Source organism: Lissotriton vulgaris, chromosome 4_1 (genome assembly GCF_964263255.1).
Source record: "Lissotriton vulgaris chromosome 4_1, aLisVul1.2, whole genome shotgun sequence".
NCBI classification, from domain to species: Eukaryota; Metazoa; Chordata; class Amphibia; order Caudata; family Salamandridae; genus Lissotriton; species Lissotriton vulgaris.
In genome coordinates, this window is record NC_141691.1 from 1300872393 (window position 1) to 1300982184 (window position 109792).

Consider the following 109792-nt stretch of genomic DNA (forward strand, 5'->3'; position numbering starts at 1 on the left):
CATGTGTTTTAGCAATAAATAACAATTCATCACTTATATGCAATTGACTCATTTAATCATTCTATCAGCTTCCCCTCAAAGGAAATATAGAGATACACACGATACAGAAGAAAATACATCTATTTTCAACATTAAAGGAGCATCAAGTATTGGCTTGGAGACTGATTGAAAGTATGTCCTTGGCATTTTTAACTTTATGCTCTAAAGTCTAAACTAATAGGCTCAATAAATATATAGCATACTATTGAAGAAATAGCAGATGATGAAGTGCTACCGATTGTTAACCCGGGATAGTTGGAAAGCTTATATTCAGCTGTTTACATTCATACTATCTTTATATTTCATCAACAAGACAAAACAAAAATGACCTCAATAAATTGCAATAAATAAGAGATTTAGTTACTTGGCGTTAGAACTTAGAACCATTAATAGATATTCCAGGAGCTTTCAGAATAATAATTAATTCTGCAACTATATCAAATGTATTCACCCAATCCTTCAAGCAGCGTTTGATCCAAGGTGATAAACAGTCAAAAATGAGACACAAGAAAAATTAATCATTTTTCAAACAATTAAACTTGGCCTGTACAGGGATCGGACCTGTGACCTTGGCGTTATTAGCACCACACTCTAACCATCTGAGCTAACAGGCCATTTTGCAAAAATTCCTGGAAGTCTAGCATATGAAGAAGTGCTAATGATAGTTAATCCGGGAGGTTTGGAAAGCTTAATTTCAGAGGTTTACCATGAAGTTATAAATATATAATATCAACATGAAGAAACTAATATGACTTTAAAAAAATTACAATACAAAAGAGATTTTCATACTTAGTGTAGAACTTAGAACCATTAATGCTTTTTCCATGTGTTTTAGCAATAAATAACAATTCATCACCTATATGCAATTGATTCAATTAATCATTCTATCAGCTTCCCCTCAAAGGAAATATAGAGATACACATGATACAGAAGAAAATACATCTATTTTCAACATTAAAGGAGCATCAAGTATTGGCTTGGAGACGGATTGAAAGTATGCCCTTGGCATTTTTAACTTTATGCTCTAAAGACAAAACGAATAGGCTCACTAAATATATAGCATACTATTGAAGAAATAGCAGATGATGAAGTGCTACTGATTGTTAACCCGGGATAGTTGGAAAGCTTATATTCAGCTGTTTACATTCATACTATCTTTATATTTCATCAACAGGACAAAACAAAAATGACCTCAATAAATTGCAATAAATAAGAGATTTAGTTACTTGGCGTTAGAACTTAGAACCAATTATAGATATTCCAGGAGCTTTCAGAATGATAATTAATTCTACAACTATATCAAATGTATTCATCCAATCCTGCAAGTAGCTTTTGATCCAAGGTGATAAACAGTCAAAATGAGACACAAGAAAAATGTATCTTTTTACAAACAATTAAACTAGGCCTGTACAGGGATCGAACCTGTGACCTCGGCGTTATTAGCACCACGCTCTAACTATCTGAGCTAACAGGCCGTTTTGCACAAAATCCTGGAAGTCCATCATATGAATATGAAAGTTATGAATATATAATATCAACATGAAGAAACTTATATGACTTTAAAAAAATTACAATACAAAAGAGATTTTCATACTTAGTGTTAGAACTTAGAACCATTAATGTTTTTTCCATGTGTTTTAGCAATAAATAACAATTCATCACCTATATGCAATTGATTCATTTAATCATTCTATCAGCTTCCCCTCAAAGGAAATATAGAGATACACATGATACAGAAGAAAATACATCTATTTTCAACATTAAAGGAGCATCAAGTATTGGCTTGGAGACGGATTGAAAGTATGTCCTTGGCATTTTTAACTTTATGCTCTGAAGACTAAACTAATAGGCTCACTAAATATATAGCATACTATTGAAGAAATAGCAGATGATGAAGTGCTACTGATTGTTAACCCGGGATAGTTGGAAAGCTTATATTCAGCTGTTTACATTCATACTATTTTTATATTTCATCAACAAGACAAAACAAAAATGACCTCAATAAATTGCAATAAATAAGAGATTCAGTTACTTGGTGTTAGAACTTAGAACCATTAATAGATATTCCAGGAGCTTTCAGAATAATAATTAATTCTACAACTATATCAAATGTATTCATCCAATCCTTCAAGCATCGTTTGATCCAAGGTGATAAACAGTCAAAAATGAGACACAAGAAAAACTAATCTTTTTTCAAACAATTAAACTTGGCCTGTACATGGATCTAACCTGTGACCTTGGCGTTATTAGCACAACGCTCTAACCATCTGAGCTAACAGGCCAGGCTGCACAAATTCCTGGAAGTCCAGCATATGAAGAAGTGCTAATGATAGTTAACCCGGGAGATTTGAAAAGCTTAATTTCAGAGGTTTACCATGAAGTTATAAATATATAATATCAACATGAAGAAACTAATATGACTTTAAAAACATTACAATACAAAAGAGATTGTCATACTTAGTGTAGAACTTAGAACCATTAATGTTTTTTCCATGTGTTTTAGCAATAAATAACAATTCATCACCTATATGCAATTGATTCATTTAATCATTCTATCAGCTTCCTCTCAAAATAAATATAGAGATACACATGATACAGAAGAAAATACATCTATTTTCAACATTAAAGGAGCATCAAGTATTGGCTTGGAGACTGATTGAAAGTATGTCCTTGGCATTTTTAACTTTATACTCTAAAGACTAAACTAATAGGCTCAATAAATATATAGCATATTATTGAAGAAATAGCAGATGATGAAGTGCTACCGATTGTTAACCCGGGATAGTTGGAAAGCTTATATTCAGCTGTTTACATTCATACTATCTTTATATTTCATCAACAAGACAAAACAAAAATGACCTCAATAAATTGCAATAAATAAGAGATTTAGTTACTTGGCGTTAGAACTTAGAACCATTAATAGATATTCCAGGAGCTTTCAGAATAATAATAATTTCTACAACTATATCAAATGTATTCATCCAATCCTTCAAGCAGCGTTTGATCCAAGGTGATAAACAGTCAAAAATGAGACACAAGAAAAAGTTATCTTTTTTCAAATAATTAAACTTGGCCTGTACAGGGATTAAACCTGTAACCTTGGCGTATTTAGCACCACACTCTAACCATCTGAGCAAGGAGGCCATTTTGCACACATATCTGGAAGTCTAGCATATGAAGAAGTGCTAATGATAGTTAACCCGGGAGGTTTGGAAAGCTTAATTTCAGAGGTTTACCATGAAGATATAAATATATAATATCAACATGAAGAAACTAATATGACTTTTAAAAAATTACAATACAAAAGAGATTTTCATACTTAGTGTAGAACTTAGAACCATTAATGTTTTTTCCATGTGTTTTAGCAATAAATAACAATTCATCACCTATATGCAATTGATTTATTTAATCATTCTATCAGCTTCCCCTCAAAATAAATATAGAGATACACATGATACAGAAGAAAATACATCTATTTTCAACATTAAAGGAGCATCAAGTATTGGCTTGGAGACTGATTGAAAGTATGTCCCTGGCATTTTTTTACTTTATGCTCTAAAGACTAAACTAATAGGCTCAATAAATATATAGCATACTATTGAAGAAATAGCAGATGATGAAGTGATACCGATTGTTACCCTGGGATAGTTGGAAAGCTTATATTCAGATGTTTACATTCATACTATCTTTATATTTCATCAACAAGACAAAACAAAAATGACCTCAATAAATTGCAATAAATAAGAGATTTAGTTACTTGGCGTTAGAACTTAGAACCATTAATAGATATTCCAGGAGCTTTCAAAAGAATAATTAATTCAACAACTATATCAAATGTATTCATCCAATCCTTCAAGCAGCGTTTGATCCAAGGTGATAAACAGTCAAAAATGAGACACAAAAAAAATTAATCTTTTTTCAAACAATTAAACTTGGCCTGTACAGGCATCGAACCTGTGACCTTGGCGTTATTAGCACCAAACTCTAACCATCTGAGCTAACAGGTCATTATTCACACTTGCCTGGAAGTCCAGCATATGAAGAAGTGATAATGATAGTTAACCCGGGAGATTTGGAAAGCTTAATTTCAGAGGTTTGCCATGAAGTTATAAATATATAATATCAACATGAAGAAACTAATATGACTTTAAAAAAATTACAATGCAAAAGAGATTTTCATACTTAGTGTTAGAACTTAGAACCATTAATGTTTTTTCTATGTGTTTTAGCAATAAATAACAATTCATCACCTATATGCAATTGAATCATCTAATCATTCTATCAGCTTCCCCTCAAAGGAAATATAGACGTACACATGATACAGAAGAAAATACATCTTTTTTCAACATTAAAGGAGCATCAAGTATTGGCTTGGAGACTGATTGAAAGTATGTCCTTGGCATTTTTAACTTTATGCTCTAAAGACTAAACTAATAGGCTCAATAAATATATAGCATACTATTGAAGAAATAGCAGATGTTGAAGTGCTACCGATTGTTAACCCGGGATAGTTGGAAAGCTTATATTCAGCTGTTTACATTCATACTATCTTTATATTTCATCAACAAGACAAAACAAAAATGACCTCAATAAATTGCAATAAATAAGAGATTTAGTTACTTGGCGTTAGAACTTAGAACCATTAATAGATATTCCAGGAGCTTTCAAAATAATAATTAATTCAACAACTATATCAAATGTATTCATCCAATCCTTCAAGCAGCGTTTGATCCAAGGTGATAAACAGTCAAAAATGAGACACAAGAAAAATTAATCTTTTTTCAAATAATTAAACTTGGCCTGTACAGGGATCGAACCTGTGACCTTGGCGTTATTAGCACCACTCTCTTACCATCTGAGCTAACAGGCCATTTTGCACAAGTACCTGGAAGTCCAGCATATGAAGAAGTGCTAATGATAACCCGGGAGATTCGGAAAGCTTAATTTCGGAGGTTTACCATGAAGTTATAAATATATAATATCAACATGAAGAAACTAATATGACTTTTAAAAAATTACAATACAAAAGAGATTTTCATACTTAGTGTTAGAACTTAGAACCATTAATGTTTTTTCCATGTGTTTTAGCAATAAATAACAATTCATCACTTATATGCAATTGACTCATTTAACCGTTCTATCAGCTTCCCCTCAAAGGAAATATAGAGATACACATGATACAGAAGAAAATACATCTAGTTTCAACATTAAAGGAGCATCAAGTATTGGCTTGGAGACTGATTGAAAGCATGTCCTTGGCATTTTTAACTTTATGCTCTAAAGACTAAACTAAAAGGCTCAATAAATATATAGCATACTATTGAAGAAATAGCAGATGATGAAGTGCTACCGATTGTTAACCCGGGATAGTTGGAAAGCTTATATTCAGCTGTTTACATTCATACTATCTTTATATTTCATCAACAAGAAAAAAAAAAATGGCCTCAATAAATTGCAATAAATAAGAGATTTAGTTACTTGGTGTTAGAACTTAGAACCATTAATAGATATTCCAGGAGCTTTCAGAATAATAATTATTTCTACAACTATATCAAATGTATTCATCCAATCCTTCAAGCAGCGTTTGATCCAAGGTGATAAACAGTCAAAAATGAGACACAAGAAAAATTAATCTTTTTTCAAACAATTAAACTTGGCCTGTACAGGTATCGAACCTGTGACCTTGGCGTTATTAGCACCACGCTCTAACCATCTGAGCTAACAGGCCATTTTGCACAAATTCCTGGAAGTCCAGCATATGAAGAAGTGCTAATGATAGTTAACCCGGGAGGTTTGGAAAGCTTAATTTCAGAGATTTACCATGAAGTTATAAATATATAATATCAACATGAAGAAACTAATATGACTTTAAAAAAATTACAATACAAAAGAGATTGTCATACTTAGTGTAGAACTTAGAACCATTAATGTTTTTTTCATGTGTTTTAGCAATAAATAACAATTCATCACCTATATGCAATTGATTCATTTAATCATTCTATCAGCTTCCTCTCAAAGGAAATATAGAGATACACATGATACAGAAGAAAATACATCTATTTTCAACATTAACCCCTCCCATGCTGGTGACGAACCCCAGCCGTCATGCACTACGGTGCTCGTGTGCTGATGACGGCTGGGGTTCGTCACGTCCCGCCCGTGTTCGGCCGGCGGCCGCACACGGGGAAAATCGCGGCCGCACGGAAGGGGTTAAAGGAGCATCAAGTATTGGCTTGGAGAGGGATTGTAAGTATGTCCTTGGCATTTTTAACTTTATGCTCTAAAGACAAAACTAATAGGCTCACTAAATATATAGCATACTATTGAAGAAATAGCAGATGATGAAGTGCTACTGATTGTTAACCTGGGATAGTTGGAAAGCTTATATTCAGCTGTTTACATTCATACTATCTTTATATTTCATCAACAGGACAAAAGAAAAATGACCTCAATAAATTGCAATAAATAAGAGATTTAGTTACTTGGCGTTAGAACTTCGAACCATTAATAGATATTCCAGGAGCTTTCAGAATAATAATTAATTCTACAACTATATCAAATGTATTCATCCAATCCTTCAAGCAGCGTTTTATCCAAGGTGATAAACAGTCAAAAATGAGACACAAGAAAAATTTAAAAAAAATTTAACAATTGAACTTGGCCTGTACAGGCATCGAACCTGTGACCTTGGCGTTATTAGCACCACGCTCTAACCATCTGAGCTAACAGGTCATTATTCACACTTGCCTGGAAGTCCAGCATATGAAGAAGTGCTAATGATAGTGAAGCCGGGAGATTTGGAAAGCTTAATTTCAGAGGTTTACCATGAAGTTATAAATATATAATATCAACACGAAGAAACTAATATGCCTTTAAAAAAATTACAATACAATAGAGATTTTCATACTTAGTGTTAGAACTTAGAACCATTAATGTTTTTTCCATGTGTTTTAGGAATAAATAACAATTCATCACCTATATGCAATTGAATCATCTAATCATTCTATCAGCTTCCCCTCAAAGGAAATATAGACATACACATGATACAGAAGAAAATACATCTATTTTCAACATTAAAGGAGCATCAAGTATTGGCTTGGAGACTGATTGAAAGTATGTCCTTGGCATTTTTTACTTTATGCTCTAAAGACTAAACTAATAGGCTCAATAAATATATAGCATACTATTGAAGAAATAGCAAATGATGAAGTGCTACCGATTGTTAACCCGGGATAGTTGGAAAGCTTATATTCAGCTGTTTACATTCATACTATCTTTATATTTCATCAACAAGACAAAACAAAAGTGACCTCAATAAATTGCAATAAATAAGAGATTTAATTGCTTGGCGTTAGAACTTAGAACCATTAATAGATATTCCAGGAGCTTTCAAAATAATAATTAATTCTACAACTATATCAAATGTATTCATCCAATCCTTCAAGCAGCGTTTGATCCAAGGTGATAAACAGTCAAAAATGAGACACAAGAAAAATTAATCTTTTTTCAAATAATTAAACTTGGCCTGTACAGGGATGGAACCTGTGACCTTGGCGTTATTAGCACCACGCTCTAACCATCTGAGCTAACAGGCCATTTTGCACAAGTTCCTGGAAGTCCAGCATATGAAGAAGTTCTAATGATATCCCGGGAGATTTGGAAAGCTTAATTTCGGAGGTTTACCATGAAGTTATAAATATATATTATCAACATGTGGAGAAGTGTGGCTCAGGGGTTAGAGGCGGCAGACCCGGAATCTGAGACTGGTCCTGGACCAGGGTTCAATTCCCCGCCCCGGCGGGTCTTGGGCTAAAAATTCCATGGACTCGATAATTCTCGTCCCGGTGCCTCCTCGACTCACGGGTTCACACTCTGCGACTCTGGGCAATAGCTTGCTTAATCTCCACAACGGCCCCTCGCGGCGGGATGCCTGACTTTCACCCTGTGGAAGTCAGCCCTGCTGGGGTTATCTCACAGGGGAATATCAGGACGGGTTCCCTAGGCAAGCGCCAGGATGCCCTTTGTGGTGACAGGTTGCGCTATATAAGTATACCTACATTTACATTTACATGAAGAAACTAATATGACTTTAAAAAAATTACAATACAAAAGAGATTTTCATACTTAGTGTTAGAACTTGAAACTATTAATGCTTTTTTCATGTGTTTTGGCAATAAATAACAATTCATCACCTATATGCAATTGATTCATTTAATCATTCTATCAGCTTCCCCTCAAAATAAATATAGAGATACACATGATACAGAAGAAAGTACATCTATTTTCAACATTAAAGGAGCATCAAGTATTGGCTTGGAGACTGATTGAAAGTATGTCCTTGGCATTTTTTAACTTTATGCTCTAAAGACTAAACTAATAGGCTCAATAAATATATAGCATACTATTGAAGAAATAGCAGATGATGAAGTGATACCGATTGTTAACCCGGGATAGTTGGAAAGCTTATATTCAGCTGTTTACATTCATACTATCTTTATATTTCATCAACAAGACAAAACAAAAATGACCTCAATAAATTGCAATAAATAAGAGATTTAGTTACTTGGCATTAGAACTTAGAACCATTAATAGATATTCCAGGAGCTTTTAGAATAATAATTATTTCTACAACTATATCAAATGTATTCATCCAATCCTTCAAGCAGCGTTTGATCCAAGGTGATAAACAGTCAAAAATGAGACACAATAAAAATTAATCTTTTTTCAAACAATTAAACTTGGCCTGTACAGGGATCGAACCTGTGACCTTGGCTTTATTAGCACCAAGCTGTAACCATCTGAGCTAACAGGCCATTTTGCACAAGTTCCTGGAAGTCCAGCATATGAAGAATTGCTAATGATAGTTAACCCGGGAGATTTGGAAAGCTTAATTTCAGAGGTTTACCATGAAGTTATAAATATATAATTTCAACATGAAGAAACTAATATGACTTTAAAAAAATTACAATACAAAAGATATTTTCATACTTAGTGTTAGAACGTAGAACCATTAATGTTTTTTCCATGTGTTTTAGCAAAAATAACAATTCATCACCTATATGCAATTGAATCATCTAATCATTCTATCAGCTTCCCCTCAAAGGAAATATAGACATACACATGATACAGAAGAAAATACATCTATTTTCAACATTAAAGGAGCATCAAGTATTGGCTTGGAGACTGATTGAAAGTATGTCCTTGGCATTTTTAACTTTATGCTCTAAAGACTAAACTAATAGGCTCAATAAATATATAGCATACTATTGAAGAAATAGCAGATGATGAAGTGCTACTGATTGTTAACCTGGGATAGTTGGAAAGCTTATATTCAGCTGTTTACATTCATACTATCTTTATATTTCATCAACAGGACAAAAGAAAAATGACCTCAATAAATTGCAATAAATAAGAGATTTAGTTACTTGGCGTTAGAACTTCGAACCATTAATAGATATTCCAGAAGCTTTCAGAATAATAATTAATTCTACAACTATATCAAATGTATTCATCCAATCCTTCAAGCAGCGTTTGATCCAAGGTGATAAACAGTCAAAAATGAGACACAAGAAAAATAATATTTTTTTAAACAATTAAACTTGGCCTGTACAGGCATCGAACCTGTGACCTTGGCGTTATTAGCACCACGCTCTAACCATCTGAGCTAACAGGTCATTATTCACACTTGCCTGGAAGTCCAGCATATGAAGAAGTCGCTAATGATAGTTAACCCGGGAGATTTGGAAAGCTTAATTTCAGAGGTTTACCATGAAGTTATAAATATATAATATCAACACGAAGAAACTAATATGCCTTTAAAAAAATTACAATACAAAAGAGATTTTCATACTTAGTGTTAGAACTTGAAACTATTAATGCTTTTTTCATGTGTTTTAGCAATAAATAACAATTCATCACCTATATGCAATTGAATCATCTAATCATTCTATCAGCTTCCCCTCAAAGGAAATATAGACATACACATGATACAGAAGAAAATACATCTATTTTCAACATTAAAGGAGCATCAAGTATTGGCTTGGAGACTGATTGAAAGCATGTCCTTGGCATTTTTTACTTTATGCTCTAAAGACTAAACTAATAGGCTCAATAAATATATAGCATACTATTGAAGAAATAGCAAATGATGAAGTGCTACCGATTGTTAACCCGGGATAGTTGGAAAGCTTATATTCAGCTGTTTACATTCATACTATCTTTATATTTCATCAACAAGACAAAACAAAAGTGACCTCAATAAATTGCAATAAATAAGAGATTTAATTACTTGGCGTTAGAACTTCGAACCATTAATAGATATTCCAGGAGCTTTCAAAATAATAATTAATTCTACAACTATATCAAATGTATTCATCTAATCCTTCAAGCAGCGTTTGATCCAAGGTGATAAACAGTCAAAAATGAGACACAAGAAAAATTAATCTTTTTTCAAAAAAATTAAACTTGGCCTGTACAGGGATCGAACCTGTGACCTTGGCGTTATTAGCACCACGCTCTAACCATCTGAGCTAACAGGCCATTTTGCACAAGTTCCTGGAAGTCCAGCATATGAAGAAGTGCTAATGATAACCCGGGAGATTTGGAAAGCTTAATTTCGGAGGTTTACCATGAAGTTATAAATATATAATATCAACATGAAGAAACTAATATGACTTTAAAAAAATTACAATACAAAAGAGATTTTCATACTTAGTGTTAGAACTTGAAACTATTAATTCTTTTTTCATGTGTTTTGGCAATAAATAACAATTCATCACCTATATGCAATTGATTCATTTAATCATTCTATCAGCTTCCCCTCAAAATAAATATAGAGATACACATGATACAGAAGTTTTTCCTGGAAAAGGTGAATGCCATCTATCGAGCCTTTCCGGTGGTCGTTCCCTCGGCGATTACATCTTCTAAGCCACCACCATCTGAGGGACTATGTTCTCTACCTTTGTTAAACTCTGATAGCCTAGGCACTTTGGCCCGCAGAGTGAAGTCTGGGTCCCCTGAGGATCCACTTTGCCCTGAAGTGTTCAAGGACCTGGCGGCACATGACATCTCTCCGCTTTGTTCCTTGGTCAATGCGTCACTTACATCTGGCGTAGTTCCACTGAAGTGGAAGCGAGCCATGGTTCGTCCGATCCTGAAGAAACCTAGCCTGGATGGGAGCAAGCCGGAGAGCTATCGGCCTATTTCACTCTTGCCGTGGCCGGCTAAGGTGATGGAGGCACACGTAAATGCCGCTCTCTCGGAACATCTCCGTCGAGCTGATATACTCGACGCCACGCAGAATGGATTTAGGGCAGGTCATAGCACGGAGATGGCTCTGCTTTATATGGTGGAGCACCTTCGCTCCGTGCTTGACGCGGGACAAACGGCAGCGCTGGTGCTATTAGATCTAAGCGCTGCCTTTGACACCGTCTCGCACCCTATCCTTCTGCAGCGTTTAGAGGAGGCTGGTGTTACCGGCACTGCTCTCGACTGGTTCCGGTCGTTCTTAACCAACCGGGCCTTTAGCGTGACCGTCCCACCTTATCAGTCAAAATTCCATCCGTTGAACCTGGGCGTCCCCCAAGGCTCCTCGCTGAGTCCTACGTTGTTCAATCTGTACGTAAGGCCGCTAGCTGAGGTTGTCAAACAATGGGGTATGACCATGGTGTCATATGCCGATGACACCCAGCTAGCGGTCACGATCAGCGGGGATGCTGAAGTCGACGCTCCCAGGTTTCAACAAGGACTGAAGGCGGTCGCTAGCTGGATGACGCTCAATTGTCTCCAGCTAAACGCTAGTAAGACCGAGGTGATGGTATTTGGTAGACAACCGGAACTGTGGGGAGAGAGTTGGTGGCCGGAGGAGTTGGGTTCTGCTCCCATCCCAGTCGCCGAGCTTAAGAACCTCGGGGTCTGGTTGGACCCTTCCCTTACGTTTGCATGCCACACTAAATGCACGGCTGCGTGTTGCTTCGGCATCTTGCGTGGGCTCCGTCCTGTGCTAAAGTTCTTCGATGCCTCTACCCGGCAACTCATGATCCAAGCTACCGTCATCTCCAGGCTGGATTATGCGAGTTCTTTGCTGGCCGGGTTGAACGTTGCTGAGATCGGGCGCCTGCAACGGATCCAGAATGCCGCAGCGAGAGCGGTGGTAGGCCTTCCAAGATTCTGTCCTACCTCCAGCACCATACGAGCGCTGCATTGGCTTCCGGTGGCGCAGCGGATTCAGTTTAAGGTCCTCTGCGTCGCCTATAAGATCTTGAAGGGGTCCCCGGCAACGATCCTTACGACCCTCATGGCCAACTACATCCCAGCACGACCCTTAAGATCGGCAGACCTCGAATTGGCCGTGGTACCGCGCTTTAAACGAAGCAGGGCCGGTGGACGCTCATTTCGAGTGCGGGCCGCTGCTTTGTGGAACTCCTTACCCCCGGCAATTCGCGCCATGAGCGATTTGCTTTCTTTTCGTCGCGCCGTGAAAACATTTTTATTCCCTTAGTCATTTGCTTGTGCTGTTTTATTTTAGTTGTGTTGTGTAGCTGCCTTGTCGGGCGCCAGGACGCTCCTTAGCTGGAGCATCTGTGCGCCAAATAAAAACCACATAACAGAAGAAAATACATCTATTTTCAACATTAAAGGAGCATCAAGTATTGGCTTGGAGACTGATTGAAAGTATGTCCTTGGCATTTTTTAACTTTATGCTCTAAAGACTAAACTAATAGGCTCAATAAATATATAGCATACTATTGAAGAAATAGCAGATGATGAAGTGCTACTGATTGTTAACCCGGGATAGTTGGAAAGCTTATATTCAGCTGTTTACATTCATACTATCTTTATATTTCATCAACAAGACAAAACAAAAATGACCTCAATAAATTGCAATAAATAAGAGATTTAGTTACTTGGCGTTAGAACTTAGAACCATTAGTAGATATTCCAGGAGCTTTTAGAATAATAATTATTTCTACAACTATATCAAATGTATTCATCCAATCCTTCAAGCAGCGTTTGATCCAAGGTGATAAACACTCAAAAATGAGACACAATAAAAATTAATCTTTTTTCAAACAATTAAACTTGGCCTGTACAGGGATCGAACCTGTGACCTTGGCTTTATTAGCACCAAGCTGTAACCATCTGAGCTAACAGGCCATTTTGCACAAGTTCCTGGAAGTCCAGCATATGAAGAATTGCTAATGATAGTTAACCCGGGAGATTTGGAAAGCTTAATTTCAGAGGTTTACCATGAAGTTATAAATATATATTTTCAACATGAAGAAACTAATGTGACTTTAAAAAAATTACAATACAAAAGAGATTTTCATACTTAGTGTTAGAACTTAGAACCATTAATGTTTTTTCCATGTGTTTTAGCAATAAATAACAATTCATCACCTATATGCAATTGATTAATTTAATCATTCTATCAGCTTCCCCTCAAAGGAAATATAGAGATACACATGATACAGAAGAAAATACATCTATTTTCAACATTAAAGGAGCATCAAGTATTGGCTTGGAGACTGATTGAAAGCATGTCCTTGGCATTTTTAACTTTACGCTCTAAAGACTAAACTACTAGGCTCACTAAATATATAGCATACTATTGAAGAAATAGCAGATGATGAAGTGCTACCGACTGTTAACCCGGGATAGTTGGAAAGCTTATATTCAGCTGTTTACATTCATACTATCTTTATATTTCATCAACAAGACAAAACAAACATGACCTCAATAAATTGCAATAAATAAGAGACTCAGTTACTTGGCATTAGAACTTAGAACCATTAATAGATATTCCAGGAGCTTTCAGAATAATAATTAATTCTACAACTATATCAAATGTATTCATCCAATCCTTCAAGCAGCGTTTGATCCAAGGTGATAAACAGTCAAAAATGAGACACAAGAAAAATTAATCTTTTTTCAAACAATTAAACTTCGCCTGTACAGGGATCGAACCTGTGACCTTGGCGTTATTAGCACCACGCTCTAACCATCTGACCTAACAGGCCATTTTGTACAAATTGCTGGAAGTCCAGCATATGAAGAAGTGCTAATGATAGTTAACCCGGGAGATTTGGAAAGCTTAATTTCAGAGGTTTACCATGAAGTTATAAATATATAATATCAACATGAAGAAACTAATATGACTTTAAAAGAATTACAATACGAGAGAGATTTTCATACTTAGTGTTAGAACTTAGAACCATTAATGTTTTTTCCATGTGTTTTAGCAATAAATAACAATTCATCACCTATATGCAATTGATTCATTTAATCATTCTATCAGCTTCCCCTCAAAATAAATATAGAGATACACATGATACAGAAGAAAATACATCTATTTTCAACATTAAAGGAGCATCAAGTATTGGCTTGGAGACTGATTGAAAGTATGTCCTTGGCATTTTTAACTTTATGCTCTAAAGACTAAACTAATAGGCTCAATAAATATATAGCATACTATTGAAGAAATAGCAGATGATGAAGTGCTACCGATTGTTAACCCGGGATAGTTGGAAAGCTTAAATTCAGCTGTTTACATTCATACTATCTTTATATTTCATCAACAAGACAAAACAAAAATGGCCTCAATAAATTGCAATAAATAAGAGATTTAGTTACTTGGCGTTAGAACTTAGAACCATTAATAGATATTCCAGGAGCTTTCAGAATAATAATTAATTCAACAACTATATCAAATGTATTCATCCAACCCTTCAAGCAGCGTTTGATCCAAGGTGATAAACAGTCAAAAATGAGACACAAGAAAAATTAATCTTTTTTCAAATAATTAAACTTGGCCTGTACAGGGATCGAACCTGTGACCTTGGCGTTATTAGCACCACGCTCTAACCATCTGAGCTAATGGGCAATTTTGCACAACTTCCTGGAAGTCCAGCATATGAAGAAGTGCTAATGATAACCCGGGAGATTCGGAAAGCTTAATTTCGGAGGTTTACCATGAAGTTATAAATATATAATATCAACATGAAGAAACTAATATGACTTTAAAAGAATTACAATACAAACGAGATTTTCATACTTTGTGTTAGAACTTAGAACCATTAATGTTTTTTCCATGTGTTTTAGCAATAAATAACAATTCATCACTTATATGCAATTGACTCATTTAACCATTCTATCAGCTTCCCCTCGAAGGAAATATAGAGATACACATGATACAGAAGAAAATACATCTATTTTCAACATTAAAGGAGCATCAAGTATTGGCTTGGAGACTGATTGAAAGCATGTCCTTGGCATTTTTAACTTTATGCGCTAAAGACTAAACTAATAGGCTCAATAAATATATAGCATACTATTGAAGAAATAGCAGATGATGAAATGCTACCGATTGTTAACCCAGGATAGTTGGAAAGCTTATATTCAGCTGTTTACATTCATACTATCTTTATATTTCATCAACAAGCCAAAACAAAAATGACCTCAATAAATTGCAATAAATAAGAGATTTAGTTACTTGGCGTTAGAACTTAGAACCATTAATAGATATTCCTGGAGCTTTCAGAATAATAATTAATTCTACAACTATATCAAATGTATTCATCCAATCCTTCAAGCAGCGTTTGATCCAAGGGGTATGCAACGGTTACCACGCATATTTTACAACGCGGTACCGTTAGAACGCTACTTTTACCACGCAGGTCGTTACAACGAAATGCGCTGGGGGGCGCTCCAGGATAGTAAATACTTTAATTTACTATCCAACTCCATTCCCTAGAGTCCACGGGGACTGGAGTTGGAATAGTAAATTAAATAATTTACTATCCAGCGCCCCTCCACGCAAGTCGTTGTAACGACTTGCGTGGTAAAAGTAGCGTTGTAACTGTACGCGTTGTCAAAGTACGCGTGGTACCGTCATACATCCGATCCAAGGTGATAAACAGTCAAAAACGAGACACAAGAAAAATTAAACTTTTTTCAAACAACTAAACGTGGCCTGTACAGGGATCAAACCTGTGACCTTGGCGTTATTAGCACCACGCTCTAACCATCTGAGTTAACAGGCCATTTTGCACAAGTTCCTGGAAGTCCAGCATATGAAGAAGTGCTAATGATAGTTAACCCGGGAGATTTGGAAAGCTTAATTTCCGAGGTTTACCATGAAGTTATAAATATATAATATCAACATGAAGAAACTAATATGACTTTAAAAAAATTACAATACGAGAGAGATTTTCATACTTAGTGTTAGAACTTAGAACCATTAATGTTTTTTCCATGTGTTTTAGCAATAAATGAAAATTCATCACCTATATGCAATTGAATCATCTAATCATTCTATCAGCTTCCCCTCAAAGGAAATATAGACATACAAATGATACAGAAGAAAATACATCTATTTTCAACATTAAAGGAGCATCAAGTATTGGCTTGGAGACTGATTGAAAGTATGTCCTTGGCATTTTTAACTTTATGCTCTAAAGACTAAACTAATAGGCTCAATAAATATATAGCATACTATTGAAGAAATAGCAAATGATGAAGTGCTACCGATTGTTATTCCGGGATAGTTGGAAAGCTTATATTCAGCTGTTTACATTCATACTATCTTTATATTTCATCAACAAGACAAAACAAAAGTGACCTCAATAAATTGCAATAAATAAGAGATTTAATTACTTGGCGTTAGAACTTAGAACCATTAATAGATATTCCAGGAGCTTTCAAAATAATAATTAATTCTACAACTATATCAAATGTATTCATCCAATCCTTCAAGCAGCGTTTGATCCAAGGTGATAAACAGTCAAAAATGAGGCACAAGAAAAATTAATCTTTTTTCAAATAATTAAACTTGGCCTGTACAGGGATGGAACCTGTGACCTTGGCGTTATTAGCACCACGCTCTAACCATCTGAGCTAACAGGCCATTTTGCACAAGTTCCTGGAAGTCCAGCATATGAAGAAGTGCTAATGATAACCCGGGAGATTTGGAAAACTTAATTTCGGAGGTTTACCATGAAGTTATAAATATATAATATCAACATGAAGAAACTAATATAACTTTAAAAAAATTACAATACAAAAGAGATTTTCATACTTAGTGTTAGAACTTGAAACTATTAATGCTTTTTTCATGTGTTTTGGCAATAAATAACAATTCATCACCTATATGCAATTGAATCATCTAATCATTCTATCAGCTTCCCCTCAAAGGAAATATAGACATACACATGATACAGAAGAAAATACATCTATTTTCAACATTAAAGGAGCATCAAGTATTGGCTTGGAGACTGATTGAAAGTATGTCCTTGACATTTTTAGCTTTATGCTCTAAAGACTAAACTAATAGGCTCAATAAATATATAGCATACTATTGAAGAAATAGCAGATGATGAAGTGCTACCGATTGTTATCCCGGGATAGTTGGAAAGCTTATATTCAGCTGTTTACATTCATACTATCTTTATATTTCATCAACAAGACAAAACAAAAATGACCTCAATAAATTGCAATAAATAAGAGATTTAGTTACTTTGCGTTAGAACTTAGAACCATTAATAGATATTCCAGGAGCTTTCAGAATAATAATTATTTCTACAACTATATCAAATGTATTCATCCAATCCTTCAAGCAGCGTTTGATCCAAGGTGATAATCAGTCAAAAATGATACACAAGAAAAATTAATCTTTTTTCAAAAATTAAACTTGGCCTGTACAGGGATCGAACCTTTGACCTTGGCATTATTAGCACCAAGCTATAACCATCTGTGCTAACAGGCCATTGTGCACAAATTCCTGGAAGTCCAGCATATGAAGAAGAGCTAATGATAGTTAACCAGGGAGATTTGGAAAGCTTAATTTCAGAGGGGTACCATGAAGTTATAAATATATCATATCAACATGAAGAAACTAATATGACTTTAAAAAAATTACAATACAAAAGAGATTTTCATACTTAGTGTTAGAACTTAGAACCATTAATATTTTTTCCATGTGTTTTAGCAATAAATAACAATTCATCACCTATATGCAATTGATTAATTTAATCATTCTATCAGCTTCACCTCAAAGGAAATATAGAGATACACATGATACAGAAGAAAATACATCTATTTTCAACATTAAAGGAGCATCAAGTATTGGCTTGGAGACTGATTGAAAGCATGTCCTTGGCATTTTTAACTTTATGCTCTAAAGACTAAACTACTAGGCTCACTAAATATATAGCATACTATTGAAGAAATAGCAGATGATGAAGTGCTACCGATTGTTAACCCGGGATAGTTGGAAAGCTTATATTCAGCTGTTTACATTCATACTATCTTTATATTTCATCAACAAGACAAAACAAACATGACCTCAATAAATTGCAATAAATAAGAGACTCAGTTACTTGGCGTTAGAACTTAGAACCATTAATAGATATTCCAGGAGCTTTCAGAATAATAAATAATTCTACAACTATATCAAATGTATTCATCCAATCCTTCAAGCAGCGTTTGATCCAAGGTGATAAACAGTCAAAAATGAGACACAAGAAAAATTAATCTTTTTTCAAACAATTAAACTTGGCCTGTACAGGGATCGAACCTGTGACCTTGGCATTATTAGCACCACGCTCTAACCATCTGAGCTAACAGGCCATTTTGTACAAATTGCTGGAAGTCCAGCATATGAAGAAGTGCTAATGATAGTTAACCCGGGAGATTTGGAAAGCTTAATTTCAGAGGTTTACCATGAAGTTATAAATATATAATATCAACATGAAGAAAGTAATATGACTTTAAAAGAATTACAATACGAGAGAGATTTTCATACTTAGTGTTAGAACTTAGAACCATTAATGTTTTTTCCATGTGTTTTAGCAATAAATAACAATTCATCACCTATATGCAATTGATTCATTTAATCATTCTATCAGCTTCCCCTCAAAATAAATATAGAGATACACATGATACAGAAGAAAATGCATCTATTTTCAACATTAAAGGAGCATCAAGTATTGGCTTGGAGACTGATTGAAAGTATGTCCTTGGCATTTTTAACTTTATGCTCTAAAGACTAAACTAATAGGCTCAATAAATATATAGCATACTATTGAAGAAATAGCAGATGATGAAGTGCTACCGATTGTTAACCCGGGATAGTTGGAAAGCTTATATTCAGCTGTTTACATTCATACTATCTTTATATTTCATCAACAAGACAAAACAAAAATGACCTCAATAAATTGCAATAAATAAGAGATTTAGTTACTTGGCGTTAGAACTTAGAACCATTAATAGATATTCCAGGAGCTTTCAGAATAATAATTAATTCAACAACTATATCAAATGTATTCATCCAATCCTTCAAGCAGCGTTTGATCCAAGGTGATAAACAGTCAAAAATGAGACACAAGAAAAATTAATCTTTTTTCAAATAATTAAACTTGGCCTGTACAGGGATCGAACCTGTGACCTTGGCGTTATTAGCACCACGCTCTAACCATCTGAGCTAACGGGCCACTTTGCACAAGTTCCTGGAAGTCCAGCATATGAAGAAGTGCTAATGATAACCCGGGAGATTCGGAAAGCTTAATTTCGGAGGTTTACCATGAAGTTATAAATATATAATATCAACATGAAGAAACTAATATGACTTTAAAAGAATTACAATACAAAAGAGATTTTCATACTTAGTGTTAGAACTTAGAACCATTAATGTTTTTTCCATGTGTTTTAGCAATAAATAACAATTCATCACTTATATGCAATTGACTCATTTAACCATTCTATCAGCTTCCCCTCAAAGGAAATATAGAGATACACATGATACAGAAGAAAATACATCTATTTTCAACATTAAAGGAGCATCAAGTATTGGCTTGGAGACTGATTGAAAGCATGTCCTGGGCATTTTAACTTTATGCTCTAAAGACTAAACTAATAGGCTCAATAAATATATAGCATACTATTGAAGAAATAGCAGATGATGAAGTGCTACCGATTGTTAACCCGGGATAGTTGGAAAGCTTATATTCAGCTGTTTACATTCATACTATCTTTATATTTCATCAACAAGACAAAACAAAAATGACCTCAATAAATTGCAATAAATAAGAGATTTAGTTACTTGGCGTTAGAACTTAGAACCATTAATAGATTTTCCTGGAGCTTTCAGAATAATAATTAATTCTACAACTATATCAAATGTATTCATCCAATCCTTCAAGCAGTGTTTGATCCAAGGGGTATGCAACGGTTACCACGCATATTTTACAACGCGGTACCGTTAGAACGCTACTTTTACCACACAGGTCTTTACAACGAAATGCGCTGGGGGGCGCTCCAGGATAGTAAATACTTTAATTTACTATCCAACTCCTTTCCCTAGAGTCCACAGGGACTGGAGTTGGAATAGTAAATTAACTAATTTACTATCCAGCGCCCCTCCACGCAAGTCGTTGTAACGACTTGCGTGGTAAAAGTAGCGTTGTAACTGTACGCATTGTCAAAGTACGCGTGGTACCGTCATACATCCGATCCAAGGTGATAAACAGTCAAAAACGAGACACAAGAAAAATTAATCTTTTTTCAAACAATTATACGTGGCCTGTACAGGGATCGAACCTGTGACCTTGGCGTTATTAGCACCATGCTCTAACCATCTGAGCTAACAGGCCATTTTGCACAAGATCCTGGAAGTCCAGCCTATGAAGAAGTGCTAATGATAGTTAACCCGGGAGATTTGGAAAGCTTAATTTCCGAGGTTTACCATGAAGTTATAAATATATAATATCAACATGAAGAAACTAATATGACTTTAAAAAAATTACAATACGAGAGAGATTTTCATACTTAGTGTTAGAACTTAGAACCATTAATGTTTTTTCCATGTGTTTTAGCAATAAATAAAAATTCATCACCTATATGCAATTGATTCATTTAATCATTCTATCAGCTTCCCCTCAAAATAAATATAGAGATACACATGATACAGAAGAAAATACATCTATTTTCAACATTAAAGGAGCATCAAGTATTGGCTTGGAGACTGATTGAAAGTGTGTCCTTGGTATTTTTAACTTTATGCTCTAAAGACTAAACTAATAGGCTCAATAAATATATAGCATACTATTGAAGGAATAGCAGATGATGAAGTGCTACCGATTGTTAACCCGGGATAGTTGGAAAGCCTATATTCAGCTGTTTACATTCATACTATCTTTATATTTCATCAACAAGACAAAACAAAAATGACCTCAATAAATTGCAATAAATAAGAGATTTAGTTACTTGGCGTTAGAACTTAGAACCATTAATAATTCCAGGAGCTTTCAGAATAATAATTAATTCTGCAACTATATCAAATGTATTCATCCAATCCTTCAAGCAGCGTTTGATCCAAGGTGATAAACAGTCAAAAATGAGACACCAGAAAAAGTAATCTTTTTTCAAACAATTAAACTTGGCCTGTAAAGGTATCGAACCTGTGATCTTGGCGTTATTAGCACCACGCTCTAACCATCTGAGCTAACAGGCCATTTTGCACAAATTCCTGGAAGTCCAGCCTATGAAGAAGTGCTAATGATAGTTAACCCGGGAGATTTGGAAAGCTTAATTTCCGAGGTTTACCATGAAGTTATAAATATATAATATCAACATGAAGAAACTAATATGACTTTAAAAAAATTACAATACGAGAGAGATTTTCATACTTAGTGTTAGAACTTAGAACCATTAATGTTTTTTCCATGTGTTTTAGCAATAAATAAAAAATTCATCACCTATATGCAATTGATTCATTTAATCATTCTATCAGCTTCCCCTCGAAATAAATATAGAGATAAACATGATACAGAAGAAAATACATCTATTTTCAACATTAAAGGAGCATCAAGTATTGGCTTGGAGACTGATTGAAAGTATGTCCTTGGTATTTTTAACTTTATGCTCTAAAGACTAAACTAATAGGCTCAATAAATATATAGCATACTATTGAAGAAATAGCAGATGATGAAGTGCTACCGATTGTTAACCCGGGATAGTTGGAAAGCTTATATTCAGCTGTTTACATTCATACTATCTTTATATTTCATCAACAAGACAAAACAAAAATGACCTCAATAAATTGCAATAAATAAGAGATTTAGTTACTTGGCATTAGAACTTAGAACCAATAATAGATATTCCAGGAGCTTTCAGAATAATAATTATTTCTACAACTATATCAAATGTATTCATCCAATCCTTCAAGCAGCGTTTGATCCAAGGTGATAAACAGTCAAAAATGAGACACAAGAAAAATTAATCTTTTTTCAAACAATTAAACTTGGCCTGTACAGGTATCGAACCTGTGACCTTGGCGTTATTAGCACCACGCTCTAACCATCTGAGCTAACAGGCCATTTTGCACAAATTCCTGGAAGTCTAGCATATGAAGAAGTGCTAATGATAGTTAACCCGGGAGATTTGGAAAGCTTAATTTCCGAGGTTTACCATGAAGTTATAAATATATAATATCAACATGAAGAAACTAATATGACTTTAAAAAAATTACAATACGAGAGAGATTTTCATACTTAGTGTTAGAACTTAGAACCATTAATATTTTTTCCATGTGTTTTAGCAATAAATAACAATTCATCACCTATATGCAATTGATTAATTTAATCATTCTATCAGCTTCACCTCAAAGGAAATATAGAGATACACATGATACAGAAGAAAATACATCTATTTTCAACATTAAAGGAGCATCAAGTATTGGCTTGGAGACTGATTGAAAGCATGTCCTTGGCATTTTTAACTTTATGCTCTAAAGACTAAACTACTAGGCTCACTAAATATATAGCATACTATTGAAGAAATAGCAGATGATGAAGTGCTACCGATTGTTAACCCGGGATAGTTGGAAAGCTTATATTCAGCTGTTTACATTCATACTATCTTTATATTTCATCAACAAGACAAAACAAACATGACCTCAATAAATTGCAATAAATAAGAGACTCAGTTACTTGGCGTTAGAACTTAGAACCATTAATAGATATTCCAGGAGCTTTCAGAATAATAATTAATTCTACAACTATATCAAATGTATTCATCCAATCCTTCAAGCAGCGTTTGATCCAAGGTGATAAACAGTCAAAAATGAGACACAAGAAAAATTAATCTTTTTTCAAATAATTAAACTTGGCCTGTACAGGGATCGAACCTGTGACCTTGGCGTTATTAGCACCACGCTCTAACCATCTGAGCTAACGGGCCACTTTGCACAAGTTCCTGGAAGTCCAGCATATGAAGAAGTGCTAATGATAACCCGGGAGATTTGGAAAGCTTAATTTCGGAGGTTTACCATGAAGTTATAAATATATAATATCAACATGAAGAAACTAATATGACTTTAAAAGAATTACAATACAAAAGAGATTTTCATACTTAGTGTTAGAACTTAGAACCATTAATGTTTTTTCCATGTGTTTTAGCAATAAATAACAATTCATCACTTATATGCAATTGACTCATTTAACCATTCTATCAGCTTCCCCTCAAAGGAAATATAGAGATACACATGATACAGAAGAAAATACATCTATTTTCAACATTAAAGGAGCATCAAGTATTGGCTTGGAGACTGATTGAAAGCATGTCCTTGGCATTTTAACTTTATGCTCTAAAGACTAAACTAATAGGCTCAATAAATATATAGCATACTATTGAAGAAATAGCAGATGATGAAGTGCTACCGATTGTTAACCCGGGATAGTTGGAAAGCTTTTATTCAGCTGTTTACATTCATACTATCTTTATATTTCATCAACAAGACAAAACAAAAATGACCTCAATAAATTGCAATAAATAAGAGATTTAGTTACTTGGCGTTAGAACTTACAACCATTAATAGATTTTCCTGGAGCTTTCAGAATAATAATTAATTCTACAACTATATCAAATGTATTCATCCAATCCTTCAAGCAGTGTTTGATCCAAGGGGTATGCAACGGTTACCACGCATATTTTACAACGCGGTACCGTTAGAACGCTACTTTTACCACACAGGTCTTTACAACGAAATGCGCTGGGGGGCGCTCCAGGATAGTAAATACTTTAATTTACTATCCAACTTCTTTCCCTAGAGTCCACGGGGACTGGAGTTGGAATAGTAAATTAAATAATTTACTATCCAGCGCCCCTCCACGCAAGTCGTTGTAACGACTTGCGTGGTAAAAGTAGCGTTGTAACTGTACGCGTTGTCAAAGTACGCGTGGTACCGTCATAAATCCGATCCAAGGTGATAAACAGTCAAAAACGAGACACAAGAAAAATTAATCTTTTTTCAAACAATTATACGTGGCCTGTACAGGGATCGAACCTGTGACCTTGGCGTTATTAGAACCACGCTCTAACCATCTGAGCTAACAGGCCATTTTGCACAAGATCCTGGAAGTCCAGCATATGAAGAAGTGCTAATGATAGTTAACCCGGGAGATTTGGAAAGCTTAATTTCCGAGGTTTACCATGAAGTTATAAATATATAATATCAACATGAAGAAACTAATATGACTTTAAAAAAATTACAATACGAGAGAGATTTTCATACTTAGTGTTAGAACTTAGAACCATTAATGTTTTTTCCATGTGTTTTAGCAATAAATAAAAATTCATCACCTATATGCAATTGATTCATTTAATCATTCTATCAGCTTCCCCTCAAAATAAATATAGAGATACACATGATACAGAAGAAAATACATCTATTTTCAACATTAAAGGAGCATCAAGTATTGGCTTGGAGACTGATTGAAAGTATGTCCTTGGTATTTTTAACTTTATGCTCTAAAGACTAAACTAATAGGCTCAATAAATATATAGCATACTATTGAAGAAATAGCAGATGATGAAGTGCTACCGATTGTTAACCCGGGATAGTTGGAAAGCTTATATTCAGCTGTTTACATTCATACTATCTTTATATTTCATCAACAAGACAAAATAAAAATGACCTCAATAAATTGCAATAAATAAGAGATTTAGTTACTTGGCGTTAGAACTTAGAACCATTAATAGATATTCCAGGAGCTTTCAGAATAATAATTAATTCTGCAACTATATCAAATGTATTCATCCAATCCTTCAAGCAGCGTTTGATCCAAGGTGATAAACAGTCAAAAATGAGACACCAGAAAAAGTAATCTTTTTTCAAACAATTAAACTTGGCCTGTAAAGGTATCGAACCTGTGACCTTGGCGTTATTAGCACCACGCTCTAACCATCTGAGCTAACAGGCCATTTTGCACATGTTCCTGGAAGTCCAGCATATGAAGAAGTGCTAATGATAGTTAACCCGGGAGATTTGGAAAGCTTAATTTCCGAGGTTTACCATGAAGTTATAAATATATAATATCAACATGAAGAAACTAATATGACTTTAAAAAAATTACAATACGAGAGAGATTTTCATACTTAGTGTTAGAACTTAGAACCATTAATGTTTTTTCCATGTGTTTTAGCAATAAATAAAAATTCATCACCTATATGCAATTGATTCATTTAATCATTCTATCAGCTTCCCCTCGAAATAAATATAGAGATAAACATGATACAGAAGAAAATACATCTATTTTCAACATTAAAGGAGCATCAAGTATTGGCTTGGAGACTGATTGAAAGTATGTCCTTGGTATTTTTAACTTTATGCTCTAAAGACTAAACTAATAGGCTCAATAAATATATAGCATACTATTGAAGAAATAGCAGATGATGAAGTGCTACCGATTGTTAACCCGGGATAGTTGGAAAGCTTATATTCAGCTGTTTACATTCATACTATCTTTATATTTCATCAACAAGACAAAACAAAAATGACCTCAATAAATTGCAATAAATAAGAGATTTAGTTACTTGGCATTAGAACTTAGAACCATTAATAGATATTCCAGGAGCTTTCATAATAATAATTATTTCTACAACTATATCAAATGTATTCATCCAATCCTTCAAGCAGCGTTTGATCCAAGGTGATAAACAGTCAAAAATGAGACACAAGAAAAATTAATCTATTTTCAAACAATTAAACTTGGCCTGTACAGGTATCGAACCTCTGACCTTGGCGTTATTAGCACCACGCTCTAACCATCTGAGCTAAAAGGCCATTTTGCACAAATTCATGGAAGTCTAGCATATGAAGAAGTGCCAATGATAGTTAACCCAGGAGATTTGGAAAGCTTAATTTCAGAGGTTTACCATGAAGTTATAAATATATAATTTCAACATGAAGAAACTAATATGACTTTAAAAAAATTACAATACAAAAGAGATTTTCATACTTAGTGTTAGAACTTAGAACCATTAATGTTTTTTCCATGTGTTTTAGCAATAAATAACAATTCATCACCTATATGCAATTGAATCATCTAATCATTCTATCAGCTTCCCCTCAAAGGAAATATAGACATACAAATGATACAGAAGAAAATACATCTATTTTCAACATTAAAGGAGCATCAAGTATTGGCTTGGAGACTGATTGAAAGTATGTCCTTGGCATTTTTACCTTTATGCTCTAAAGACTAAACTAATAGGCTCAATAAATATATTTAGCATACTATTGAAGAAATAGCAAATGATGAAGTGCTACCGATTGTTATTCCGGGATAGTTGGAAAGCTTATATTCAGCTGTTTACATTCATACTATCTTTATATTTCATCAACAAGACAAAACAAAAGTGACCTCAATAAATTGCAATAAATAAGAGATTTAATTACTTGGCATTAGAACTTAGAACCATTAATAGATATTCCAGGAGCTTTCAAAATAATAATTAATTCTACAACTATATCAAATGTATTCATCCAATCCTTCAAGCAGCGTTTGATCCAAGGTGATAAACAGTCAAAAATGAGACACAAGAAAAATTAATCTTTTTTCAAATAATTAAACTTGGCCTGTACAGGGATCGAACCTGTGACCTTGGCGTTATTAGCACCACGCTCTAACCATCTGAGCTAACAGGCCATTTTGCCCAAGTTCCTGGAAGTCCAGCATATGAAGAAGTGCTAATGATAACCCGGGAGATTTGGAAAGCTTAATTTCGGAGGTTTACCATGAAGTTATAAATATATAATATCAACATGAAGAAACTAATATGACTTTAAAAAAATTACAATACAAAAGAGATTTTCATACTTAGTGTTAGAACTTGAAACTATTAATGCTTTTTTCATGTGTTTTGGAAATAAATAACAATTCATCACCTATATGCAATTGAATCATCTAATCATTCTATCAGCTTCCCCTCAAAGGAAATATAGACATACACATGATACAGAAGAAAATACATCTATTTTCAACATTAAAGGAGCATCAAGTATTGGCTTGGAGACTGATTGAAAGTATGTCCTTGACATTTTTAGCTTTATGCTCTAAAGACTAAACTAATAGGCTCAATAAATATATAGCATACTATTGAAGAAATAGCAAATGATGAAGTGCTACCGATTGTTATCCCGGGATAGTTGGAAAGCTTATATTCAGCTGTTTACATTCATACTATCTTTATATTTCATCAACAAGACAAAACAAAAATGACCTCAATAAATTGCAATAAATAAGAGATTTAGTTACTTTGCGTAAGAACTTAGAACCATTAATAGATATTCCAGGAGCTTTCAGAATAATAATTATTTCTACAACTATATCAAATGTATTCATCCAATCCTTCAAGCAGCGTTTGATCCAAGGTGATAATCAGTCAAAAATGAGACACAAGAAAAATTAATCTTTTTTCAAACAATTAAACTTGGCCTGTACAGGGATCGAACCTTTGACCTTGGCATTATTAGCACCAAGCTCTAACAATCTGTGCTAACAGGCAATTGTGCACAAATTCCTGGAAGTCCAGCATATGAAGAAGAGATAATGATAGTTAACCAGGGAGATTTGAAAAGCTTAATTTCAGAGGGGTACCATGAAGTTATAAATATATAATATCAACATGAAGAAACTAATATGACTTTAAAAAAATTACAATACAAAAGAGATTATCATACTTAGTGTTAGAACTTAGAACCATTAATGTTTTTTCCATGTGTTTTAGCAATAAATAACAATTCATCACCTATATGCAATTGATTAATTTAATCATTCTATCAGCTTCCCCTCAAAGGAAATATAGAGATACACATGATACAGAAGAAAATACATCTATTTTCAACATTAAAGGAGCATCAAGTATTGGCTTGGAGACTGATTGAAAGCATGTCCTTGGCATTTTTAACTTTATGCTCTAAAGACTAAACTACTAGGCTCACTAAATATATAGCATACTATTGAAGAAATAGCAGATGATGAAGTGCTACCGATTGTTAACCCGGGATAGTTGGAAAGCTTATATTCAGCTGTTTACATTCATACTATCTTTATATTTCATCAACAAGACAAAACAAACATGACCTCAATAAATTGCAATAAATAAGAGACTCAGTTACTTGGCGTTAGAACTTAGAACCATTAATAGATATTCCAGGAGCTTTCAGAATAATAATTAATTCTACAACTATATCAAATGTATTCATCCAATCCTTCAAGCAGCGTTTGATCCAAGGTGATAAACAGTCAAAAATGAGACACAAGAAAAATTAATCTTTTTTCAAACAATTAAACTTGGCCTGTACAGGGATCGAACCCGTGACCTTCGCATTATTAGCACCACGCTCTAACCATCTGAGCTAACAGGCCATTTTGTACAAATTGCTGGAAGTCCAGCATATGAAGAAGTGCTAATGATAGTTAACCCGGGAGATTTGGAAAGCTTAATTTCAGAGGTTTACCATGAAGTTATAAATATATAATATCAACATGAAGAAAGTAATATGACTTTAAAAGAATTACAATACGAGAGAGATTTTCATACTTAGTGTTAGAACTTAGAACCATTAATGTTTTTTCCATGTGTTTTAGCAATAAATAACAATTCATCACCTATATGCAATTGATTCATTTAATCATTCTATCAGCTTCCCCTCAAAATAAATATAGAGATACACATGATACAGAAGAAAATACATCTATTTTCAACATTAAAGGAGCATCAAGTATTGGCTTGGAGACTGATTGAAAGTATGTCCTTGGCATTTTTAACTTTATGCTCTAAAGACTAAACTAATAGGCTCAATAAATATATAGCATACTATTGAAGAAATAGCAGATGATGAAGTGCTACCGATTGTTAACCCGGGATAGTTGGAAAGCTTATATTCAGCTGTTTACATTCATACTATCTTTATATTTCATCAACAAGACAAAACAAAAATGACCTCAATAAATTGCAATAAATAAGAGATTTAGTTACTTGGCGTTAGAACTTAGAACCATTAATAGATATTCCAGGAGCTTTCAGAATAATAATTAATTCTGCAACTATATCAAATGTATTCATCCAATCCTTCAAGCAGCGTTTGATCCAAGGTGATAAACAGTCAAAAATGAGACACCAGAAAAAGTAATCTTTTTTCAAACAATTAAACTTGGCCTGTAAAGGTATCGAACCTGTGACCTTGGCGTTATTAGCACCACGCTCTAACCATCTGAGCTAACAGGCCATTTTGCCCAAGTTCCTGGAAGTCCAGCATATGAAGAAGTGCTAATGATAACCCAGGAGATTTGGAAAGCTTAATTTCGGAGGTTTACCATGAAGTTATAAATATATAATATCAACATGAAGAAACTAATATGACTTTAAAAAAATTACAATACAAAAGAGATTTTCATACTTAGTGTTAGAACTTGAAACTATTAATGCTTTTTTCATGTGTTTTGGAAATAAATAACAATTCATCACCTATATGCAATTGAATCATCTAATCATTCTATCAGCTTCCCCTCAAAGGAAATATAGACATACACATGATACAGAAGAAAATACATCTATTTTCAACATTAAAGGAGCATCAAGTATTGGCTTGGAGACTGATTGAAAGTATGTCCTTGACATTTTTAGCTTTATGCTCTAAAGACTAAACTAATAGGCTCAATAAATATATAGCATACTATTGAAGAAATAGCAGATGATGAAGTGCTACCGATTGTTATCCCGGGATAGTTGGAAAGCTTATATTCAGCTGTTTACATTCATACTATCTTTATATTTCATCAACAAGACAAAACAAAAATGACCTCAATAAATTGCAATAAATAAGAGATTTAGTTACTTTGCGTAAGAACTTAGAACCATTAATAGATATTCCAGGAGCTTTCAGAATAATAATTATTTCTACAACTATATCAAATGTATTCATCCAATCCTTCAAGCAGCGTTTGATCCAAGGTGATAATCAGTCAAAAATGAGACACAAGAAAAATTAATCTTTTTTCAAACAATTAAACTTGGCCTGTACAGGGATCGAACCTTTGACCTTGGCATTATTAGCACCAAGCTCTAACAATCTGTGCTAACAGGCCATTGTGCACAAATTCCTGGAAGTCCAGCATATGAAGAAGAACTAATGATAGTTAACCAGGGAGATTTGGAAAGCTTAATTTCAGAGGGGTACCATGAAGTTATAAATATATAATATCAACATGAAGAAACTAATATGACTTTAAAAAAATTACAATACAAAAGAGATTATCATACTTAGTGTTAGAACTTAGAACCATTAATGTTTTTTCCATGTGTTTTAGCAATAAATAACAATTCATCACCTATATGCAATTGATTAATTTAATCATTCTATCAGCTTCCCCTCAAAGGAAATATAGAGATACACATGATACAGAAGAAAATACATCTATTTTCAACATTAAAGGAGCATCAAGTATTGGCTTGGAGACTGATTGAAAGCATGTCCTTGGCATTTTTAACTTTATGCTCTAAAGACTAAACTACTAGGCTCACTAAATATATAGCATACTATTGAAGAAATAGCAGATGATGAAGTGCTACCGATTGTTAACCCGGGATAGTTGGAAAGCTTATATTCAGCTGTTTACATTCATACTATCTTTATATTTCATCAACAAGACAAAACAAAAATGACCTCAATAAATTGCAATAAATAAGAGATTTAATTACTTGGCGTTAGAACTTAGAACCATTAATAGATATTCCAGGAGCTTTCAGAATAATAATTAATTCTGCAACTATATCAAAGGTATTCATCCAATCCTTCAAGCAGCGTTTGATCCAAGGTGATAAACAGTCAAAAATGAGACACAAGAAAAATTAATCTTTTTTAAACAATTAACCTTGGCCTGTACAGGGACGAACCTGTGACCTTGGCGTTATTAGCACCACACTCTAACCATCTGAGCTAACAGGCCATTTTGCAAAAATTCCTGGAAGTCTAGCATATGAAGAAGTGCTAATGATAGTTAACCCGGGAGGTTTGGAAAGCTTAATTTCAGAGATTTACCATGAAGTTATAAATATATAATATCAACATGAAGAAACTAATATGACTTTAAAAAAATTACAATACAAAAGAGATTGTCATACTTAGTGTAGAACTTAGAACCATTAATGTTTTTTCCATGTGTTTTAGCAATAAATAACAATTCATCACCTATATGCAATTGATTCATTTAATTATTCTATCAGCTTCCTCTCAAAGGAAATATAGAGATACACATGATACAGAAGAAAATACATCTATTTTCAACATTAACCTCTTCTATGCTGGTGACGAACCCCAGCCGTCATGCACTACGGTGCTCGTGTGCTGATGACGGCTGGGGTTCGTCATGGCCCGCCCGTGTTCGGCCGGCGGCCGCACATGGGGAAAATCGCGGCCGCACGGAAGGGGTTAAAGGAGCATCAAGTATTGGCTTGGAGACGGATTGTAAGTATGTCCTTGGCATTTTTAACTTTATGCTCTAAAGACAAAACTAATAGGCTCACTAAATATATAGCATACTATTGAAGAAATAGCCGATGATGAAGTGCTACTGATTGTTAACCTGGGATAGTTGGAAAGCTTATATGCAGCTGTTTACATTCATACTATCTTTATATTTCATCAACAGGACAAAAGAAAAATGACCTCAATAAATTGCAATAAATAAGAGATTTAGTTACTTGTCGTTAGAACATCGAACCATTAATAGATATTCCAGGAGCTTTCAGAATAATAATTAATTCTACAACTATATCAAATGTATTCATCCAATCCTTCAAGCAGCGTTTGATCCAAGGTGATAAACAGTCAAAAATGAGACACAAGAAAAATTAATCTTTTTTTAAACAATTAAACTTGGCCTGTACAGGCATCGAACCTGTGACCTTGGCGTTATTAGCACCACGCTCTAACCATCTGAGCTAACAGGTCATTATTCACACTTGCCTGGAAGTCCAGCATATGAAGAAGTGCTAATGATAGTTAACCCGGGAGATTTGGAAAGCTTAATTTCAGAGGTTTACCATGAAGTTATAAATATATAATATCAACATGAAGAAACTAATATGACTTTAAAAAAATTACAATACAAAAGAGATTTTCATACTTAGTGTTAGAACTTGAAACTATTAATGCTTTTTTCATGTGTTTTGGCAATAAATAACAATTCATCACCTATATGCAATTGATTCAATTAATCATTCTATCAGCTTCCCCTCAAAATAAATATAGAGATACACATGATAAAGAAGAAAATACATCTATTTTCAACATTAAAGGAGCATCAAGTATTGGCTTGGAGACTGATTGAAAGTATGTCCTTGGCATTTTTTAACTTTATGCTCTAAAGACTAAACTAATAGGCTCAATAAATATATAGCATACTATTGAAGAAATAGCAGATGATGAAGTGATACCGATTGTTAACCCGGGATAGTTGGAAAGCTTATATTCAGCTGTTTACATTCATACTATCTTTATATTTCATCAACAAGACAAAACAAAAATGACCTCAATAAATTGCAATAAATAAGAGATTTAGTTACTTGGCGTTAGAACTTAGAACCATTAATAGATATTCCAGGAGCTTTTAGAATAATAATTATTCCTACAACTATATCAAATGTATTCATCCAATCCTTCAAGCAGCGTTTGATCCAAGGTGATAAACAGTCAAAAATGAGACACAATAAAAATTAATCTTTTTTCAAACAATTAAACTTGGCCTGTACAGGGATCGAACCTGTGACCTTGGCTTTATTAGCACCAATCTCTAACCATCTGAGCTAACAGGCCATTTTGCACAAGTTCCTGGAAGTCCAGCATATGAAGAATTGCTAATGATAGTTAACCCAGGAGATTTGGAAAGCTTAATTTCAGAGGTTTACCATGAAGTTATAAATATATAATTTCAACATGAAGAAACTAATATGACTTTAAAAAAATTACAATACAAAAGAGATTTTCATACTTAGTGTTAGAACTTAGAACCATTAATGTTTTTTCCATGTGTTTTAGCAATAAATAACAATTCATCACCTATATGCAATTGAATCATCTAATCATTCTATCAGCTTCCCCTCAAAGGAAATATAGACATACACATGATACAGAAGAAAATACATCTATTTTCAACATTAAAGGAGCATCAAGTATTGGCTTGGAGACTGATTGAAAGTATGTCCTTGGCATTTTTAACTTTATGCTCTAAAGACTAAACTAATAGGCTCAATAAATATATAGCATACTATTGAAGAAATAGCAAATGATGAAGTGCTACCGATTGTTTACCCGGGATAGTTGGAAAGCTTATATTCAGCTGTTTACATTCATACTATCTTTATATTTCATCAACAAGACAAAACAAAAGTGACCTCAATAAATTGCAATAAATAAGAGATTTAATTACTTGGCGTTAGAACTTAGAACCATTAATAGATATTCCAGGAGCTTTCAAAATAATAATTAATTCTACAACTATATCAAATGTATTCATCCAATCCTTCAAGCAGCGTTTGATCCAAGGTGATAAACAGTCAAAATGAGACACAAGAAAAATTAATCTTTTTTCAAATAATTAAACTTGGCCTGTACAGGGATCGAACCTGTGACCTTGGCGTTATTAGCACCACGCTCTAACCATCTGAGCTAACAGGCCATTTTGCACAAGTTCCTGGAAGTCCAGCATATGAAGAAGTGCTAATGATAGTTAACCCAGGAGATTTGGAAAGCTTAATTTCAGAGGTTTACCATGAAGTTATAAATATATAATTTCAACATGAAGAAACTAATATGACTTTAAAAAAATTACTATACAAAAAAGATTTTCATACTTAGTGTTAGAACTTAGAACCATTACTGTTTTTTCCATGTGTTTTAGCAATAAATAACAATTCATCACCTATATGCAATTGAATCATCTAATCATTCTATCAGCTTCCCCTCAAAGGAAATATAGACATACACATGATACAGAAGAAAATACATCTATTTTCAACATTAAAGGAGCATCAAGTATTGGCTTGGAGACTGATTGAAAGTATGTCCTTGGCATTTTCAACTTTATGCTCTAAAGACTAAACTAATAGGCTCAATAAATATATAGCATACTATTGAAGAAATAGCAAATGATGAAGTGCTACCGATTGTTAACCCGGGATAGTTGGAAAGCTTATATTCAGCTGTTTACATTCATACTATCTTTATATTTCATCAACAAGACAAAACAAAAGTGACCTCAATAAATTGCAATAAATAAGAGATTTAATTACTTGGCGTTAGAACTTAGAACCATTAATAGATATTCCAGGAGCTTTCAAAATAATAATTAATTCTACAACTATATCAAATGTATTCATCCAATCCTTCAAGCAGCGTTTGATCCAAGGTGATAAACAGTCAAAAATGAGACACAAGAAAAAGTAATCTTTTTTCAAATAATTAAACTTGGCCTGTACAGGGATCGAACCTGTGACCTTGGCGTTATTAGCACCACGCTCTAACCATCTGAGCTAACAGGCCATTTTGCACAAGTTCCTGGAAGTCCAGCATATGAAGAAGTGCTAATGATAACCTGGGAGATTTGGAAAGCTTAATTTCGGAGGTTTACCATGAAGTTATAAATATATAATATCAACATGAAGAAACTAATATGACTTTAAAAAAATTACAATACAAAAGAGATTTTCATACTTAGTGTTAGACCTTGAAACTATTAATGCTTTTTTCATGTGTTTTGGCAATAAATAACAATTCATCACCTATATGCAATTGAATCATCTAATCATTCTATCAGCTTCCCCTCAAAGGAAATATAGACATACACATGATACAGAAGAAAATACATCTATTTTCAACATTAAAGGAGCATCAAGTATTGGCTTGGAGACTGATTGAAAGTATGTCCTTGACATTCTTAGCTTTATGCTCTAAAGACTAAACTAATAGGCTCAATAAATATATAGCATACTATTGAAGAAATAGCAGATGATGAAGTGCTACCGATTGTTATCCCAGGATAGTTGGAAAGCTTATATTCAGCTGTTTACATTCATACTATCTTTATATTTCATCAACAAGACAAAACAAAAATGACCTCAATAAATTGCAATAAATAAGAGATTTAGTTACTTTGCGTTAGAACTTAGAACCATTAATAGATATTCCAGGAGCTTTCAGAATAATAATTATTTCTACAACTATATCAAATGTATTCATCCAATCCTTCAAGCAGCGTTTGATCCAAGGTGATAATCAGTCAAAAATGAGACACAAGAAAAATTAATCTTTTTTCAAACAATTAAACTTGGCCTGTACAGGGATCGAACCTTTGACCTTGGCATTATTAGCACCAAGCTCTAACCATCTGTGCTAACAGGCCTTGTGCACAAATTCCTGGAAGTCCAGCATGTGAAGAAGTGCTAATGATAGTTAACACGGGAGATTTGGAAAGCTTAATTTCAGAGGTTTACCATGAAGTTATAAATATATAATATCAACATGAAGAAACTAATATGACTTTAAAAAAATTACTATACAAAAGAGATTTTCATACTTAGTGTTAGAACTTAGAACCATTAATGTTTTTTCCATGTGTTTTAGCAATAAATAACAATTCATCACATATATGCAATTGATTAATTTAATCATTCTATCAGCTTCCCCTCAAAGGAAATATAGAGATACACATGATACAGAAGAAAATACATCTATTTTCAACATTAAAGGAGCATCAAGTATTGGCTTGGAGACTGATTGAAAGCATGTCCTTGGCATTTTTAAATTTATGCTCTAAAGACTAAACTACTAGGCTCACTAAATATATAGCATACTATTGAAGAAATAGCAGATGATGAAGTGCTACCGATTGTTAACCCGGGATAGTTGGAAAGCTTATATTCAGCTGTTTACATTCATACTATCTTTATATTTCATCAACAAGACAAAACAAACATGACCTCAATAAATTGCAATAAATAGAGACTCAGTTACTTGGTGTTAGAACTTAGAACCATTAATAGATATTCCAGGAGCTTTCAGAATAATAATTAATTCTACAACTATATCAAATGTATTCATCCAATCCTTCAAGCAGCGTTTGATCCAAGGTTATAAACAGTCAAAAATGAGACACAAGAAAAATTAATCTTTTTTCAAATAATTAAACTTGGCATGTACAGGGATCGAACCTGTGACCTTGGCGTTATTAGCACCACGCTCTAACCATCTGAGCTAACAGGCCATTTTGCACAAGTTCCTGGAAGTCCAGCATATGAAGAAGTGCTAATGATAGTTAACCCAGGAGATTTGGAAAGCTTAATTTCAGAGGTTTACCATGAAGTTATAAATATATAATTTCAACATGAAGAAACTAATATGACTTTAAAAGAATTACAATACGAGAGAGATTTTCATACTTAGTGTTAGAACTTAGAACCATTAATGTTTTTTCCATGTGTTTTAGCAATAAATCACAATTCATCACCTATATGCAATTGATTCATTTAATCATTCTATCAGCTTCCCCTCAAAATAAATATAGAGATACACATGATACAGAAGAAAATACATCTATTTTCAACATTAAAGGAGCATCAAGTATTGGTTTGGAGACTGATTGAAAGTATGTCCTTGGCATTTTTAACTTTATGCTCCAAAGACTAAACTAATAGGCTCAATAAATATATAGCATACTATTGAAGAAATAGCAGATGATGAAGTGCTACCGACTGTTAACCCGGGATAGTTGGAAAGCTTATATTCAGCTGTTTACATTCTTACTATCTTTATATTTCATCAACAAGACAAAACAAAAATGACCTCAATAAATTGCAATAAATAAGAGATTTAGTTACTTGGCGTTAGAACTTAGAACCATTAATAGATATTCCAGGAGCTTTCAGAATAATAATTAATTCAACAACTATATCAAATGTATTCATCCAATCCTTCAAGCAGCGTTTGATCCAAGGTGATAAACAGTCAAAAATGAGACACAAGAAAAATTAATCTTTTTTCAAATAATTAAACTTGGCCTGTACAGGGATCGAACCTGTGACCTTGGCGTTATTAGCACCACGCTCTAACAATCTGAGCTAACGGGCCATTTTGCACAAGTTCCTGGAAGTCCAGCATATGAAGAAGTGCTAATGATAACCCGGGAGATTCGGAAAGCTTAATTTCGGAGGTTTACCATGAAGTTATAAATATATAATATCAACATGAAGAAACTAATATGACTTTAAAAAAATTACAATACAAAAGAGATTTTCATACTTACTGTTAGAACTTGAAACTATTAATGCTTTTTTCATGTGTTTTGGCAATAAATAACAATTCATCACCTATATGCAATTGATTCATTTAATCATTCTATCAGCTTCCCCTCAAAATAAATATAGAGATACACATGATACAGAAGAAAATACATCTATTTTCAACATTAAAGGAGCATCAAGTATTGGTTTGGAGACTGATTGAAAGTATGTCCTTGGCATTTTTTAACTTTATGCTCTAAAGACTAAACTAATAGGCTCAATAAATATATAGCATACTATTGAAGAAATAGCAGATGATGAAGTGATACCGATTGTTAACCCGGGATAGTTGGAAAGCTTATATTCAGCTGTTTACATTCATACTATCTTTATATTTCATCAACAAGACAAAACAAAAATGACCTCAATAAATTGCAATAAATAAGAGATTTAGTTACTTGGCGTTAGAACTTAGAACCATTAATAGATATTCCAGGAGCTTTTAGAATAATAATTATTTCTACAACTATATCAAATGTATTCATTCAATCCTTCAAGCAGCGTTTGATCCAAGGTGATAAACAGTCAAAAATGAGACACAATAAAAATTAATCTTTTTTCAAATAAGTAAACTTGGCCTGTACAGGGATCGAATCTGTGACCTTGGCGTTATTAGCACCACGCTCTAACAATCTGAGCTAACGGGCCATTTTGCACAAGTTCCTGGAAGTCCAGCATATGAAGAAGTGCTAATGATAACCCGGGAGATTCGGAAAGCTTAATTTCGGAGGTTTACCATGAAGTTATAAATATATAATATCAACATGAAGAAACTAATATGACTTTAAAAAAATTACAATACAAAAGAGATTTTCATACTTAGTGTTAGAACTTGAAACTATTAATGCTTTTTTCATGTGTTTTGGCAATAAATAACAATTCATCACCTATATGCAATTGATTCATTTAATCATTCTATCAGCTTCCCCTCAAAATAAATATAGAGATACACATGATACAGAAGAAAATACATCTATTTTCAACATTAAAGGAGCATCAAGTATTGGCTTGGCGATGACTGAAAGTATGTCCTTGGCATTTTTTAACTTTATGCTCTAAAGACTAAACTAATAGGCTCAATAAATATATAGCATACTATTGAAGAAATAGCAGATGATGAAGTGATACCGATTGTTAACCCGAGATAGTTGGAAAGCTTATATTCAGCTGTTTACATTCATACTATCTTTATATTTCATCAACAAGACAAAACAAAAATGACCTCAATAAATTGCAATAAATAAGAGATTTAGTTACTTGGCGTTAGAACTTAGAACCATTAATAGATATTCCAGGAGCTTTCAGAATAATAATTATTTCTACAACTATATCAAATGTATTCATCCAATCCTTCAAGCAGCGTTTGATCCAAGGTGATAAACAGTCAAAAATGAGCCACAAGAAAAATTAACCTTTTTTCAAACAATCAAACTTGGCCTGTACAGGGGTCGAACCTGTGACCTTGGCGTTATTAGCACCACGCTCTAACCATCTGAGCTAACAGGTCATTATTCACACTTGCCTGGAAGTCCAGCATATGAAGAAGTGCTAATGATAGTTAACACGGGAGATTTGGAAAGCTTAATTTCAGAGGTTTACCATGAAGTTATAAATATATAATATCAACATGAAGAAACTAATATGACTTTAAAAAAATTACAATACAAAAGAGATTTTCATACTTAGTGTTAGAACTTGAAACTATTAATGCTTTTTTCATGTGTTTTGGCAATAAATAACAATTCATCACCTATATGCAATTGATTCAATTAATCATTCTATCAGCTTCCCCTCAAAATAAATATAGAGATACACATGATAAAGAAGAAAATACATCTATTTTCAACATTAAAGGAGCATCAAGTATTGGCTTGGAGACTGATTGAAAGTATGTCCTTGGCATTTTTTAACTTTATGCTCTAAAGACTAAACTAATAGGCTCAATAAATATATAGCATACTATTGAAGAAATAGCAGATGATGAAGTGATACCGATTGTTAACCCGGGATAGTTGGAAAGCTTATATTCATACTATCTTTATATTTCATCAACAAGACAAAACAAAAATGACCTCAATAAATTGCAATAAATAAGAGATTTAGTTACTTGGCGTTAGAACTTAGAACCATTAATAGATATTCCAGGAGCTTTTAGAATAATAATTATTCCTACAACTATATCAAATGTATTCATCCAATCCTTCAAGCAGCGTTTGATCCAAGGTGATAAACAGTCAAAAATGAGACACAATAAAAATTAATCTTTTTTCAAACAATTAAACTTGGCCTGTACAGGGATCGAACCTGTGACCTTGGCTTTATTAGCACCAATCTCTAACCATCTGAGCTAACAGGCCATTTTGCACAAGTTCCTGGAAGTCCAGCATATGAAGAATTGCTAATGATAGTTAACCCAGGAGATTTGGAAAGCTTAATTTCAGAGGTTTATCATGAAGTTATAAATATATAATTTCAACATGAAGAAACTAATATGACTTTAAAAAAATTACAATACAAAAGAGATTTTCATACTTAGTGTTAGAACTTAGAACCATTAATGTTTTTTCCATGTGTTTTAGCAATAAATAACAATTCATCACCTATATGCAATTGAATCATCTAATCATTCTATCAGCTTCCCCTCAAAGGAAATATAGACATACACATGATACAGAAGAAAATACATCTATTTTCAACATTAAAGGAGCATCAAGTATTGGCTTGGAGACTGATTGAAAGTATGTCCTTGGCATTTTTAACTTTATGCTCTAAAGACTAAACTAATAGGCTCAATAAATATATAGCATACTATTGAAGAAATAGCAAATGATGAAGTGCTACCGATTGTTAACCCGGGATAGTTGGAAAGCTTATATTCAGCTGTTTACATTCATACTATCTTTATATTTCATCAACAAGACAAAACAAAAGTGACCTCAATAAATTGCAATAAATAAGAGATTTAATTACTTGGCGTTAGAACTTAGAACCATTAATAGATATTCCAGGAGCTTTCAAAATAATAATTAATTCTACAACTATATCAAATGTATTCATCCAATCCTTCAAGCAGCGTTTGATCCAAGGTGATAAACAGTCAAAATGAGACACAAGAAAAATTAATCTTTTTTCAAATAATTAAACTTGGCCTGTACAGGGATCGAACCTGTGACCTTGGCGTTATTAGCACCACGCTCTAACCATCTGAGCTAACAGGCCATTTTGCACAAGTTCCTGGAAGTCCAGCATATGAAGAAGTGCTAATGATAGTTAACCCAGGAGATTTGGAAAGCTTAATTTCAGAGGTTTACCATGAAGTTATAAATATATAATTTCAACATGAAGAAACTAATATGACTTTAAAAAAATTACTATACAAAAAAGATTTTCATACTTAGTGTTAGAACTTAGAACCATTACTGTTTTTTCCATGTGTTTTAGCAATAAATAACAATTCATCACCTATATGCAATTGAATCATCTAATCATTCTATCAGCTTCCCCTCAAAGGAAATATAGACATACACATGATACAGAAGAAAATACATCTATTTTCAACATTAAAGGAGCATCAAGTATTGGCTTGGAGACTGATTGAAAGTATGTCCTTGGCATTTTCAACTTTATGCTCTAAAGACTAAACTAATAGGCTCAATAAATATATAGCATACTATTGAAGAAATAGCAAATGATGAAGTGCTACCGATTGTTAACCCGGGATAGTTGGAAAGCTTATATTCAGCTGTTTACATTCATACTATCTTTATATTTCATCAACAAGACAAAACAAAAGTGACCTCAATAAATTGCAATAAATAAGAGATTTAATTACTTGGCGTTAGAACTTAGAACCATTAATAGATATTCCAGGAGCTTTCAAAATAATAATTAATTCTACAACTATATCAAATGTATTCATCCAATCCTTCAAGCAGCGTTTGATCCAAGGTGATAAACAGTCAAAAATGAGACACAAGAAAAATTAATCTTTTTTCAAATAATTAAACTTGGCCTGTACAGGGATCGAACCTGTGACCTTGGCGTTATTAGCACCACGCTCTAACCATCTGAGCTAACAGGCCATTTTGCACAAGTTCCTGGAAGTCCAGCATATGAAGAAGTGCTAATGATAACCTGGGAGATTTGGAAAGCTTAATTTCGGAGGTTTACCATGAAGTTATAAATATATAATATCAACATGAAGAAACTAATATGACTTTAAAAAAATTACAATACAAAAGAGATTTTCATACTTAGTGTTAGACCTTGAAACTATTAATGCTTTTTCCATGTGTTTTGGCAATAAATAACAATTCATCACCTATATGCAATTGAATCATCTAATCATTCTATCAGCTTCCCCTCAAAGGAAATATAGACATACACATGATACAGAAGAAAATACATCTATTTTCAACATTAAAGGAGCATCAAGTATTGGCTTGGAGACTGATTGAAAGTATGTCCTTGACATTCTTAGCTTTATGCTCTAAAGACTAAACTAATAGGCTCAATAAATATATAGCATACTATTGAAGAAATAGCAGATGATGAAGTGCTACCGATTGTTATCCCAGGATAGTTGGAAAGCTTATATTCAGCTGTTTACATTCATACTATCTTTATATTTCATCAACAAGACAAAACAAAAATGACCTCAATAAATTGCAATAAATAAGAGATTTAGTTACTTTGCGTTAGAACTTAGAACCATTAATAGATATTCCAGGAGCTTTCAGAACAATAATTATTTCTACAACTATATCAAATGTATTCATCCAATCCTTCAAGCAGCGTTTGATCCAAGGTGATAATCAGTCAAAAATGAGACACAAGAAAAATTAATCTTTTTTCAAACAATTAAACTTGGCCTGTACAGGGATCGAACCTTTGACCTTGGCATTATTAGCACCAAGCTCTAACCATCTGTGCTAACAGGCCTTGTGCACAAATTCCTGGAAGTCCAGCATGTGAAGAAGAGCTAATGATAGTTAACCAGGGAGATTTGGAAAGCTTAATTTCAGAGGGGTACCATGAAGTTATAAATATATAATATCAACATGAAGAAACTAATATGACTTTAAAAAAATTACAATACAAAAGAGATTTTCATACTTAGTGTTAGAACTTAGAACCATTAATGTTTTTTCCATGTGTTTTAGCAATAAATAACAATTCATCACATATATGCAATTGATTAATTTAATCATTCTATCAGCTTCCCCTCAAAGGAAATATAGAGATACACATGATACAGAAGAAAATACATCTATTTTCAACATTAAAGGAGCACCAAGTATTGGCTTGGAGACTGATTGAAAGCATGTCCTTGGCATTTTTAAATTTATGCTCTAAAGACTAAACTACTAGGCTCACTAAATATATAGCATACTATTGAAGAAATAGCAGATGATGAAGTGCTACCGATTGTTAACCCGGGATAGTTGGAAAGCTTATATTCAGCTGTTTACATTCATACTATCTTTATATTTCATCAACAAGACAAAACAAACATGACCTCAATAAATTGCAATAAATAGAGACTCAGTTACTTGGTGTTAGAACTTAGAACCATTAATAGATATTCCAGGAGCTTTCAGAATAATAATTAATTCTACAACTATATCAAATGTATTCATCCAATCCTTCAAGCAGCGTTTGATCCAAGGTTATAAACAGTCAAAAATGAGACACAAGAAAAATTAATCTTTTTTCAAATAATTAAACTTGGCATGTACAGGGATCGAACCTGTGACCTTGGCGTTATTAGCACCACGCTCTAACCATCTGAGCTAACAGGCCATTTTGCACAAGTTCCTGGAAGTCCAGCATATGAAGAAGTGCTAATGATAGTTAACCCAGGAGATTTGGAAAGCTTAATTTCAGAGGTTTACCATGAAGTTATAAATATATAATTTCAACATGAAGAAACTAATATGACTTTAAAAGAATTACAATACGAGAGAGATTTTCATACTTAGTGTTAGAACTTGAAACTATTAATGCTTTTTTCATGTGTTTTGGCAATAAATAACAATTCATCACCTATATGCAATTGATTCATTTAATCATTCTATCAGCTTCCCCTCAAAATAAATATAGAGATACACATGATACAGAAGAAAATACATCTATTTTCAACATTAAAGGAGCATCAAGTATTGGCTTGGCGACTGATTGAAAGTATGTCCTTGGCATTTTTTAACTTTATGCTCTAAAGACTAAACTAATAGGCTCAATAAATATATAGCATACTATTGAAGCAATAGCAGATGATGAAGTGATACCGATTGTTAACCCGGGATAGTTGGAAAGCTTATATTCAGCTGTTTACATTCATACTATCTTTATATTTCATCAACAAGACAAAACAAAAATGACCTCAATAAATTGCAATAAATAAGAGATTTAGTTACTTTGCGTTAGAACTTAGAACCATTAATAGATATTCCAGGAGCTTTCAGAATAATAATTATTTCTACAACTATATCAAATGTATTCATCCAATCCTTCAAGCAGCGTTTGATCCAAGGTGATAAACAGTCAAAAATGAGACACAAGAAAAATTAATCTTTTTTCAAACAAATAAACTTGGCCTGTACAGGGATTGAACCTGTGACCTTGGCATTATTAGCACCAAGCTCTAACCATCTGTGCTAACAGGCCATTGTGCACAAATTCCTGGAAGTCCAGCATATGAAGAAGAGCTAATGATAGTTAACCAGGGAGATTTGGAAAGCTTAATTTCAGAGGTGTACCATGAAGTTATAAATATATAATATCAACATGAAGAAACTAATATGACTTTAAAAAATCTACAATACAAAAGAGATTTTCATACTTAGTGTTAGAACTTAGAACCATTAATGTTTTTTCCATGTGTTTTAGCAATAAATAACAATTCATCACTTATATGCAATTGACTCATTTAATCATTCTATCAGCTTCCCCTCAAAGGAAATATAGAGATACACACGATACAGAAGAAAATACATCTATTTTCAACATTAAAGGAGCATCAAGTATTGGCTTGGAGACTGATTGAAAGTATGTCCTTGGCATTTTTAACTTTATGCTCTAAAGACTAAACTAATAGGCTCAATAAATATATAGCATACTATTGAAGAAATAGCAGATGATGAAGTGATACCGATTGTTAACCCGAGATAGTTGGAAAGCTTATATTCAGCTGTTTACATTCATACTATCTTTATATTTCATCAACAAGACAAAACAAAAATGACCTCAATAAATTGCAATAAATAAGAGATTTAGTTACTTTGCGTTAGAACTTAGAATCATTAATAGATATTCCAGGAGCTTTCAGAATAATAATTATTTCTACAACTATATCAAATGTATTCATCCAATCCTTCAAGCAGCGTTTGATCCAAGGTGATAAACAGTCAAAAATGAGACACAAGAAAAATTAATCTTTTTTCAAACAATTAAACTTGGCCTGTCCAGGGATTGAACCTGTGACCTTGGCATTATTAGCACCAAGCTCTAACCATCTGTGCTAACAGGCCATTGTGCACAAATTCCTGGAAGTCCAGCATATGAAGAAGAGCTAATGATAGTTAACCAGGGAGATTTGGAAAGCTTAATTTCAGAGGTGTACCATGAAGTTATAAATATATAATATCAACATGAAGAAACTAATATGACTTTAAAAAATCTACAATACAAAAGAGATTTTCATACTTAGTGTTAGAACTTAGAACCATTAATGTTTTTTCCATGTGTTTTAGCAATAAATAACAATTCATCACTTATTTGCACTTGACTCATTTAATCATTCTATCAGCTTCCCCTCAAAGGAAATATAGAGATACACACGATACAGAAGAAAATACATCTATTTTCAACATTAAAGGAGCATCAAGTATTGGCTTGGAGACTGATTGAAAGTATGTCCTTGGCATTTTTAACTTTATGCTCTAAAGACTAAACTAATAGGCTCAATAAATATATAGCATACTATTGAAGAAATAGCAGATGATGAAGTGATACCGATTGTTAACCCGAGATAGTTGGAAAGCCTATATTCAGCTGTTTACATTCATACTATCTTTATATTTCATCAACAAGACAAAACAAAAATGACCTCAATAAATTGCAATAAATAAGAGATTTAGTTACTTGGCGTTAGAACTTAGAACCATTAATAGATATTCCAGGAGCTTTCAGAATAATAATTATTTCTACAACTATATCAAATGTATTCATCCAATCCTTCAAGCAGCGTTTGATCAAAGGTGATAAACAGTCAAAAATGAGACACAAGAAAAATTAATCTTTTTTCAAACAATCAAACTTGGCCTGTACAGGGATCGAACCTGTGACCTTGGCGTTATTAGCACCACGCTCTAACCATCTGAGATAACAGGCCATTTTGCACAAGTTCCTGGAAGTCCAGCATATGAAGAAGTGCTAATGATAGTTAACCCAGGAGATTTGGAAAGCTTAATTTCAGAGGTTTACCATGAAGTTATAAATATATAATTTCAACATGAAGAAACTAATATGACTTTAAAAGAATTACAATACGAGAGAGATTTTCATACTTAGTGTTAGAACTTAGAACCATTAATGTTTTTTCCATGTGTTTTAGCAATAAATAACAATTCATCACCTATATGCAATTGAATCATCTAATCATTCTATCAGCTTCCCCTCAAAGGAAATATAGACATACACATGATACAGAAGAAATTACATCTATTTTCAACATTAAAGGAGCATCAAGTATTGTAATGTAAAGATTTATTTGTACAGCGCAACTATCGCTCCAAAGAGCATCTTGGCGCCCACTTGTGTAGCTGATGAGATAGGAATCTTACACTAGGGATCTGGCGATAGTGTCTGGAAGAGTGAAGATCCAGGTTTTTAGTTGCTTCCTGAATTCAGTTTCTTTGTCCAGCGCTCTCATGCGGGGAGGAAGGGTGTTCCATGCTTTTGCACCTAATATCGCAAAGGATTTGCCTCCACGAGTCTTAAGCCTGAATGGTTGAACTGCCAGAAGATTGGCATTGGACGAGCGGAGAATTCGAGTTGGGTGATATCTGGTGAATTTTTTCCGCAGATACAGTGGTCCACGTTGATGAAATGCTCTGAAGGTGATGAGCAATATTTTGAATAGAATTCTTTTAATGATAGGTAGCCAGTGTAGAGTTTTAAGGGCTTCTGTCGCTGACGATCTTCTGGGCCACTTTAATATGAGTTTAGCCGCCGAATTCTGGACCATTTGGAGCCTGTGGGTGACCTCCTTGTTGGTGCCTGCATATAGTCCGTTACAGTAATCTAGATGAGATGTAACCAGTGCGACCACCACTGTTTTCCTGGCTTCCAAGGGAAGGAGATCGAAGAACTTTCTCAGACTCTTTATAACACCAAAGCATGTACCTGCCACTTTCAGTGCTTGCTGTTTAAAGGACAGATTACTATCAAAAGTCACTCCCAGGTTGCGGGCCGTGTTGGCGGTATTAGGTGGAATTTCTGCTTTCTCAGGCCACCACAGTCTGGGTATGAATTCGTTGTTTGAGCCCATCGGTATTATCTCCGTCTTCCCGGTGTTACATTTCAAATGATTAGTTCGCATCCAATCAAAGGTCGCCGTAAGGCAGCCTTTGAGCTTCTCTTCCCAGTCTTGGTTGTCTTTGTCCATGGTCAGGATCAATTGCGTGTCGTCGGTATAGGCTATGGCTTCTATGCCAAACGAAGCAATCAGGCTAATTAGGGGTGCGGTGTAGACATTAAACAATGTCGGGCTAAGACTAGAGCCCTGAGGTACTCCTGTCGTGAGTCTTCTCTCCCTAGATTGAAATTCTCCTAACGTCACTACTTGTCTCCTTCCACTCAGGAAGTTCTTGAGCCATTCAAGCGCCACGCCAGTGATGCCAAAGGATTTCAGACGGTCTATCAGAATGATATGTGAGACCGTATCGAAGGCCGCCGATAGGTCTAGTAAAATCAGGACGGCCTTCTTCCCTTGGTCTAGGGCTGTGCGGATGGTATCTGCAGTATACAAAAGGGCAGACTCCGTTGAATGCTGTGCTCTAAAACCTGCCTGGTTAGGATGCCATGCTTCACTCTCTTCTAAGAATCTGGTCAGTTGTTGATTGACCATGGATTCAGTGATTTTGCAAAGAGCAGGAAGTAGAGAAATGGGATGCAAATTAGATAATGTGGTAGGGTCAGGGAGCTGTTTCTTTTGAAGGGGTCTCACTGCCGCTATTTTCCACTCTGAGGGGACATTGGCTGTGGCCAGGGAGTTGTTTACAATGTCATTAATGACAGGGTTAGCGACCTCCACAATAAGGTGCAGAAGTTTAATAGGGCAGGGATCAAATGGAGAACCCGATTTGGTGCGGAGAATAGTCTGTCGAGATTCCTCTAAGCTGACAGGTTGGAAGCTCGTCAATTGTTTCTCTACCAGTCTCTTCTTTCCATTAGCTTCATCACTAATCTGGTTAGGAATTACAAAGTCCCTGGTCAGGCCTTGTACTTTAGCTTCAAAGTAGTCGGCAATGGCCTCGCACAGAGTCTCTGAGGGCGGGATTTCTTGTGTTAGGAAGTCAGGTTTATTAAAACCCCTAACGATGTTGAAGATGGTTTTCTGTTTATTATTTGCAGCCTCGACTGCCTTACAGTAATAGGTTTTTTTTGCCAACTTAATATGTTCATGGTATTTTTTCCTGGTAGCGTTATATTTAGTGCGTTCTAACATGCAGTAGTTCTTACGCCATCTGCGCTCTGCTCTGCGTAGTTCTCCTTGTCTTGTTTTAAGGTCTTGGTTAAACCATGGGGCTGACTGCTTCTTTTTTTTGCCTTTGGTCTTCCTCTTGTTTCCCTGCCCCCCCGTTCTTTTTAGTACGTTCATCCATTCCTTGAACGTATTAGGGTCCGTATTCAAAGATCCTATCTTATTAGGTCTACATTCCATTGCCCATCTAGTGAGGTCTGGGTGTGCTATTAGTTCCTTCCATTCTTCATGGGTGGACTGAAATTGCTGATTATGATTTTTACATTTCTTGTTATGTTCAAGCGTTAGAGTGAACGGTATAAGCGCGTGATCTGTCCATACCTGAGGTTTAGGTTGTTCACATCTTAAGGTACTTATGTTAGTCGCGATACAGTCAAGCATGTGTCCTGCATCGTGAGTGGACTGGTTACCATTGATCACTAAGCCAAGAACTTCCATGGTCTCCCTAAATGATACAGCAGCGTTATCTGATCTATTTTCTAAATGAATATTTACATCCCCCATGACCGTGAAGTTAGAGTACTTTAGTACCAAAGGACTGAGTGCTTCTCCTATTGTTTCTAAGAAAGCTTTACAAGATCCTGGTGGTCTATAAATTACTGCACCAGCAAAAGTGAAGGTGTCATTAATTTTTATGCAAAAACCCATTCCTTCAGCTTCTTTAAGATCCTGTAGCTCTAACACTGAGCATGAAAGAGTGTCCCTGTAGATGACAGCCACTCCCCCTCCCCGTTTATCTTCTCCTCTATCTTTCCTAAGAATGGTATAACCCAGAGGCAGAGCTTGTACCACATCTGGGGTGCAGCCTAGTTTCAGCCATGTCTCAGTAATGCATAGTAGATCCAATTTTTCCTCAAGTATAAGATCATATATATCCTGAGCATGTTTAGGCATTGATCTAGCGTTTATTAGGCCTCCGGATAGGAGTTTCCCTCTAGGAGTCATATCAGAAGTTTGTATCCAGGTGAAAGTATTACCACAGTGCTGACAGATGGCAGGGCCAGTCCACACAGAGGGATCTAATTTATGTCTATCACATACAGGCGCATTATGTAGGGAAAGTAGCTCCTGTCTTGTGTAAATCTTACGTGTGGCTGTTGGAACAGCATACCTCGCCGTTAGCCCGTCCGAGGCGCGGACTGGCGCAGACGGGCCGGACTCTGGCTCGACTCCGGCTCTACTACGGCGCTCCCGCTGCGCGTTACCGCTGCGCGTGTTCATAGCAGCTTTTTATGCACCCCTCGTGCGCCGGCCTGAGCACTAGAGCGCTCGGCAAATGGCGGCGCCACAAGTCTCTACCTCCCACCCAAGATGTCAGCTGGGTATATGGTGGTAGCGCTGGTAAATGTTACGTGCAAATTAATCTAGACAACATCTATTAGAAGCATGGAATTACAGTGGATTTCGAGTGAGTTTTAAAATGATCGGTGACAAAAACGGGAAATTTTAAAAATACATTAAACACAGCATGAATTCGAGCACTATTGAACACAAGTGCCTCTGATGCCTAGCGTGATGAAATCGGCTCTTCCAAGCATTGGCTTGGAGACTGATTGAAAGTATGTCCTTGGCATTTTTAACTTTATGCTCTAAAGACTAAACTAATAGGCTCGATAAATATATAGCATACTATTGAAGAAATAGCAGATGATGAAGTGCTACCGATTGTTAACCCGGGATAGTTGGAAAGCTTATATTCAGCTGTTTACATTCATACTATCTTTATATTTCATCAACAAGACAAAACAAAAATGACCTCAATAAATTGCAATAAATAAGAGATTTAGTAACTTGGCGTTAGAACTTAGAACCATTAATAGATATTCCATTAGCTTTCAGAATAATAATTAATTCTACAACTATATCAAATGTATTCATCCAATCCTTCAAGCAGCGTTTGATCCAAGGTGATAAACAGTCAAAAATGAGACACAACAAAAATTAATCTTTTTTCTAACAGTTAAACTTGGCCTGTACAGGGATCGAACCTGTGACCTTGGCGTTATTAGCACCACACTCTAACCATCTGAGCTAACAGGCCATTTAGCCCAAATTCCTGGAAGTCCAGCATATGAAGAAGTGCTAATGATAGTTAACCCGGGAGATTTGGAAAGCTTAATTTCAGAGGTTTACCATAAAGTTATAAATATATAATATCAACATGAAGAAACTAATATGACTTTAAAAAAAGTTACAATACGAGAGAGATTTTCATACTTAGTGTTAGAACTTAGAACCATTAGTGTTTTTTCCATGTGTTTTAGCAATAAATAACAATTAATCACCTATATGCAATTGCTTCATTTAATCATTCTATCAGCTTCCCCTCAAAATAAATATAGAGATACACATGATACAGAAGAAAATACATCTATTTTCAAAATTAAAGGAGCATCAAGTTTTTGGCTTGGAGACGGATTGTAAGTATGTCCTTGGCATTTTTAACTTTATGCTCTAAAGACAAAACTAATAGGTTCACTAAATATATAGCATACTATTGAAGAAATAGCAGATGATGAAGTGCTACTGATTGTTAACCCGGGATAGTTGGAAAGCATATATTCAGCTGTTTACATTCATACTATCTTTATATTTCATCAACAGGACAAAACAAAAATGACCTCAATAAATTGCAATAAATAAGAGATTTAGTTACTTGGCGTTAGAACTTAGAACCATTAATAGATATTCCAGGAGCTTTTAGAATAATAATTAATTCTACAACTATATCATATGTATTCATCCAATCCTTCAAGCAGCGTTTGATCCAAGGTGATAAACAGTCAAAAATGAGACACAAGAAAAATTAATCTTTTTTCAAACAATTGAACTTGGCCTGTACAGGGATCGAAACTGTGACCTTGGCGTTATTAGCACCACGCACTAACCATCTGAGCTAACAGGTCATTTTGCACACTTGCCTGGAAGTCCAGCATATGAATAAGTGCTAATGATAGTTAACCCGGGAGATTTGGAAAGCTTAATTTAAGAGGTTTACCATGAAGTTATAAATATATAATATCAACATGAAGAAACTAATATGACTTTAAAAAAATTACAATACAAATGAGATTTTCATACTTAGTGATAGAACTTAGAACTATTAATGTTTTTTCCATGTGTTTTAGCAATAAATAACAATTCATCACCTATATGCAATTGATTAATTTAATCATTCTATCAGCTTTCCCTCAAAGGAAATATAGAGATACACATGATACAGAAGAAAATACATCTATTTTCAACATTAAAGGAGCATCAAGTATTGGCTTGGAGACTGATTGAAAGCATGTCCTTGGCATTTTTAACTTCATGCTCTAAAGACTAAACTACTAGGCTCACTAAATATATAGCATACTATTGAAGGAAATGCAGATGATGAAGTGCTACGGATTGTTAACCCGGGATAGCTGGAAAGCTTATATTCAGCTGTTTACATTCATACTATCTTTATATTTCATCAACAAGACAAAACAAAAATGACCTCAATAAATTGCAATAAATAAGAGATTTAGTTACTTGGCGTTAGAACTTAGAACCATTAATAGATATTCCAGGAGCTTTCAGAATAATAATTAATTCTACAACTATATCAAATGTATTCATCCAATCCTTCAAGCAGCGTTTGATCCAAGGTGATAAACAGTCAAAAATGAGACACAAGAAAAATTAATCTTTTTTTAAACAATTAAACTTGGCCTGTACAGGGATCGAACCTGTGACCTTGGCGTTATAAGCAGCACGCTCTAACCATCTGAGCTAACAGGCCATTTTGCACAAATTGCTGGAAGTCCAGCATATGAAGAAGTGCCAATGATAGTTAACCCGGGAGATTTGGAAAGCTTAATTTCAGAGGTTTACCATGAAGTTATAAATATATAATATCAACATGAAGAAACTAATATGACTTTAAAAAAATTACAATACAAAAGAGATTTTCATACTTAGTGTTAGAACTTAGAACCATTAATTTTTTTTCCATGTGTTTTAGCAATAACTAACAATTCATCACCTATATGCAATTGAATCATCTAATCATTCTATCAGCTTCCCCTCAAAGGAAATATAGACATACACATGATACAGAAGAAAATACATCTATTTTCAACATTAAAGGAGCATCAAGTATTGGCTTGGAGACTGATTGAAAGTATGTCCTTGGCATTTTTAACTTTATGCTCTAAAGACTAAACTAATAGGCTCGATAAATATATAGCATACTATTGAAGAAATAGCAGATGATGAAGTGCTACCGATTGTTAACCCGGGATAGTTGGAAAGCTTATATTCAGCTGTTTACATTCATACTATCTTTATATTTCATCAACAAGACAAAACAAAAATGACCTCAATAAATTGCAATAAATAAGAGATTTAGTAACTTGGCGTTAGAACTTAGAACCATTAATAGATATTCCATTAGCTTTCAGAATAATAATTAATTCTACAACTATATCAAATGTATTCATCCAATCCTTCAAGCAGCGTTTGATCCAAGGTGATAAACAGTCAAAAATGAGACACAACAAAAATGTATCTTTTTTCTAACAATTAAACTTGGCCTGCTCAGGGATCGAACCTGTGACCTTGGCGTTATTAGCACCACGCTCTAACCATCTGAGCTAACAGGCCATTTTGCCCAAACTCCTGGAAGTCCAGCATATGAAGAAGTGTTAATGATAGTTAACCCGGGAGATTTGGAAAGCTTAATTTCAGAGGTTTACCATGAAGTTATAAATATATAATATCAACATGAAGAAACTAATATGACTTTAAAAAAATTACAATACGAGAGAGATTTTCATACTTAGTGTTAGAACTTAGAACCATTAATGTTTTTTCCATGTGTTTTAGCAATAAATAACAATTCATCACCTATATGCAATTGCTTCATTTAATCATTCTATCAGCTTCCCCTCAAAATAAATATAGAGATACACATGATACAGAAGAAAATACATCTGTTTTCAACATTAAAGGAGCATCAAGTATTGGCTTGGAGACTGATTGAAAGTATGTTCTTGGCATTTTTAACTTTATGCTCTAAAGACTAAACTAATAGGCTCAATAAATATATAGCATTCTATTGAAGAAATAGCAGATGATGAAGTGCTACCGATTGTTAACCCGGTATAGTTGGAAAGCTTATATTCAGCTGTTTACATTCATACTATCTTTATATTTCATCAACAAGACAAAACAAAAATGACCTCAATAAATTGCAATAAATAAGAGATTTAGTTACTTGGCGTTAGAACTTAGAACCATTAATAGATATTCCAGGAGCTTTCAGAATAATAATTAATTCTACAACTATATCAAATGTATTCATCCAATCCTTCAAGCAGCGTTTGATCAAAGGTGATAAACAGTCAAAAATGAGACACAAGAAAAATTAATCTCTTTTCAAACAATTAAACTTGGCCTGTACAGGGATCGAACCTGTGCCCTTGGCGTTAGTAGCACCACACTCTAACCATCTGAGCTAACAGGCCATTTTGCACAAATTCCTGGAAGTCTAGCATATGAACAAGTGCTAATGATAGTTAACCCGGGAGGTTTGGAAAGCTTAATTTCAGAGGTTTACCATGAAGTTATGAATATATAATATCAACATGAAGAAACTAATATGACTTTAAAAAAAATACAATACAAAATAGATTTTCTACTTAGTGTAGAACTTAGAACCATTAATGTTTTTTCCATGTGTTTTAGCAATAAATAACAATTCATCACCTATATGCAATTGATTCATTTAATCATACTGTCAGCTTACCCTCAAAGGAAATATAGAGATACACATGATACAGAAGAAAATACATCTATTTTCAAAATTAAAGGAGCATCAAGTATTGGCTTGGAGACGGATTGTAAGTATGTCCTTGGCATTTTTAACTTTATGCTCTAAAGACAAAACTAATAGGTTCACTAAATATATAGCATACTATTGAAGAAATAGCAGATGATGAAGTGCTACTGATTGTTAACCCGGGATAGTTGGAAAGCATATATTCAGCTGTTTACATTCATACTATCTTTATATTTCATCAACAGGACAAAACAAAAATGACCTCAATAAATTGCAATAAATAAGAGATTTAGTTACTTGGCGTTAGAACTTAGAACCATTAATAGATATTCCAGGAGCTTTTAGAATAATAATTAATTCTACAACTATATCATATGTATTCATCCAATCCTTCAAGCAGCGTTTGATCCAAGGTGATAAACAGTCAAAAATGAGACACAAGAAAAATTAATCTTTTTTCAAACAATTAAACTTGGCCTGTACAGGGATCGAAACTGTGACCTTGGCGTTATTAGCACCACGCTCTAACCATCTGAGCTAACAGGTCATTTTGAACACTTGCCTGGAAGTCCAGCATATGAATAAGTGCTAATGATAGTTAACCCGGGAGATTTGGAAAGCTTAATTTCAGATGTTTACCATGAAGTTATAAATATATAATATCAACATGAAGAAACTAATATGACTTTAAAAGAATTACAATACAAGAGAGATTTTCATACTTAGTGTTAGAACTTAGAACCATTAATGTTTTTTCCATGTGTTTTAGCAATAAATAACAATTCATCACCTATATGCAATTGAATCATCTAATCATTCTATCAGCTTCCCCTCAAAGGAAATATAGACATACACATGATACAGAAGAAAATACATCTATTTTCAACATTAAAGGAGCATCAAGTATTGGCTTGGAGACTGATTGAAAGTATGTCCTTGGCATTTTTAACCTTATGCTCTAAAGACTAAACTAATAGGCTCAATAAATATATAGCATACTATTAAAGAAATAGCAGATGATGAAGTGCTACCGATTGTTAACCCGGGATAGTTGGAAAGCTTATATTCAGCTGTTTACATTCATACTATCTTTATATTTCATCAACAAGACAAAACTAAAATGACCTCAATAAATTGCAATAAATAAGAGATGTAGTTACTTGGCGTTAGAACTTAGAACCATTAATAGATATTCCAGGAGCTTTCAGAATAATAATTAATTCTGCAACTATATCAAATGTATTCATCCAATCCTTCAAGCAGCGTTTGATCCAAGGTGATAAACAGTCAAAAATGAGACACAAGAAAAATTAATCTTTTTTCAAACAATTAAACTTTGCCTGTACAGGGATCGAACCTGTGACCTTGGTGTTATTAGCACCAAGCTCTAACCATCTGTGCTAACAGGCCATTGTGCACAAATTCCTGGAAGTCCAGCATATGAAGAAGAGCTAATGATAGTTAACCCGGGAGATTTGGAAAGCTTAATTTCAGAGGTGTACCATGAAGTTATAAATATATAATATCAACATGAAGAAACTAATATGACTTTAAAAAAATTACAATACAAAAGAGATTTTCATACTTAGTGTTAGAACTTAGAACCAATAATGTTTTTTCCATGTGTTTTAACAATAAATAACAATTCATCACCTATATGCAATTGATTAATTTAATCATTCTATCAGCTTCCCCTCAAAGGAAATATAGAGATACACATGATACAGAAGAAAATACATCTATTTTCAACATTAAAGGAGCATCAAGTATTGGCTTGGAGACTGATTGAAAGCATGTCCTTGGCATTTTTAACTTTATGCTCTAAAGACTAAACTACTAGGCTCACTAAATATATAGCATACTATTGAAGGAATAGCAGATGATGAAGTGCTACCGATTGTTAACCCGGGATAGTTGGAAAGCTTATATTCAGCTGTTTACATTCATACTATCTTTATATTTCATCAACAAGACAAAACAAAAATGACCTCAATAAATTGCAATAAATAAGAGATCTAGTTACTTGGCGTTAGAACTTAGAACCATTAATAGATATTCCAGGAGCTTTCAGAATAATAATTAATTCTACAACTATATCAAATGTATTTATCCAATCCTTCAAGCAGCGTTTGATCCAAGGTGATAAACAGTCAAAAATGAGACACAAGAAAAATTAATCTTTTTTTAAACAATTAAACTTGGCCTGTACAGGGATCGAACCTGTGACCTTGGCGTTATTAGCAGCACGCTCTAACCATCTGAGCTAACAGGCCATTTTGCACAAATTGCTGGAAGTCCAGCATATGAAGAAGTTCCAATGATAGTTAACCCGGGAGATTTGGAAAGCTTAATTTCAGATGTTTACCATGAAGTTATAAATATATAATATCAACATGAAGAAACTAATATGACTTTAAAAGAATTACAATACAAGAGAGATTTTCATACTTAGTGTTAGAACTTAGAACCATTAATGTTTTTTCCATGTGTTTTAGCAATAAATAACAATTCATCACCTATATGCAATTGAATCATCTAATCATTCTATCAGCTTCCCCTCAAAGGAAATATAGACATACACATGATACAGAAGAAAATACATCTATTTTCAACATTAAAGGAGCATCAAGTATTGGCTTGGAGACTGATTGAAAGTATGTCCTTGGCATTTTTAACTTTATGCTCTAAAGACTAAACTAATAGGCTCAATAAATATATAGCATACTATTGAAGAAATAGCAGATTATGAAGTGCTACCGATTGTTAACCCGGGATAGTTGGAAAGCTTATATTCAGCTGTTTACATTCATACTATCTTTATATTTCATCAACAAGACAAAACTAAAATGACCTCAATAAATTGCAATAAATAAGAGATGTAGTTACTTGGCGTTAGAACTTAGAACCATTAATAGATATTCCAGGAGCTTTCAGAATAATAATTAATTCTACAACTATATAAAATGTATTCATCCAATCCTTCAAGCAGCGTTTGATCCAAGGTGATAAACAGTCAAAAATGAGACACAAGAAAAATTAATATTTTTTCAAACAATTAAACTTGGCCTGTACACGGATCGAACCTGTGACCTTGGCATTATTAGCACCAAGCTCTAACCATCTGTGCTAACAGGCTATTGTGCTCAAATTCCTGGAAGTTCAGCATATGAAGAAGAGCTAATGATAGTTAACCAGGGAGATTTGGAAAGCCTAATTTCAGAGGTGTACCATGAAGTTATAAATATATAATATCAACATGAAGAAACTAATATGACTTTAAAAAAATTACAATACAAAAGAGATTTTCATACGTAGTGTTAGAACTTAGAACCAATAATGTTTTTTCCATGTGTTTTAACAATAAATAACAATTCATCACCTATATGCAATTGACTCATTTAATCATTCTATCAGCTTCCCCTCAAAGGAAATATAGAGATACACACGATACAGAAGAAAATACATCTATTTTCAACATTAAAGGAGCATCAAGTATTGGCTTGGAGACTGATTGAAAGCATGTCCTTGGCATTTTTAACTTTATGCTCTAAAGACTAAACTACTAGGCTCATTAAATATATAGCATACTATTGAAGGAATAGCAGATGATGAAGTGCTACCGATTGTTAACCCGGGATAGTTGGAAAGCTTATATTCAGCTGTTTACATTCAACATGAAGAAACTAATATGACTTTAAAAAAATTACAATACAAAAGAGATTTTCATACTTAGTGTTAGAACTTGAAACTATGAATGCTTTTTTCATGTGTTTTAGCAATAAATAACAATTCATCACCTATATGCAATTGATTCATTTAATCATTCTATCAGCTTCCCCTCAAAATAAATATAGAGATACACATGATACAGAAGAAAATACATCTATTTTCAACATGAAAGGAGCATCAACTATTGGCTTGGAGACTGATTGAAAGTATGTCCTTGGCATTTTTTAACTTTATGCTCTAAAGACTAAACTAATAGGCTCAATAAATATATAGCATACTATTGAAGAAATAGCAGATGATGAAGTGATACCGATTGTTAACCCGGGATAGTTGGAAAGCTTATATTCAGCTGTTTACATTCATACTATCTTTATATTTCATCAACAAGACAAAACAAAAATGACCTCAAAAAATTGCAATAAATAAGAGATTTAGTTACTTGGCGTTAGAACTTAGAACCATTAATAGATATTCCAGGAGCTTTCAGAATATTAATTATTTCTACAACTATATCAAGTGTATTCATCCAATCCTTCAAGCAGCGTTTGATCCAAGGTGATAAACAGTCAAAAATGAGACACAATAAAAATTAATCTTTTTTGAAACAATTAAACTTGGCCTGTACAGGGATCGAACCTCTGACCTTGGCTTTATTAGCACCAAGCTCTAACCATCTGAGCTAACAGGCCATTTTGCACAAGTTCCTGGAAGTCCAGCATATGAAGAATTGCTAATGATAGTTAACCCGGGAGATTTGGAAAGCTTAATTTCAGAGGTTTACCATGAAGTTATAAATATATAATATCAACATGAAGAAACTAATATGACTTTAAAAAAATTACAATACAAAAGAGATTTTCATACTTAGTGTTAGAACTTAGAACCATTAACGTTTTTTCCATGTGTTTTAGCAATAAATAACAATTCATCACCTATATGCAATTAAATCATCTAATCATTCTATCAGCTTCCCCTCAAAGGAAATATAGACATACACATGATACAGAAGAAAATACATCTATTTTCAACATTAAAGGAGCATCAAGTATTGGCTTGGAGACTGATTGAAAGTATGTCCTTGGCATTTTTAACTTTATGCTCTAAAGACTAAACTAATAGGCTCAATAAATATATAGCATACTATTGAAGAAATAGCAGATGATGAAGTGCTACCGATTGTTAACCCGGGATAGTTGGAAAGCTTATATTCAGCTGTTTACATTCATACTATCGTTCATACTTTATATTTCATCAACAAGACAAAACAAAAATGACCTCAATAAATTGCAATAAATAAGAGATGTAGTTACTTAGCGTTAGAACTTAGAACCATTAATACATATTCCAGGAGCTTTCAGAATAATAATTAATTCTACAACTATATCATATGGCTGAGATACCCGCCACCCCCTCTCAACACAATCCCCAAGAATGGGAATACGGAAACATTTCTGAACTTTTGGAAGGCGGGAGGGAGTTACCCTCCCGGCCGTATTTATTAAAATATGAAACAAAATTAAAACATTAAAATAACAGTTTCATATCATGTACAATTTCATTTCCATATAACAATGTTTTGGCTGACCTTAACATATTTCTAATACAAAGGTTCTCCTAGCCGATACTAACATCCTACAAAACATTCTTAAATTGAAATTGTACATCCTAACGTTAAGGGCCAACGGCAAGGTCGTAACCGGTGTCAGATCCCTAAACCAGAACTACCCCCTCACTTGTGAGGGGCGGCCACACAGAGGACTGTACCTCATGTGCACATACCAATTTCCCTTGTCTTGACGGGGGCCCCAATTATCTCGACGCAATTTTAAGGTCGTCCGAGGACTCGTGTGGGGTGTCTAGAAGGTAGCGTGGACCCCCCTCCCCACCCCACACAACTTACCACATCTGCCGTCGCAGATGTCCTGGCCCCGGGAAATTCCCAGGAGGGGCCCGTAGCCCCTCCTATCCAGGGAGGGGCCTTGACCGCCTTCCCTTTCCTTTCGGCGTCCCATCCTTAGAAGGGACCGCCTCCCCGTTGAGGGGCCAATGGCCACCTCCCCCCGGGCGCTCCCATCCGTAATGGGTGATGCCCCCCCCATAGGGATCTTCCAATTACTGCTCACCGATCATGACCTTACCGCCCGACCGAAAATAAATACGACATTAAACTAAAAGGACTAATCACTAAAAGACAGAAGATGCTCAATATGTGAACCCTTGAAACATCACTGATCAACACTGGTGCAAATACTTTATTCGATAAAACATACTGTAAGAATGTATCCACTTTATTGCACAATGAATCACAACTTTTAATCACAGCAACCTGTAAGAAAATCGAGTTACCATTTTATTGCATAATGAATCACAACTTTTAAACCAAGTAACCTGTAAGAAAACTGAGTTACCACATCACAACTTTACTTCAAACCACTTGCTGTCTCCAGGGGCTGGTGGGTGGGTCAAAATTGGCTCTTCGTTCCGCCTCGAGCTCACGTGCAGCGGGGAGGTGCAGCTTCAGAGCACAGGAACAAGAGGACGCTACTTTGGCTTGTCGCTCCTTTTATCCATCTTCGGGCCGGCGTAAACCCGCCTCCGCCTGCCTCCGGGGACGTGGCTGGCGGCTTCGGTGTCTAGGACAACCCACTCTAGGGCGGGAAAAGGCACGCCCCGGCTACGCCGCTTCGGGCATACCAGCCGGGACTCGCCTCCCGCCCAAAATGGCTTCCCGGGGGGATCAGGGTACTCCACCATACGTTCGGGGGGACCGATTGGTCGCCCCTTTCCATATGGCTGAGATACCCGCCACCCCCTCTCAACACAATCCCCAAGAATGGGAATACGGAAACATTTCTGAACTTTTGGAAGGCGGGAGGGAGTTACCCTCCCGGCCGTATTTATTAAAATATGAAACAAAATTAAAACATTAAAATAACAGTTTCATATCATGTACAATTTCATTTCCATATAACGATGTTTTGGCTGACCTTAACATATTTCTAATACAAAGATTCTCCTAGCCGATACTAACATCCTACAAAACATTCTTAAATTGAAATTGTACATCCTAACGTTAAGGGCCAACGGCAAGGTCGTAACCGGTGTCAGATCCCTAAACCAGAACTACCCCCTCACTTGTGAGGGGCGGCCACACAGAGGACTGTACCTCATGTGCACATATCAATTTCCCTTGTCTTGACGGGGGCCCCAATTAACTCGACGCCATTTTAAGGTCGTCCGAGGACTCGTGTGGGGTGTCTAGAAGGTAGCGTGGACCCCCCTCCCCACCCCACACAACTTACCACATCTGCCGTCGCAGATGTACTGGCCCGGGAAATTCCCAGGAGGGGCCCGTAGCCCCTCCTATCCAGGGAGGGGCTTTGACCGCCTTCCCTTTCCTTTCGGCGTCCCATCCTTAGAATGGACCGCCCCCCCGTTGAGGGGCCAATGGCCACCTCCCCCCGGGTGCTCCCATCCGTAATGGGTGACGCCCCCCCCCATAGGGATCTTCCAATTACTGCTCACCGATCATGACCTTACCGCCACAGTCCGGATAGTTGACCGGCTATCCGGACCCCCCACAAAAATTCCTACCTAAAGGTCATGCTGTAAACTCTTTAGCCAGGCTACGAGGTCACCTATGAGTAAAGCATTCCCCACCCGGGACAAATGGACTCCATCCTCCAGATACATACTGTCCCCCCTGATACAACCATGTGGAATTGAATGCAATGCACTTGTACGAAACAGTCTAGCCAACTTGTTATTTACCTTCTTCACCGAATGATTTATAGCAGACACAGAATTCGCCCCCCGCCACACCTTTCGTGGAATCATGTGGGACCATGCAATTGTGCACCCTGGAACCCTTCTCGCCAACCAACTTACTGTGGATAGTATCGCCTCGAGAAGTAGTCGTCTACCAGTGGTCACTAAATCATTGCCCCCAAGATGCACTATGATTATAGATGGCGGTGACCTAACAAACCCTTGACAAAAGGTTGAAACTTGTCAATACAGAGCCCGCCCCTTCCGTAGAAGGTCACACTGTACCCGTATTCCCCAACCATGTGAATCATGTCACCTGCTTTGAATACGTCCGCGGCACGCCTCACGTATGAGTGGCCCACGACCCACACCACTTTTTCCGCAGCAGGTGATCTCTGACCGCTGGTTCCCAGGTGTCGGGTCGACTGCACAGTCCGTCCCGCCTCGTAAGCTTGTGAAACTGTAAACCAAACAAAAACAAGAAGCGTGAGTACATGATTACAGCTTCACAACATGTGCAACCGCACATACCTTTTGTAACAATTCGAGGACCAACGCCCCAGTTGTTTCACTTTTTCCACACTCAGACCCCTGGCTGTAGCCTCTGTAGCAGCCCCTATCCGGAAGGAGTGGGTCCCAAAATCGCCCGGGTTCAAGCCCGCGGCCAAAATTGCCATTGCTAGCACCCGCTGGAACTGAAACCTCGTCAGTGGGGTGGCATCAGTGTGCCTCAACAGGGTCCCCCCCCACGATGCCGCCCTCTGCGCCAAATATTCCTCAACGCATACGACGGGGCACATGGGAGATCCGGGACTCCGATGGACTATTATACTGTCCCCGATCGCACCCTGATCGGTCTTGGACCTGGGAAACGAGACAATCAACGTATCCCCCTTAACTAGAACGTGCTCTCGGCACAGTCCCCCCCCGTATCCTGCTTGTTCCTCGCCACCAGTTCGCTTACCCGCATAGCCCCATGGAATGCTAATGCAAAAGCGGCCCGGAATAACACTGTTTCAGACTGGGATGAACAAGTCGCAGGGAGAACGGAAAATAACAGAGCCAACCTCTCCAGACCTATCGGGTGCCTTTCATCTACTCTGCGACCCTCAAGGCGTTGCCACCCACGCAGCGCTTTCTGTACTACGAAAGATGCAGTAGGGTCCTGGATCCCATGAGCCCGCGCCATGAAGGAAATGGCGGCCCGATGCCTCTGGACCGTGGCTACCGATTTGCCTGCCTGGTGTAACGACAGAAAAAACTTTACAACATACTCTTCCTGGCCCCAAAGCTCCCCCCTAGCTGAACCCAAAAAGGACTGATAAGAACGGAACGCCCCTTCATATGCCTTCCTCGTCCTGGGTGCTAAACTCTCTCCCACGAGGTTTTGTAGTTCGGGGCACCGAGAGACCAGAGAGCTTCGGGGAATGGTGCCGACACCGGGTCCGCTGTGGGCAGAAAACCCCAGAAGGCCTGCATACGGAAACGAGAAAGTGCATCAGCCGCCTGATTCAGTACTCCGGGCACATGTCTCACCCTAAAGAGCACGTTCAATTGCATACATAGTAACACAATTTCCTTAAGCAATCTCAGAATCCATTTGCATCGTGCTGCCTGACTATTGATACACTCAACCACGGTCATGTTATCTGACCAGAATACCACAGAGTGATCCCGGAACCCCTCAGGCCATGTTTGTAGGGCCACCAGAATAGGGAACAGTTCAAGAAAAGCAATGTTGCTCGTCAGCCCACACTCGTGCCACCATGACGGCCACTTCTGAGCCGACCAATGATTACCGAATATGGCGCCAAAGCCTATACTCCCCGCCGAATCTGTCCACAGCCCCAACTCCTCAGAGGACACCGCCGGCTTGGTCCAGACGACCCGACCATTGAAATCCGCCAGAAATGCCAACCAAATGCGCATGTCCTGGCGAATCTCGGCCGAGAGCCTCGTGCGATGGTGCCCTTCTTTGAGACCGACCATGGCTTGAGCAATCGAGCGGGAGAAAGGGCGGGCCATTGGCATTACTCTAAGGGCAAAATTCAACTGACCCACAGTTTTCTGCAATTGATGCAAGTTCACCTTGGTTTCCCGAATACATGCTTCAAGGGAGGCCCTGAATCTCCCCACCTTTTCTTTGGGCAGCCGGAAGCAACCTTCCAGTGAATCGAGCTCTATTCCTAGAAACTCGAGCGAAGTTGATGGCCCCACCGTCTTACCTGGTGCCAATGGCACACCAAACTGATTCATCAGACCACAAAATTCTTTCAAAGCTTGTGCACATACTGAATCCCCAGCTGCACCCAGGAACAGAAAATCATCAAGATAATGCATAACATGTTGAAACCCCGTCATTCTTGTGAATACCCATTGCAGAAAACAACTGAATTTCTCAAAATAAGCACAAGATATGGCATTGGCATACACTTATCCATGTAATATCGACCCTGAAACATAAAACCAAGGAGACGCTGATCGTCTGGGTGTACCGGGAGCAACCGGAACGCTGACTCGATGTCTGATTTGGCCATCAGCGCTCCGGGCCCCAGGCGATTCAACATGGCGACGGCCTCATCGAAAGATGCGTACCGCACCGAACATACCTCCGGGTCTATCGCATCATTCACCGAAAGACCTCTCGGGGCGGACAAGTTATGTATTAAACGAAACTCACCCGGGTCCTTCTTGGGGACCACTCCCAAGGGGGAACAAACAAAATTAGCAACTGGTGGCGTGTCGAATGGTCCGGCAACCCGACCCCGGGTCAACTCTTTCACAATCTTCGCCTGTACCACCGCCGTATTCTGCAGGACCGACAGTTGGTTCCTACACTGTGCCTTACCCTGAAAATTCCCCACTGGGATGCGGAAACCATACGAAAACCCATCTCGCAACACCCCAGCGGAGACATGATCCGGGTATTCATTGAGCCAAGGAATCATTGCCATGGTATCAACCGGGGTAGGTAAAGGCGCCCCTCGGCCTATTTCAGACCTGTTTGGCGCTTCCCCTACTTCCGTTATCACCCGTTTTGGCTCTGCACATGGTCTCAGGATGCGAGGATTGCCCACACCCCCCCACAGTCGTGCCTAAACTTGCATGATCCTTGGGGCCTCGTACACTTTCCAGCAGATACCTTTTTTGCCTGTATTGCCACTCGATCTCGAGTGATGCTCATTACTTGAACTTGCCCGAAAGGGCGCCCCAGATGAATGGCGGGAAAACTCTCCCCCACTCCCCCCCACCAATGGTGCCTTCAACATGCCTGATTTCTCCATTTTTTGCCATGAAATGGAGTCGTAACAATCCCACGTCAGAGATGTGTTGAACTCCTTGGCTTTCCGAAAAACATTATCATAACAAAACCACTGATTGCCCTCATATGACTGAGAAAACTCCATAATACGTGTCTGGTACACGGGTAACTCGGCCAACATTTCAGGCCTTCGTTCCCCCATAATTGAAGTGAATATGCCAAACGCTCTGCCCCAAGTACCTATGTTCTCATCGACCTTAAAAGCGGCCATCTTGGCGCGCCAAACACTCGGGTGCAAAAACTCCTTTTGACCCTTCACATGCTCGATCTCATACTGATCAGTTAGCAAAGAAAACATGTTTACATATTTCTCAGCCCATATCCTCTCCTTGATTTCGATCGTAAGATGCTGAGCCACTTTCTCCCTTCTCGAGGGTACAGACCCCTCCCCCGCAATCGGCAGTCGCTGCTTACCTGAACTAGAAGCTGTAACCGTATTCGCTGCCGAACTCGTGCCCACCGCGGTTTCACCCACTGGAGCCTGCGGGGGAACAAAAGGACATGGTGCCTTTGCGGCCTCTCTTGATTGCCGCAACTGCCTCATTACTGCCCTGGCGTCATCCGCCGTGGTGCCTTCTCTATCTTTCCCCAACCACGCTGCCAGCTGTGCAGCCAACTCGGGAGGCATATCCTCCCCGTTCACAGGGGTGACTACCACAGGGATTGGTTGCCCCTCCTTCGGGACCGGGATCGGGGCCTCAGTCGGTGTATCGGGGAGCACCGGCGGCGCCTCGGGAACCGGGGTCTCTCCCCCAGATGCCCCCCTCTTGGACCTTCTACCTCTCCCGCTAGGGACTACTCCCGGCAATGCTGGTCCGACGATTCGCTTTGGGCCTCCTACACCGTTCATTGCCGCCATCTGTTTCTTCATCTCGGCCATGTCTTTCACGAGCATGCGGAGCATCTGATCGGTACCGACCCGCTTTCCGACCTTCTTGCCCAGCATTCTCGAACGACGATTCTCTGAAAGAACAAAGACAAAATTAAAACGCTCAAAATTGGCTCTTCGTTCCGTCTCGAGCTCACGTGCAGCGGGCAGGTGCAGCTTCAGAGCACAGGAACAAGAGGATGCTACTTTGGCTTGTCGCTCCTTTTATCCATCTTCGGGCGGGCGTAAACCCGCCTCCGCCCGCCTCCGGGGGCGTGGCTGGCGGCTTCGGTGTCTAGGACAACCCACTCTAGGGCGGGAAAAGGCGCGCCCCAGCTACGCCGCTTCGGGCATACCAGCCGGGACTCGCCTCCGCCCAAAATGGCTTCCCGGGGGGATCGGGGTACTCCACCATACGTTCGGGGGGACCGATTGGTCACCCCTTTCCAAATGTATTCATCCAATCCTTCAAGCAGCGTTTGATCCAAGGTGATAAACAGTCAAAAATGAGACACAAGAAAAATTAATCTTTTTCAAACAATTAAACTTGGCCTGTACAGGGATCGAACCTGTGACCTTGGCGTTATCAGCACCAAGCTCTAACAATCTGTGCTAACAGGCCATTGTGCACAAATTCCTGGAAGTCCAGCATATGAAGAAGAGCTAATGATAGTTAACCAGGGAGATTTGGAAAGCTTAATTTCAGAGGTGTACCATGAAGTTATAAATATATAATATCAACATGAAGAAACTAATATGACTTTAAAAAAATTACAATACAAAAGAGATTTTCATACTTAGTGTTAGAACTTAGAACCATTAATGTTTTTTCCATGTGTTTTAGCAATAAATAACAATTCATCACTTATATGCAACTGACTCATTTAATCATTCTATCAGCTTCCCCTCAAAGGAAATATAGAGATACACACGATACAGAAGAAAATACATCTATTTTCAACATTAAAGGAGCATCAAGTATTGGCTTGGAGACTGATTGAAAGTATGTTCTTGGCATTTTTAACTTTATGCTCTAAAGACTAAACTAATAGGCTCAATAAATATATAGCATACTATTGAAGAAATAGCAGATGATGAATTGATACCGATTGTTAACCCGGGATAGTTGGAACGCTTATATTCAGCTGTTTACATTCATACTATCTTTATATTTCATCAACAAGACAAAACAAAAATGACCTCAATAAATTGCAATAAATAAGAGATTTAGTTACTTGGCGTTAGAACTTAGAACCATTAATAGATATTCCAGGAGCTTTCAGAATAATAATTATTTCTACAACTATATCAAATGTATTCATCCAATCCTTCAAGCAGCGTTTGATCCAAGGTGATAAACAGTCAAAAATGAGACACAATAAAAATTAATCTTTTTTGAAACAATTAAACTTGGCCTGTACAGGGATCGAACCTGTGACCTTGGCTTTATTAGCACCAAGCTCTAACCATCTGAGCTAACAGGCCATTTTGCACAAGTTCCTGGAAGTCCAGCATATGAAGAATTGCTAATGATAGTTAACCCGGGAGATTTGGAAAGCTTAATTTCAGAGGTTTACCATTAAGTTATAAATATATAATATCAACATGAAGAAACTAATATGACTTTAAAAAATTACAATACAAAAGAGATTTTCATACTTAGTGTTAGAACTTAGAACCATTAATGTTTTTTCCATGTGTTTTAGCAATAAATAACAATTCATCACCTATATGCAATTGAATCATCTAATCATTCTATCAGCTTCCCCTCAAAGGAAATATAGACATACACATGATACAGAAGAAAATACATCTATTTTCAACATTAAAGGAGCATCAAGTATTGGCTTGGAGACTGATTGAAAGTATGTCCTTGGCATTTTTAACTTCATGCTCTAAAGACTAAACTAATAGGCTCAATAAATATATAGTATACTATTGAAGAAATAGCAGATGATGAAGTGCTACCGATTGTTAACCCGGGATAGTTGGAAAGCTTATATTCAGCTGTTTACATTCATACTATCTTTATATTTCATCAACAAGACAAAACAAAAATGACCTCAATAAATTGCAATAAATAGGAGATGTAGTTACTTGGCGTTAGAACTTAGAACCATTAATAGATATTCCAGGAGCTTTCAGAATAATAATTAATTCTACAACTATATCAAATGTATTCATCCAATCCTTCAAGCAGCGTTTGATCCAAGGTGATAAACAGTCAAAAATGAGACACAAGAAAAATTAATCTTTTTTCAAACAATTAAACTTGGCCTGTACAGGGATCGAACCTGTGACCGTGGCGTTATTAGCACCAAGCTCTAACCATCTGTGCTAACAGGCCATTGTGCACAAATTCCTGGAAGTCCAGCATATGAAGAAGAGCTAATGATAGTTAACCAGGGAGATTTGGAAAGCTTAATTTCAGAGGTTTACCATGAAGTTATAAATATATAATATCAACATGAAGAAACTAATATGACTTTAAAAAAATTACAATACAAAAGAGATTTTCATACTTAGTGTTAGAACTTAGAACCATTAATGTTTTTTCCATGTATTTTAGCAATAAATAACAATTCATCACTTATATGCAATTGACTCATTTAATCATTCTATCAGCTTCCCCTCAAAGGAAAGATATAGATACGCACGATACAGAAGAAAATACATCTATTTTCAACATTAAAGGAGCATCAAGTATTGGCTTGGAGACTGATTGAAAGTATGTCCTTGGCATTTTTAACTTTATGCGCTAAAGACTAAACTAATAGGCTCAATAAATATATAGCATACTATTGAAGAAATAGAAGATGGTGAAGTGCTACCGATTGTTAACCCGGGATAGTTGGAAAGCTTATATTCAGCTGTTTACATTCATACTATCTTTATATTTCATCAACAAGACAAAACAAAAATGACCTCAATAAATTGCAATAAATAAGAGATTTAGTTACTTGGCGTTAGAACTTAGAACCATTAGTAGATATTCCAGGAGCTTTCAGAATAATAATTAATTCTACAACTATATCAAATGTATTCATCCAATCCTTCAAGCAGCGTTTGATCCAAGGTGATAAACAGTCAAAAATGAGACACAAGAAAAATTAATCTTTTTTCAAACAATTAAACTTGGCCTGTACAGGGATCGAACCTGTGACCTTGGCGTTATTAGCACCACGCTCTAACCATCTGAGCTAACAGGCCATTTTGCACAAATTCCTGGAAGTCCAGCATATGAAGAAGTGCTAATGATAGTTAACCCGGGAGATTTGGAAAGCTTAATTTCAGAGGTTTACCATGAAGTTATAAATATATAATATCAACATGAAGAAACTAATATGACTTTAAAAAAATAACAATACGAGAGAGATTTTCATACTTAGTGTTAGAACTTAGAACCATTAATGTTTTTTCATGTGTTTTAGCAATAAATAACAATTCATCACCTATATGCAATTGATTCATTTAATCATTCTATCAGCTTCCCCTCAAAATAAATATAGAGATACACATGATACAGAAGAAAATACATCTATTTTCAACATTAAAGGAGCATCAAGTTTTGGCTTGGAGACTGATTGAAAGTATGTCCTTGGCATTTTTAACTTTATGCTCTAAAGACTAATCTAATAGGCTCAATAAATATATAGCATACTATTGAAGAAATAGCAGATGATGAAGTGCTACCGATTGTTAACCCGGGATAGTTGGAAAGCTTATATTCAGCTGTTTACATTCATACTATCTTTATATTTCATCAACAAGACAAAACAAAAATGACCTCAATATATTGCAATAAATTAGAGATTTAGTTACTTGGCATTAGAACTTAGAACCATTAATAGATATTCCAGGAGCTTTCAGAATAATAATTAATTCTGCAACTATATCAAATGTATTCATCCAATCCTTCAAGCAACGTTTGATCCAAGGTGATAAACAGTCAAAAATGAGACACAAGAAAAATTAATCTTTTTTCAAACAATTAAACTTGGCCTGTACAGGGATCGAACCTGTGCCCTTGGCGTTATTAGCACCACACTCTAACCATCTGAGCTAACAGGCCATTTTGCACAAATTCCTGGAAGTCTAGCATATGAAGAAGTGCTAATGATAGTTAACCCGGGAGGTTTGGAAAGCTTAATTTCAGAGGTTTACCATGAAGTTATAAATATATAATATATATTTATGAACTAATATGACTTTAAAAAAATTACAATACAAAAGAGATTTTCATACTTAGTGTAGAACTTAGAACCATTAATGTTTTTTCCATGTGTTTTAGCAATAAATAACAATTCATCACCTATATGCAATTGATTCATTTAATCATACTGTCAGCTTACCCTCAAAGGAAATATAGAGATACACATGATACAGAAGAAAATACATCTATTTTCAACATTAAAGGAGCATCAAGTATTGGCTTGGAGACGGATTGTAAGTATGTTCTTGGCATTTTTAACTTTATGCTCTAAAGACAAAACTAATAGGTTCTCTAAATATATAGCATACTATTGAAGAAATAGCAGATGATGAAGTGCTACCGATTGTTAACCCGGGATAATTGGAAAGCTTATATTCAGCTGTTTACATTCATACTATCTTTATATTTCATCAACAAGACAAAACAAAAATGACCTCAATAAATTGCAATAAATAAGAGATTTAGTTACTTGGCGTTAGAACTTAGAACCATTATTAGATATTCCAGGAGCTTTCAGAATAATAATTAATTCTACAACTATATCAAATGTATTCATCCAATCCTTCAAGAAGCGTTTGATCCAAGGTGATAAACGGTCAAAAATGAGACACAAGAAAAATTATCTTTTTTTAAACAATTAAACTTGGCCTGTACAGGGATCGAACCTGTGACCTTGGCGTTATTAGCACCACGCTCTAACCATCTGAGCTAACAGGCCATTTTGCACAAATTGCTGGAAGTCCTGCATATGAAGAAGTGCTAATGATAGTTAACCCGGGTGATTTGGAAAGCTTAATTTCAGAGGTTTACCATGAAGTTAAAAATATATAATATCAACATGAAGAAACTAATATGACTTTAAAAGAATTACAATACGAGAGAGATTTTCATACTTAGTGTTAGAACTTAGAACCATTAATGTTTTTTCCATGTGTTTTAGCAATAAATAACAATTCATCACCTATATGCAATTGAATCATCTAATCATTCTATCAGCTTCCCCTCAAAGGAAATATAGACATACACATGATACAGAAGGAAATACATCTATTTTCAACATTAAAGGAGCATCAAGTATTGGCTTGGAGACTGATTGAAAGTATGTCCTTGGAATTTTTAACTTTATGCTCTAAAGACTAAACTAATAGGCTCAATAAATATATAGCATACTATTGAAGAAATAGCAGATGATGAAGTGCTACCGATTGTTAACCCGGGATAGTTGGAAACCTTATATTCAGCTGTTTACATTCATACTATCTTTATATTTCATCAACAAGACAAAACAAAAATGACCTCAATAAATTGCAATAAATAAGAGATTTAGTTACTTGGCGTTAGAACTTAGAACCATTAATAGATATTCCAGGAGCTTTCAGAATAATAATAATTCTAAAACTATATCAAATGTATTCATCCAATCCTTCAAGCAGCGTTTGATCCAAGGTGATAAACAGTCAAAAATGAGACACAAGAAAAATTAATATTTTTTCAAACAATTAAACTTGGCCTGTACAGGTTTCGAACCTGTGACCTTGGCGTTATTAGCACCACGCTCTAACCATCTGAGCTAACAGGCCATTTTGCACAAGTTCCTGGAAGTCCAGCATATGAAGAATTGCCAATGATAGTTAACCCGGGAGATTTGGAAAGCTTAATTTCAGAGGTTTACCATGAAGTTATAAATATATAATATCAACATGAAGAAACTAATATGACTTTAACAAAATTACAACACAAAAGGTATTTTCATACTTAGTGTTAGAACTTAGAACCATTAATGTTTTTTCCATGTGTTTTAGCAACAAATAACAATTCATCACCTATATGCAATGGATTAATTTAATCATTCTATCAGCTTCCCCTCAAAGGAAATATAGAGATACACATGATACAGAAGAAAATACATCTTTTTTCAACATTAAAGGAGCATCAAGTATTGGCTTGGAGACGGATTGTAAGTATGTCCTTGGCATTTTTAACTTTATGCTCTAAAGACAAAACTAATAGGCTCACTAAATATATAGCATACTATTGAAGAAATAGCAGATGATGAAGTGCTACTGATTGTTAACCCGGGATAGTTGGAAAGCTTATATTCAGCTGTTTACATTCATACTATCTTTATATTTCATCAACAGGACAAAACAAAAATGACATCAATAAATTGCAATAAATAAGAGATTTAGTTACTTGGCGTTAGAACTTAGAACCATTAATAGATATTCCAGGAGCTTTCAGAATAATAATTAATTCTACAACTATATCAAATGTATTCATCCAATCCTTCAAGCAGCGTTTGATCCAAGGTGATAAACAGTCAAAAATGAGACACACGAAAAATTAATCTTTTTTCAAACATTTAAACTTGGCCTGTACAGGGATCGAATCAGTGACCTTGGCGTTATTAGCACCACACTCTAGCCATCTGAGCTAACAGGCCATTTTGCACAAATTCCTGGAAGTCTAGCACATGAAGAAGTGCTAATGATAGTTAACCCGGGAGGTTTGGAAAGGTTAATTTCAAAGGTTTACCATGAAGTTATAAATATATAATATCAACATGAAGAAACTAATATGACTTTAAAAAAATTACAATACAAAAGAGATTTTCATATTTAGTGTAGAACTTAGAACCATTAATGTTTTTTCCATGTGTTTTAGCAATAAATAACAATTCATCACCTATATGCAATTGATTCATTTAATCATTCTATCAGCTTCCCCTTAAAGGAAATATAGACATACACATGATACAGAAGAAAATACATCTATTTTCAACATTAAAGGAGCATCAAGTATTGGCTTGGAGACAGATTGTAAGTATGTCCTTGGCATTTTTTACTTTATGCTCTAAAGACAAAACTAATAGGCTCACTAAATATATAGCATACTATTGAAGAAATAGCAGATGATGAAGTGCTACTGATTGTTAACCCGGGATAGTTGGAAAGCTTATATTCAGCTGTTTACATTCATACTATCTTTATATTTCATCAACAGGACAAAACAAAAATGACCTCAATAAATTGCAATAAATAAGAGATTTAGTTACTAGGCGTTAGAACTTAGAACCATTAATAGATATTCCAGGAGCTTTCAGAATAATAACTAATTCTACAACTATATCAAATGCATTCATCCAATCCTTCAAGCAGCGTTTGATCCAAGGTGATAAACAGTCAAAAATGAGACACAAGAAAATTAATTTTTTCAAACAATTAAACTTGGCCTGTACAGGGATCGAACCTGTGACCTTGGCGTTATTAGCACCACGCTCTAACCATCTGAGCTAACAGGCCATTTTGCACAAGTTCCTAGAAGTCCAGCATATGAAGAATTGCTAATGATAGTTAACCCGGGAGATTTGGAAAGCTTAATTTCATAGGTTTACCATGAAGTTATAAATATATAATATCAACATGAAGAAACTAATATGACTTTAAAAAAATTACAATACAAAAGGTATTTTCATACTTAGTGTTAGAACTTAGAACCATTAATGTTTTTTCCATGTGTTTTAGCAATAAATAACAATTCATCACCTATATGCAATTGAATCATCTAATCATTCTATCAGCTTCCCCTCAAAGGAAATATAGACATACACATGATACAGAAGAAAATACATCTATTTTCAACATTAAAGGAGCATCAAGTATTGGCTTGGAGACTGATTGAAAGTATGTCCTTGGCATTTTTAACTTTATGCTCTAAAGACTAAACTAATAGGCTCAATAAATATATAGCATACTATTGAAGAAATAGCAGATGATGAAGTGCTACCGATTGTTAACCCGGGATAGTTGGAAAGCTTATATTCAGCTGTTTACATTCATACTATCTTTATATTTCATCAACAAGACAAAACAAAAATGACCTCAATAAATTGCAATAAATAAGAGATTTAGTTACTTGGCGTTAGAACTTAGAACCATTAATAGATATTCCAGGAGCTTTCAGAATAATAAATAATTCTGCAACTATATCAAATGTATTCATCCAATCCTTCAAGCAGCGTTTGATCCAAGGGGATAAACAGTCAAAAATGAGACACAAGAAAAATTAATCTTTTTTCAAACAATTAAACTTGGCGTGTACAGGGATCGAACCTGTGACCTTGGCGTTATTAGCACCACGTTCTAACCATCTGAGCTAACAGGCCATTTTGCACAAATTCCTGGAAGTCCAGCATATGAAGAAGTGTTAATGATAGTTAACCCCGGAGATTTGGAAAGCTTAATTTCAGAGGTTTACCATGAAGTTATAAATATATAATATCAACATGAAGAAATTAATATGACTTTAAAAAATTACAATACAAAAGAGATTTTCATACTTAGTGTTAGAACTTAGAACCATTAATGTTTTTTCCATGTGTTTTAGCAATAAATAACAATTCATCACCAAATGCAATTGATTCATTTAATCATTCTATCAGCTTCCCCTCAAAATAAATATAGAGTTACACATGATACAGAAGAAAATACATCTATTTTCAACATTAAAGGAGCATCAAGTTTTGGCTTGGAGACTGATTGAAAGTATGTCCTTGGCATTTTTAACTTTATGCTCTAAAGACTAATCTAATAGGCTCAATAAATATATAGCATACTATTGAAGAAATAGCAGATGATGAAGTGCTACCGATTGTTAACCCGGGATAGTTGGAAAGCTTATATTCAGCTGTTTACATTCATACTATCTTTATATTTCATCAACAAGACAAAACAAAAATGACCTCAATATATTGCAATAAATAAGAGATTTAGTTACTTGGCATTAGAACTTAGAACCATTAATAGATATTCCAGGAGCTTTCAGAATAATAATTAATTCTGCAACTATATCAAATGTATTCATCCAATCCTTCAAGCAACGTTTGATCCAAGGTGATAAACAGTCAAAAATGAGACACAAGAAAAATTAATCTTTTTTCAAACAATTAAACTTGGCCTGTACAGGGATCGAATCTGTGACCTTGGCGTTATTAGCACCAGGCTGTAACCATCTGAGCTAACAGGTCATTTCGCACACTTGCCTGGAAGTCCAGCATATGAAGGAGTGCTAATGATAGTTAACCCGGGAGGTTTGGAAAGCTTAATTTCAGAGGTTTACCATAAAGTTATAAATATATAATATATATTTATGAAGAAACTAATATGACTTTAAAAAAATTACAATACAAAAGAGATTTTCATACTTAGTGTAGAACTTAGAACCATTAATGTTTTTTCCATGTGTTTTAGCAATAAATAACAATTCATCACCTATATGCAATTGATTCATTTAATCATACTGTCAGCTTACCCTCAAAGGAAATATAGAGATACACATGATACAGAAGAAAATACATCTATTTTCAACATTAAAGGAGCATCAAGTATTGGCTTGGAGACGGATTGTAAGTATGTTCTTGGCATTTTTAACTTTATGCTCTAAAGACAAAACTAATAGGTTCACTAAATATATAGCATACTATTGAAGAAATAGCAGATGATGAAGTGCTACCGATTGTTAACCCGGGATAGTTGGAAACCTTATATTCAGCTGTTTACATTCATACTATCTTTATATTTCATCAACAAGACAAAACAAAAATTACCTCAATAAATTGCAATAAATAAGAGATTTAGTTACTTGGCGTTAGAACTTAGAACCATTAATAGATATTCCAGGAGCTTTCAGAATAATAATTAATTCTAAAACTATATCAAATGTATTCATCCAATCCTTCAAGCAGCGTTTGATCCAAGGTGATGAACAGTCAAAAATGAGACACAAGAAAAATTAATATTTTTTCAAACAATTAAACTTGGCCTGTACAGGGATCGAACCTGTGACCTTGGCGTTATTAGCACCACACTCTGACCATCTGAGCTAACAGGCCATTTTGCACAAATTCCTGGAAGTCTAGCACATGAAGAAGTGCTAATGATAGTTAACCCGGGAGGTTTGGAAAGCTTAATTTCAGAGGTTTGCCATGAAGTTATAAATATATAATATCAACATGAAGAAATTAATATGACTTTAAAAAATTACAATACAAAAGAGATTTTCATACTTAGTGTTAGAACTTAGAACCATTAATGTTTTTTCCATGTGTTTTAGCAATAAATAACAATTCATCACCTATATGCAATTGAATCATCTAATCATTCTATCAGCTTCCCCTCAAAGGAAATATAGACATACACATGATACAGAAGAAAATACATCTATTTTCAACATTAAAGGAGCATCAAGTATTGGCCTGGAGACTGATTGAAAGTATGTCCTTGGCATTTTTAACTTTATGCTCTAAAGACTAAACTAATAGGCTCAATAAATATATAGCATACTATTGAAGAAATAGCAGATGATGAAGTGCTACCGATTGTTAACCCGGGATAGTTGGAAAGCTTATATTCAGCTGTTTACATTCATACTATCTTTATATTTCATCAACAAGACAAAAAAAAATGACCTCAATAAATTGCAATAAATAAGAGATTTAGTTACTTGGCGTTAGAACTTAGAACCATTAATAGATATTCCAGGAGCTTTCAGAATAATAAATAATTCTGCAACTATATCAAATGTATTCATCCAATCCTTCAAGCAGCGTTTGATCCAAGGGGATAAACAGTCAAAAATGAGACACAAGAAAAATTAATCTTTTTTCAAACAATTAAACTTGGCCTGTACAGGGATCGAACCTGTGACCTTGGCGTTATTAGCACCACATTCTGACCATGTGAGCTAACAGGCCATTTTGCACAAATTCCTGGAAGTCTAGCACATGAAGAAGTGCTAATGATAGTTAACCCGGGAGGTTTGGAAAGCTTAATTTCAGAGGTTTACCATGAAGTTATAAATATATAATATCAACATGAAGAAATTAATATGACTTTAAAAAATTACAATACAAAAGAGATTTTCATACTTAGTGTTAGAACTTAGAACCATTAATGTTTTTTCCATGTGTTTTAGCAATAAATAACAATTCATCACCTATATGCAATTGAATCATCTAATCATTCTATCAGCTTCCCCTCAAAGGAAATATAGACATACACATGATACAGAAGAAAATACATCTATTTTCAACATTAAAGGAGCATCAAGTATTGGCTTGGAGACTGATTGAAAGCATGTCCTTGGCATTTTTAACTTTATGCTCTAAAGACTAAACTACTAGGCTCACTAAATATATAGCATACTATTGAGGAAATAGCAGATGATGAAGTGCTACCGATTGTTAACCCGGGATAGTTGGAAAGCTTATATTCAGCTGTTTACATTCATACTATCTTTATATTTCATCAACAAGACAAAACAAAAATGACCTCAATAAATTGCAATAAATAAGAGATGTAGTTACTTAGCGTTAGAACTTAGAACCATTAATAGATATTCCAGGAGCTTTCAGAATAATAATTAATTCTACAACTATATCAAATGTTTTCATCCAATCCTTCAAGCAGCGTTTGATCCAAGGTGATAAACAGTCAAAAATGAGACACAAGAAAAATTAATCTTTTTTCAAACAATTAAACTTGGCCTGTACAGGGATCGAACCTGTGACCTTGGCGTTATTAGCACCACGCTCTAACCATCTGAGCTAACAGGCCATTTTGCACAAATTCCTGGAAGTCCAGCATATGAAGAAGTGCTAATGATAGTTAACCCGGGAGATTTGGAAAGCTTAATTTCAGAGGTTTACCATGAAGTTATAAATATATAATATCAACATGAAGAAACTAATATGACTTTAAAAAAATAACAATACGAGAGAGATTTTCATACTTAGTGTTAGAACTTAGAACCATTAATGTTTTTTCCATGTGTTTTAGCAATAAATAACAATTCATCACCTATATGCAATTGAATCATCTAATCATTCTATCAGCTTCCCCTCAAAGGAAATATAGACATACACATGATACAGAAGAAAATACATCTATTTTCAACATTAAAGGAGCATCAAGTATTGGCTTGGAGACTGATTGAAAGCATGTCCTTGGCATTTTTAACTTTATGCTCTAAAGACTAAACTACTAGGCTCACTAAATATATAGCATACTATTGAGGAAATAGCAGATGATGAAGTGCTACCGATTGTTAACCCGGGATAGTTGGAAAGCTTATATTCAGCTGTTTACATTCATACTATCTTTATATTTCATCAACAAGACAAAACAAAAATGACCTCAATAAATTGCAATAAATAAGAGATGTAGTTACTTAGCGTTAGAACTTAGAACCATTAATAGATATTCCAGGAGCTTTCAGAATAATAATTAATTCTACAACTATATCAAATGTTTTCATCCAATCCTTCAAGCAGCGTTTGATCCAAGGTGATAAACAGTCAAAAATGAGACACAAGAAAAATTAATCTTTTTTCAAACAATTAAACTTGGCCTGTACAGGGATCTAACCTGTGACCTTGGCGTTATTAGCACCACGCTCTAACCATCTGAGCTAACAGGCCATTTTGCACAAATTCCTGGAAGTCCAGCATATGAAGAAGTGCTAATGATAGTTAACCCGGGAGATTTGGAAAGCTTAATTTCAGAGGTTAACCATGAAGTTATAAATATATAATATCAACATGAAGAAACTAATATGACTTTAAAAAAATAACAATACGAGAGAGATTTTCATACTTAGTGTTAGAACTTAGAACCATTAATGTTTTTTCATGTGTTTTAGCAATAAATAACAATTCATCACCTATATGCAATTGATTCATTTAATCATTCTATCAGCTTCCCCTCAAAATAAATATAGAGATACACATGATACAGAAGAAAATACATCTATTTTCAACATTAAAGGAGCATCAAGTATTGGCCTGGAGACTGATTGAAAGTATGTCCTTGGCATTTTTAACTTTATGCTCTAAAGACTAAACTAATAGGCTCAATAAATATATAGCATACTATTGAAGAAATAGCAGATGATGAAGTGCTACCGATTGTTAACCCGGGATAGTTGGAAAGCTTATATTCAGCTGTTTACATTCATACTATCTTTATATTTCATCAACAAGACAAAACAAAAAAGACCTCAATATATTGCAATAAATAAGAGATTTAGTTACTTGGCATTAGAACTTAGAACCATTAATAGATATTCCAGGAGCTTTCAGAATAATAATTAATTCTGCAACTATATCAAATGTATTCATCCAATCCTTAAAGCAACGTTTGATCCAAGGTGATAAACAGTCAAAAATGAGACACAAGAAAAATTAATCTTTTTTCAAACAATTAAACTTGGCCTGTACAGGGATCGAACCTGTGCCCTTGGCGTTATTAGCACCACACTCTAACCATCTGAGCTAACAGGCCATTTTGCACAAATTCCTGGAAATCTAGCATATGAAGAAGTGCTAATGATAGTTAACCCGGGAGGTTTGGAAAGCTTAATTTCAGAGGTTTACCATGAAGTTATAAATATATAATATATATTTATGAAGAAACTAATATGACTTTAAAAAAATTACAATACAAAAGAGATTTTCATACTTAGTGTAGAACTTAGAACCATTAATGTTTTTTCCATGTGTTTTAGCAATAAATAACAATTCATCACCTATATGCAATTGATTCATTTAATCATACTGTCAGCTTACCCTCAAAGGAAATATAGAGATACACATGATACAGAAGAAAATACATCTATTTTCAACATTAAAGGAGCATCAAGTATTGGCTTGGAGACGGATTGTAAGTATGTTCTTGGCATTTTTAACTTTATGCTCTAAAGACAAAACTAATAGGTTCACTAAATATATAGCATACTATTGAAGAAATAGCAGATGATGAAGTGCTACCGATTGTTAACCCGGGATAATTGGAAAGCTTATTTTCAGCTGTTTACATTCATACTATCTTTATATTTCATCAACAAGACAAAACAAAAATGACCTCAATAAATTGCAATAAATAAGAGATTTAGTTACTTGGCGTTAGAACTTAGAACCATTAATAGATATTCCAGGAGCTTTCAGAATAATAATTAATTCTACAACTATATCAAATGTATTCATCCAATCCTTCAAGAAGCGTTTGATCCAAGGTGATAAACAGTCAAAAATGAGACACAAGAAAAATTATCTTTTTTTAAACAATTAAACTTGGCCTGTACAGGGATCGAACCTGTGACCTTGGCGTTATTAGCACCAACGCTCTAACCATCTGAGCTAACAGGCCATTTTGCACAAATTGCTGGAAGTCCAGCATATGAAGAAGTGCTAATGATAGTTAACCCGGGAGATTTGGAAAGCTTAATTTCAGAGGTTTACCATGAAGTTAAAAATATATAATATCAACATGAAGAAACTAATATGACTTTAAAAGAATTACAATACGAGAGAGATTTTCATACTTAGTGTTAGAACTTAGAACCATTAATGTTTTTTCCATGTGTTTTAGCAATAAATAACAATTCATCACCTATATGCAATTGAATCATCTAATCATTCTATCAGCTTCCCCTCAAAGGAAATATAGACATACACATGATACAGAAGAAAATACATCTATTTTCAACATTAAAGGAGCATCAAGTATTGGCTTGGAGACTGATTGAAAGTATGTCCTTGGCATTTTTAACTTTATACTCTAAAGACTAAACTAATAGGCTCAATAAATATATAGCATACTATTGAAGAAATAGCAGATGATGAAGTGCTACCGATTGTTAACCCGGGATAGTTGGAAAGCTTTTATTCAGCTGTTTACATTCATACTATCTTTATATTTCATCAACAAGACAAAACAAAAATGACCTCAATAAATTGCAATAAATAAGAGATTTAGTTACTTGGCGTTAGAACTTAGAACCATTAATAGATATTCCAGGAGCTTTCAGAATAATAAGTAATTCTGCAACTATATCAAATGTATTCATCCAATCCTTCAAGCAGCGTTTGATCCATGGGGATAAACAGTCAAAAATGAGACACAAGAAAAATTTATCTTTTTTCAAACAATTAAACTTGGCCTGTACAGGGATCGAACCTGTGACCTTGGCGTTATTAGCACCACGTTCTAACCATCTGAGCTAACAGGCCATTTTGCACAAATTACTGGAAGTCCAGCATATGAAGAAGTGTTAATGATAGTTAACCCGGGAGATTTGGAAAGCTTAATTTCAGAGGTTTACCATGAAGTTATAAATATATAATATCAACATGAAGAAATTAATATGACTTTCAAAAAATTACAATACAAAAGAGATTTTCATACTTAGTGTTAGAACTTAGAACCATTAATGTTTTTTCCATGTGTTTTAGCAATAAATAACAATTCATCACCTATATGCAATTGAATCATCTAATCATTCTATCAGCTTCCCCTCAAAGGAAATATAGACATACACATGATACAGAAGAAAATACATCTATTTTCAACATTAAAGGAGCATCAAGTATTGGCTTGGAGACTGATTGAAAGCATGTCCTTGGCATTTTTAACTTTATGCTCTAAAGACTAAACTACTAGGCTCACTAAATATATAGCATACTATTGAGGAAATAGCAGATGATGAAGTGCTACCGATTGTTAACCCGGGATAGTTGGAAAGCTTATATTCAGGTGTTTACATTCATACTATCTTTATATTTCATCAACAAGACAATACAAAAATGACCTCAATAAATTGCAATAAATAAGAGATGTAGTTACTTAGCGTTAGAACTTAGAACCATTAATAGATAATCCAGGAGCTTTCAGAATAATAATTAATTCTACAACTATATCAAATGTTTTCATCCAATCCTTCAAGCAGCGTTTGATCCAAGGTGATAAACAGTCAAAAATGAGACACAAGAAAAATTAATCTTTTTTCAAACAATTAAACTTGGCCTGTACAGGGATCGAACCTGTGACCTTAGCGTTAATAGCACCACACTCTAACCATCTGAGCTAACAGGCCATTTTGCACAAATTGCTGGAAGTCCAGCATATGAAGAAGTGCTAATGATAGTTAACCAGGGAGATTTGGAAAGCTTAATTTCAGAGGTTTACCATGAAGTTATAAATATATAATATCAACATGAAGAAACTAATATGACTTTAAAAGAATTACAATACGAGAGAGATTTTCATACTTAGTGTTAGAACTTAGAACCATTAATGTTTTTTCCATGTGTTTTAGCAATAAATAACAATTCATCACCTATATGCAATTGATTCATTTAATCATTCTATCAGCTTCCCCTCAAAATAAATATAGAGATACACATGATACAGAAGAAAATACATCTATTTTCAACATTAAAGGAGCATCAAGTATTGGCTTGGAGACTGATTGAAAGTATGTCCTTGGCATTTTTAACTTTATGCTCTAAAGACTAAACTAATAGGCTCAATAAATATATAGCATACTATTGAAGAAATAGCAGATGATGAAGTGCTACCGATTGTTAACCCGGCATGGTTGGAAAGCTTATATTCAGCTGTTTACATTCATACTATCTTTATATTTCATCAACAAGAAAAAACAAAAATGACCTCAATAAATTGCAATAAATAAGAATTTTAGTTACTTGGCGTAAGAACTTAGAACCATTAATAGGTATTCCAGGAGCTTTCATAATAATAATTAATTCTACAACTATATCAAATGTATTCATCCAATCCTTCAAGCAGCATTTGATCCAAGGTGATAAACAGTCAAAAATGAGACACAAGAAAAATTAATCTTTTTTCAAATAATTAAACTAGGCCTGTACAGGGATCGAACCTGTGACCTTGGCGTTATTAGCACCACGCTCTAACCATCTGAGCTAACAGGCCATTTTGCACAAGTTCCTGGAAGTCCAGCATATGAAGAAGTGCTAATGATAACCCGGGAGATTTGGAAAGCTTAATTTCAGAGGTTTACCATGAAGTTATAAATATATAATATCAACATGAAGAAATTAATATGACTTTAAAAAATTACAATACAAAAGAGATTTTCATACTTAGTGTTAGAACTTAGAACCATTAATGTTTTTTCCATGTGTTTTAGCAATAAATAACAATTCATCACCTATATGCAATTGAATCATCTAATCATTCTATCAGCTTCCCCTCAAAGGAAATATAGACATACACCTGATACAGAAGAAAATACATCTATTTTCAACATTAAAGGAGCATCAAGTATTGGCTTGGAGACTGATTGAAAGCATGTCCTTGGCATTTTTAACTTTATGCTCTAAAGACTAAACTACTAGGCTCACTAAATATATAGCATACTATTGAGGAAATAGCAGATGATGAAGTGCTACCGATTGTTAACCCGGGATAGTTGGAAAGCTTATATTCAGCTGTTTACATTCATACTATCTTTATATTTCATCAACAAGACAAAACAAAAATGACCTCAATCAATTGCAATAAATAAGAGATGTAGTTACTTAGCATTAGAACTTAGAACCATTAATAGATATTCCAGGAGCTTTCAGAATAATAATTAATTCTACAACTATATCAAATGTTTTCATCCAATCCTTCAAGCAGCGTTTGATCCAAGGTGATAAAGAGTCAAAAATGAGACACAAGAAAAATTAATCTTTTTTCAAACAATTAAACTTGGCCTGTACAGGGATCGAACCTGTGACCTTAGCGTTAATAGCACCACACTCTAACCATCTGAGCTAACAGGCCATTTTGCACAAATTGCTGGAAGTCTAGCATATGAAGGAGTGCTAATGATAGTTAACCCGGGGGATTTGGAAAGCTTAATTTCAGAGGTTTACCATGAAGTTATAAATATACAATATCAACATGAAGAAACTAATATGACTTTAAAAGAATTACAATACGAGAGAGATTTTCATACTTAGTGTTAGAACTTAGAACCATTAATGTTTTTTCCATGTGTTTTAGCAATAAATAACAATTCATCACCTATATGCAATTGATTCATTTAATCATTCTATCAGCTTCCCCTCAAAATAAATATAGAGATACACATGATACAGAAGAAAATACATCTATTTTCAACATTAAAGGAGCATCAAGTATTGGCTTGGAGACTGATTGAAAGTATGTCCTTGGCATTTTTAACTTTATGCTCTAAAGACTAAACTAATAGGCTCAAAATAGCAGATGATGAAGTGCTACCGATTGTTAACCCGGCATGGTTGGAAAGCTTATATTCAGCTGTTTACATTCATACTATCTTTATATTTCATCAACAAGAAAAAACAAAAATGACCTCAATAAATTGCAATAAATAAGAGATTTAGTTACTTGGCATAAGAACTTAGAACCATTAATAGGTATTCCAGGAGCTTTCATAATAATAATTAATTCTACAACTATATCAAATGTATTCATCCAATCCTTGAAGCAGCATTTGATCCAAGGTGATAAACAGTCAAAAATGAGACACAAGAAAAATTAATCTTTTTTCAAATAATTAAACTAGGCCTGTACAGGTATCGAACCTGTGACCTTGGCGTTATTAGCACCACGCTCTAACCATCTGAGCTAACAGGCCATTTTGCACAAGTTCCTGGAAGTCCAGCATATGAAGAAGTGCTAATGATAACCCGGGAGATTTGGAAAGCTTAATTTCAAAGGTTTACCATGAAGTTATAAATATATAATATCAACATGAAGAAACTAATATGACTTTAAAAGAATTACAATACGAGAGAGATTTTCATACTTAGTGTTAGAACTTAGAACCATTAATGTTTTTTCCATGTATTTTAGCAATAAATAACAATTCATCACTTATATGCAATTGACTCATTTAATCATTCTATCAGCTTCCCCTCAAAGGAAATATATAGATACACACGATACAGAAGAAAATACATCTATTTTCAACATTAAAGGAGCATCAAGTATTGGCTTGGAGACTGATTGAAAGTATTTCCTTGGCATTTTTAACTTTATGCTCTAAAGACTAAACTAATAGGCTCAATAAATATATAGCATACTATTGAAGAAATAGCAGATGATGAAGTGATACCGATTGTTAACCCGGGATAATTGGAAAGCTAATATTCAGCTGTTTACATTCATACTATCTTTATATTTCATCAACAAGACAAAACAAAAATTACCTCAATAAATTGCAATAAATAAGAGATTTAGTTACTTGGCGTTAGAACTTAGAACCATTAATAGATATTCCAGGAGCTTTCAGAATAATAATTATTTCTACAACTATATCAAATGTATTCATCCAATCCTTCAAGCAGCGTTTGATCCAAGATGATAAACAGTCAAAAATGAGACACAAGAAAAATTAATCTTTTTTCAAACAATTAAACTTGGCCTGTACAGGGATCGAACCAGTGACCTTGGCGTTATTAGCACCACGCTCTAACCATCTGAGCTAACAGGCCATTGTGCACAAATTCCTGGAAGTCCAGCATATGAAGAAGAGCTAATGATAGTTAACCAGGGAGATTTGGAAAGCTTAATTTCAGAGGTTTACCATGAAGTTATAAATATATAATATCAACATGAAGAAACTAATATGACTTTAAAAAAATTACAATACAAAAGAGATTTTCATACTTAGTGTTGGAACTTAGAACCATTAATGTTTTTTCCATGTATTTTAGCAATAAATAACAATTCATCACTTATATGCAATTGACTCATTTAATCATTCTATCAGCTTCCCCTCAAAGGAAATATATAGATACACACGATACAGAAGAAAATACATCTATTTTCAACATTAAAGGAGCATCAAGTATTGGCTTGGAGACTGATTGTAAGTATGTCCTTGGCATTTTTAACTTTATGCTCTAAAGACTAAACTAATAGGCTCAATAAATATATAGCATACTATTGAAGAAATAGAAGATGGTGAAGTGCTACCGATTGTTAACCCGGGATAGTTGGAAAGCTTATATTCAGCTGTTTACATTCATACTATCTTTATATTTCATCAACAGGACAAAACAAAAATGACATCAATAAATTGCAATAAATAAGAGATTTAGTTACTTGGCGTTAGAACTTAGAACCATTAATAGATATTCCAGGAGATTTCTGAATAATAATTAATTCTACAACTATATCAAATGTATTCATCCAATCCTTCAAGCAGCGTTTGATCCAAGGTAATAAACAGTCAAAAATGAGACACAAGAAAAAGTAATCTTTTTTCAAACAATTAAACTTGGCCTGTACAGGGATCGAACCTGTGACCTTAGCGTTAATAGCACCACACTCTAACCATCTGAGCTAACAGGCCATTTTGCACAAATTACTGGAAGTCCAGCATATGAAGAAGTGCTAATGATAGTTAACCCGGGAGATTTGGAAAGCTTAATTTCAGAGGTTTACCATGAAGTTATAAATATATAATATCAACATGAAGAAACTAATATGACTTTAAAAGAATTACAATACGAGAGAGATTTTCATACTTAGTGTTAGAACTTAGAACCATTAATGTTTTTTCCATGTGTTTTAGCAATAAATAACAATTCATCACCTATATGCAATTGATTCATTTAATCATTCTATCAGCTTCCCCTCAAAATAAATATAGAGATACACATGATACAGAAGAAAATACATCTATTTTCAACATTAAAGGAGCATCAAGTATTGGCTTGGAGACTGATTGAAAGTATGTCCTTGGCATTTTTAACTTTATGCTCTAAAGACTAAACTAATAGGCTCAATAAATATATAGCATACTATTGAAGAAATAGCAGATGATGAAGTGCTACCGATTGTTAACCCGGCATGGTTGGAAAGCTTATATTCAGCTGTTTACATTCATACTATCTTTATATTTCATGAACAAGAAAAAACAAAAATGACCTCAATAAATTGCAATAAATAAGAGATTTAGTTACTTGGCGTAAGAACTTAGAACCATTAATAGGTATTCCAGGAGCTTTCATAATAATAATTAATTCTACAACTATATCAAATGTATTCATCCAATCCTTCAAGCAGCATTTGATCCAAGGTGATAAACAGTCAAAAATGAGACACAAGAAAAATTAATCTTTTTTCAAATAATTAAACTAGGCCTGTACAGGTATCGAACCTGTAACCTTGGCGTTATTAGCACCACGCTCTAACCATCTGAGCTAACAGGCCATTTTGCACAAGTTCCTGGAAGTCCAGCATATGAAGAAGTGCTAATGATAACCCGGGAGATTTGGAAAGCTTAATTTCAAAGGTTTACCATGAAGTTATAAATATATAATATCAACATGAAGAAACTAATATGACTTTAAAAAAACTACAATACAAAAGAGATTTTCATACTTAGTCTTAGAACTTAGAACCATTAATGTTTTTTCCATGTGTTTTAGCAATAAATAACAATTCATCACCTATATGCAATTGAATCATCTAATCATTCTATCAGCTTCACCTTAAAGGAAATATAGAGACCTACACATGATACAGAAGAAAATACATCTATTTTCAACATTAAAGGAGCATCAAGTATTGGCTTGGAGACTGATTGAAATTATGTCCTTGGCATTTTTAACTTCATGCTCTAAAGACTAAACTAATAGGCTCAATAAATATATAGCATACTATTGAAGAAATAGCAGATGATGAAGTGATACCGATTGTTAACCCGGGATAGTTGGAAAGCTTATATTCAGCTGTTTACATTCATACTATCTTCATATTTCATCAACAAGACAAAACAAAAATGACCTCAATAAATTGCAATAAATAGGAGATTTAAGTACTTGGCGTCAGAACTTAGAACCATTAATAGATATTCCAGGAGCTTTCAGAATAATAATTAATTCTACAACTATATCAAATGTATTCATCCAATCCTTCAAGCAGCGTTTGATCCAAGGTGATAAACAGTCAAAAATGAGACACAAGAAAAATTAATCTTTTTTCAAACAATTAAACTTGGCCCGTGTAGGGATCGAACCTCTGACCTTGGCGTTATTAGCACCACACTCTAACCATCTGAGCTAACAGGCCATTTTGCACAATTTCCTGGAAGTCCAGCATATGAAGAAGTGCTAATGATAACCCGGGAGATTTGGAAAGCTTAATTTCGGAGATTTACCATGAAGTTATAAATATATAATATCAACATAAAGAAACTAATATGACTTTAAAAAAAATTACAATACAAAAGAGATTTTCATACTTAGTGTTAGAACTTAGAACTATTAATGCTTTTTCCATGTGTTTTAGCAATAAATAACAATTCATCACCTATATGCAATTGATTCATTTAATCATTCTATCAGCTTCCCCTCAAAATAAATATAGAGATACATATGATACAGAAGAAAATACATCTATTTTCAACATTAAAGGAGCATCAAGTATTGGCTTGGAGACTGATTGAAAGTATGTCCTTGGCATTTTTAACTTTATGCTCTAAAGACTAAATTAATAGGCTCAATAAATATATAGCATACTATGGAAGAAATAGCAGATGATGAAGTGCTACCGATTGTTAACCCGGGATAGTTGGAAAGCTTATATTCAGCTGTTTACATTCATACTATCTTTATATTTCATCAACAAGACAAAACAAAAATGACCTCAATAAATTGCAATAAATAAGAGATTTAGTTACTTGGCGTTAGAACTTAGAACCATTAATAGATATACCAGGAGCTTTCAGAATAATAATTAATTCTACAACAATATCAAATGTATTCATCCAATCCTTCAAGCAGCGTTTGATCCAAGGTGATAAACAGTCAAAAATGAGACACAAGAAAAATTAATCTTTTCCAAACAATTAAACTTGGCCTGTACAGGGATCGAACCTGTGACCTTGGCGTTATTAGCACCACGCTCTAACCATCTGAGCTAAAAGGCCATTTTGCACAAGTTCCTGGAAGTCCAGCATATGAAGAATTGCTAATGATAGTTAACCCGGGAGATTTGGAAAGCTTAATTTCAGAGGTGTACCATGAAGTTATAAATATATAATATCAACATGAAGAAACTAATATGACTTTAAAAAAATTACAATACAAAAGAGATTTTCATACTTAGTGTTAGAACTTAGAACCATTAATGTTTTTTCCATGTATTTTAGCAATAAATAACAATTCATCACTTATATGCAATTGACTCATTTAATCATTCTATCAGCTTCCCCTCAAAGGAAATATATAGATACACACGATACAGAAGAAAATACATCTATTTTCAACATTAAAGGAGCATCAAGTATTGGCTTGGAGACTGATTGAAAGTATTTCCTTGGCATTTTTAACTTTATGCTCTAAAGACTAAACTAATAGGCTCAATAAATATATAGCATACTATTGAAGAAATAGCAGATGATGAAGTGATACCGATTGTTAACCCGGGATAGTTGGAAAGCTTATATTCAGCTGTTTACATTCATACTATCTTTATATTTCATCAACAAGACAAAACAAAAATTACCTCAATAAATTGCAATAAATAAGAGATTTAGTTACTTGGCGTTAGAACTTAGAACCATTAATAGATATTCCAGGAGCTTTCAGAATAATAATTATTTCTACAACTATATCAAATGTATTCATCCAATCCTTCAAGCAGCGTTTGATCCAAGATGATAAACAGTCAAAAATGAGACACAAGAAAAATTAATCTTTTTTCAAACAATTAAACTTGGCCTGTACAGGGATCGAACCAGTGACCTTGGCGTTATTAGCACCACGCTCTAACCATCTGAGCTAACAGGCCATTGTGCACAAATTCCTGGAAGTCCAGCATATGAAGAAGAGCTAATGATAGTTAACCAGGGAGATTTGGAAAGCTTAATTTCAGAGGTTTAACATGAAGTTATAAATATATAATATCAACATGAAGAAACTAATATGACTTTAAAAAAATTACAATACAAAAGAGATTTTCATACTTAGTGTTAGAACTTAGAACCATTAATGTTTTTTCCATGTATTTTAGCAATAAATAACAATTCATCACTTATATGCAATTGACTAATTTAATCATTCTATCAGCTTCCCCTCAAAGGAAATATATAGATACACACGATACAGAAGAAAATACATCTATTTTCAACATTAAAGGAGCATCAAGTATTGGCTTGGAGACTGATTGAAAGTATTTCCTTGGCATTTTTAACTTTATGCTCTAAAGACTAAACTAATAGGCTCAATAAATATATAGCATACTATTGAAGAAATAGCAGATGATGAAGTGATCCCGATTGTTAACCCGGGATAGTTGGAAAGCTTATATTCAGCTGTTTACATTCATACTATCTTTATATTTCATCAACAAGACAAAACAAAAATTACCTCAATAAATTGCAATAAATAAGAGATTTAGTTACTTGGCGTTAGAACTTAGAACCATTAATAGATATTCCAGGAGCTTTCAGAATAATAATTATTTCTACAACTATATCAAATGTATTCATCCAATCCTTCAAGCAGCGTTTGATCCAAGATGATAAACAGTCAAAAATGAGACACAAGAAAAATTAATCTTTTTTCAAACAATTAAACTTTGCCTGTACAGGGATCGAACCAGTGACCTTGGCGTTATTAGCACCACGCTCTAACCATCTGAGCTAACAGGCCATTGTGCACAAATTCCTGGAAGTCCAGCATATGAAGAAGAGCTAATGATAGTTAACCAGGGAGATTTGGAAAGCTTAATTTCAGAGGTTTACCATGAAGTTATAAATATATAATATCAACATGAAGAAACTAATATGACTTTAAAAAAATTACAATACAAAAGAAATTTTCATACTTAAAGTTAGAACTTAGAACCATTAATGTTTTTTCCATGTATTTTAGCAATAAATAACAATTCATCACTTATATGCAATTGACTCATTTAATCATTCTATCAGCTTCCCCTCAAAGGAAATATATAGATACACACGATACAGAAGAAAATACATCTATTTTCAACATTAAAGGAGCATCAAGTATTGGCTTGGAGACTGATTGAAAGTATGTCCTTGGCATTTTTAACTTTATGCTCTAAAGACTAAACTAATAGGCTCAATAAATATATAGCATACTATTGAAGAAATAGAAGATGGTGAAGTGCTACCGATTGTTAACCCGGGATAGTTGGAAAGCTTATATTCAGCTGTTTACATTCATACTATCTTTATATTTCATCAACAAGACAAAACAAAAATGACCTCAATAAATTGCAATAAATAAGAGATTTAGTTACTTGGCGTTAGAACTTAGAACCATTAGTAGATATTCCAGGAGCTTTCAGAATAATAATTAATTCTACAACTATATCAAATGTATTCATCCAATCCTTCAAGCAGCGTTTGATCCAAGGTGATAAACAGTCAAAAATGAGACAAGAAAAATTAATCTTTTTTCAAACAATTAAACTTGGCCTGTACAGGGATCGAACCTGTGACCTTGGCGTTATTAGCACCACGCTCTAACCATCTGAGCTAACAGGCCATTTTGCACAAATTCCTGGAAGTCCAGCATATGAAGAAGTGCTAATGATAGTTAACCCGGGAGATTTGGAAAGCTTAATTTCAGAGGTTTACCATGAAGTTATAAATATATAATATCAACATGAAGAAACTAATATGACTTTAAAAAAATAACAATACGAGAGAGATTTTCATACTAAGTGTTAGAACTTAGAACCATTAATGTTTTTTCATGTGTTTTAGCAATAAATAACAATTCATCACCTATATGCAATTGATTCATTTAATCATTCTATCAGCTTCCCCTCAAAATAAATATAGAGATACACATGATACAGAAGAAAATACATCTATTTTCAACATTAAAGGAGCATCAAGTTTTGGCTTGGAGACTGATTGAAAGTATGTCCTTGGCATTTTTAACTTTATGCTCTAAAGACTAATCTAATAGGCTCAATAAATATATAGCATACTATTGAAGAAATAGCAGATGATGAAGTGCTACCGATTGTTAACCCGGGATAGTTGGAAAGCTTATATTCAGCTGTTTACATTCATACTATCTTTATATTTCATCAACAAGACAAAACAAAAATGACCTCAATATATTGCAATAAATAAGAGATTTAGTTACTTGGCATTAGAACTTAGAACCATTAATAGATATTCCAGGAGCTTTCAGAATAATAATTAATTCTGCAACTATATCAAATGTATTCATCCAATCCTTCAAGCAACGTTTGATCCAAGGTGATAAACAGTCAAAAATGAGACACAAGAAAATTAATCTTTTTTCAAACAATTAAACTTGGCCTGTACAGGGATCGAACCTGTGCCCTTGGCGTTATTAGCACCACACTCTAACCATCTGAGCTAACAGGCCATTTTGCACAAATTCCTGGAAGTCTAGCATATGAAGAAGTGCTAATGATAGTTAACCCGGGAGGTTTGGAAAGCTTAATTTCAGAGGTTTACCATGAAGTTATAAATATATAATATATATTTATGAAGAAACTAATATGACTTTAAAAAAATTACAATACAAAAGAGATTTTCATACTTAGTGTAGAACTTAGAACCATTAATGTTTTTTCCATGTGTGTTTTAGCAATAAATAACAATTCATCACCTATATGCAATTGATTCATTTAATCATACTGTCAGCTTACCCTCAAAGGAAATATAGAGATACACATGATACAGAAGAAAATACATCTATTTTCAACATTAAAGGAGCATCAAGTATTGGCTTGGAGACGGATTGTAAGTATGTTCTTGGCATTTTTAACTTTATGCTCTAAAGACAAAACTAATAGGTTTAATAAATATATAGCATACTATTGAAGAAATAGCAGATGATGAAGTGCTACCGATTGTTAACCCGGGATAATTGGAAAGCTTATATTCAGCTGTTTACATTCATACTATCTTTATATTTCATCAACAAGACAAAACAAAAATGACCTCAATAAATTGCAATAAATAAGAGATTTAGTTACTTGGCGTTAGAACTTAGAACCATTAATAGATATTCCAGGAGCTTTCAGAATAATAATGAATTCTACAACTATATCAAATGTATTCATCCAATCCTTCAAGAAGCGTTTGATCCAAGGTGATAAACAGTCAAAAATGAGACACAAGAAAAATTATCTTTTTTTAAACAATTAAACTTGGCCTGTACAGGGATCGAACCTGTGACCTTGGCGTTATTAGCACCACGCTCTAACCATCTGAGCTAACAGACCATTTTGCACAAATTGCTGGAAGTCCAGCATATGAAGAAGTGCTAATGATAGTTAACCCGGGAGATTTGGAAAGCTTAATTTCAGAGGTTTACCATGAAGTTAAAAATATATAATATCAACATGAAGAAACTAATATGACTTTAAAAGAATTACAATACGAGAGAGATTTTCATACTTAGTGTTAGAACTTAGAACCATTAATGTTTTTTCCATGTGTTTTAGCAATAAATAACAATTCATCACCTATATGCAATTGAATCATCTAATCATTCTATCAGCTTCCCCTCAAAGGAAATATAGACATACACATGATACAGAAGAAAATACATCTATTTTCAACATTAAAGGAGCATCAAGTATTGGCTTGGAGACTGATTGAAAGTATGTCCTTGGCATTTTTAACTTTATGCTCTAAAGACTAAACTAATAGGCTCAATAAATATATAGCATACTATTGAAGAAATAGCAGATGATGAAGTGCTACCGATTGTTAACCCGGGATAGTTGGAAACCTTATATTCAGCTGTTTACATTCATACTATCTTTATATTTCATCAACAAGACAAAACAAAAATGACCTCAATAAATTGCAATAAATAAGAGATTTAGTTACTTGGCGTTAGAACTTAGAACCATTAATAGATATTCCAGGAGCTTTCAGAATAATAATTAATTCTAAAACTATATCAAATGTATTCATCCAATCCTTCAAGCAGCGTTTGATCCAAGGTGATAAACAGTCAAAAATGAGACACAAGAAAAATTAATATTTTTTCAAACAATTAAACTTGGCCTGTACAGGTTTCGAACCTGTGACCTTGGCGTTATTAGCAACACGCTCTAACCATCTGAGCTAACAGGCCATTTTGCACAAGTTCTTGGAAGTCCAGCATATGAAGAATTGCTAATGATAGTTAACCCGGGAGATTTGGAAAGCTTAATTTCAGAGGTTTACCATGAAGTTATAAATATATAATATCAACATGAAGAAACTAATATGACTTTAACAAAATTACAATACAAAAGGTATTTTCATACTTAGTGTTAGAACTTAGAACCATTAATGTTTTTTCCATGTGTTTTAGCAATAAATAACAATTCATCACCTATATGCAATTGAATCATCTAATCATTCTATCAGCTTCCCCTCAAAGAAAATATAGACATACACATGATACAGAAGAAAATACATCTATTTTCAACATTAAAGGAGCATCAAGTATTGGCCTGGAGACTGATTGAAAGTATGTCCTTGGCATTTTTAACTTTATGCTCTAAAGACTAAACTAATAGGCTCAATAAATATATAGCATACTATTGAAGAAATAGCAGATGATGAAGTGCTACCGATTGTTAACCCGGGATAGTTGGAAAGCTTATATTCAGCTGTTTACATTCATACTATCTTTATATTTCATCAACAAGACAAAAAAAAATGACCTCAATAAATTGCAATAAATAAGAGATTTAGTTACTTGGCGTTAGAACTTAAAACCATTAATAGATATTCCAGGAGCTTTCAGAATAATAAATAATTCTGCAACTATATCAAATGTATTCATCCAATCCTTCAAGCAGTGTTTGATCCAAGGGGATAAACAGTCAAAAATTAGACACAAGAAAAATTAATCTTTTTTCAAACAATTAAACTTGGCCTGTACAGGGATCGGACCTGTGACCTTGGCGTTATTAGCACCACACTCTGACCATCTGAGCTAACAGGCCATTTTGCACAAATTCCTGGAAGTCTAGCATATGAAGAAGTGCTAATGATAGTTAACCCGGGAGGTTTGGAAAGCTTAATTTCAGAGGTTTACCATGAAGTTATAAATATATAATATCAACATGAAGAAACTAATATGACTTTAAAAAAACTTACAATACAAAAGAGATTTTCATACTTAGTGTAGAACTTAGAACCATTAATGTTTTTTCCATGTGTTTTAGCAACAAATAACAATTCATCACCTATATGCAATGGATTCATTTAATCATTCTATCAGCTTCCCCTCAAAGGAAATATAGAGATACACATGATACAGAAGAAAATACATCTATTTTCAACATTAAAGGAGCATCAAGTATTGGCTTGGAGACGGATTGTAAGTATGTCCTTGGCATGTTTAACTTTATGCTCTAAAGACAAAACTAATAGGCTCACTAAATATATAGCATACTATTGAAGAAATAGCAGATGATGAAGTGCTACTGATTGTTAACCCGGGATAGTTGGAAAGCTTATATTCAGCTGTTTACATTCATACTATCTTTATATTTCATCAACAAGACAAAACAAAAATGACCTCAATAAATTGCAATAAATAAGAGATTTAGTTACTTGGCGTTAGAACTTAGAACCATTAATAGATATACCAGGAGCTTTCAGAATAATAATTAATTCTACAACAATATCAAATGTATTCATCCAATCCTTCAAGCAGCGTTTGATCCAAGGTGATAAACAGTCAAAAATGAGACACAAGAAAAATTAATCTTTTCCAAACAATTAAACTTGTCCTGTACAGGGATCGAACCAGTGACCTTGGCGTTATTAGCACAACGCTCTAACCATCTGAGCTAAAAGGCCATTTTGCACAAGTTCCTGGAAGTCCAGCATATGAAGAATTGCTAATGATAGTTAACCCGGGAGATTTGGAAAGCTTAATTTCAGAGGTGTACCATGAAGTTATAAATATATAATATCAACATGAAGAAACTAATATGACTTTAAAAAAATTACAATACAAAAGAGATTTTCATACTTAGTGTTAGAACTTAGAACCATTAATGTTTTTTCCATGTATTTTAGCAATAAATAACAATTCATCACTTATATGCAATTGACTCATTTAATCATTCTATCAGCTTCCCCTCAAAGGAAATATATAGATACACACGATACAGAAGAAAATACATCTATTTTCAACATTAAAGGAGCATCAAGTATTGGCTTGGAGACTGATTGAAAGTATTTCCTTGGCATTTTTAACTTTATGCTCTAAAGACTAAACTAATAGGCTCAATAAATATATAGCATACTATTGAAGAAATAGCAGATGATGAAGTGATACCGATTGTTAACCCGGGATAGTTGGAAAGCTTATATTCAGCTGTTTACATTCATACTATCTTTATATTTCATCAACAAGACAAAACAAAAATTACCTCAATAAATTGCAATAAATAAGAGATTTAGTTACTTGGCGTTAGAACTTAGAACCATTAATAGATATTCCAGGAGCTTTCAGAATAATAATTATTTCTACAACTATATCAAATGTATTCATCCAATCCTTCAAGCAGCGTTTGATCCAAGATGATAAACAGTCAAAAATGAGACACAAGAAAAATTAATCTTTTTTCAAACAATTAAACTTGGCCTGTACAGGGATCGAACCAGTGACCTTGGCGTTATTAGCACCACGCTCTAACCATCTGAGCTAACAGGCCATTGTGCACAAATTCCTGGAAGTCCAGCATATGAAGAAGAGCTAATGATAGTTAACCAGGGAGATTTGGAAAGCTTAATTTCAGAGGTTTAACATGAAGTTATAAATATATAATATCAACATGAAGAAACTAATATGACTTTAAAAAAATTACAATACAAAAGAGATTTTCATACTTAGTGTTAGAACTTAGAACCATTAATGTTTTTTCCATGTATTTTAGCAATAAATAACAATTCATCACTTATATGCAATTGACTAATTTAATCATTCTATCAGCTTCCCCTCAAAGGAAATATATAGATACACACGATACAGAAGAAAATACATCTATTTTCAACATTAAAGGAGCATCAAGTATTGGCTTGGAGACTGATTGAAAGTATTTCCTTGGCATTTTTAACTTTATGCTCTAAAGACTAAACTAATAGGCTCAATAAATATATAGCATACTATTGAAGAAATAGCAGATGATGAAGTGATCCCGATTGTTAACCCGGGATAGTTGGAAAGCTTATATTCAGCTGTTTACATTCATACTATCTTTATATTTCATCAACAAGACAAAAAAAAATGACCTCAATAAATTGCAATAAATAAGAGATTTAGTTACTTGGCGTTAGAACTTAAAACCATTAATAGATATTCCAGGAGCTTTCAGAATAATAAATAATTCTGCAACTATATCAAATGTATTCATCCAATCCTTCAAGCAGTGTTTGATCCAAGGGGATAAACAGTCAAAAATGAGACACAAGAAAAATTAATCTTTTTTCAAACAATTAAACTTGGCCTGTACAGGGATCGAACCAGTGACCTTGGCGTTATTAGCACCACGCTCTAACCATCTGAGCTAACAGGCCATTGTGCACAAATTCCTGGAAGTCCAGCATATGAAGAAGAGCTAATGATAGTTAACCAGGGAGATTTGGAAAGCTTAATTTCAGAGGTTTACCATGAAGTTATAAATATATAATATCAACATGAAGAAACTAATATGACTTTAAAAAAATTACAATACAAAAGAGATTTTCATACTTAGTGTTAGAACTTAGAACCATTAATGTTTTTTCCATGTATTTTAGCAATAAATAACGTTTCATCACCTATATGCAATTGATTCATTTAATCATTCTATCAGCTTCCCCTCAAAATAAATATAGAGATACACATGATACAGAAGAAAATACATCTATTTTCAACATTAAAGGAGCATCAAGTTTTGGCTTGGAGACTGATTGAAAGTATGTCCTTGGCATTTTTAACTTTATGCTCTAAAGACTAATCTAATAGGCTCAATAAATATATAGCATACTATTGAAGAAATAGCAGATGATGAAGTGCTACCGATTGTTAACCCGGGATAGTTGGAAAGCTTATATTCAGCTGTTTACATTCATACTATCTTTATATTTCATCAACAAGACAAAACAAAAATGACCTCAATATATTGCAATAAATAAGAGATTTAGTTACTTGGCATTAGAACTTAGAACCATTAATAGATATTCCAGGAGCTTTCAGAATAATAATTAATTCTGCAACTATATCAAATGTATTCATCCAATCCTTCAAGCAACGTTTGATCCAAGGTGATAAACAGTCAAAAATGAGACACAAGAAAATTAATCTTTTTTCAAACAATTAAACTTGGCCTGTACAGGGATCGAACCTGTGCCCTTGGCGTTATTAGCACCACACTCTAACCATCTGAGCTAACAGGCCATTTTGCACAAATTCCTGGAAGTCTAGCATATGAAGAAGTGCTAATGATAGTTAACCCGGGAGGTTTGGAAAGCTTAATTTCAGAGGTTTACCATGAAGTTATAAATATATAATATATATTTATGAAGAAACTAATATGACTTTAAAAAAATTACAATACAAAAGAGATTTTCATACTTAGTGTAGAACTTAGAACCATTAATGTTTTTTCCATGTGTGTTTTAGCAATAAATAACAATTCATCACCTATATGCAATTGATTCATTTAATCATACTGTCAGCTTACCCTCAAAGGAAATATAGAGATACACATGATACAGAAGAAAATACATCTATTTTCAACATTAAAGGAGCATCAAGTATTGGCTTGGAGACGGATTGTAAGTATGTTCTTGGCATTTTTAACTTTATGCTCTAAAGACAAAACTAATAGGTTTACTAAATATATAGCATACTATTGAAGAAATAGCAGATGATGAAGTGCTACCGATTGTTAACCCGGGATAATTGGAAAGCTTATATTCAGCTGTTTACATTCATACTATCTTTATATTTCATCAACAAGACAAAACAAAAATGACCTCAATAAATTGCAATAAATAAGAGATTTAGTTACTTGGCGTTAGAACTTAGAACCATTAATAGATATTCCAGGAGCTTTCAGAATAATAATGAATTCTACAACTATATCAAATGTATTCATCCAATCCTTCAAGAAGCGTTTGATCCAAGGTGATAAACAGTCAAAAATGAGACACAAGAAAAATTATCTTTTTTTAAACAATTAAACTTGGCCTGTACAGGGATTGAACCTGTGACCTTGGCGTTATTAGCACCACGCTCTAACCATCTGAGCTAACAGACCATTTTGCACAAATTGCTGGAAGTCCAGCATATGAAGAAGTGCTAATGATAGTTAACCCGGGAGATTTGGAAAGCTTAATTTCAGAGGTTTACCATGAAGTTAAAAATATATAATATCAACATGAAGAAACTAATATGACTTTAAAAGAATTACAATACGAGAGAGATTTTCATACTTAGTGTTAGAACTTAGAACCATTAATGTTTTTTCCATGTGTTTTAGCAATAAATAACAATTCATCACCTATATGCAATTGAATCATCTAATCATTCTATCAGCTTCCCCTCAAAGGAAATATAGACATACACATGATACAGAAGAAAATACATCTATTTTCAACATTAAAGGAGCATCAAGTATTGGCTTGGAGACTGATTGAAAGTATGTCCTTGGCATTTTTAACTTTATGCTCTAAAGACTAAACTAATAGGCTCAATAAATATATAGCATACTATTGAAGAAATAGCAGATGATGAAGTGCTACCGATTGTTAACCCGGGATAGTTGGAAACCTTATATTCAGCTGTTTACATTCATACTATCTTTATATTTCATCAACAAGACAAAACAAAAATGACCTCAATAAATTGCAATAAATAAGAGATTTAGTTACTTGGCGTTAGAACTTAGAACCATTAATAGATATTCCAGGAGCTTTCAGAATAATAATTAATTCTAAAACTATATCAAATGTATTCATCCAATCCTTCAAGCAGCGTTTGATCCAAGGTGATAAACAGTCAAAAATGAGACACAAGAAAAATTAATATTTTTTCAAACAATTAAACTTGGCCTGTACAGGTTTCGAACCTGTGACCTTGGCGTTATTAGCAACACGCTCTAACCATCTGAGCTAACAGGCCATTTTGCACAAGTTCTTGGAAGTCCAGCATATGAAGAATTGCTAATGATAGTTAACCCGGGAGATTTGGAAAGCTTAATTTCAGAGGTTTACCATGAAGTTATAAATATATAATATCAACATGAAGAAACTAATATGACTTTAACAAAATTACAATACAAAAGGTATTTTCATACTTAGTGTTAGAACTTAGAACCATTAATGTTTTTTCCATGTGTTTTAGCAATAAATAACAATTCATCACCTATATGCAATTGAATCATCTAATCATTCTATCAGCTTCCCCTCAAAGAAAATATAGACATACACATGATACAGAAGAAAATACATCTATTTTCAACATTAAAGGAGCATCAAGTATTGGCCTGGAGACTGATTGAAAGTATGTCCTTGGCATTTTTAACTTTATGCTCTAAAGACTAAACTAATAGGCTCAATAAATATATAGCATACTATTGAAGAAATAGCAGATGATGAAGTGCTACCGATTGTTAACCCGGGATAGTTGGAAAGCTTATATTCAGCTGTTTACATTCATACTATCTTTATATTTCATCAACAAGACAAAAAAAAATGACCTCAATAAATTGCAATAAATAAGAGATTTAGTTACTTGGCGTTAGAACTTAAAACCATTAATAGATATTCCAGGAGCTTTCAGAATAATAAATAATTCTGCAACTATATCAAATGTATTCATCCAATCCTTCAAGCAGTGTTTGATCCAAGGGGATAAACAGTCAAAAATTAGACACAAGAGAAATTAATCTTTTTTCAAACAATTAAACTTGGCCTGTACAGGGATCGGACCTGTGACCTTGGCGTTATTAGCACCACACTCTGACCATCTGAGCTAACAGGCCATTTTGCACAAATTCCTGGAAGTCTAGCATATGAAGAAGTGCTAATGATAGTTAACCCGGGAGGTTTGGAAAGCTTAATTTCAGAGGTTTACCATGAAGTTATAAATATATAATATCAACATGAAGAAACTAATATGACTTTAAAAAAATTACAATACAAAAGAGATTTTCATACTTAGTGTAGAACTTAGAACCATTAATGTTTTTTCCATGTGTTTTAGCAACAAATAACAATTCATCACCTATATGCAATGGATTCATTTAATCATTCTATCAGCTTCCCCTCAAAGGAAATATAGAGATACACATGATACAGAAGAAAATACATCTATTTTCAACATTAAAGGAGCATCAAGTATTGGCTTGGAGACGGATTGTAAGTATGTCCTTGGCATTTTTAACTTTATGCTCTAAAGACAAAACTAATAGGCTCACTAAATATATAGCATACTATTGAAGAAATAGCAGATGATGAAGTGCTACTGATTGTTAACCCGGGATAGTTGGAAAGCTTATATTCAGCTGTTTACATTCATACTATCTTTATATTTCATCAACAAGACAAAACAAAAATGACCTCAATAAATTGCAATAAATAAGAGATTTAGTTACTTGGCGTTAGAACTTAGAACCATTAATAGATATACCAGGAGCTTTCAGAATAATAATTAATTCTACAACAATATCAAATGTATTCATCCAATCCTTCAAGCAGCGTTTGATCCAAGGTGATAAACAGTCAAAAATGAGACACAAGAAAAATTAATCTTTTCCAAACAATTAAACTTGGCCTGTACAGGGATCGAACCAGTGACCTTGGCGTTATTAGCACAACGCTCTAACCATCTGAGCTAAAAGGCCATTTTGCACAAGTTCCTGGAAGTCCAGCATATGAAGAATTGCTAATGATAGTTAACCCAGGAGATTTGGAAAGCTTAATTTCAGAGGTGTACCATGAAGTTATAAATATATAATATCAACATGAAGAAACTAATATGACTTTAAAAAAATTACAATACAAAAGAGATTTTCATACTTAGTGTTAGAACTTAGAACCATTAATGTTTTTTCCATGTATTTTAGCAATAAATAACAATTCATCACTTATATGCAATTGACTCATTTAATCTTTCTATCAGCTTCCCCTCAAAGGAAATATATAGATACACACGATACAGAAGAAAATACATCTATTTTCAACATTAAAGGAGCATCAAGTATTGGCTTGGAGACTGATTGAAAGTATTTCCTTGGCATTTTTAACTTTATGCTCTAAAGACTAAACTAATAGGCTCAATAAATATATAGCATACTATTGAAGAAATAGCAGATGATGAAGTGATACCGATTGTTAACCCGGGATAGTTGGAAAGCTTATATTCAGCTGTTTACATTCATACTATCTTTATATTTCATCAACAAGACAAAACAAAAATTACCTCAATAAATTGCAATAAATAAGAGATTTAGTTACTTGGCGTTAGAACTTAGAACCATTAATAGATATTCCAGGAGCTTTCAGAATAATAATTATTTCTACAACTATATCAAATGTATTCATCCAATCCTTCAAGCAGCGTTTGATCCAAGATGATAAACAGTCAAAAATGAGACACAAGAAAAATTAATCTTTTTTCAAACAATTAAACTTGGCCTGTACAGGGATCGAACCAGTGACCTTGGCGTTATTAGCACCACGCTCTAACCATCTGAGCTAACAGGCCATTGTGCACAAATTCCTGGAAGTCCAGCATATGAAGAAGAGCTAATGATAGTTAACCAGGGAGATTTGGAAAGCTTAATTTCAGAGGTTTAACATGAAGTTATAAATATATAATATATATTTATGAAGAAACTAATATGACTTTAAAAAAATTACAATACAAAAGAGATTTTCATACTTAGTGTTAGAACTTAGAACCATTAATGTTTTTTCCATGTATTTTAGCAATAAATAACAATTCATCACTTATATGCAATTGACTAATTTAATCATTCTATCAGCTTCCCCTCAAAGGAAATATATAGATACACACGATACAGAAGAAAATACATCTATTTTCAACATTAAAGGAGCATCAAGTATTGGCTTGGAGACTGATTGAAAGTATTTCCTTGGCATTTTTAACTTTATGCTCTAAAGACTAAACTAATAGGCTCAATAAATATATAGCATACTATTGAAGAAATAGCAGATGATGAAGTGATCCCGATTGTTAACCCGGGATAGTTGGAAAGCTTATATTCAGCTGTTTACATTCATACTATCTTTATATTTCATCAACAAGACAAAACAAAAATTACCTCAATAAATTGCAATAAATAAGAGATTTAGTTACTTGGCGTTAGAACTTAGAACCATTAATAGATATTCCAGGAGCTTTCAGAATAATAATTATTTCTACAACTATATCAAATGTATTCATCCAATCCTTCAAGCAGCGTTTGATCCAAGATGATAAACAGTCAAAAATGAGACACAAGAAAAATTAATCTTTTTTCAAACAATTAAACTTGGCCTGTACAGGGATCGAACCAGTGACCTTGGCGTTATTAGCACCACGCTCTAACCATCTGAGCTAACAGGCCATTGTGCACAAATTCCTGGAAGTCCAGCATATGAAGAAGAGCTAATGATAGTTAACCAGGGAGATTTGGAAAGCTTAATTTCAGAGGTTTACCATGAAGTTATAAATATATAATATCAACATGAAGAAACTAATATGACTTTAAAAAAATTACAATACAAAAGAGATTTTCATACTTAGTGTTAGAACTTAGAACCATTAATGTTTTTTCCATGTATTTTAGCAATAAATAACAATTCATCACTTATATGCAATTGACTCATTTAATCATTCTATCAGCTTCCCCTCAAAGGAAATATATAGCTACACACGATACAGAAGAAAATACATCTATTTTCAACATTAAAGGAGCATCAAGTATTGGCTTGGAGACTGATTGAAAGTATGTCCTTGGCATTTTTAACTTTATGCTCTAAAGACTAAACTAATAGGCTCAATAAATATATAGCATACTATTGAAGAAATAGAAGATGGTGAAGTGCTACCGATTGTTAACCCGGGATAGTTGGAAAGCTTATATTCAGCTGTTTACATTCATACTATCTTTATATTTCATCAACAAGACAAAACAAAAATGACCTCAATAAATTGCAATAAATAAGAGATTTAGTTACTTGGCGTTAGAACTTAGAACCATTAGTAGATATTCCAGGAGCTTTCAGAATAATAATTAATTCTACAACTATATCAAATGTATTCATCCAATCCTTCAAGCAGCGTTTGATCCAAGGTGATAAACAGTCAAAAATGAGACAAGAAAAATTAATCTTTTTTCAAACAATTAAACTTGGCCTGTACAGGGATCGAACCTGTGACCTTGGCGTTATTAGCACCACGCTCTAACCATCTGAGCTAACAGGCCATTTTGCACAAATTCCTGGAAGTCCAGCATATGAAGAAGTGCTAATGATAGTTAACCCGGGAGATTTGGAAAGCTTAATTTCAGAGGTTTACCATGAAGTTATAAATATATAATATCAACATGAAGAAACTAATATGACTTTAAAAAAATAACAATACGAGAGAGATTTTCATACTAAGTGTTAGAACTTAGAACCATTAATGTTTTTTCATGTGTTTTAGCAATAAATAACAATTCATCACCTATATGCAATTGATTCATTTAATCATTCTATCAGCTTCCCCTCAAAATAAATATAGAGATACACATGATACAGAAGAAAATACATCTATTTTCAACATTAAAGGAGCATCAAGTTTTGGCTTGGAGACTGATTGAAAGTATGTCCTTGGCATTTTTAACTTTATGCTCTAAAGACTAATCTAATAGGCTCAATAAATATATAGCATACTATTGAAGAAATAGCAGATGATGAAGTGCTACCGATTGTTAACCCGGGATAGTTGGAAAGCTTATATTCAGCTGTTTACATTCATACTATCTTTATATTTCATCAACAAGACAAAACAAAAATGACCTCAATATATTGCAATAAATAAGAGATTTAGTTACTTGGCATTAGAACTTAGAACCATTAATAGATATTCCAGGAGCTTTCAGAATAATAATGAATTCTGCAACTATATCAAATGTATTCATCCAATCCTTCAAGCAACGTTTGATCCAAGGTGATAAACAGTCAAAAATGAGACACAAGAAAATTAATCTTTTTTCAAACAATTAAACTTGGCCTGTACAGGGATCGAACCTGTGCCCTTGGCGTTATTAGCACCACACTCTAACCATCTGAGCTAACAGGCCATTTTGCACAAATTCCTGGAAGTCTAGCATATGAAGAAGTGCTAATGATAGTTAACCCGGGAGGTTTGGAAAGCTTAATTTCAGAGGTTTACCATGAAGTTATAAATATATAATATATATTTATGAAGAAACTAATATGACTTTAAAAAAATTACAATACAAAAGAGATTTTCATACTTAGTGTAGAACTTAGAACCATTAATGTTTTTTCCATGTGTGTTTTAGCAATAAATAACAATTCATCACCTATATGCAATTGATTCATTTAATCATACTGTCAGCTTACCCTCAAAGGAAATATAGAGATACACATGATACAGAAGAAAATACATCTATTTTCAACATTAAAGGAGCATCAAGTATTGGCTTGGAGACGGATTGTAAGTATGTTCTTGGCATTTTTAACTTTATGCTCTAAAGACAAAACTAATAGGTTTACTAAATATATAGCATACTATTGAAGAAATAGCAGATGATGAAGTGCTACCAATTGTTAACCCGGGATAATTGGAAAGCTTATATTCAGCTGTTTACATTCATACTATCTTTATATTTCATCAACAAGACAAAACAAAAATGACCTCAATAAATTGCAATAAATAAGAGATTTAGTTACTTGGCGTTAGAACTTAGAACCATTAATAGATATTCCAGGAGCTTTCAGAATAATAATGAATTCTACAACTATATCAAATGTATTCATCCAATCCTTCAAGAAGCGTTTGATCCAAGGTGATAAACAGTCAAAAATGAGACACAAGAAAAATTATCTTTTTTTAAACAATTAAACTTGGCCTATACAGGGATCGAACCTGTGACCTTGGCGTTATTAGCACCACGCTCTAACCATCTGAGCTAACAGACCATTTTGCACAAATTGCTGGAAGTCCAGCATATGAAGAAGTGCTAATGATAGTTAACCCGGGAGATTTGGAAAGCTTAATTTCAGAGGTTTACCATGAAGTTAAAAATATATAATATCAACATGAAGAAACTAATATGACTTTAAAAGAATTACAATACGAGAGAGATTTTCATACTTAGTGTTAGAACTTAGAACCATTAATGTTTTTTCCATGTGTTTTAGCAATAAATAACAATTCATCACCTATATGCAATTGAATCATCTAATCATTCTATCAGCTTCCCCTCAAAGGAAATATAGACATACACATGATACAGAAGAAAATACATCTATTTTCAACATTAAAGGAGCATCAAGTATTGGCTTGGAGACTGATTGAAAGTATGTCCTTGGCATTTTTAACTTTATGCTCTAAAGACTAAACTAATAGGCTCAATAAATATATAGCATACTATTGAAGAAATAGCAGATGATGAAGTGCTACCGATTGTTAACCCGGGATAGTTGGAAACCTTATATTCAGCTGTTTACATTCATACTATCTTTATATTTCATCAACAAGACAAAACAAAAATGACCTCAATAAATTGCAATAAATAAGAGATTTAGTTACTTGGCGTTAGAACTTAGAACCATTAATAGATATTCCAGGAGCTTTCAGAATAATAATTAATTCTAAAACTATATCAAATGTATTCATCCAATCCTTCAAGCAGCGTTTGATCCAAGGTGATAAACAGTCAAAAATGAGACACAAGAAAAATTAATATTTTTTCAAACAATTAAACTTGGCCTGTACAGGTTTCGAACCTGTGACCTTGGCGTTATTAGCAACACGCTCTAACCATCTGAGCTAACAGGCCATTTTGCACAAGTTCTTGGAAGTCCAGCATATGAAGAATTGCTAATGATAGTTAACCCGGGAGATTTGGAAAGCTTAATTTCAGAGGTTTACCATGAAGTTATAAATATGTAATATCAACATGAAGAAACTAATATGACTTTAACAAAATTACAATACAAAAGGTATTTTCATACTTAGTGTTAGAACTTAGAACCATTAATGTTTTTTCCATGTGTTTTAGCAATAAATAACAATTCATCACCTATATGCAATTGAATCATCTAATCATTCTATCAGCTTCCCCTCAAAGAAAATATAGACATACACATGATACAGAAGAAAATACATCTATTTTCAACATTAAAGGAGCATCAAGTATTGGCCTGGAGACTGATTGAAAGTATGTCCTTGGCATTTTTAACTTTATGCTCTAAAGACTAAACTAATAGGCTCAATAAATATATAGCATACTATTGAAGAAATAGCAGATGATGAAGTGCTACCGATTGTTAACCCAGGATAGTTGGAAAGCTTATATTCAGCTGTTTACATTCATACTATCTTTATATTTCATCAACAAGACAAAAAAAAATGACCTCAATAAATTGCAATAAATAAGAGATTTAGTTACTTGGCGTTAGAACTTAAAACCATTAATAGATATTCCAGGAGCTTTCAGAATAATAAATAATTCTGCAACTATATCAAATGTATTCATCCAATCCTTCAAGCAGTGTTTGATCCAAGGGGATAAACAGTCAAAAATTAGACACAAGAAAAATTAATCTTTTTTCAAACAATTAAACTTGGCCTGTACAGGGATCGGACCTGTGACCTTGGCGTTTTTAGCACCACACTCTGACCATCTGAGCTAACAGGCCATTTTGCACAAATTCCTGGAAGTCTAGCATATGAAGAAGTGCTAATGATAGTTAACCCGGGAGGTTTGGAAAGCTTAATTTCAGAGGTTTACCATGAAGTTATAAATATATAATATCAACATGAAGAAACTAATATGACTTTAAAAAAATTACAATACAAAAGAGATTTTCATACTTAGTGTAGAACTTAGAACCATTAATGTTTTTTCCATGTGTTTTAGCAACAAATAACAATTCATCACCTATATGCAATGGATTCATTTAATCATTCTATCAGCTTCCCCTCAAAGGAAATATAGAGATACACATGATACAGAAGAAAATACATCTATTTTCAACATTAAAGGAGCATCAAGTATTGGCTTGGAGACGGATTGTAAGTATGTCCTTGGCATTTTTAACTTTATGCTCTAAAGACAAAACTAATAGGCTCACTAAATATATAGCATACTATTGAAGAAATAGCAGATGATGAAGTGCTACTGATTGTTAACCCGGGATAGTTGGAAAGCTTATATTCAGCTGTTTACATTCATACTATCTTTATATTTCATCAACAAGACAAAACAAAAATGACCTCAATAAATTGCAATAAATAAGAGATTTAGTTACTTGGCGTTAGAACTTAGAACCATTAATAGATATACCAGGAGCTTTCAGAATAATAATTAATTCTACAACAATATCAAATGTATTCATCCAATCCTTCAAGCAGCGTTTGATCCAAGGTGATAAACAGTCAAAAATGAGACACAAGAAAAATTAATCTTTTCCAAACAATTAAACTTGGCCTGTACAGGGATCGAACCAGTGACCTTGGCGTTATTAGCACAACGCTCTAACCATCTGAGCTAAAAGGCCATTTTGCACAAGTTCCTGGAAGTCCAGCATATGAAGAATTGCTAATGATAGTTAACCCGGGAGATTTGGAAAGCTTAATTTCAGAGGTGTACCATGAAGTTATAAATATATAATATCAACATGAAGAAACTAATATGACTTTAAAAAAATTACAATACAAAAGAGATTTTCATACTTAGTGTTAGAACTTAGAACCATTAATGTTTTTTCCATGTATTTTAGCAATAAATAACAATTCATCACTTATATGCAATTGACTCATTTAATCATTCTATCAGCTTCCCCTCAAAGGAAATATATAGATACACACGATACAGAAGAAAATACATCTATTTTCAACATTAAAGGAGCATCAAGTATTGGCTTGGAGACTGATTGAAAGTATTTCCTTGGCATTTTTAACTTTATGCTCTAAAGACTAAACTAATAGGCTCAATAAATATATAGCATACTATTGAAGAAATAGCAGATGATGAAGTGATACCGATTGTTAACCCGGGATAGTTGGAAAGCTTATATTCAGCTGTTTACATTCATACTATCTTTATATTTCATCAACAAGACAAAACAAAAATTACCTCAATAAATTGCAATAAATAAGAGATTTAGTTACTTGGCGTTAGAACTTAGAACCATTAATAGATATTCCAGGAGCTTTCAGAATAATAATTATTTCTACAACTATATCAAATGTATTCATCCAATCCTTCAAGCAGCGTTTGATCCAAGATGATAAACAGTCAAAAATGAGACACAAGAAAAATTAATCTTTTTTCAAACAATTAAACTTGGCCTGTACAGGGATCGAACCAGTGACCTTGGCGTTATTAGCACCACGCTCTAACCATCTGAGCTAACAGGCCATTGTGCACAAATTCCTGGAAGTCCAGCATATGAAGAAGAGCTAATGATAGTTAACCAGGGAGATTTGGAAAGCTTAATTTCAGAGGTTTAACATGAAGTTATAAATA

General features: G+C 34.2%; 20 non-coding genes across 20 annotated transcripts; all 20 read right to left on the reverse strand.

The window, feature by feature from the left end:
• Window positions 1-10504: 10504 nt before the first annotated feature.
• On the reverse strand, window positions 10505-10578 carry TRNAI-AAU (transfer RNA isoleucine (anticodon AAU)). The gene has a single exon. It is a non-coding gene; the product is annotated as a tRNA-Ile (tRNA).
• A 10035-nt stretch (window positions 10579-20613) lies between these two features.
• Window positions 20614-20687, reverse strand: TRNAI-AAU (transfer RNA isoleucine (anticodon AAU)). Its single transcript has one exon. It is a non-coding gene; the product is annotated as a tRNA-Ile (tRNA).
• A 6262-nt stretch (window positions 20688-26949) lies between these two features.
• Window positions 26950-27023, reverse strand: TRNAI-AAU (transfer RNA isoleucine (anticodon AAU)). The gene has a single exon. It is a non-coding gene; the product is annotated as a tRNA-Ile (tRNA).
• Window positions 27024-33984: 6961 nt separating this feature from the next.
• TRNAI-AAU (transfer RNA isoleucine (anticodon AAU)) lies at window positions 33985-34058 on the reverse strand. The gene has a single exon. It is a non-coding gene; the product is annotated as a tRNA-Ile (tRNA).
• A 789-nt stretch (window positions 34059-34847) lies between these two features.
• On the reverse strand, window positions 34848-34921 carry TRNAI-AAU (transfer RNA isoleucine (anticodon AAU)). The gene has a single exon. It is a non-coding gene; the product is annotated as a tRNA-Ile (tRNA).
• A 5940-nt stretch (window positions 34922-40861) lies between these two features.
• TRNAI-AAU (transfer RNA isoleucine (anticodon AAU)) lies at window positions 40862-40935 on the reverse strand. The gene has a single exon. It is a non-coding gene; the product is annotated as a tRNA-Ile (tRNA).
• A 789-nt stretch (window positions 40936-41724) lies between these two features.
• Window positions 41725-41798, reverse strand: TRNAI-AAU (transfer RNA isoleucine (anticodon AAU)). The gene has a single exon. It is a non-coding gene; the product is annotated as a tRNA-Ile (tRNA).
• Window positions 41799-52176: 10378 nt separating this feature from the next.
• Window positions 52177-52250, reverse strand: TRNAI-UAU (transfer RNA isoleucine (anticodon UAU)). The gene has a single exon. It is a non-coding gene; the product is annotated as a tRNA-Ile (tRNA).
• A 1652-nt stretch (window positions 52251-53902) lies between these two features.
• Window positions 53903-53976, reverse strand: TRNAS-ACU (transfer RNA serine (anticodon ACU)). Its single transcript has one exon. It is a non-coding gene; the product is annotated as a tRNA-Ser (tRNA).
• A 12549-nt stretch (window positions 53977-66525) lies between these two features.
• Window positions 66526-66599, reverse strand: TRNAI-GAU (transfer RNA isoleucine (anticodon GAU)). The gene has a single exon. It is a non-coding gene; the product is annotated as a tRNA-Ile (tRNA).
• A 2514-nt stretch (window positions 66600-69113) lies between these two features.
• TRNAI-AAU (transfer RNA isoleucine (anticodon AAU)) lies at window positions 69114-69187 on the reverse strand. Its single transcript has one exon. It is a non-coding gene; the product is annotated as a tRNA-Ile (tRNA).
• Window positions 69188-70834: 1647 nt separating this feature from the next.
• TRNAI-AAU (transfer RNA isoleucine (anticodon AAU)) lies at window positions 70835-70908 on the reverse strand. The gene has a single exon. It is a non-coding gene; the product is annotated as a tRNA-Ile (tRNA).
• A 2510-nt stretch (window positions 70909-73418) lies between these two features.
• On the reverse strand, window positions 73419-73492 carry TRNAI-AAU (transfer RNA isoleucine (anticodon AAU)). Its single transcript has one exon. It is a non-coding gene; the product is annotated as a tRNA-Ile (tRNA).
• A 4237-nt stretch (window positions 73493-77729) lies between these two features.
• On the reverse strand, window positions 77730-77803 carry TRNAI-AAU (transfer RNA isoleucine (anticodon AAU)). The gene has a single exon. It is a non-coding gene; the product is annotated as a tRNA-Ile (tRNA).
• A 4241-nt stretch (window positions 77804-82044) lies between these two features.
• On the reverse strand, window positions 82045-82118 carry TRNAN-AUU (transfer RNA asparagine (anticodon AUU)). Its single transcript has one exon. It is a non-coding gene; the product is annotated as a tRNA-Asn (tRNA).
• A 1647-nt stretch (window positions 82119-83765) lies between these two features.
• TRNAN-AUU (transfer RNA asparagine (anticodon AUU)) lies at window positions 83766-83839 on the reverse strand. The gene has a single exon. It is a non-coding gene; the product is annotated as a tRNA-Asn (tRNA).
• A 2486-nt stretch (window positions 83840-86325) lies between these two features.
• Window positions 86326-86399, reverse strand: TRNAN-AUU (transfer RNA asparagine (anticodon AUU)). The gene has a single exon. It is a non-coding gene; the product is annotated as a tRNA-Asn (tRNA).
• A 5096-nt stretch (window positions 86400-91495) lies between these two features.
• Window positions 91496-91569, reverse strand: TRNAI-AAU (transfer RNA isoleucine (anticodon AAU)). The gene has a single exon. It is a non-coding gene; the product is annotated as a tRNA-Ile (tRNA).
• Window positions 91570-104435: 12866 nt separating this feature from the next.
• TRNAI-AAU (transfer RNA isoleucine (anticodon AAU)) lies at window positions 104436-104509 on the reverse strand. Its single transcript has one exon. It is a non-coding gene; the product is annotated as a tRNA-Ile (tRNA).
• Window positions 104510-107886: 3377 nt separating this feature from the next.
• On the reverse strand, window positions 107887-107960 carry TRNAF-AAA (transfer RNA phenylalanine (anticodon AAA)). The gene has a single exon. It is a non-coding gene; the product is annotated as a tRNA-Phe (tRNA).
• Between the last annotated feature and the right edge of the window lie 1832 nt (window positions 107961-109792).